This window comes from Panthera pardus, unplaced genomic scaffold (assembly GCF_024362965.1).
Source record: "Panthera pardus isolate Hobbes unplaced genomic scaffold, ASM2436296v1 HiC_scaffold_3, whole genome shotgun sequence".
Taxonomy (NCBI): domain Eukaryota; kingdom Metazoa; phylum Chordata; class Mammalia; order Carnivora; family Felidae; genus Panthera; species Panthera pardus.
In genome coordinates, this window is record NW_026526876.1 from 17,394,468 (window position 1) to 17,535,618 (window position 141,151).

At 55.1% G+C, this 141,151-nt stretch overlaps 1 protein-coding gene and 1 long non-coding RNA gene across 5 annotated transcripts; one reads left to right on the forward strand and one right to left on the reverse strand.

Annotated features, from left to right (window-relative positions):
* Positions 1-1,501: 1,501 nt before the first annotated feature.
* LOC128774250 (uncharacterized) lies at positions 1,502-2,930 on the forward strand. Its single transcript, XR_008418775.1, has 2 exons — positions 1,502-2,047; positions 2,177-2,930. It is a non-coding gene; the product is annotated as an uncharacterized LOC128774250 (long non-coding RNA).
* Positions 2,931-29,816: 26,886 nt separating this feature from the next.
* Positions 29,817-101,871, reverse strand: MGAT5B (alpha-1,6-mannosylglycoprotein 6-beta-N-acetylglucosaminyltransferase B). Of its 4 annotated transcripts, XM_053892586.1 has the most exons (18): positions 101,174-101,871; positions 98,861-99,023; positions 97,278-97,390; positions 89,307-89,454; positions 75,062-75,177; positions 74,463-74,536; positions 73,437-73,607; positions 72,548-72,712; positions 70,949-71,118; positions 54,986-55,117; positions 53,466-53,599; positions 49,209-49,332; positions 38,920-39,088; positions 37,996-38,142; positions 37,714-37,830; positions 33,071-33,145; positions 31,696-31,952; positions 29,817-31,353 (listed from the first exon to the last, which is right to left on the reverse strand). In XM_053892586.1, the coding sequence occupies exons 3-18, from the start codon at positions 97,345-97,347 to the stop codon at positions 31,155-31,157; spliced, it is 2,268 nt and encodes a 755-aa protein (XP_053748561.1). In that variant the 5' UTR covers positions 97,348-97,390; positions 98,861-99,023; positions 101,174-101,871; the 3' UTR covers positions 29,817-31,154. The 4 variants fall into 4 exon arrangements, with proteins under 4 accessions (XP_053748561.1, XP_053748560.1, XP_019321625.1 ...); XM_053892585.1 differs by lacking the exon at positions 98,861-99,023; XM_019466080.2 differs by lacking the exon at positions 98,861-99,023 and having other exon boundaries at positions 38,920-39,075; positions 49,202-49,332.
* Between the last annotated feature and the right edge of the window lie 39,280 nt (positions 101,872-141,151).

Sequence of the window (141,151 nt, forward strand, 5' to 3'; positions counted from 1 at the left end):
CCCATTAGGAGGAAGGAAGGTTTCCTCTTCCCCCAGCAACAGCCCAGCCAATTGGAGACAGTCACAGCTCAGCCAATGAGAGACAGTCACAGCTCAGCCAATGAGAGATAGTCACAGCTCAGCCAATGAGAGAGTAAGAGCCCAGCCAGTGAGAGAGAGAGAGAGAGAGAGAGAGAGTGTGTGTGTGTGTGTGTGTGCCTGTGTGTGCGCGTGAGTCACAGCCCAGCCAATGAAAAACTACCATACTCCCAGTTGACTCCAATGGACTTTCTGTTTAGAACAACCCCCTTTCCTCTATAAAAGAACTTCCGCCCCTTGTTTTGGAGACTTGCTTGTGCTTCTGCCAGTCCCTGCGTTTCTTGTAATGCAGTTCTCCACTGTTTTCCGAAGGAACCCATTTCTGCTGGGCAAATAACTGGCAGTTTTGTTTTTTTAAAGTTAAGATTTTCTGTGAATCTCAGTTATGGGCGAGCTGATTCTTCTTTTGTTACTTCTAACGTCTCTTTCTTGGTGGTGGTTTACTTCCGTGCATGTTTTGTAGTTTTTCCCCTGCAGGTTCACATGAGAGTGTTTGCCCCAGCCCCGCGGCAGTCTGGTGCGCTCTAGGTCACGAAATTGTCCCTGTAGAGCAATTTCGTATTTGCTTCTGCCAGGACTCAGGCATTTAAATGGCTCGGGAACAGTTTTTCTGTTGCTCTTGAGACTTGGGCTTTCTCCGCCTGGCAGTGTAACATCATCGCACCTTGCTCCAGTTTTGGGCGCCGGCCCAGGGTTTTGATTTCTGACGGGTGAGTTCGTTTCTATCCAAGTCCCTAAATCCCTGGCCCAGGTGGTGGAGTTCTGCTAGCTCTCTTTATACCACCTTCAGGACAGCAGTGAACCCTCTTGAAGACTCCAGGCTTTAAGCTGGGGCTCATGCCAGCTACCTCACCTTGAGTGACTCTAGATGTCACCTCGGGTCCCTGTGTTAGAACCTCAGCCCCCATCCCCAGATCCGAAGAGTGGCAGGATGTTGGCCTTCTGCTTTCCTGCTCCAGCTTTTACCCCTCGATTTCCCATCCTGAGGACTCTCCTCTCTTTCTTCTGAGTGTGGATACTCATTATGAAAACCATTTGCTGGTGGTGGTATATTTTGTTCTGCTCCTCTTTGCACTAGGAGAGGACAGAAAAGCCCCCATTCTCTCGGTCTGCCATGTGGCTGGGAAGCCCTTCTCTCCTTCCACTCACCTGTCCTCCACCTGGTTTTGATATAGACACAGGTTGCAAAAAGCCCTTAGATGGAGGAGGCCAGAGGGAGGGGCAAGGGTCGGCGAGGGAGAGGAGGGTAAGTAATGACCGAAGGACGCATGGGCTGAGTGGTCGTGGGGGCGATCTCCATAGGGGTGGATTTGGGGAGGCCCCGTTCGGGGTCTGAGAAGGGCCTACTTGCGTAGGCAACCCAGGTAGGGTGATTTGACAGACCCCTCCAAAGAGCAGACAGCCCGTGTCTGACTCAGCATGATCTCTTTTCAACTCTGGCATGACCTCATGGGAGTCAGGATGGCAGTTATTACCTTAGGTCAGCACCACGGTCTGGCCAGGTGGGCCACCTCCTTCCAGCAGAGATCCAGCCTGCAGACCATCTCAGCCCCCAGGGAGCACACAGAGACCCACGGCTTTAGAATTTGGGCCAGAAAGAGGGCGCTGGAGGGAGAGCTTCACAGACAGCCGGCAAAGCACTAGGGAGAAGGCATCAATCTCTCATAAAATGGAAGCCTGCCCGCTTCCGATCTCCAATCAAACCGAGGAGACAGAAGAGGCAGCTGTCGCCAAGCTGCCGCAGCTCCGGAATCATTGTTGAGTAATTGCCCGGTACTTCAAGTCCGGGATGGGGGCTCTTTAAGCAATATTTCATGGGAGAGATCTCGAGCCCTCATCAGGACAAGAAATATGGATGTTAAACAGGCGGCTAATGGTATACCATTCATCTGGTAGCAAATCTGTGAGCTTCATTACGCTGACCCGCCCGGCCTCAGAAGAGGGACGCAGAATTAGCCAGAAGAAAGAGGTAAGAAGCCGCTGCCGGGGAGGTGGGGTGGAAGAAGCTTGTCTTCGAGGCGGTGATTCTGGAACACGGAAGGGAAAGAATGGGAAGTTCGTTTTCTTCCCTGCTCCTTACAAGAAACGTTGCTGACAGGTTGTGGAGAGGAATCCCCAGCGAGCGCATCTGACCAGCACCCCCCAAAGATCACCAAATCCCATTGTTCAATTCCCACCCAGGGCCGCGCCACTCCCCCCACCCCCAAACCCAGAAAGCTGCTCTGCAAAAAAGCTGCACAATCAACGTGACCTCTGGGTAATCAGAAAATCAAGAACAAACTTGCCTCATCAGGAAGAAGCTGGGCACCTACCTGCCCTGGGAAATCTATATGTAAATTCAGGCAGATCTGCGGTCTTCCTGGTACATCAGGCTTGGTCTCCAGCCAGGTCCCAAGCTAAGGTAAGACAAAGCTGGCAGCAGATTGTGGTGCAGACCAGGAACTGTCAGGATGTGGGGTCTCGGTTTGGGCAGGGCAGGGGGAGGAAGGTCAAGGTTTCTTCCCAAAGCCGCGTCGAATGGTCTCTGCTTTGTCCCGGAGAGCCCCAACCTGCCGCTCACTTTTCGCTCCTTAAAACTGTAATGGACACTTGAAAAACAAGAAAAGAAAAGAACACGCATGGAAGAAAATCAGATCGGGGGCACCTGAGTGGCTCAGGCAGTCAGGCATCCGACTCTTGATTTCGGCTCAGGCCGTGATCTCACAGTTCATGGGATCGAGCCCCGCGACAGGCTCCGTGCTGACGGTGCGGAGCCTGCGTGGGATTCTCTCTCTCCCTCTCTCTCTCTGCCCCTCCTCCACTCTCTCTCTGTCTCTCACTCTCAAAAATAAACATTTAAAAGACAAGAAAAGGGCGCCTGGGTGGCGCAGTCGGTTAAGCGTCCGACTTCAGCCAGGTCACGATCTCGCGGTCCGTGAGTTCGAGCCCCGCGTCAGGCTCTGGGCTGATGGCTCGGAGCCTGGAGCCTGTTTCCGATTCTGTGTCTCCCTCTCTCTCTGACCCTCCCCCGTTCATGCTCTGTCTCTCTCTGTCCCAAAAATAAATAAAAAACGTTGAAAAAAAAAATTAAAAAAAATAAAATAAATAAAAGACAAGAAAAGAAAAATCTTTTCAGATAACGCAAAGCAACTATTTCCACAGCTGGGGCAATTCCTCTGCCGTGCATTTTGGTCGCGCGTCACTGTTTAAGTCACTGGGTCACTGGCCACTCCCAGTGCCCCTGTGCTTGGAGGTGTGCGGCCTGCCTCGTCCTTGATGTCATTTTACATTCAGCACGACTCAGCAAGGCCGTGCGACCCTCCACTCTCAGTGGCTCGCTGTGAACAAGGTTTGTTTTTAGCTTGTGCTGAAAGCCCGTCACAGATCGGCTACAGCCGGGCCCCAGGAGACGGTGGAGGCAGAGACTGGAGGCAGGGGACGCCAGGAGCTGGAAGAGGTCTTCCCTAGAGCCCTCAGAGGGGGCACAGCCTTGTGACGCCCTGATTTCTGACTTCTGGTCTCCAGAACTGTGAGAACATAAATTCTGTCGCTTTAAATTTGTGGTACTTTGTTAGGGCAACCACGGGAACCCAACACAGATTTTATCCTTGCTCTAGGACCCAAGCTGAGGGAGCAGCCTCTCCCCGGACCACTGGGGTTTTCATCAAAGGGAAAGAAAACAAGGCACCAGGTATGAGCTGGTTCTCAGAGTTGCACACAAAAGCAACCCCGTCATTCTGCTCACATTCTGCTGGCTGGAACAGGTCACCCGCATACCCGTGGTTTCAAAAAGCAGAGAAATGTAATCCCCTACCCCAGAAGTTGGCCACACGGCAAACGTTTTATGCCGTGGGCTGCATGGTCTCCGTTATAGCCACTCAGCTCTCCCACTTAATGAGAAAGCAGGCACGGACCAACGCAAATGAACACGTGTTCCAATAAAACTTTATTTATCGCACCAGGCAGGGGGCCATATTCTGCCGAAGGAAAGGGCAGTGGATACTGCTGGTCACGGGACAGCCTAGCAGACCTTTCTTTGTGTTTTTCACCTCCTCTCCGGGTACCTATCGCTGCATAACAAATCACCCCGAAACTCAGCCGCTTGGAACAACCACCATAGTTAGCATTGTCTTTCACAGTCCTGGGGGTTGACTGGGTCCATCTAGGGGGCTCTTCCTGGGATCTCTCGTATGGTTGCTGTCCGTCGGTGGCTGGAGCTGCAAACAGAAAGCTCACTCGTGACTGCATGTAGCCGGGGGCTCCCGGGCTATTTAACTTTTTTTGTGTCTCTCTACCTGGTTTCCACGACGTGGCACCCCTTACGTAGCGGTTCAGGGCTCCACAGGCCAATGGAGAGAGCGCGCGTGTGAGACAGCGCCACCTGTGGCTATTTCGATGAAATTCAGTTACAACTGAATAAAATTTGAAGTTCAGGGGCCGAGCCACGCTAGCCACATGTCCCGTTTTCAACGGCTACGCGCAGCTGGTGGCAACCACGCCGCGGGGAAGGCACGCGGCCTTTACTGGTCGAGTCTCAGGAGTCAAACAGCATCCTTTGCCACTCATTGTGCTCACAAGCCCGCCCAGGTTCGAGGGGAGGGGAAATAGATCTCGCCTCCTGATCGGGAGTGGCAGGGTTCTAGAAAGAGCACTGGGAACCCAAAATAGCGCTATGGCCACGTTTAGGAAAAAAAAAGAGGCCCAAAGGGCAGGACGTCGCAGGGGCCTAGAGATCACCCCTGGGTAGCTGAGGGCAGAGCCCAGACCCTTCGCCGGGTGAGGTTGATTCTTCTCTACACGGTACCGAATTCCTGGGTCATGAGGATTCAGTGAGCTAATCCCGTAGCGCTCACCATGGTGCCTGACACATAGTGAGCGCTCCGTAAATGTAACTACCATTATGTCCCAATTTTATATGTAGGAAGAATGCTGCATAAGTATACTATAGACTGAGTGTTTGTGTCTCTCCAAAACTCATCTGTTGAAACCCCAGTGGTGGTTGAAAGTGCGGCCTTTGGGAGCTGAGTAGGTCATGAAGGTTGAACTCCTTGTGAATGGGACTCACGCCCTTACGGAAGAGACCCCAGAAAGGTCCCTGGAACCTTCCATCGCGTGGGACACAGCCCCACCTCCTCCCCTCCCCATCACAGGCCTCTGGCCTGGAGACGTCTGAGCTGGGGGAGGGGAAAGACAACCAAGGTCAGTTGGGAGATGTGGCTGATGTCATGGGCTGAGTATCCTAAGACTGTCTCTGTGACACGAAGAGACCATGGTGCTGTCACCTAAGAGACGTTGCCCAGAAGCCATGGCATTTGCCAGCCTTTCCATCCCTGGGGGAGGGAAGGTGATTAAGGGGCTAAGGGACACAGATAAGGAAGTGCTTCGTTTGACAAGAGTCAACACGGACATTACACCTCAAAGCAGGATTGGGGATATTCACCAAAACACGAATGGTGGTTATTTGGGGGGGGGGGGTAGCCATGAGAATTGGCTATGCTTTATTCCGTGTGGTTTTCCCTATTTTGCACTTTTTCTACTGGGGATCTGAATCACTTACATAATTGGAAAAAAATACTTTTTCGTTTTTTAATTGCGTGAAAAGTATGCACGCAGGATGGGGGGGGGGTCTCTTCTCTGTGGGGGCCCAGTCCTGGAGAGTCGTAACATCCTGCCCGCTTGGAGGAGCCTCCGTGGACCCGTCAAGCAGCCTCCAGCCTGCGGCTCCTAGGTTTTCTCCTTTGGAGCTACATTTGCTCTGCACGTGGCATCCCTCCCAGGGACAGGAGCCCAGGAAGGCAATTTGAGGTGGAAATATTGTAATCAAGCCCAGGACACTGGGAGAGTAGGAGAAAAATAAAACCTCATTGTCTCGGAAATTTCTGGATGGCTCTGGGTTAATTGCGGTGCCAGGAACCCTGTGTGGGATCTACAAAGCCCACTCCTCCGCGGTGGCCGGGTCAACTTCTGGAACACTCCTTAATTAATATCTGTCCTTTTCAGCGGTGGTTTCTGGGTCCCTCATCAGCCAATCGAACGGTTCTCCTGGAAACAAAGACCCGCTTGGAGGTGCCGGGCTTCCGGTAATTTCTTTCCCAGGTCTGTTTGTCTGGAGAAGAGTTCACTGAATGGCATGTCCATAAATTCCATTCCATGATTGCAGGAGCACTGGGGGTGGGGTTGCTACAGCGACAGGGATGGGCCACACTATTAATTTGTAGGGAACAATGATGGATGTCGCTGATCCTCAGCAGGAAGACTGAGGCTCAAATGACCATTGTCTCTCCCAGTCTCCTTCCGCCATTTCCAGGTGAGGGGGACACATGGATGCCCGGCCGGCGCAGGCGCAGGATGAGAAAATCGCCCAAGACCCCTGGGGGGCCCCGGGTTGGCGCTGTACCCGGCTCCCGGTTCTTTCCAAATGTGCTTGCGTGCTGCCTCCCGTTTCCAGCTCTCCTGGGAGGCGGAGCACGTGTGGAGCTGTGCATTTAAACAAATAAACATCTACCAACTTCCCAAGAACAGACAGGGAGGAGCCAGGTCCCTGAGGCTGGGAGGAGGGTGGATGGGAGGCCTCAGAGGGATTTCCTGGCATCTGCGGCTGCCTTCACAGTTATGCAAAACCGATGGTGATTTTCCTGGTATCTGAGGAAGAGGCCAAGTGGAAAAGCAAAGCCAGGCCACAAAGGAAAGGCTGGAAGAAGCCCACCTCTGCGGATCCTGAGGCGGGGACTGTGGTCACCGATTCCAAGAACCCCTCCCCCTCCCACGTCGCGGTCTCCGGCACGCCCACCCCAGGACCTGGGACTCGAGCTTCGGTCTTCCAGCCTGTCTGGGGCGCAGGGCCCTCCATCCCCACGGCCCACAAAACTTGAACCAAACTCGGTCCTGATCCAGGAAACCCAAGAGCCAGTCGCAGGGTGTCGTCGGTAGGATAACAGCCCCCCCAAAGACGTCCTCGTTGACTTCTAACAGCTTTTCCCTTCTGCCGTCCACGAAGCCAAAGGCCCGGAGCCCCTCCCGACTGCCCACACAGGTGAAGGAGGTGACTCCTGTCCCCCGGGATCGCCGGTCCGGGATCCGGTCAGACAGAGGAGCGGTGACAGCCAGCCAGAGCCCCGTGGGGGTTGCCGGAGCCTTCCCCTGCTTCTGTGTGCGCCCAGGGGGTGGCGGGAGGGCTTCCTAGGCAGGGGACGACGGGAGCAAACTGGGAGCCTTGGCATCTTGGTACTTTGGGGGGGACTGTCAGACAACGAGGGAGGCTGGACCTCGGGCAGGAGCTGGGGGTGGCGGGGTGGCCAGAGATGAGGCAGGAAATAACAACCGGGTGCCTGGTGCCTCCCTCGGAGCTGAGACTCAATCCTGGGGCAAAGCGAACCCACCGAAGGGTTCCCCAGGCCCGGCCTGACGTTTGGACAAGAGGACAAGGGACGTGTGCACACGTCAGGTCTGAACATTTACAGACTCTAACTCGAGCTAACAAACCTTTCAATCAAATATGATCTAGTCTATTTTCCTACCTCAATGATAGGCCTTTATCACACCTCGAAGGGCAGATTCAAGTTCAGAAGTTTCAGACAGCTGTGCTGGAACGTGGTGGCACCAGGCGAGACGGCTGGGCCTTCCCCCTTTTCCTTCCCACCCCCAGCCCCACATCCCAGCTCCGTCCATGCCGCTTGTGAGACGGGCTGCATCCACCTGGGGGCCGACCACCTGTAGCACCTCGGGGTAGGCAGAGCTTCTGGAACCCCAAGCTCCAGAGCATGGTTTTAAACAGCGGGTTTGTCCTCTTGGTCCCATGCTGACAGCGTGGAGCCTACTTGGGATCCTCCCTCTCCCTGTCTCTCTCTGTCCCTCCCCTGCTTGCTCTCTCTCTCTCTCTCTCTTTCTTAAAATAAATAAACTTAAAAAAAAGTTTTAGACACTGAGGCACAAATAAGCTTCCCCGCTGCCGGTGTTCAGCATGACCTCTGTCACTTACTGATATGTCTGGAGGGTGTCCTGTTCTGGAAGGTGGCAGAAGCTTCACATTTGGGACCTCACAGACTTCGCCCTAGGTGTCTCTCCCTGTACCTGGTTCTGATTTGCGTCCTTCTGCTATAATTAAACTATAAACAGAAGTTCAGTGCTCTCCAGAGTTCTGTAAGCCATTCTAGCGACTTATTAAAAATTAGGGGGTATTGGAACCCCCAAATTTGCAGGCAGCTAATCAGAAGTGAGGGTGGCCTAGGGGCCCCCCAAACCTGCAGCTGGTGTCCGAAGCAAGGGCAGTCCTGCAGAAACCTGTGACATCTGGCACAACTCTGGGTAGACTCCCTGCCCCTGGGGAGGGTTTCCCCAGGGGAGGACGAGAGTGGGGGCCTTCTAAAGTTGGGGCCCAGGGAAGGGGTCCCTCTTGCCTGGGTCTAAGGGTTGGGTCTAAGGGTGGTCTTGAGTCGTAAGGGGTGGATAGTTGGGGTGACTCACTTTGGGACGGCACATGGATGGGACTGGAAGGGGGCAAGCTGGTCCGGGTGGCCAGAAGGGCTCTGGGCAAGGACAGGCAGGATAGACGAGAAGGATGCTAACAAAGGCAGCATCGTGGCTCTGCTAAACCATCTCTCAGGCTAACCAGGTGTCTCAGGGCAAAGGCCACGCCCTTGACCTGAGGGCTGGCTGGGGTCTCCAAGCCAGCATCATCTTCCCCCCCCCCAGAAGTGCACGCAGGGTGCTGCCTGTTGCCTGGGGGGCATTCGGCTGGATCGCGCGACCCACCTAGGTTTTCCCTCCCGACGACGATGCTGCTCCCAGCTCTGAACACAGAGAAAAGCGAAAATCAGATTCACCCCCCAAAAAGGATAGAATGGAGAGGGCTTATTTGCATTCTAATCATTTCTTTTTACCTTGCCTAAATGTTCCCTGTTAAACAGGAAGCACCCGCCCTGGGGAGGGGGCATCGGAAATAGAATGCAATTCACAAAATTGTGACTCGCTCCCAGGTTTCAGGGACCCCTTTCCCTACTGCACTGGTGGAGTCCACCTGGGCTCGAACGGATTTGGAGGGGAAAGGGGGGGGCGGAGGTGGAAGCTGTTTGCGTCTGACCCATCAGACAGCGGCCCTGAGGCAGGGTCCCCAAGATGCAGACCTCGTTCCTCCTGGGTGGTCTGCAACCCTTGCAATTTCGACTATTATATTAACGGATATATATTTTTGTAGCATTTTCTATTTCTGCTCGTGAGCTTTTATTCTTTTCAGTAAAGGAGGGTTGTCAAATGCATAACAGAATGTGACTTCACATTTATAGCTGACTTGGCGGGGCTCCAGAGACGCGCACTGTGCTTGCGTCAAGTCCCGGGGTTGGCGGGGGGGGGGGGGGGGGGGGGGGGGGGGGGGGGGGGGGCGTGGTTAGTAGCAGGCACCCTGTGCCGAGGACCCCGGCATAGCGGGCACCCCCAGGCCGGGGAGAGCTGGCAGGGGCAGACCACGTGGTGCAGGCTCTTATCACTTTTCTCATTTAAATGCATTCTCAAGTTAAAGCGGGGAATCCGGGGCCATAATTTTTGGTTCAGAAAATACAGGGATGTGGGTTTTGTTTTGTTTTGTTTTGTTTTGTTTTGTTTTTTCCTGCCTGTTCTCTGCCTTCTCCGAGATGGACTTGTCTTGACTTCTCTTTACAGCGGGGGTCAAACTGGTGCCACACATCTAGGATCCGAGCTTTGCTCTTGTCCCTGAGGGCTCTGAGTGTCCCTTAGTTACCTGGTCACTGTGGGGCCCCATGTCCCTGCACAGCAAGGTGGCCAGTGGGTCTCTTTCCCCGCTTTCTCAGGAAGGCTGTTTGCAAAAGCCTGCCTGGTGCGTCTCGCGAACAGCGGCGGGTCGAGAGAGATGCCTTTTCTGACCACTTGGTTGCGAACACACGTCAAAGCTTAGCCCGCACAAAGGGCGGTCCCTTCCTTCCCCGGCCCCACCCAGGTTGAGAACAGTCTCTGAAGGGTCTCGGGGTCTCCCAGCCAACCCTCCGTGACCGCTGAGCCTGAAGTGCTGAGGGTAGAGTAGTGGTTTTCTCTCCGAGCTTGGGCTGGGGTCTTCCGAGTGGATGTGCACCCGGCCCAGCCGGTGGGCACACGCTCTCCCTGCTCACACAGGCCCCGCTGTGAACACACACACCAGTGCGTGCGATGTGACTAGCGTTCTGGGGCCTGGGACGCTTTGGGGGAGCCCCATCTGCTGTGTGTCATCAGGCAACCCCTGGGGGTGCCATCCACTGGGATTCTTTTGCAAATGATGAAGGTCCGATCCTCCTCCCCGGAGCCTGGTTTCCTTGCACTGTCCTTCCTCCTGAGAGGCCCCCACGCTTGTTCCTCCCGGCTGACTCTGTTGGTCGGTTCCGGCTTCTACCACAAACTTCCATCGACTGGGTGGCTTATCCACAGAATTGACTCTCAAAGTTCTGGAGGCTGGAAGTTGGAGACGAGGGTACCAGCTGGGCTGGGTTCTGGTGAGGACCGAGAGCGGGGCAGGTTGCAAAAGGCCTCTTTCTTGGGCCCTCTCATGACGCAGAAAGCGAGTGAGCTCCCTGGCCTCTTCTGAGGGGCGCCAGTCCCCTGCTGGAGAGCATGACCTAATTACTTCCCGAAGGCCCCGCCTCCAAAGAACATCACATCAGAGACATCCCAAGAGCACGTCAGATTACTCTTCCGATGCTCACCTCTGACTCAGAAGTCTGCCTCCTGGAGAACCCAACCTGTGACGGTGGGTGCCAGAAGTGGTCCCCAAACACCCACGCTAGGTTGGCATTTGGGGCTGGGTCATCTATCATCCGGTTGGCACGCGGACCCCGGTCGTGGTGATGGATGGAGCCCAGATAGATCTTGGCACAGGGAAGAACATTTGTTAAGATTTTACCCGTGGTGAACTGGCGTAGCGGGGGAAGAGAGCACTCCGGCTGGTGTGATCCTCTGACAGTTGATAAACATGGAGGAGACACCAGACCGGGACAGTGGCGCTCTGGGAAAAGGTAGAGAGGCCCACGCCTTGCTGCTAAGGGCCCGCACCGCCACCCTCCAGACTTGAAGACAGTTTCCCTGGCGGAAACACACATCCCTTGCAGAAGCCGCCCCCACCGCCCCTCCTGGCCCCCGAGAAGTAGGGTCAAGCTGCAGTTCAGCTCAGCTGAGGACACAGAGGAGAAGGATCCCGCCCCAGAGGAACTGGGGAAGCCAGCCAGCCTGTCCCTGCGGGGGGCCAGAAGAGAGCACAGGGAACTCGGTGTGGAAGGTGTGTGATCGCGTAGTGCGCGGAACGCGCAGCCGGGGAGGGAGCAATCTTCCGGGACTCGGGGAATCCCCTCCCCCCCCCCCCCAGCGAGGAGCCCAGGGGATGATGCCTACACTATTGGGACCGTCCTGGAAGCACAGGAGGGCGACGCCCGTGTCACTGAGCTAGAACGGCCACAATTCCATGCGGCCCAGGGAAGGAGGCATCCAAAGGCCAGAGACACGGGCGTGTTCCAGGAGGAACACCGAGTAAGGATGGAAAACTGCCAGGCGAGCACGATCCCCAGGGGGGCCTGGAAGAGGTTTCCCAGAGCGGGAGGCGCGGGTAAGAGGCCACCGGTGTCACAAGAAGGCGCGGGTGGTGACTTCTCTGTGAGCTACAGTCAGCGGTGGAAAGCGCCACGGGCCCACTGGAGTGACCGACAGCGGTGGGGTGGGGCAGAGGGGGAGAGGACCCCCGTCCTCTGCTCCCCTCCTCCCCCCTCCCCAAAACAACAGAGGCCACTCGGCCTTACTTAACCCTCAGCATCCCGATGCGTGCAATTATCTCAGGGAGCGGAGAGATCACAGAGGAGCCTGACCGGTATGAGCTCCACGGGGGCTTCCGGGCCCTCTCTATGGAAACTACAAACTCGTGCACCCTTGGACCCAGCCAGTCGCGTGTCCCACAGCTGTCCTACGTTAAGAGACCTAATCCGAAACCGGGAAACAGGCCTTCCGTTCCTGCTGGGACTTGATGTGCCTGCCACCTGCACACGAGGGTCATCTGATTATATAGACATTTGCACCTTGCTGTGACCTACTTTTTTACCATTAATTAGGGTATTTGGCGGCTCTGAAGGGCAGATAGCAACTTGTAAAAACCTGTTAACTATGCAAACGATTCTTGTCTAATAACCATTCAAATGAATTTTGTCTGGGAGAGATGCAAATGATTTTCCCGTAGAAAAGCTAGTCCCAAAGGTTACGGTTTCATTACCCTGGAGGACATTCACCGGCTTTGAACTTAACACCCCTGTCTTGCTCCAGATTTCTCCCCGAGCCTGTATGTATCCAGGCTCTTGGATTCTCTTTGAATCAGCCTGCCGGTTCCTTCGTTAATGAGTTCAAGAAGCCTTAGATACGCAATCACTTTCTATTGGTGGAAGAACCACGCTTTTCACTTTTTGAAAGTTAAACGTTGACCTCCGGCACATGGATTCACAAAGGCATTTGTGGCGTTGTTGCTTGTAAGAGAGAAGCATCGGGAGCTAATGTAGATCGGTAAGGAAATGGTGACGTCAATTATGGTGCGTGGACACCATGGCAGGATACGCCACTCTGACGAAGGATGGAAAAACTGTGGATGTATTTACATGGGGCAATCTCTGAGATTTGACGTTAAATTAAAAAATAGCAAGGTTGCAGGACAAGGAGTATGAGACGAGCTCATCTGGGTAAAAGAAGATGATAGATGAGAGGTGCCTGGGTGGCTCAGTCGGTTAAGCATCTGACTTCGGCTCAGGTCAGGATCTCACAGTCTGTGAGTTTGAGCCCCGCATAGGGCTCTGTGCTGACAGCTCGGAGCCTGGTGCCTGCTTCGGATTCTGTGCTTGCCTCTCTCTCTGGCCCTCTCTCACTTGCTCTCTCTCTCTCTCTCTCTCAAAATAAATAAAAAATAAACTAAAAAAAATTAAAAAGAAAAAAGGATTCTCTCTCCCCCACTCGCACACACTCTCTCCCTTTCTAAAATAAAAAATAAAAAAGTAAAAGATAAAACTAAAAAATTAAGTAACCTGCTCCAATCCATGTGGCTAGAGAAAGGTGGGATCGGAATTCCAACTTTCCACTCTTTTGACTCCAAGGTCCAGATGCTAATGGGGCTGCCCCCCCCCCCCCCCCGCCCAGGGCCCTGCGGGACCCTCATCCACTGGGTGACACAGCCCAGCCTTCAGAAACCAGTCAAGTCCACGCCAGGCAGCAGGGGAGATGTTCCTGAACACCCAGGCCGTGCAGCCTCAATCCCCACCCACATTTATGTTCCAGGAAAATCGTGGAGACCGGGCTCCCTCCAGGGGTCTCGGTGCCCTTGAAAGGGGTCCCTGGGGATCCCTCTGACCAATCCCGGGACAGCTGTGGGGCTGCACCTGGCTCCTTCCTCTCTTCCAGGTTATTAATTCACCTCGATTAGAGCCTCCCTCAGGGTTGGAGGAGGAAGAAGAGCTCCCCCGCAGGGGTGGGTGCCTGGCAGGGCAGGGATCCTGAGGCTAAGGCAGAGCTGTTCCCCACCATCCCCCACCTGGTCCGGAGGAAACACCATCTGATGAGTTTCAGAGCAGTAGCTGCTGTCTATCGAAGGCCCATGGCATTCGCGCATCATCTCTACTTTTTCAATAACCGTTTCAGGTAGGGACGATCATCTCCGATCATCTGGTGAGGAAACTGAGGCTCAGAGGATAAGCCACCAGCTGGTAAGTGGCAGAGTTGGACTTTAAGCAGGGTCTGAAAGGCACACACGGCAGGGTGCCCTACACACAATGACAGGATTCCCACCCCCTGCCATTTGGCAATGGCCCTGAGGGGCAGCCAAGCCCCTGAACTCACGTGACCCTCCGCCTGGGCACTCCCAAGGCCACGGTTGTGACCCTCAGCAATTTTGGAGGGTGAATCCTGGGCGCCACCCCCCACACCCATTGCCTGGAGACACAGCCACATTCTTGTTGGTCAGGATTCTGGCTCAGTCCTGCCTCACCTGCTGGGCCCTGCGGGCCACCTAACCCTGTGTGGCTGCCCCAGCCAGGAGTGAGGCCTCCAGCCCTCGCAGCACCGAGAAGGGTTCCGTGCAGCATTTAATCACATTTGCAGGGCAGGGGGGCCAGCAAATACAGCGTTACAGAAGGTGGGCAAAACCCAAGGAGGGAGGAAAGAGTGTAATGTGAAAGGAAAGGACCAGAAAGTAATGTCCAACTTAAAAAAAAATTTTGTTTACATTTACTCATTTTTGAGAGACAGAAAGAGAGCACACACGGGGGAGGGGCAGAGAGAAGGAGACACAGAATCCGAAGCAGGCTCCAGGCTCCGAGCTGCCAGCACAGAGCCCATCGCGGGGCTCGAACTCACAGAGTGCGAGATCATGACCTGAGCCAAAGTCGAACGCTTCACAGACTGAGCCACCCAGGCGCCCCAGTAATGTCCAACTTTTAAAGGAGTGTTCCGACAATGTTGGAGAGAACACTTTTAAAAATGTTATTATTATTTTTGAAAGTCTTTAATGTTTATTTATTTTTGAGAGAGATAGAGACACAGTGCAAGCAGGGGAGGGGCGCGCACACACACACACACACACACACACACTTGGAATCGGAAGCAGGCTCCAGGCTCCAAGCTGTGAGCACAGAGCCCAATGCAGGGCTTGAACTGGGAGGTCATGACCTGAGCCACCCAGGTGCCCCTATTATTATTATTTCTTTAATGTTTATTTATTTTTGAGAGAGAGAGAGAGAGAGAGAGAGGGAGACAGAGGATCGGAAGCAGGCCAGCACAGAGCCCCGCTGGGGGCTCGAACTCATCAACCGGGAGAGATCACGACTTCAGCCAACAATCAAGAGGCAGGTACACAACCCACCGACCGAGCCACCCAGGCGCTGCAGAGAGCATTTCTGAAAAACACCTAAGCTTAGTCTCCCGCCCCCTGGCTTTCCCAGCAGACGTGTGTCCCCAGTGTCCAAAGGGGGGCGGGGGGTGGGAGGGGGGCGGTCTGGGTCAGAGGTAGCACCAGAAGGGGCTGTGGGAAGGGGAGGGGCTGGAGGGAGGAGCGGGTGGGGGGAGGGGCTTCCACAAAGTCACCGGGTGGGTGGCTGGCACCAGAGAGGAGCGCCTGCCCCCAGCCGGGCTCCTTCCCACGCGCCGAGTTCATTAAATTCCACCCCCCCCACCCAGTCCCCGCACGGAGGTCTATTTGACACTTTGCAGGCAAAGCAGGAGGAAGCCTCGCTTTGGGAACTTTCCATTCCCACCACCAAGGGGAGGCTCCTGCCCGACCTGGGAGGGAGAGGAGACAAGGGTGGGAGTAGGCCCGGGGCGGGTGCGGTCCCCTGGCGCCTCCCCTCGTCCCCCCCCCCCCTCCCCGCACACAGCCCCTCATGCATAAAACAGGAGGGACCTTTTTCCCAACAGCTAATCAAAAACTCCGGGCCCAGAGATTGCAAATGAAGGGCCCCCGTCAAGTCATTTCCCTTGCAAACGAAGCGACTGCTCCGGCGTTTCCTCGTTAATACCTCATCACGCGGCAGTCGACCCAGGAGCTCGGCTGCCCCGCTCGCCCCCGGGCCCCCCGCCCCCGCAGCTACTCGGCTCGTTTCCCTTGAGCTTGACGAGTCCCTAGGAAACAGATTGAGCTGGCGGCGCCTCCGATCCCTGACCCGCCACCTCCCCTCACTGAGGCCCCGGACACTGGGCTCCCGCCCCCACCCCGCGATAATTAGCAGATTTTCAAGGCCGGGGGGCCCCCCAAAGCCCAGCCCAGCCGGAGGGATCGGCCGTGGAGGTCAGTCTGTGTCCGGTGTCCAGCCTCTCGGAAGTCCAGGGACTGAGTCTTTGTGGTGGGGGTGGAGAGGCCCGGGCTGGGGGTTCGGGGGAGCCCGGGGGCACGCACAGCAGATCTGAAGGCAGACCCCGATGGGGGCCCTGGGGGAGGCACCGCAGCTTGCAAAGCTCAGCCCCAAATAAGTCCAGAGATGAAGAGAGAACCAATTTACTCCCAGGGTGCCTCCAAGTCTCGCTGTCTGTAAAATGGGATAATGAAATTCTCTGCCTTTGCGACTCTTGATCTGGGGGTCGTGGGTTTGAGTCCCACGTGGGGTATAAAGATTACATAAAATAAAATAAAATAAAATAAAATAAAATTTAAAAATATATTTTTAATTATCTGCCTTGTAGGGCCTTTGGGAGGGGTAAATGACTTGATCTGGGTATAGCACTTGGCTCAGGATCTGGCACTTAGAAAGTACCCCATAAACATTAGCCATGATTTGTATTAATATTTGACCGGTGCCCTCACACACCAGCACTACTGGGGACAGCTGTCCGTCCTGCTGTAGAATCATCCAGTTAGCAGCCTCGTGTGCCGGGTTAAGTTACAGAACCACTCTGTGCTTCTCATCTGTAAACACCAGGCCTATTTTGTGGGGTTAGCTAATAAGTAACAGAGCTCAAGTATTCTTAGAGGCACAATCCGGAACCAGATTCCCACGTCCAAATCCAGACACCCTGCTGTGAGTCCTTCTGCAAGCCTCTTAGCCTCTCTGTGCCTCAGTTTCTTCCCCTATAACACGACAGATGATAACAGTACCCACCTTCAAACTGTGGCTCAGTTTGGCTCAGTCGATTAAGTGTCTGACTCTTGATTTCGGCTTAGGTCGTGATCTCACGGCTTCATGGGATGGAGCCCCGCGTCAGGCTTCCGCTCTGACAGCGTGGAGCCTGCCTGGGATTCTCTCTCATCCTTTCTCTGGCCCTCCCCCACTCTCAAAATAAATAAATACACATTAAAAAAAAAAAGAAGAAGAACATCTTAAATACAGAGAACAACCTGAGGGCCGCTGGCCGGGTGTTGGGTGGGGGGATGGGCTAAATGGGGGATGGGCATTCAGGAGGGCACTTGCTGGGATGAGCTCTGGGTCTCGGATGTTAAGGGATGAATCCCTGGCTTCTACGCCTGAAACCAAGAGCACACTGTATGTTCACTAACTTGAATTTAAAAAAATAAAAAAGGAACGTAGGGTAGGCACGCAGACAGTCAGGAATACTGAAATGAATGTACAAGCTGCCCACGGGCAATAAGCCATTGCATTGTGCCGAGCAGGCAAATACTATGGATTCAGTTTGCTGCAGCCCCATCACTTTCGTTTTGGCAGAAACCCAGGCAGGAAACTTCCTGGTGAAACGGAAGGAAAAGACTCACTCGGGGGCACCCGACAGCGGCTGCCTAGCCAGGCGCAGGGGGTCCTAGGAGATGGGTTAGGGGTGCAGCCTGGGCTCTCTGTGGCTGATCTGAGGTTGCAAGAGGGCGCCAAAATTAGGGACGGCCAGCTTCCTGGGCCGGTGACTGCAGATCATGGTTGGTGTCCTGGGAGGGGAGAGGCAGGAGCTTTTGATTTGCTTTGGGTCGTATGTCCCCAAAAAGGCCCAGCAAGGGAGACAGGTGACTTCCCGAGGAAAATAGGGATGCTGTTACCATAGAAACAAGGCTAAGATACTGGGTCACCAGGAAGACACTGGTGTCCACTCAACAGCCCCAGGACACGAGTGCTGTGGAAATACCTACGTTTCCAACTGGGACACGGAGATTCACAGAAGGTAGGATTCAAGCTCAGGTCTGCCCTTGTTCAGAGCCCGGCTTCTTCCCCCCATGTCCCTTAGCCTTGGCCTGCAGGGAACCTGGTGGCCCCTAACATTCGGGCACGGCTGAAATCCCACCTGCTCTGCCCAGCACGGCCCACAGAGCTCTCTCCTCCCCCTGGGCTCGGGTTTCTCTGCTTCAGCACCCTTGACCCGTCTGCATCACTCATTGTCTTGTGCGTGGCCTCCTTCTCCAGCCAGGACAAGCTCTTGGAAGTCATCTGCCAACTGAAGGGCTGGCTTTAGACCCTCCCCTCCTACCACAAGGTGGGGCTGGAGAGGGCTCACTGGGGCTGCAGCCTGTGCTCCGTAGGTGGAATTTGATCATTTACTTCCCTGGAGGATGGAACATGATGCCGCTAGTGAAAATAACATTAACCAAGGCTTTCTAAGGACAAAGTAAAATGCTTGTGATAGGCTGTTAAGGAACGCAGGGAGGAAAAGCCTCCTAGGGTCTCCAGCTGGGGTCTATGCGATTCACAAGAGGAGAACAACCCAGAGTTGGTTAACATGCGGGAGCGCCCAGCGAGGAGTAACTCAAAGGGGTTGGAACTCTGGCTTCTACAGCATTTTAACAAAACAACAACAAAGCTGTAGAGAAGTGACAAGACCAAGGGCTTTGAGCTGCTAAGGGCAGTAAATTGTGGGGAAGCAAATATATGCGGAAGCCGATGGAAGACATAGGGGCTGCCTTCCACAGGGTTTGTTAGCCAGACTCCTCTGGTGCCTCTCTGGGCTGGGAAGGGTCCGTGTGTCTTCCTTTCTGGTAGTGGGGCGGGGGCAACACCTTTACAAATGCTTATCCTGCGTTTAGGCAAATAGGGAGAGAGCAGAGAATTTTTCTTGTGCCTGCTTCTTCTCAGTCGCCTTCAGCTCAAAATAATCCCGACGCCAAAGTGGCGTATTTTGGGGTAGCATACGGTGCTACCCTTCGGGAAAAAGGACAAGAAACAAAACCACAGAGATGGGAGGATATCGGCTGTGGAAACATATCCGTATCTGCACAGAATACGCGGGAGAAAATATGCTGAAACTAACAGTAGAGGGAACAGTAGAGTAGGTGGTTTTTTACTTGCTTGTCTGTACCGGTCTAGATTTTCCAAAGTTTCTATGTTAAGTGTTGTAGACATCTGTCATTGTGTCCCTCTGCCCAGCATCTGAGCCCTTCCTTAGTCTGGGAACATCCTAGCTTGGCAGGCATGGGCAACGCCCTGGTCGATTTCTCAGACATCCTTGTAGCTGGAACTCACGCACCTGACGCAGTTCCACCAATCAGAGAAGAGACGCCCCTTCACCTCCACCAATCAGAGAAGAGATCTCCTTCTCTGGAAGAAGCAAGACCAGTGATGGGCAGCTCTAGTGGTAATTCCAGGGCAACATCTGTTATTTGCAACCAAAACCCCTGATTAAAACAAACAAACAAACACCAAAATTTTAAAAGGAGATCTTGAAATCTAATGGCCTGTGATCAAGGAACTGCTACATATGATCACAGCAGAGAGCAAAGGACAACGAGGAAGATCTGTGGGAGCTAGTTGGTACGGTTGTTCATATTCTTGTTGTTGAGTTTTAAGGGTTCTTTGCATATTTTGGATCACAGTCTTTTTTTAAAAAACATTTTAATGGTTATTTATTTTTGAGAGAGAAAGAGACAGAGTGTGAGTGGGGGGAGGGGCAGAGAGACAGGGAGACACAGAATCCGAAGCAGGTTCCAGGCTCCGAGCTGTCAGCACGGAGCCCGGTGCGGGGCTTGAACCCATGAACCCCAAGATCATGACCTGAACCGAAGTCAGACAGACACTCAACCGACTGAGCCACTCAGGCGCCCTGTGGGTCACAGTCCTGTATCAGACGTGCCATTTGCAAATACTTTCTCCTAATCTATGACTTGTCTTCTCATTCTCTTGACAAAGATAACGTTTTGCTAAATCAAATTAAAGCTTACTCCAAACCCTGCTTCTGGGCATGGCAAGAAGTTTGGAGTTGGTCACTTTTTGTGCCCTCTGCCTTCTCAGAGGTCACACAAGAATGGCAAAGCCCCCATCTTTATCCCCACGTGGTCCCCATGGAGATGCTCATCATCCAAGATTCTCATGGCCCATTCAAAGACTGGCAGCTGTATGCTTGGAGCTAAGCTTGGGTGTGGGTACTCCTTTGCCAGGGCTCCCAAGGCCAGAGCTCTGGGGACCCATCTGCACATCCTTCCCGAGAAGCTACTCTCTGCATGCCCCCAGCCCCAGAGCTGCCCACCCCTCAATAATTCGGTCTTCTGGACTCAAAAAATACTCCCCTTGCCCTTTGGTGTGGACTCCGAGTTCGAATTCTTTTCCGGGGAAAACAGATGACACATGCTGCCTGACCTAAGAGTAGTGCCTTTGTTCAAAGGGGGTTTTTCTGAGTTCGCCCAAAAGGGAGAGATCCTGGAATTCTGCCAGGAGTCTCCCCCTGGGGGAAGACTTTCCCCACTCCCAGCACTGCCCCTGGCCAGCTGAGCCATCCTGCCCTGTGCTCCCATCACACCGGGGCTGGAGCTCTTATGGTGGGGTGGGAAAGCCACTCATCTGTCCCTGTCATGGTCTGTGAGCTCCCTGAGGGCAGGATTGGGTCCTCTTCATCTCCCCAGCATCTGGATCTGGCACAGTGATGGGCACAGGTGGAGACAGTGCATTCCCCACCCCACCCCACCCCCACCCCCAGGTGAAAGTGCAAACTCCAAGTCTTGGGTTGGTGCTGGAGGGTCATCGCCCTTGGGAAGCTCATAGCCTGGCTGGGCTGGGGATAGGTGCTGGGACCCTCGGCCTTTGAGTTGACCCCGCTTCCCCAGACTCCACTTTGGCAACTTTCCTCTGCCTATGCCCACCCCCGCTGGTTAGAGGCTCCTTTGAGGTTCCTCTCGCATTTTCATTAATTTCTATTGAATAATTAAAACCAGGAAATTAATACTTTCAGCCTAAACCTGAATTGCAGTGTGTGCTTTTCATAATTGTAATTCTGCTGGAGCATTAAACATTCAAGTAGCCTTCTTTCTCCAGAGACAGAGGGGACAAAGCTACGTCTTGAGGGCATAACTCACAGTGCTTGGCTCTGGTTGTGCACGCAGATATTGCTTTTTAATTAATGGAAGGATGGATGGAAGGACAGAAGGAAGGACGGGTGGATGGAAGGAAGGAAGGACAGAAGGAAGGACGGGTGGAAGGAAGGAAGGAAGGATGGTTGGATGGAAGGATGGATGGATGGATGGATGGCTGGTTGGATGGAAGGATGGATGGATGGATGGATGGATGGATAGATGGATGGAAGGATGAATGGCTGGCTGGCTGGTTGGATGGAAAGATGGATGGATGGATGGATGGATGGATGGATGGATGGTTGGATGGAAGAATGGATGGCTGGTTGGATGGATGGATGGATGGCTGGTTGGATGGAAGGATGGATGGATGGATGGATGGATGGATGGATGGATGGATGGATAGATGGATGGAAGGATGGATGGCTGGCTGGCTGGTTGGATGGAAAGATGGATGGATGGATGGATGGATGGATGGATGGATGGATGGAAGGATGGATGGCTGGTTGGATGGAAGGATGGATGGCTGGTTGGATGGATGGATGGATGGCTGGTTGGATGGAAGGATGGATGGATGGATGGGTGGTAGGATGAATGGAAACAAGGCCAAGCCAACTGTTTGGAAGCTTCCAAAATTAGGTATGACCCTTGCTACTTTCTGGGTCAGAGCAAACTTTGTTTCTTTTATCAAAAGGTAATTGAAATTTCAGGACACCATGAAGCTAAGAACCTGGGCAAAAAGATTTTGCTTTTCCTTTATTTCCTGTCCAGTGCCACATGACCTCCCAATGAGATGTTACCTGCCCTGCTTCCCGCCTTCTCCCGGAGGTAGGATTCTTAAAACGACAGCTTACTGATGAGGGGGAAGCAGAGAGGTGGGGCCACAGCTCTCAGCACAGCACCCTTTGGGGACAGCCAAGTGACCACTCTAACAGGCGTGGACACCCTTCTAATCCTTCTTCCTATTTCTCCCACTCCTGGCAGAAATCCGGGGTCCTCTGTCGTCCTAACACAGCTTTCATGAGCTTTATTTGGGACTCAGAGGGATAAGCGTCTCCTGACTTTAGAGAAATATAGAGAAAAAGCGAGCAGGGCAGCTGCCAACGGTCCACGTTCTCAGGCTGAACTCTGGGAGGGGCCCTGGTACCCTGATGTCTCCTGTTAATTCCATCCTTTCCCCCAAGAGAAGGGGAAGGATGAAATCATTATCGAGAGTGACTCATAGCCTCATGTGGCGGGTTTTCCCAAGGGGGTCTCAACAGGAAAAGAATAAGGCTGATGTAGCCAGGAAGCGAGCAGAGGACCGGGTTGGAGAGAGATGGAAAGCTGAGCGGGAGGTAGTCCCTGGGGGAAGCTGCCTCCCAGACCGACCTTGGGGGCCTCTTGAGAGGTTGGGGGATGTAGAGGGACGGGTTCTCCAGGCTCCACCTATCCTTGTTCAAGCCTGGGAAGCCCAGGCTCTTAGGGTGCAGTCCCCAACCTGACCGATCATCAGAAGCCCTGGCAGGTCAGGGTTCCATTAAAGCATTTCTCCCTGCCATTTAAATGCCTCTCCATTTGGGGGGGGGGGCGTCTGGGTGGCTCGGTCGGTTGAGCGTCCGACTTCGGCTCAGGTCATGATCTCACGGTCCGTGGGTTCGAGCCCCGCGTCGGGCTCTGTGCTGACAGCTCAGAGCCTGGAGCCTGTTTCAGATTCTGTGTCTCCCTCTCTCTGTGACCCTCCCCCGTTCATGCTCTGTCTCTCTCTGTCTCAAAAATAAATAAACGTTAAAAAAATTTTTTAAATGCCTCTCCATTTGGGGATCAACCACTCAAAGGTCTAGTCCAAGGCCAGCACAGGGCTGGAGTTTAGGATTCTTTGTAGAGAGAATGGACTCTGATCACTACTCTCCTTCTCCCTGGCTCTGCGGCATCCATGCAAGTCTCTTTCCTCCACCTCGCAACTGCCTCAGGGCCTTTGCATGGGCTGATCCGCCCGGAATGCTCTTCCTTTTGGCTCACTTCCTCGAGCTTCCTGCCCAAATGTCGTCTCAGTGAGAGGTCTTCTTATAAACCTCTCACCACCTTCCCATCGCCCATTCTCCCTCTCCTCCTTGCTAGAGATTTTCTCTATAGCAGGCGTTCAATATTAGTTTGTTGTCTGTGTTCTACCAGACACGATATACGTTCCATGACAGGGGGCGCCTTCGTTTGTGTAGAGCCGTATTCCCTGAACAGTGCTTGACATGTAGTAACTTCTCCATAAACACTTGCTGAATGAAGGAGTGCATCCGGACCACCACGGGCTAGGGAAGGAGCCCAGCTCACTGAGAAAAGGAAATAGGGAAACCTCCCTCTGTAATCAACTGGCACAAGGGGCCAAGTGGTTGAGCTTGGCCCCTGGGGCTTTGTCCCGCCCCTTCTGGAGGGTGGGCCCCTGTTTCTAGGGCATCTGGTTCCATCCCCACCGGTGGCCACAGGGCACCAGCCCTCCCAGAACTGAAGACCAACTCTGATCGCTGGGGCCCCACTCCCCTGGACCCTTCCCAGGCCTCCCTGCTGCACCCTTGTCCCCATGATGAGGACCCTCGCTCCCACCTTTCCAGGCCCATCCGCAAAGCCAGGATCAGCGGGAGGTGGGGGGGTACCCGCACTGGGCAATAGAGCCAACTTTGTTTGTTTGTTTGTTTCAAATCAATGTTTAAAAGACGCCACTTTTAATTATGTTTGAGTGCAATGTACCCTGAGGTTTTTTGTGGTAAACCGCTCTCCATAAACACAGTTTATTCATTGATTATTATTAGTTCTTTTCTTGAGCGTGGCTAGGGGGAAGCAGGGCCCCACTCGGCCCACAGCGTCACGTTGCCCATCGAACCCTTGGATGAGTGGGGCTCTGAGGAGTGGCCTGGGTCAGCCCTGACCAGGCTCGCCTGGGCCTGGGGTGGGAGAGAGAGCGGGCCATGCCGCCAGGACCTCCAGATCGTGGTGGGAAAGAAAGCGGAGAAGGCGTGGGGGGGAGGGCCCCTCCACCAGGGTGAGACTTCGCCTACAAAGAAGCTGCTTCATCAGGGAGGGATGGTTTGTGGCTTTGGCCGAAGGGGGAAAGGGAAGAGAATCACTACTTATGGAACAGTGGCTGGGCCACCTTGCGTGGGGGATAGACCCACTCTCTGGAAAAGAAAATGCAAATGACACATAAAAGCCCTGATTTGTAACGCGTGCCAATTTGCACAGTATAGATACTCCCACCACGGCCAGTTTCGAGATACCAACGATTTAGCAACTGGCTTGTAAAATTCCTGAAAAATTTAACAAGCACCTCTGCAGGCCAGTGGGAGCTAGCCAGCCCCAGGACCCTGGTATGTGATAGGATTCAAAACTTCCCTGCAGGAGGTATGATGGTTAATTTTATATGTCAAGTTGATGGGGCCACGGGGTGCCCAGGTTTTTGGTCAAACATTTTTCCGAGTATGCCTGCGAGGGTGTTTTTGGATGAGGTTGGCATTTGAATTGGTAAGCTGAGTAAAGCAAATGCCCCCCCTACCCTGCCCAGTGTAGGTGGGCCATGTCCAATCAGTTGAAGACCGGAAAAGAACAAAAAGGCTGACCCTATTATGAGTAAGGGGTGGGGGGGGTCTCCTCCCTCCTGACTGTCTTGAGCTGGGACATTGGTCTTTTTCCTTCTTCAGACCTGAACTGAAACATTGCCTCTTCTTGGGTCTCAAGTCTGCTGGCTTTGGGACTGAAACTTACACTCACCTGGTTCTTAGGACTTTGGACTCAGATAAACGCTTAAAACCATTGGCCCAACCTGGGAGTCTCCTTAATCACATCAACCACTTCCTAATAATAAATCATATATATATATATATATATATATATATATATATATATTCCATTTTATTGGTTCTGTTTCTTTAGAAAACCCTAACTAATACAGAGGTGGTTGTGGTCACCAGAATAATGGTTCCCCAAAGATGTCCGTGTCCCAATCCCCGGAACCTATGCATATGTTAGATTAGATTATGTGATGGTTCATTTTGTGTGTCAAGTTTGCTGGGCCACAGTGCCCAGATATGTGGTCAAACATGATTCTGGATGATTCTATGAGAGAATTAACATAGATGAGATGAGATTGGATGAGATTAACATTTAAATAGGTAGACTTTGAATAAAGCAGATTGCTCTCCAGGGTGTGGGTGGGCCTCGTCCTATCAGTTGAAGGCCTGAGTAGAACAAAAGACTGATCTCCCCTGAGACAGAGAACATTCTGCCAGAAGATGTTCTTCGGACTTGAGCTACACGGTCAGCTCTTCCCCGGGTCTCCAGCCTGATAGCCCACTCTTCAGATTTTCGTGCTAGTCGCTCTCCGTAATCACGTACGCCAGCTTCTTAAAATAAATCTCTTTCTCGGGGCGCCTGGGTGGCGCAGTCGGTTAAGCGTCCGACTTCAGCCAGGTCGCGATCTCGCGGTCCGTGAGCTCGAGCCCCGCGTCGGGCTCTGGGCTGATGGCTCGGAGCCTGGAGCCTGTTTCCGATTCTGTGTCTCCCTCTCTCTCTGACCCTCCCCCGTTCATGCTCTGTCTCTCTCTGTCCCAAAAATAATCTGTCTCTCTCTGTCCCAAAAATAAATAAAAAACATTGAAAAAAAAATTTAAAAAAAAATAAAAATAAAAAAAATAAATCTCTTTCTCTTTATACTCATGTAGATGTCTATATATGTCTACACTCCTATTTCTCTGGAGAGCCCTGACTAGCACACGTGGTAAGGAAGAATCAAGTTGCAGAATTTGAATTGTTAATCAGCTGACCTTAAAATAGGGAGATTGTGCCAGATTATCTGGGGGGTACCGTGTGATCACAGGGGTCTTATTTGCAGAAGGAGGAGACACGAGAGCTGGTGCCAGAGTGATAAGATGTGAGAAGGACTCGACCAGCCATCGCCAGCTCTGAAAATGAAGGAAGGGGCCACAAGGCAAGGGACACAGGTGGCCCCTAGCAGGTGGAAAAGGCAGGGGACACAGATTCTCCTCTAGAGTCTCCGGAAGGATGTGACCCTGCAGGCACCTCATTTTAGCCATGAGACCCATTTTGGACTTTGACTGAAAAATAATATGTAATAATAACATAATAAATTAGTGTTGTTTTATGCCACTAAGTTTGCGGCCACTCATTACGGCAGTGATGAGAATCAATACTAATACGTATTATCTGCACTTACCCAGCGGCCCCCCGGGGGGGCTCAGTCGGTTAAGCATCTGACTCTTGATTTCAGCTCAGTTTATGATCTCGCGGTTTGTGGGTTCGAGCCCCGCATCAGGCTCTGCGCTGATAGTGCGGAGCCTGCTTGGGATTCTCTCTCTCCCTCTCCCTCTGCCTCTCCCCCACTCTCTCTCTCAAAAAATAAATAAACTAAAAAAAAAAAATTTGCATCCGAACTTACCTAAATGTTGAGCTAAAGCTCAGAGAAGTTGACTGCTGAAGGTTGCAGCCAGCGACAAGTGTCAAAGACAGACTTTGAGCCCAGGGCTGGCTGATTCCAAGGCCCAAGTTAGTGTGTGTGTGTGTGTGTGTGTGTGTGCGCACGAGCACATGTTTACTCCACGAGAGAAGCCACTCTTTAAATGTAAACCCCCCTTTGGAAGGTCGCCAACTTAACCCCATATCACCCTAGATAACTGGAAAGCTTTTCTTCTTTAAAAAAAAAAAAAAAAGATTTTATTTTTAAGTAATTTCTACACCCAGTGTGGGGCTCGAACTCACAACCTTGAGATCAAGAGTCGCACGCTCTACCTACTGAGCCAGCCAGGTGCCCCATGGAGAGCTTTGCTTTATAAAACACCAGGAAGTAAAAGAGACACCACAACCCATGTGTCCAGGTGAAGGTTCTAAGGGACAAGGGGGAACTAGGGCGAGGGTACGGAGCCTCCGGGGGTGTCTAGTGTTTCCCCACAGAGCCCTCGCAGCTTTGCCCCAGCCTGAAACTCCAAAAGCCAAAGGCCCAAGCCCCCGCCAGCCCTGGGGTCCCCCCCAACAAAGAGTCCACAAGGAAAGGGTCAGGCCTGGGTGGCCAGGGCCGGCGCGGGTAGCTGGGAGTTGACCAGGAAAGCAAATGGCCTCTGTTCTGGCTTCACACCCAACATGGGAAGAATCTGCCTCGCTATCCCTCCGGCATCATGAGTCTCCAGAGCCCAATATCCAAATATGTGCAGAAGCCGGGGCTGGGCTATTTTTAGCAGAGAGTCAGAGGGAGGCCATCTAAGGCTCAATCAGCTGGAGGGTTGCGGTCCCAGACTCAAGCTGGGAAGTCGGGCTCCAGGCACGTCCCCCTCCTGCTCCAAGTACCTGGGTGCTGCCCCCAGAGGCCCCGGGCCCCCGGCTTTGGGTGTTTGTGTGTGCCTGGAGGGGACAGCGGTGTGGACCACAGTCGGCCAGCATCCCTGGGGCCAACCTTCTTTTTCCTTTGGAACTTTTACAGAGCAACCACCGTCCTGCCCTCCAGAGAAAAGACGGGCTGGGCTGTGTGCTGGGGCCAACCGTCTGGCCAGGGGCCATTTGGCTCATGACCCCGGGGACACTCAGCTCAAGCCTCTGGGCTGGTGGTGACCTCCCTCTGCTGTGATTATCCGTCCTTAAAGGCAGCAGAAATCTGACCTGTTCTGTATGAACAGGAACAGAACAGCTTCCTGTGACCGCTGTAAAAAAAAAAAAAAAAAAAAAAAGATCACAAACTGGGTGGCTTAAAACAACAGAAATTTGGGGCGCCTGGGCGGCTCAGTCTTAGGTTCGGCGTCCGACTTCGACTCAGGCCATGATCTCGCGGTTCGTGAGTTCGAGCCCCGCAGCAGGTCTGCGCTGACAGTTCGGAGCCTGCTTGAGATCCTCTCTCTCTCCCTCTCTCTCTCTCTGCCCCTCCCCTGCTTGCGCACTGTCTCTCAAACGCTCTCTCTCAAAATAAACTTGAAAAAAACTAAAAACAAAAAAAGAAAGAAAAGGAAAAGGAAGAACAAGTAAAAAAAAAAAAGAAAAAAACAGAAATTTATTCTCTCCGTTATGGAGGCCCCAGGTCTGAGGCCTGAGGTCTGAGCCCCTTGATCCCGGAGCTCCTGGAGGCAGTCCTGAGCCTCAAGCCCAGAAGCCCCCCTACTGCCCATTCCTGTTTCACCTCCCTCCTCGTACCCGGGCCCAGACCTGCCCGACCTTGTTTCCTCCTCAACCCCCCCCCCCCCCCGTGTGTCCTATTTCCCGTACTTCGTGCAGGAGGAGCCAGAAGCACAGAGTTAGGTGGGGTCCCACAGCCACAGGCTGGGGTTCTGAGGGGCCCCTGGCATCGCAAAGGGAAAGCGGTCAGCTGCGGTGCGGGGACGCAGAGAAGCTGAGCCCACCAGGTTCCGGCTGCAGGAAACCAAACTGGCAATGCCTCCCAGGCCTCTGCAGAGACCGCAGGGCACCCTGCCCCCTCCGCTGCCCTCCAGCCTCCCCAGTCCTGGGGAGGGGTGCTTGTCAACAGCCTCCCAGGGTTCTCTCCTGCCCTCGAACTTGGGACTCAAGTCCTGGAGTCAGCTGGGGCCCGTGTGCCTTCTTTGCTCTAGGCTGGCCCCAGCCTCCTCCTTCTTCCTTCCCAGGTTCATTGGCCGCACCCCCACGGGCCCTGGGCTGTGGAGACGGGAGGGAGGGGCAGGGCAAGTGAGGCCTCCCTACGAGGGTAGGTCCTCGACCCCATCACCCCATCGACCCTCTGGGAGCAGAGCCGGGAGGTGGGGCTGCGGAGAGGAGCTACCCCTTCTGGATGTCAGCCCAGGGGTTCACATCAGATACTCGGTACAAACACCCGGAAGGGAGCTTTTTCAAACTTCGGATGCCAGGCCCTGCTCAGAGACTGGGTTTCACTGGTCTGGATGCAGCCTGGATGTGGGGGTGGCGGACGCTCCCCCGGTGATTCCAAAGGCTGGGGAGGGGCGTCATCGGAGACTGGTTTCCTCACCTGTCAGCAGGAGGATGACGTCACCTTACGGGGGTGGTGGAGACGCCGGCCTGGGCCCGTTACTTCCTCCCCTGTCCAGTGGGCGCTGAGGAGGGGGGCCGGGCACCGGTCCAGGGGGGAAGGGCCGTAGAACTCACAGCCTCCCCCACCCCGGCATCTGGTCCTACATCTGGCCTGCAGGCTCTTCCCAGGGTCCCCTTCTCCCCTTCCCGCTGGCCAGCGCCCCACACCCTCTGCCCGCCCCACCCCGCCCGAGTTCAAAGCTTGAGAGCATTCAGAAGTAGGCTCCTGTACAAAGAATTCTTAACACCCAACAGTAAGAAACAAAGAACTGATTGCAAACTGGGCAGGAGAGCTGAAGAGACACCTCACAGAGAAGATCACAGATGGGGAGTAAGCATACGAAAAGATGCCCCCACATCCTGGGCCATCAAGAAACTGCAAATTAAAAATCAATTAAAAATAAGTAGGGGGGCCCCTGGGGGCTCAGTCAGTTAAACGTCCGGCTTCAGCTCAGGTCATGATCTCGCGGTTGGTAAGTTCGAGCCCCATGTCGGGCTCTGTGCTGACAGCTCGGGAGCCGGGAGCCTGCTTCTTCGGATTCTGTGTCTCCGCCTCTCTCTGCCCCTCCCCTGCTCGCACTCTGTCTCTTTCTCTCTCTCAAAAATAAACATTAAAAAAACTGAAAAAATAAATTAATTAAAATTTTTAAAAAATGACAAGTTGTGTGTCCGACCGTCAGCCCTGTGTCTGAAGTACAGTATTAGCCAGTATTTGTCATGATCTGACTCAGGCTTTTATCAAAATTTATTTGTGCTCTCTGACCTCGCGGGGGCCAGCCCGAGGTGAACAGAACCGGGTACCGCCCTGCTTGTTGAGCAGGGTCCCTGGAGTCATGGCGTGGGGCACCCGCAGGGACTTCCCTTGGGCAGCCTGACCCAGGGAGCACCGACTCTCTAGCCCCAAGCACCCTGTGTGCTCCAAGAGACATGCAGCAGGGGCCCAGGGCCCCAGGATATCCACGCCCCCCCCCCCCGCCCCCACCACGCCCTGGCAGTCCCAGGAAAAGATAAGAAACAGCACACTGCTCTCTGCACCTCACATCCCAATAAAATATTTATTATTTCAAGAAATAAATCTTTAAAAAAGAGAGAGAGAGAAAAGAGTGTCTCTATTGCTTTCCCCCGACGGGCCAGGTCCTTGGCGACCACTGAGTTTCTGCGGCTACAGGGGCCATCCAGGCCCAGAGAGGGGTCTGGCATTGGGAGGCACCCCACCTCGGCCCCACGCCGGCTCGCTCCTCCCCTCTCCCGGTTCTCGGGGCCCTGGGCTGCCTCCCTGGCAGGGTGGAGGGTCAGGCCTGGCTGGGGGGGTGGGGGGTGGGATTATAAAAGGGGCTGGGGTGGCAGTGTCTCTGGAGGCCTGACCTGTTTATTCGGGCAGGGCTCTGGGCCTGGGGAGGAGGAGGAGGGGGCGTCCTGGGGCCGGGGCAGGCATGCCACACAGAGATGATGCTTGGGTCCAGAGGCGGTTGGAGGCTAGAGGAGGCTGGAGATAGGGACACGCAGCACTGGGGGGTGGGGGTGGGGGGGCCTACCTGGGGGCTAGCGGGCCTGGGAAGCCAGGGACTAGACTGGACGTACCATGGGCTACAGCTCCGTCCCCAGCCTTTGCCTACAAGTGATGCTAAGGGGTGGGGGTCCCAGAGCCTGCTGGGCCGGGAACTGAGGCTCTGGGGACAAGTCCATGGCCTGGAGTCACAGTCATGCCAAGATGAGTTTGGGCAGAAGCCCGAAGTGGAGAGAGCTCGAGCGAGCGGGAGAGGGAGACGGTTCAACCCAGGGTCTAGGCGGCCCCCCGCACTCCCACTGTGCCCCCCAAGTATAGAATGGGGGGGGGGCGTTGCAAAGGCAGGCGGGATGGGGCTGAGAGGAGGCATGAGCAGGGTCCCCCAGCCTGGCCTTCCCCCCGTCCCTTGTCCCTCTTGACCACAAAGGGACAAGACTGACCCCTCACACATCACTCTCTGGACCCTTCAGTGGGTCATCGGGCAAGTACGGCCCCTGCTCCCTCCCCATACATCCTAAGGCCCCATCATGGGCCCGAGAAGGACCAGGGCCCTCTCTCCATCTGGTCCAACAGGGGCCCTGCACAAAGCCAGGGGCCCCGACCCCCTGCTCCTGCCAGCGGGGCCCTCTGCTTGGCCACCACGATGTCACGAGCCCCCGGATGAGGACGAGGAGCCTGCCTGGGGCGGGCACCCGGCACCTGGACAAGCTGCCCCCCACCCTCCCCGCGAACATGTCTGTCCGGGCCACTTCCGGGCCAAGGAAGGAAGCTCCAGTCTGGGGGCGTCGAGGGGCGGGCGGGTCGCTGGAGCTCGGAATCTGCTGGTGCTTTCTCCTGCGGCAGGGAGGGCCAGACGGGCGGGTGCCCTCACAGACAGTCCTGGCACAGGGCCACCTGGCCCTTGCGGAAGTCTCGGCAGGGACAGAGCCGGTGGTACTTGGTGCTGGAACCGGCACAGCTGAACAGCAGCGGCTCCTTCTGGAGGAAGCACTCGCGGCCGGGCTGGGCGAAGGCCGGGTACAGGTGGTTCATCTCCGACTCGGTGCTGTCACAGGGCACCTGCAGCCTGGACAGGCACGGCGGGCGGCGCTCACTGCCCCAGCCTCGTACCGCCCGCTCCCCTCCCCGTTTCCAGGAGGCCCGGGGACAGACGCCGGGCTGCCGCCCCCCTCTGCCCGCTATGAGAAAGGGCAGGTGGGGCTGCAGGCTGAGCCACCAGGAGGACCCCGGGGCAGCCTTCCTGGCCTGGACCTAGAAGAGGCTCAGGGAGGGGTGGAGGGCAGGGGCTGGCAGGGGGCGGGGCAGGGATCCGGCAGGGGGCGGGGCAGGGATGGCGCGAGGACCAACCGGCGTGCTGCACTGGGCCACCCACGGAAGGCAGGTGGGGCGGGGGCGGGGGCTCACTCACTTCTGGAAGGCGTCCCGGCTGTTGAGGAAGGGGAAGAAGGAGGGCTCGCAAATCAGCCCACGGTCCAGGCAGGCGTCCGTGCAGGCCCTCCCAGCGGCGGCCAGCCAGGCTCGGAGGGAGTGCGCTGGGGGCCAGGCCCCGGGCGCCGAGCTGGCGTTTTGGGCCCACTCCAGGTGGGTGGCATTGGGGGCCAGGACGAAGGGACTCTGTGGGGCTCGGGCCCCTGGCGGGACAGGGCCTGGGGCTGCACAGAAGTCCTGCAGGAGGAAAGCGGGCGTTAGAAGGGGAAATGGGACGCTGACACAACAATCGTACCACATGGGGAGCTTCCCAAATACCAGGCCAACCACCATGCGTCATGGCATTTTTTTCCCCCTCGTGACAACCCCATCAAAAGGGTACCACTATGCCTCCAGCTATTTCGGCAGTTGGGGGGCGGGGGGACGGAGGCTCAGAGAGGTCAAGGAATCTGCCCAGGGCGTCACAGCTGGATGGCAAGGTTTGATCCACCCTGTGCTACCTCATACTTTGGCTAGAGTCAGGGTTTCTACCCTGAGGCCCGTGTGCCCCACCTGCGGTGTGGACGGGGGTCGGGGGGCTGGTGCTGGCCGGAGGGGCTCTCCCAGCAGGGATCAGTTCCAGGGACCACCCATAGGGCCCAGCAAATGCTTTCCTGTGGGTTTCCTGATGACATCCCAAAGGGCGACTGGGAGCTGAGAGTCCCAGGTTCTAGCTTCTGGCCCTGACCCCACCAAGCCCTCTCTGCTGCAGGCCTCAGTGCTCCTGTGGTGAAGCAATGGTCCAGAACCACCCTCCAGCCCTCAGGGCTTGGGGGCAAGGTGCAGCCAGAGGCCACACGCTATGGGTCTGAATATCAAGTAGTTATAAAGCCATCTTCCTGTAGTTCGCTGCCCAGCTGGGCCCTAGAGCTTGGAAGGACCACCCGTGGGCCCTCGGGAGGCTCAGATCCCCTGGGTTCTCAGGGCGGAGGACCTGGTCCCCAGCCCAGTCTCATCCCTGGGGGTGGAGGGGGGGGGTCCTCCATACTCACCAGCCAATCAGTTACCAGACTTGTCCACGACTTCTTTCTCAAAGTAAAAATAAGTCTGTTTCTGTGTTGCGGTATGGGGCTGGGCTCTCGAGCTGGACGCCCAGGGCCGCCCCACCTCACCCCCAGGCCTGGCCTCCTGGCCTGAGCAGTGCAGGACCGCTCCCCTGCATCATCTCTGGGGAAAGTACCCGGACGGACAGGTGAAGAAGGGGCGGGGGGAGACAGCGTCCTCAGACAGTGGAGCGGGCTAGGCCCCCTCCTCGGGGCTGATGGGATTTGGGGAGGACCCACCCCTGGGGGTGGAGAGCGGGGGGGCCCACCTACTTGGTGCTGGATGTACGCGTGGATTCGCTCCAGCATCCCCTCGCAGCTGTACTCGTAGGGCAGGTAGGGGTCTACCTGTGGGAGAGACGGGTGGACACATGGGGGAGGAGGAGCGCCGGGCCCCTCCCCGACCCGGCTGCTGGGGGCCAGCCCTGCTCAGCACTGGGGGCAAAATCTGGTGCGCCCGGAAGCCCCTCCCCCCACACCATCTACCCGGCCCCTCTATCCGGATCAGCTGGAACACCTGCCTGTGGCCCTGGGGGCCGTCCCACCCCCTGCCTGCCCCCTTCCCGGCTGCCCTCCCTTTGTCCTAAAGCTCAGCCCCCATCCCCTCCTGGGCTGTGATGCCTGCCCTTCCCACAGCCAGCCCAGATGGGTTCACCCTCCCCTCTTAGGGGACGCCTCCTCCAGGAAGCCCTCCCTGAGCCCCAGCCCCACTCCTGTCCAGGACCACTCTCCTGGGTGGCACCCTAGAGTTCCTCCAGGGTGGAACTGGCACCTGTGTCATCATTTCCGATCTGTCCCTCGTGTCTCCCAGGTTACAGGCCCCCCTGGAGAACCGGGACCTGCCTGGCACAATGCCCAGTATACAGTAGGTGCTCAGCAAGTAGCACCTCCAGCTCTGCCCGTATATTCTGCCCAGAAGGTAGAACGTTCACGAAAAGGAACACAGGGGCATCTCCCGGTCAGGTGGAGCGAGGAGAATTTGTAAGGCTTCCTGCCCAGGCCAGGCACCTGGGAGCCTTTCCTGACCAAGCCCTCTCTGGTGACCCCGGCACACAGCCACCTTGGCTGGACGGGGCCGTGGGGATAGCCCATCCCAGACTCAGGGAGCAGCCTGTTCGGGCCTCCGACCTCGCTTCTCCCCAGTGTGTGTGCACGTGTGTGCATAAGATGCAAAGAGCATCTCATAGGTGCGTGTGTGTGTGTTGTGTGTACGTGGGGGCATGGGCGCCACACCCGGCCCAGCCCGATTCCAACTTACGCCCTTTCCCTGCCCGCAGCTCGAGGTGCTGTGATCTGACAGCTCTGCCCGAGTGGGAGCGGCCTCCCTCCCCCGTCACAGACGGGCACCCAGGTGCACCGGGGGGGGGGGTGTCCTGCTTCCCGTAGACCCCACCTCGAAGGGCTGGAGGCCCATCCTGGGCCCTCTGCCTGGGGGGCATCCCCGACACTCAGGCTGAGGGGGTCGCCCAGGGAAACAGCAGCTGCTCCCCTTGAAACGAGTGCAGGCCTCCAGAAGATTCTCGGGACGAGAGCCCACCCATCTGGTCTGGAGAACCCCCGTTCTCCCTGCAGCTGAGAGCACTATTCTTCATCCGCGGGCGGTTCCAGAACCCGAGAGAATCCAGGTCCTATACCCCAGCCACCGGCAGCCTTTGCGGCCCCAAGCGGTGCACGGCCCGGCCCCGACCTGCCCTCAGCCCCGGGGCTGATGGCCACGATGGCCCCGGCAGCCGGCTCCTGCCCAGCGGTTCCCTGGACACCTCCAGGGTACAAGACCTCAAGCCCCGGCTAGAGAGCCACTCCCCCGCCGCCCGGAGGAGAGAGTTCCCCTCCAAATGCCACTCGGCCTGCTCCACAGCAGCAGCCCCCCCTCCACCCCGAGTCACTCCCGCTGTGCTTTGAAGCCCACATCACACGTAATTCGCATCAGCCAGCCGCGTCCCGCCTGCCATGAATCTCCACCAGAGGAGCCAGCCTGCCTGGAAATTACCCCCATTAGGCCTAATTACAGGTGCTCACGGTGTAATCCGTCTCGACAGGCTGGCAGGTGCTGGTCCTGCGCTGTAGGGAGAGTGGGGGGGGGGGGTGTCTCTCTCACCTCCTCCCCGTTCCTCACCTTTCTTCCCCCCTCTCCCTGTGAAAGGCCCTGGGATTTGCCGCACAAGCTGTGTCCCCTGAGGGTGGCCCTCATTGGTCCTCTCGGCTCCTGCCAGCTGTCCCCAAATCAGTTCTCCAAAATAGGATTGGGACACATACCCAGGCTGCTTGGTGAAAAGGCAGCTGCGAGGGCCACACCCGGTCCTTTAATGTCAGATGCCAGGCCCAGGAACCTGCATTTTAAACACCTGGCCGGGCGATTCTTGGGTAAGGGGGTGTGAACCGCCCAGGGAGGCAGGCGGGGGTGGCGGGACACCCGGGGGGGCTGAAGGCAGCAGGCGGGCAGGTTCGGGAAACCACCCGTCAGTCTCCGCTTGGCAGATCGGCAAAACCTTGGTTCCTTGACCCTTTTGTTATCGTGATTTTTTTTTAATTAACTCATTCCCAGAATTAAACAGACGTTGGAGCAAAACAAAACAAAACAAAAAGATCAAAAGAAAAAACAACGAAAGGTAAGTTTTCCTCCCATCCCGGACACCCAGGCCCTTCCCCAGGGCAGCGTCTGTTACCGATTTCTTGGGTGTCCGACCGCAAAGAACCCACGAACGGAAGAGCACGTTCACTCACAGGCCCCCCCACAGCCCGGCTCTGTTCTGCGGATGGAACATATTTCCATGTGCTCGCGGAGCTTAGCGATGTCTCCTGCAGGCTGGGCCGGACCTGAGCCCTGGGGGTGGGCTTGCTGGTATGTCCTCTACCCCCTGACCTTGTCCCCTGGGTTAGAAGCCTTGGAGGACTGCTTTTCGAGGGGAGGGGAGGAGCGGGAGGAGGATGGGGGTGGGGGGCCCTTCTCATGCCGCGCCCACCTGGAACGCAGAATGGGCCGTGTGTCACCGCTGGGGGCTGGGGTCGGTCAGTTTCCGGCTTTTCTCCTGCGTTGAGGCCGCCTGGGGAGCCCCTCGCCCACTACGACTGTCTCTGGCTGGCTCCGCCCTGCGAGGGTCCCCAGGTGCAGCCCTCATCCACCCAGCGATGGAGGTCACGCTGGGATGTGACCTACCCCATAGGTCCCCACCAGCACTGAGGGCCAGGGGCCAGCTGGGGTGACCTACTCGGTTAGACGCTGTCTCATTCTGTCACTCCAGGACGCTCCTTCCTGGGATCACTTTCCAAATAACCGACTTGTGCCCCCGGGTCACCTCCTGGAGGAACCCGATCGAAGACGGTCCGTGGCCTGGAGGGACTCACAGCAGAGACTGCCTCAAGCTGACGCTGAAGAACGGAGTGGAGGGCGTCACCCCCTCACTGCTCAGGGAGGTTCCAGGGGCTCAGCCACCTGGCAGGTCGACCTGCCCGTGTCCGTGACGACTACCGACGGGCGCAGGCTGTGACACAGCTGTGTTCTTCCGGGCAGCTATGTTCTACTAGACAAACATCGCCCCCAGACAGAAGGAGGGAAGGACGAGGGTGTGGTCAGTGGAAGAACGGAGCAGGCCAGGGAGGCGGGGATTTTCTGGGGGGCCTCTGACGAGGGGGGACAGAGGCTGGGGTTTCCGCGTGGGAGTGACTGGTGGTGAAAGGAGGGCGATTAAAAACAAGCCACGGGCGCCTGGGGGGCTCAGTCGGTTGAGCGTCCGACGCTTGGTTTCTTTCTGCTCAGGTCACGATCTCACGGTTCGTGAGATCAAGCCCCGCATCGGGCTCTGCGCTGACAGCTGGAGCCTGCTTGGGATTCTCTCTCTCCCTCTCTCTCTCTCTGCCCCTCCCCTTTCCTCTCTCTCTCTCTCTCTCTCTCAAAAAAAATAAACGTAAAGAAAACGCAAGCCTGCCTCACGGTCAGAACAACCAGGCGGGGCTCTGGGTCCAAAGCTAAGCCCGTAAGTCCCCCGGGGCTGGGGTGGAGGGTCTCTCCCTGCCGGTCTCTGCCCTTGAGTCTGGCAGTGTCCCCCAGCTCCCCTGGGGCAGCAGTGTCCTCCTGGGACATGGCTGTCCTTGCAGAAGGAACCGGTGTTTCCTGTCACTCATTTGTGGTGGCCTCACCAAGGCGAAGGCTCGCCAGGTTTCCGGGTTTGCCCCAGACCCAGAAGTTCACCCTGAGCAGTGCGTCCCCTTCCCCTCCCGGGGGAGGGCACGCTCAATTAACACGGTGCTGGGCGAGGAGGGAGACAGGTCCAGAGGGATCATGGTGAGCAGAGTCGGACCCCTTTCCAAAATGAGGGAACCAGAAGAGCACAGGGGGCCGTCAACAGTCACCACTCCCACACACGTGCCCCCACACATGGCAATGCCCACACACCTGCCGAAGGAAACCCGGAAAGTTCTCCCCCTTGCTACGCGAAGGGTGGCCCTGGGCCCGGCACCACCCCAGACCTGCTGAATCCCAACCCGCATTTTAACAAGACCCCCAGATGACCTGCCGGCACGTTTATAGTTTGAGGCACGCGGACAAAAGGCCACAGAGCCACACCGACAGCAGAGTTCGAAGACCCTCCAAGCGCTACTCCTGAGAAACATTCACTCAGCGCCTGACACGTGCAGGCGGTGCTCACAGGGCTCTGTCTCCGAAGGTGCTTAATAAATGATTCCGGATCCAGGGCTGCCATGTACGGTTGTGCAGGCTGCTCACGACACAAAGGCATTTTTTTTTTTTTTCTCTCCCCCGCCAACTCGAGTTGGTAAGTGGGGACCACCCCACCCCTCATCAAATTTCCCAGCCCAAGCTTACGAGTCTGAATTCACCAAGAGGGGCACCTTTTTCTAATTACGGCTACGACCCGCAGTGGTGGCTGATGGCGGCCCTGACTGGATCTGAGCCTCACCTGGGTTCTCATGATGGCCTTGATGGCCGCTTCAAACTCCTCTGAGTTGTTGTAGTCGACGGTCCACACGTGGGGTTTGCCAATGAAGTTCTCTGCGTAGGGGTGCTGGGAGAACAGCTGGCGGGGCAGAGAGAGCAGCCATCTCCCCCCGTGCCTGCCTGGCCGGGCTGGGCTAAGGGGACGCCCCCCCCCCCCAGCTTGTCCCACGTGTCCTTTCACCCCAGGCCTGTCTCCCTCTTCCGGGTGATGCGGGGGGCCCCGCGTCAGACCCTCCCCACTCACCTCTCTGGAGGTGGGCTTGCCTCGGAAAAACTCGTGGTTGAGGGAGCTGTGGGGCGGGCTAAAGCGGGCCTGTAGGAAGACGCAGCCGTTGGCGATGGCCTCCAGCGGGGCAGGGCCCTCGTAGGGGAAGCCGAACCCTATGAAGAGCTGAGGAAGCCAGGTGGCACAATGGTCAGGGAAGCCTGGGCACCGCAGCCCAGGGCCCCAGGGAGCCAGGGCGGGGGCATCCAGAGGAGGCGGCCATGTGCCGCGGCACACACTTCCCCCTCTCTAGGCCTCAGTTTCCCCATTCGGGAAGAGGAGGTGCGATTCGGTTATATCAATGGCCCATTCCTGCCGCGGCGGGCTAGGATTCTGGAGGGGAAAAGACAAGGGTGAGGGTCTCAAGCTTAGGAGGTTTCAGACCCACACCTACAGCTGAGCTTAAAGGACCTTTACCCACACATCCTAAAAACGATTCACTCAGCACCTAACTTGCGCCAGGAGTGCTCACAGGGCTGGCCCCGCTGGAAGGCGATCAATAAATGATTCTGAACCCCGGGCTGCAGTGTAAGCTTGTTCAAGTTGCCGACTGCACAAAGCCGCTCCTCCTCGCCCAGCCCACCCACAGACACACATATCCAGGGGGCCTGCGGGAAGAGCTGTGGTTAGAGCAGGAGAGGCCTGGAGGCCCTCCAGCCTCAGCTGACCCCGATCCCTCAGGGCCCAGCACCAGAGTCAATGCCCATTGTACCTGCTGCTGCTCCAGGAATACGGTGCAGAACTTCCAGAAGCAGTCAGTCCGTGGAACTCCAGCCAGGGCATGCCCTCAGCCTGCCATGCCTTCAGCGGCTCTAACAGCAAGGCCTGGCCCAGGAGTCCACCGGGCTGCACCGGTACCGAGGGGGTGAGGACGGCGGGGGGGGGGGGGGGCGCGGGGCTCACCTTGGCCTTGCGCAGCAGCTGCTGGAACTCAGGCTGCGGCAAGAGACCGTGGTTCTTCACGAAGGCCGGGACCTCGGGGGGCCGCTGGCTCTCATAGTACACAGTGCCGTGGATCTCCATGTACTTGTTCAGGACGCCCAGAAACTTGTCCTTCCCCTGGAAGAGGAGGGTTGGACATGGGAACCTCGCCCCACATGCGGAAGGCACAGCCGTCCAAAGAGACACCCCTGGTGTGGAAGCCAGAAACTGCGGAGCCGTCAGCCAGCTGCGTGACCTCGGGCAAGGCCCCTGCCCTCTCTGGTCCTCATTTTCTTCATCTGTGAGTTGTAGAAGTTGCACTAGACGAGCGAGGCTGCAGGACTATTCTTAGCCACGGAAGTGTTTCCTTTGCAAAGAAACCGTATAGGGACTCACATTTAAATACACCCAAATGAAGCCGCTTTGCCTCCCCGGAACCCCTGATGACCTCTAAGAACATCTGAGGAGCTGTGGGGCCAAGGTCATCTCATCCCTCCTTCTCTGTCTCCCTCCGTCCTCCACCCATCGTCCATCCACCCACGGAGCACATTTTTATGGAGCACTTGCTATGTGTTGGCACTGAGCTCAGGCAGGGCCTTCGTCCTCAAGGAGGACACCTGTGAGTGAACGCCCGCAAACTAGCAAAGGCTCAGCCCCTCCAGACGCGAGTCCCAGCTCCAGGCTCTGCTTTCGATGTGGAAACAGGCCCAGCCTGGGGGGAGGGGGACAACAGGAAGCAGGGCACAGAGGAGGAGATAACAGCTCAGCCACCAGGCACCCGTCGGACCCCATGGCCGGGGCCCCGAGCCGGGAGGTATGGGCAGCGTAGGATCTCATCAGGAGTAAGACTGGGATCTGCCCCTGGGTTGTACTTCTTGGGGGCTTCTGAGACTCACCGAAGAGAGGAAAGGAGAAGCTGAGAAGAGAGAAACTTCGCGATCATAGAGAAGGCCGGGCCAGGGAGGGGTTTTGTTCAGGGAGGGCAGGTCCTCAGCAGGCCAACAGGCCAGAAAAAAAGAAGGCAGGTTCTCTCTGTCCCGCTGGCTAGCCATGAGGTCAGACAGCAAGGAGCTTCAGCCCAGGTTTTGTCTTGTAAACCGCGGCTCTTGAAGAAAGTTATCAATGGACATCAAGATAAGGAACAGTTCACGTTTTGAGACTCCAAACTGCACACGTTTTTCGTAAAGAAGCCTTCCGCTCCGGGCAATGGTGTAGTAGGTAAAGGATATCAGCCCTGCCTCTGAGAACGACCAGGAAAGATGTGGAAGTACAAAACCTTGTGCGAAGGTGGTGAAAATCTACCAAAGCGTGAAGAATTACAAGGCCAAGATCTGAGAGAAGAAGGGCAGGAGACTGTTGAGGTCGCTGCTGAGACCTCACAGGGGCACCTGCTGATTCCAGAGTCAGCAGCAAGGAGGCTTGAGCAGAGCTTCTGGTCACCTTGCAGAGCTGGGGGACAAGTCAGAGTTTGGGGTCTGCTGAGTTGGGCGGCGGGGGGTGGGGGTGCTGATGGAAACTCCACCCTTCGGGTTGGAATTCTGAGGAATTACACGCTGGTAGAAAGGGTGGGCCGGAACTAGAGCAGCCCCTACAGGGGCTGAATCTGTCTTAAGTAGTCTCGATCACTCTCACTGATCTGAGATTGCTGGGGCCCCAGCCACAAGCCAAGAATGTCTGAAAGAAGACGGCATCATCCTTGACCTCGAGTTATTTCTACAATTTTTTTATATTCATTTTCCAGAATGAAGGAGGAGGAGGAGGAGGAGGAGAAAGAAGGAGGAGGAGAAAGAAGGAGGAGGAGGGGGAAGGAGGAGGAGGAGAAGGAGGAGGAGGAGAAGGAGGAGGAGGAGAAAGAAGGGGGAGGAGGAGGAGGAGAAGGAGGAGGAGAAAGAAGGAGGAGGAGGGGGAAGGAGGAGGAGGAGAAGGAAGAGGAGGAGAAAGAAGGAGGAGGAGAAAGAAGGAGGAGGAGGGGGAAGGAGGAGGAGAAGAAGGAGGAGGAGGAGAAAGAAGGAGGAGGAGAAAGAAGGAGGAGGGGGAAGGAGGAGGAGGAGAAGGAGGAGGAGAAAGAAGGAGGAGGAGGGGGAAGGAGGAGGAGGAGAAGGAGGAGGAGGAGAAAGAAGGAGGAGGAGAAAGAAGGAGGAGGAGGGGGAAGGAGGAGGAGGAGAAGGAGGAGGAGGAGAAAGAAGGGGGAGGAGGAGGAGGAGAAGGAGGAGGAGGAGAAAGAAGGAGGAGGAGGGGGAAGGAGGAGGAGGAGAAGGAGGAGGAGGAGAAGGAGGAGGAGGAGAAAGAAGGAGGAGGAGGGGGAAGGAGGAGGAGGAGAAGGAGGAGGAGGAGAAGGAGGAGGAGGAGAAAGAAGGAGGAGGAGAAAGAAGGAGGAGGAGGGGGAAGGAGGAGGAGGAGAAGGAGGAGGAGGAGAAAGAAGGAGGAGGAGAAAGAAGGAGGAGGAGGGGGAAGGAGGAGGAGGAGAAGGAGGAGGATGAGAAAGAAGGGGGAGGAGGAGGAGGAGAAGGAGGAGGAGGAGAAGGAGGAGGAGGAGAAAGAAGGGGGAGGAGGAGAAGGACCACCACACCACTACCACCACCAATGAAATCCCAGTCAAAACCCCAGCAGGCTTAGAAGAAACAACTTGACAAGAGAAGAAAGCGGGCAGACTCACATTACCTGATTTCAAGACTTATTGTAAAAGTCCAGTACTTAAGGCCGTGTGCTGTTGGCGTCAAGACAGATCAATGGGATAGAACAGAGAGTACAGAAATAGACCCACAGGCGCATGGCCAATTGATATTTGGCAAAGGCACAAAAACATTTCAGGGGAGGAAGGATTGTGTTTTCAGCCAATAGTCACGGAACATTGCGCGTCCACGTGCGAAAGAAGAAAACGAATTAGAGGTTTAATCTGCCCTTCGCATCATACACAAAAGTTAATTCACGACGGATCATAGACTTAAATGTAAAACCTAAAACTATCAAACACAGGGGAAGACCCCTTGTGACCTTGGGTGAGGCAAAGATTTCTTAGATACGACACCAGAAGCACAAGCCATAAAACGCTGGACTTCGTTAAAATAAAGAACTTTGTGGGGCGCCTGGGTGGCTCAGTTGGTTAAGCGTCCGACTTCAGCTCAGGTCACGATCTCACGGTCCGTGAGTTCGAGCCCCACGTCGGCCTCTGTGCTGACCGCTCAGAGCCTGGAGCCTGCTTCGGATTCTGTGTCTCCCTCTCTCTCTGCCCCTCCTTCGTTCATGCTCTGTCTCTCTCTGTCTCAAAAATAAATAAACGTTAAAAAAAAAAAATAAAGAACTTTGCTCTCTGGAGAAGGAAGACAAGCCTCAGACAGAAAATATTTGCCAAGCATGTATTTGATATGGGACCTCTATTCAGAACGTGTAAAGAACTTCAACAACTCAATGATAAAACAACCCAATTCTTTAAACGGGCAGACTTTGAAAAGACCCCCAAAAAGATATAGGGAGGACAAATAGGGCCGCAAAAATATCTTCGCCATCATCAGACGTAGGGGACTACAAGCGGAAACCGTACGATATCATTGCACATCTGTGAGAATGGCTCAAATGGAAAAGACCGGCCATGGAAGTATTGACGAATTTGCAAAGGAACCGGAACTCTCACACGTTGCCGGCAGAATCGTAAAACAGTACGACCACTGCTCCCCACGGCTCCGAAAACGTTCAACGTAGTTCTACTGTTACGATTCAGCCAATTCACGCCTAGGGATCTACCCAAGGGAAATGAAAGGATATGTCCGTACAGACGTTTGTACGTGGATGTTCATAACAGCTCTGCTTGTAACGGCCAAATACTGAAAACGACCCCAACGTCCACTAACAGGTGAACACACACAAACTATGTGCTGGGTACCTCCATACAATGGATCACTATTCAGCCATAAAGAGGAATCAGCTATTGATACGTGCGATAACACGGATGAATCTTGACATAATTATACTCGGTGAGAAAACCCAGACCAAAAACTGAGCATGTATCAGAGGAGTCCATTTATATAAAATCATAGAAAGTGATATCACCACTAACCTGTGGTGACAGAAAGCAGCTCACGGGCTGTCTGGCAAGGAGGAGGGGACGGGCAGGAGGAAGGGAACCTGGGTGACAGAGGCACTATCCTGATTGTGGTGATGGTTTCACACGTATATACACGTATGTCGAGACTATCCATTTGAAACGTGTGGTGGACTGCACGTCCAGGCTCAGTAAAGCCTGTTAAAGATAGATTTAAATTTTTTTTTTACTGTTTATTTATTTTTGAGAGAGACAGAGAGACAGTGAAAACGGGGTAGGGGCAGAGAGAGGAGGGAGACACAGAATCGGAAGCAGGCTCCAGGCTCCGAGCTGTCAGCACAAAGCCCGATACAGGGCTCGAACTCATAGACTTTGAGATCATGACCTGAGCCGAAGTCAGACACTTCACCGACTGAGCCACCCAGGCATCCCAAAAATAGATTTTTAAAGAAAAAATTTAAACACCTTGATTTTTAGAAGAATCGGGTGCATGACAATATGATCAAAACCCAAGAGAAACAGACAATAAAAAGAGATCCATAGAAGTTCTAGAAGCTGGAGTTACCAGATACAGACCTCAAGATAAGTCTGCTGAATGTAGTCAAGGAAATAGAAGACGAGGTTTGAAACCAAATGGAAATATTAGAAGTGAGAAATATAGCAGCTGAAATTAGGAGCTGAATGGATGGATTTCACCGCAGGTTGGACCCAGCTGAAGAGAGAATTCGTTTAGTGAAAGAACAGAAGGAAACATCCAGAATGAACCACACCACAAGGGTGGAGATTACAGAAAGGAATGTAAGAGACAAAGAGGCTATGCTGGAGTCTAATGTATGTGGAAATAGAGACCCAGAAGCAAAGGAGAGAGAGAGAGAGAGAGAGAGAGAGAGAGGCAGAAGCAATACTTAGATAACTAACTGAAAATCTTCTAAGACGAACGACAGATCAAACCACAAATTCAAGAGCTCTATAAACACCATGTAGGATAAATCAAGAGAAAGCCACAACGAGGCACACCATAGTAAGTCTACTGGAAACCAAACACACAGAGGTCGTAAAAGTGAGCAAAGAAGGACAACAGTTTACCTTTATTCTTTTTTAATGTTTATTTATTTTTGAGAAAGAGAGAGAGAGACAGTGCGAGCAGGGGAGGGGCAGAGAGAGACGGAGACACAGAATCTGAAACAGGCTCCAGTCTCCGAGCTGTCAGCACAGAGCCCAACATGGGGCCTGAACTCAAGAGCTGTGAGATCACGACCTGAACCGAAGTTGGACGCTCAACCGACTGAGCCACCCAGGCACCCCCTTTCTTTTTTTTTTTTAATTTTTAAATAAATTATATATTTTTTAAATGTTTATTTAGTTTTGAGACTGAGACAGAGTGTGAACAGGGGAGGGGCAGAGAGAGAGGGAGACGCAGAATCCGAAGCAGGCTCCAGGCTCTGAGCTGTCAGCACAGAACCCGACGCGGGGCTCGAACCTACGAACTGTGAGATCATGACCTGAGCCAGAGTCAGATGCTTAACCGACTGAGCCACCCAGGCGCCCATGACAGATTACCATTAAAGGAATGGCAAGGCTCACAGAAAGGACGGAAGCCAGAAGACAGTATTTTCGTAATGCTGAAAGAAAATAACCACCAAGCTAGAATTCTGTACACAGCGACCATATCCTCTAGGAGTAAGGGTGAAGTAAAGGCATTTTCAGGGAATTAAAATAAGAGCACCTACGTTGGGGGGATGCAATTAAACACTTTAATGTTCTTTTATTATCTAATAAAAGGTAAAGGTACTGACTTATCTAGACTGTGATAAGTCAAGGGTGCATGTTACCATCTTTACAGCAGGCACTACAAGACTAGGAGAGAGTACGAGTCAGCTAAGAGGGCGTGAGTTTCAAAACACAGATCGGTGTAAAAGAAGACAAGAAATGAGAGGGGAAAGAACGTGGAACAGGAAAGAAAAAGAAATAGAAGCCAGCTAGTGAAATGGTAGATCCGAAGCCAAATATATCAGAAATCACACTAAATATAAAAGGACTACGTCTCGTAAAACTAAATGTGCTCACAGAAGGAGAAGCAAACCATGAATGTAAAGTGTACAGAGAATATGTCTACACCCCCACCAACTTCCTCATTCTGTCTCAGGAGGCAGCTGTTAGAACGGTTTCATGTGTACCTTTTCAGATATTTGATGCACTCAAAGCATAGTTACATTTTCCTTAAAACACATGCACAAACGGTTCACGTTATATATACTGTTCAGCAGCCTTTTTTCACCCATACACACACGTATTTATGTACATATGCACGTGTATATGCACGTATGTATCGTGAATGTGCATTATGTAGGTGTGTATAATGCGTGTGTGTGTTATGGATGTGTGTGTGCACGCATGCATGCAAACTTTATTTTTAAAATTTTTTAAATATTTATTTTTGAGAGAGAGAGAGACAGAGAGGGTGAGCAGGGGAGGGGCAGAGAGAGAGAGGGAGACACAGAATCTGAAGCAGGCTCCAGGCTCTGAGCTGTCAGCACAGAGCCCGACACAGGGCTCGAACCCACCAACGATGAGATCATGACCTGAGCTCAAGTCGGACGCTTAACTGACTGAGCCACCCAGGCGTCACATGCATATAAATTTTCAGTTTCACAAAACAAGATGTACTCTTGGGGTACCTGGCTGGCTCAGTTGATAGAGCATGTGACTTGATCTCGGGGTCATGTGTTCAAGCCCCATGTTGGGTGTGGAGATTTTTTTTTCAAATCTAGTTTCTTCCTTTTTTTTTTTTTTTTAATTTACATCCAAGTTAGTTAGCAATATAGTGCAACAATGAATTCAGGAGTAGATTCCTTAATGCCCTTTAGCCATTTAGCCCATCCCCCTGCTCCCACAACCCCTCCAGTAACCCTCTATTCTCCATATTTAAGAGTCTCTAATGTTTTGTCCCCCTCCTTGTTTTTATATTATTTTTGCTTCCCTTCCCTTGTGTTCATCTGTTCTGTGTCTTAAAGTCCTCATATGAGTGAAGTCATATGATATTTGCCTTTCTCTGACTAATTTCGCTTAACACAATACCCTCTAGTTCCATCCACGTAGTTGCAAATGGCAAGATTTCATTCTTTTTGATTGCCGAGTAATACTCCATTGTATATATATACACCACATCTTTACCCATTCATCCATCGGTGGACATTTGGGCTCTTGCCATACTTTGGCTATTGTCCATAGCACTGCTAGAAACATGGGGGTGCATGTGCCCCTTCAAAACAGCACACCTGTATCCCATGGATAAATGCCTAGTAGTGCAATTGCTGGGTCATAGGGTAGTTCAATTTTTAGTTTTTTGAGGAACCTCCATACTGTTTTCCAGAGTGGCTGCACCAGCTTGCATTCCCATCAGCAGTGCAAAAGAGATCCTCTCTCTCCGCATCCTCGCCAACATCTGTTGTTGCCTGAATTGTTAATGTTAGGCATTCTGACAGGTGTGAGGTGGTATCTCATTGTGGTTTTGATTTGTATTTCCCTGATGATGAGTGATGTTGAGCATCTTTTCATGTGTCGGTTGGCCATCTGGATGTCTTCTTTGGAGAAGTGTCTGTTCACGTCTTTTGCCCATTTCTTCACTGGATTCTTTGTGTTTTTGGTGTTGAGTTTGATAAGCTCTTTAGAGATTTTGGATACCAACCCTTTACCTGATATGTCATTTGCAATTATCTTCTCCCATTCTGTCGGTTGCCTTTTAGTTTTGCTGATGATTTCCTTCACTGTGCAGTAGCTTTTTATTTAGACGAGGTCCCAATAGTTCATTTTTGCTTCTGTTTCCCTTGCCTCTGGAGACGTGTTGAGTGAGAAGCTGCTGCAGCCGAGGTCAAAGAGGTTTTTGCCTGTTTTCTCCTCGAGGATTTTGATGGCTTCCTGTCTTACGTTAGGGCTTTCATCCATTTTGAGTTTATTTTTGTGTGTGGTGTAAGAAAGTGGCCCAGGTTCATTTTTCTGCATGTCGCTGTCCAGTTTTCCCAGCACCACTTGCTGAGGAAACTGTCTTTATTCCATTGGATTTTCTTTCCTGTTTTGTCAAAGATCAGTTGGCCACACGTTTGTGGGTCCATTTCTGGTTTCTCTATTCTGTTCCATTGATCTGAGTGTCTGTTTTTGTGCCAGGATGTGGAGATTATTTAAAAAATAAAATCTTAAGGGGCACCTGGGTGGCTCAGTCAGTTTAGCATCCGACTTAGGCTCAGGTCATGATCTCACGGTTCATGGGTTCAAGCCCTGTGTCCAGCTCTGCACTGACAGCTCAGAGCCTGAAGCCTGCTTCAAATTCTGTGTCTCCCACTCTCTCTGCCCCTCCCCCACTCACACTCTCTGTCTCTGTCTCTCTCCCTCTCAAAAAAAAAAACATAAAAAATTCTAAGCAAATAAAATAAAAAAATAAAATCTTAAAACTACATTTCCCCTTAATACATAAAGGTCCTCTGATATTCCTTTATTCTACAGTTTCTGTGATCCTATTTCATTTTAAAAGGGTATTTGAGACTCTCTAAGTTAGAAAAAGACAGATACGGCATGGTCTCCCTTATACGTGGAATCTAAAAGAGGGGAGCTCATAGAAATGGTGGCTGCTGGGGGCTGGGGGTGCAAAAGTGGGGAGAGGCTGGTCAAAGGAACAAGCTTTCAGTTGGAGGACGCGTGAGTTCGGGGACCTAATGAACAGCATGGTGACTGTGGTTAATAATACTGTAGGGTGCACTTGCCATTTGCTGAGAGAACAAATATTAAGTGCTGTTACCACACACACGCACACACACACAGATGACTATGTGGGGTGAAGGTGTGTTAATCAGCTTGATCGTGGCGTTCCTTTCGCAATACATGTGTATATCAAGCCATCGTGTTGTACATCCTAAGAACCATACAATTTTCCCTTGTCAATTATTCCTCAGGAAAGCCGAGCAGAAAAACTCCAGAGCTCTGGGCTAACTTCGCGATTTATCCATGGGTCCCAACCTGCCGTCTGAAAAGGCCCCCCAGACGGGTCTTCTGATAACTGGCCTGTTTCCTCCAGCGGCAAGGGCGGGCCTACCTTCTGCCCCTCTTCCACCCACCCCTGCCCTACTCCTGCTCCCTGGGCTACACGCTCTCACAAAATAGCACCCAGGTCTGAGCCACAAGCCCTGTTTTCTGGGCACCCAGATAAGATGGGCCTCTGGCACAAAATTCACCCAAGGCCTCGCCCTGATCCCAGCTGCTGCTCCCGTGAGGAGGTGAGGGCCTCAGTCTCCCCCGTCCCGCACTCCTGTGCCACCTGTCCTCCTGAACCCTGGGTGGCGACTGTCCCAGGATGCTCCTTTCATGCTGTTCATCAAGCCACCTCCGGCTTCCCCCAGCCACAGAGACCAGAGCAAAGATGTCTTTTTTGGGAGGCAGCTTCTTTGAGGTCCCTTGCAGAACAGCGTCGCTCCCGGCTATCACAGAGACGCCTGAGCTACAGATAAAGCCCTTCTCTTCCCAGACTTCATAACCTCTCACCTCTTGGGGCAGCTCTTTGGCAGTGTTGTTCTGGAAGAAGCAGATGCGGCTGGTGCTACCCCCGGCCCGAGTGCCCCGTGGCAGCCTGCTCATTTGGCATCACATGAGAATGACCTCCATCCCTCCCCCTACACCCTGTGGGGTCGGGGTGGGGGGGGGGGACTCCAGAGCACCTCCCCCCCGCCAGGGGATGCCCTATTGAGAACAGAGAGGAACAGGAGGAGAGACTATGGCAAGCGGTCACCGTACCTGGAGCTGCCTCGTTGCCAGGAGGGCACAGAGAAAAGAGGAGAGAGAACAGGTCAGTGAGCAGTGAGCACATGACCTCCCACACAGGTACCGCTTCCCCGGGGACCCAGCCGGAAGATGGGGCTCTAATCCTTAGCCTCTCCTGCCTTCTGCACTCCTGCCCCCCACCCCGCAGCGCCCCCAAGTCAAGCCTAAGCCCCCTTGCCGGGCTCACAGTGTTTATTGATCTGTTCTTAGGGAGGGTGGCGGGTCAAGGCACAGTCCTTGATAAAGGACATCTGAGAGCGTTGCACAGCAGGGGCCGAGGGGGGCAGGTTAGCAGCCCCCAGGCTGGGTATTTTCAGTGGGAATTAGGGACTTCTCTTTTCTGACCCATCAGTGGGGGACAGTTCTACATCCAGAGCTGGGGGGTGGGAGTTCTGGAGGGGGGGGGGGCGTTCTCACCTTCCAGATACTCGCCTCCTTGCCATACACCACAGCCATGTTGCTGGCCTTGCCGCCTCTGATGAGCTGCTTCTCCGTCTCGTTGAGCTCCTCGGACACGAAGCCCATGAAGGAGTTGTCCGGGGTGTGAGCTGCGGCCAGACCACGGGGTCAGGAAGGGGCTTGCCACACAGCCACAGACGCGCCCCGGGTCTACCTGCACTGGCCCCATCAGAGGGGGCCCCGTTAGACAGGGACGGGGACAGGGGGCTGGTGGAGGAGGGGCAGAGCACCCATCAGTGTCCTGGCCCCGGGCATCTCCCTCCCCAGAGCGGAGCCGTGAGCAGAGGGAACCCTGGGAGGTCCCCTTGCTCATTTGCAGACAGGCACAGTCAGGACCCTGTCCTGGTCAGAGTCCTCCCTCCCAGGTTCGCTCAGGAACCCAGGCTTTGGCTCCTCCCCTTTTCTCTCACTGGCGACACCCATCAGCAGAGCCGGTACCTGGTGGGATGTCCCACATGGCCTCCATCACTGCCGCCCTGGCCCGGGTACCATCCTCTGTCCTGGGCCACTGTGACGGCTGCCTACCCCCATTTCCGCCATTCTCCTGGCACTGCCTTTCAATTTTAGGTCCTGAGCAATCCTTTCAAATTTAGGTCAGACCAGGTCCGTCTGCACAAAACCCTGCGGTGGCCCCAACAGCCAAAGTCCCTACAACAGTCTCCAGGGTCTGCCCCCGTGTCCCCCTCGGCAGGATCTCTCACTACCTCCTGGGACCCCGCCCGGTGCACTCCCTCTCTCCGTGCATGCTTTGCCTACAAGACCCTGCCGAGAGGTCCCTCCTGGCCCTGGTCACTCTCTGTCCCTTACCCTGCACTTGCTGACCCAAACATGATATTATACATCAAATGGATCGTTTATCAGTGTCAGAATGTAAGCCCCGTGAGGGCAGGGGCTCTGCTCGGCTCACCTTGCTGTCCCCGGCACCTGGGAGGGGGAGCCTGGCGCGCTGGCTCATGAGTGCGTGGGCACATCCTGACTTCCCCCACCTCCAAGTTTTTTGCCCCAGCCGTTTCCTCTGCCTGGAGCGCCTTCTTCCCCTGACGTGGATGAGAAAATGCTCTCCGGCCTCAGGGCCCCACTCATATGCCACCTCCTCCTCTGGGCTCCAGTGCCCCTCTCTTTGTGGCCCCGCCCCCGTGGTTCTGCCTCTGCTACGGTACAGCCCACACTCTGACCTGCTCCCTTGTCCCCAGAACCCAGCGCACTGGGGGCAGGGAATGCACTTCAGCCTCTCTCGCTGTTCCACGGTCGTGCTACTTAGCTCTGTCCGCCTCAGCACCCGTGCCACGGATTCGCAAGGCACAGGGTCCCTCCCATCGTGTTCAGGACCTTGGACAGAACATTTGTTGAGCCCAACGACATCCACTCCGCCTTCCGGGGTGGGAGGGGCTGCGGCGAGCAGGTTGGCAGAGACCGCGCGTCCTCGATTTCCCAGAACAGCCCTGGCGCCAAAGACGCCATTTCTTCATCCCGCGAGCGTGTTTTCACATTTTAGCATTTCTGACACGGAGCTGTATACTTCGATCCAATGTGTCGATTTCACGTACTATTTCTACCCACAAACCGTCACAACCAATGCCTGGAGCATCGTAGAAGGAAAGGTTTCCTGCCTAAGTGCCCCCAGAAAGCTCGTGGATTCTTGGGTCTGAAACTCCAGCTGTAAGGAAGGGCCTTTGCTGACCCCAGGACAAAATGATCTTTCTTCTAGAGCTTCCGGAGCATAAGGAGGGGCGCCGGAGGCCTGGAGTTATTTCTGTGATGGTCAGGATGCGGGCAGCTCTCCTGTTTCAGGAGGCTCCACCCAGATTGGGAAGCGGAGGGGGGGCCCAGGAGGACAGACCAGACCCTCTCTCCCCAGTTTGCCCACCCAGCCCCATCTCCCTCCCTCTGGCCCCACCTGCTTCCCCCCACCAACACCCCAGGCCTCTCTCCTGATTGCCATTTCCTCCCTACTCACCCAGCTGAAGAATCCCTCATTCTACCAACCCTGCCCAGTTAGCAAACTAGTGGGACAGGGAAGTGTCCAATCAATTAGAGTAACAGAGACCAAGAGCCAAGAGCTCGTGGGGGCAGGGGCAAGGGTGAGCCCAGAGAGGCAGCCACCCTGGGGACACCGCCTGGCTAGATGCGGAAATGAATCTGCTCATGAATTCTGCCCTGGACCCGCAAACTCTCTCTTCCTTTTTTGTTCTGTTTCTTTAATGTATTCACTCAATTAACATTTCCCGAGGACCCTGATAGGCTCCAGGGAGATAAATCAGTCAGTGGCCCCCCTTCTGAGCGGTTCATAATCTATCAGGGAGAGATCAGCGTATGAGCAAGTAACTCTAATATACTTCAATAAACGCTTTCGTAGAAATGGTTTTAAAAGTTATAAAAACAGGGCGCCTGGGTGGCTCGGTCAGTCAGGTGTCCGACTTTGGCTCAGGTCACGACCTCACAGTTTGAGTTCGAGCCCCGCGTCGGGCTCTGTGCTGACAGCTCGGAGCCTGGAGCCTGCTTCGGATTCTGTGTCTCCCTCTCTCTCTAATCCTCCCCTGCTCGTGCTCTGTCTCTGCCTCTCGAAAATACATAATAAAACGTTACAAAAATGTTTTTAATTAATAAAATAAGTTATAAAAACAGGTGAATATATTGCACCCAGATACGATGAAAGTAATCAGTGGAAGTGATAATAAATAAAGGAGGCATTTGAGTTGGGGTTTTAGAGGATGAGTAGGAGTTCTCCAGGTTTGGAACTCCACATCCAGCGGGCCCCACCCCACATAAATCCTCCATTTTTTTCAGTGTAGATTATTGCAGAAGCCTCTTAACACATATCCTGCTTCCCCCTCTCCTCTACCACTGCCCCTTACCACTATCCCCACCTCCTTTCCCTCCAGAGTCTGGTCCCCACAGAGCCATGTGGCCTCAGACCTCCGGGCCTCAGTTTCCTCCTCTGGGCTCCAAGGAACCATCCCACCTTCCCAACCTTCTGGGATCCAATCAAGCCATCACCTATGTGCCGAGAAATTGCATCTGCCACTAATGTGTCCTAGAACCTGGAGATGAAGACACAAAAGGACCCTAAGCGCCCCAAAGAGGCGCATTAATTTGACAGACAAAATAAATGGCAGGTACTTGACTTCTACGCAAGTTCCTGGGACCCTGCTCGGAACCTAGTTTGCTCTGAATTTAGATACAGCCTAACAAAGGTGCTTATCTGGCTTTCCAACCCAGAGCCTTCAAAGAGCCACAAATTAGCTGTGCAAGACGCTGCTGGAGGCAGCCACACTGACAACAATTAAATGTGACAGCTGATAGCTGCCCAATGAGGAGAAAAAGCACCACATCAAACAGTGACAGCAGAAGGGGCCACTTAGCAAGGGGACCCAGCTCCGCACACCTCTGCCAACCCCGAAGGGCAGGCTCGTGCGCGCCAGAGCCAGAGAGAATTGACCCTCCGTTGTCAAGAAAAGATTAAATTATCTTCACCACGCTGCAGGTAAGAGGGCAGGTCAGCGTGTGTATATATTTTAGAGTCTCATTAAAAATAGCTCTAAGGCTTAGCTCTAACCGCACTCCTTGCCTGGCACCCACTGTCAGAGGGTTTCCACAGGGACCCCAGCCCCCAGGCTTACTTCCCATTATCCCCAATGCTGGAGACTACTGGAACCTTCCAGAACCTTCCAGAACCTTCCACTTCTTTCCACAGCTGCCTTCACTTCATCTGGTCCCTCCACTTGGAAGAGCCTGCCTGTCCTGCCCCTTCGCCACCCCCTAGAGCTCCCCAGTGTACTTTTGGCCTCTCTTTCTACAAGGTCACTGAATCCTCGTTGTTCTGGAACGTGTGCTCAGCATCTCTCTGAGAGCAGCCTGTGATTCTGGAGGCAAAGGCAACTTCCTCCGTGTTGGAAAGGTCACCACGTTTCTCCCAAGCCAGGCTGGAAGCCCCCCCCCCCCCCGCCCTTCCCTCCAGGCTGCTCCCTCCTCGCTGCCTGCTCCCCAGACACCACAAGACACTTCCTGTCTGGGTCACACATTTGCTGAAGGGGGAACAAGGCTTTCCTGGGGCAGGCAGGTGCCTGGGCCTGCCCTGCTCCCACACTGGCCCGGGGGAGGAAAGCCAGGGAGGAATAGGGGACCCTGCTCCTCCCATGCACCCCTGAGAGCCACGAGGAGGCCCCAACTGCCCCTGACCGCCCCCCCCACCACCACCACATCCTGTGCCCGGGACACTCACGGAACATGGTCATGAACTGCTTGGGGTTGAGGTTCCAGTAGCCCCAGTTGGTCCGGTATCCGTGCAACGTGGCGTATTCCTCATGGTTGTATGCGGGTTCTGTCCCGAAGGTGTCAATGACCCGGATTCGGCATCTGCTCCCCGCCCCGGGGGTGGGGGGGTGGGTACCAGGAACCAGGGTCAGCCACCTCCTGTGTCTCCCCGGGCTGGGTTGCCCCAGCAGGGGCACTGTAACCAGCCAGTGGCCGGGTGCTACTGCAACTGTGGTCAGAGCTTGGGCTCAAACACTACCTAGCTGTGTGACCCCAGGCAAGCGCCTTAACCTCTCTGGGTGAGCTCCACCATCGGTCAAGTGAGGGTAACAAAAGCCCACCTGTCCCAGGGTTGTGTGAACCACAGACCACTCACTCAGGAACTGTTCGTTATTTCGGCTGCCCCAAGGGAGCCTAGTGGCGGGGGTGGGGGGGGGGTGGTCACCTGTACGATTTGCACTTTCCTGAGCAGGGGGCAGCAGTCATTCGAGTACACAGCCCCCCTGCTCAGGAGCCTGACACCCCCAGGATGCGCCTGGCCTGCCTGGGCTGCGATGCAGAGGGCAGGGCCCGGGGGGACCAGCCACTACCATTATCCCCAACGTTGGAGCCTACTGGAACCTTCCAGAACCGTCCAGTTCTTTCCACATCTGGGGAAGGCAATGCCAGCTTGGCCACTTCAGGTACACCTCCCAGCCGGGCGGAGGCTCTGTCTCGGCCCCAAAACCTCCCCCTCTGTCCGTCCCACCCCTGGGCGTGGGCACCGGAAGGAAACTGCTGAGACTCAGACACCCCTCCAGGAAGCTCCGTCACCCCGCTTCCTTCCGGGTGACCCAGAATTGTCCACAAACTGCTGAGGTCGGCACTATTCCCCCAGAGGAGGGGCCGGGGGTGGGAGGCAGCGGCACCGAGCGCAAGAAGAACACGCATTAATAATAAAAGCAATAACAGTGCCTGTCACTTTTTTTTTCCCTAATAAAATCATGCGGGACAGTCAATGGGACTGGAGCAAATGTAATAAATAGCAGGGCTCTCGGTGCTAAATTAAACCCAGTATCCCGCTGGCTGCAGAGACGGGAGCCGGAGCGATGGCATTGGCCTTCGCCCAAACCCAGGGGAGTGGGGTGGAGGGAGGGCGGAGGAGGGGGTGCTGAGCCCCCACAGGCCGAGGTCGTGGCCCCCCTGGGGTGTGCCACTCCATCCACTCCTCCCCGCGATTCCCCTGCCCACCCCATCCAGGTCACCTCTGAGCCCCGCCCCCAGGCTGCCCTGCAGCAGAGGGGCAGTGAAGGGAGCCCCCCACTCCGAGTATTAATTGAGGAAGCAGGGGGGCGGGGCAGAGCTCCTCCAAGAAGGCCAGTGGTGGGGGAGGGGAGACAGAGGCAGGGCGAGGCTTCCCCCCAACGGACCGCGACCGCGTGGTCCGGGGACAAGGCAGTCCCCCCACCCTGGGGCCAGTGTCGGCTCCACCCGCCGAAGCTCTCTCACCTGTACTTCTTGAAGGATAATCCCATGTGCTGCTTCATCTGCTGCAGGCCGTGGTAGTCGGTGTAGATGAGGTCAAAAGGCAGGGGCATGGTGAGCGGGCAGTTCCCCCGGCCTGGCGGCACCCCTAAGTTACTGAGAGAAGAGCCCCTCAGAGCCTGAGCCCCAAGAGGGGCCCACAGGCAGCAGACCCCCACCTTCCCAACCAGCCTCGAGTCTGGGGCACCTGGAGCCCCCCCAGTTCTTACAGCCCAGGATAAACACGGAGTGGGGGGGGCACCGTAAAGGAAAGCGAGGCTGGCACATGAGCGCTGGCAGACTTGGAAAGGAAGTGAACAGGGTGGCCAGGTCCAGTCGTGTAAGTTTTCCACTGCACAAGAGACTTCAACGATAGGAAACAGGACTGAGATCCAGCCCGGGCTAGCTTGCCAAGCTGTGCCCCTCACCTGGGCTGCTTGCCACTCGGAAGGGGCACCTTTTGTTGATTTGCACAAATGTGCTTCCCGCAGGCCTGTGCCCGCCCAGAGGGGGCACCTTTATCTAGCGCTCACAAATCGCCATCAATGCCCACTATGGTCCTCAAGGTGTCTTCTGTGTTTGGAGCAGAAGGCCCTGCCTCAGAAGATAGAATTCAGCTCTGCTGACTGGCTCCTGGCCCACAGAGATGCCCACCCCTGCCCCCCAGGGTCACCCAGCCTGCTAGATCATTTACCCAGAAGCTTTCCTCTGGTGACCCAGTGCCAGAGCCTTTGGGTCATGTCACTGGAGCCCGGAGGACACGGCCACAGCCGCCCGTGTAAAATCTTGGCATTGGACTTCCCTGCCCACCATGCAGGAGCCCCGGCTCGGCCTGAAAACCCACCCCCCTGCAGGGGACAAGGAGGCATTTAGATCGCTCATTCAGTAAGTCTGTACTGAGCCCCTGAGCCAAGCCTGGTGTGGAAAAGCCCCCCTTCCTGTGGGGACCCCACAGCAGCCACCCACCTCCCCCGGAGTCCCACCTCCCTTGGATGCGTGGTCCAGGAGACCTCCCAGTGAGCCCCTTCAGGGATCCACATGAAGAGCAGACTCAGGCAGGGGAGGGGAGGAGCTTTGACAAGGTCACGGCTCATCGATGGCAAAAGGCCACGACTGATGAGCTCTCTGGGCACCTAGAGCCAATTCAAGCCAGGTGGAAAAGTACCAGCCTGGACGTCTTTGCGTCCTCTTTGCTCATGCTCTGCCGGCCACCATCAGAAGCTGGGGAGGGGGGCGCTGCGTACATCGTCCCCAGCGCACACTGACAGAAGCCGTGCCTTTTCAATGCCGTTTATGGTAACTGATGACAAGGCCGTGATGGAAAGGTGTCAGGGGAGGCTGTGTGTGATGGGGATTGGGGACATCAGGGGTCGGCTGTGCCTTGCAGAAAAGGGCAGGAGGAAGTGGGGGGCGGGTCTTTCCCTGTGCCTGCTCCCCACCAGCCGGTGCACCCCAGCCCCACCCAGCTTCCCCTGCGAAGCGTCGAGAGGAGAATGCAAAAATCGAACACCCAGTGTCTCATTTCTTATCTATATACGTAACAGTGGCCGAGGGTCCCCTCCCCGACTCGACCAGCTCCCGTGTGAGTCCCCTCTCCAACTGGACCACCACACGGGACTCTCAAACCCAGGACTTCTAAGGCAGGGCAGCCTTCGTCAGCTTTTGCCGTGGTTGTTGAAATAACCCAGAATGAGCACAGACCGCAGGGGTCTGAAGCCATCACAGGAAACGGCTCCCACAGCCTGGAGACTTCATGAAATATTTGGTGATATTTTTACGTGTGGAGCAGATTTTTGCCTTCTACTCCCCAGGATACCTCTGTCGTTTCCTTTCAAGCACGGGCTTTCTCTTGCCCTCTGCACCCCCCCCCCGCCCTCTCCCCCCCCCAAAAAAAAACTCCTCCAGTAAAACTGATGCCCCAGAAAGAAGCATCATTTTTGTGCCGGGTTGCAGCAGCTACCTAGAGAGAGACACCGCCTCCCTCCCCCGATTCCCTACACTCAATGGGGAGCCACGGACAGAAGGACAAAACGATGAACCCCCTATCCCTTCCTTGCAGAAACCAGGAAGGGGGTGGCTTCTCCTCCCACAGGAATCGGGTCCTGGGAAAATCAATTAACAACCCTAAAGTACAAACTGTAGGTGGGTCCGGTCGCTGCTACGGGCACCGTAAGAGGATTACTTCCCCACGTTACATTTGTGGTTGGTTTCTAGGCAACGTGTCCCTCTGTGGCCACACGTGGTGCCAACAAAGTCACGGGGGCTCCCTTTGGTTGCCCGAACCCCGACCACAGCCGTGGCCCCTGCCCCAAACACCACGGCCGCCGAGAGGCCAGCTGAGCCACACACAGCTCTCCCCTGGGAGAATGGCTCCGCGCTGACGTTCTAAGGCACGAGCCCTCATCATCTTTGTCCCTTGATGGGGCTGACATTTTGAACAAGGAACCATTCCGCACGGTCTCAGCTTATTAATTCATTTAAATCCTTTCATCTGGGCAGCTACCCTAGGAGATCAGACTCATCCTTCTCCTGCTCCCCTCTTTCCAGGCTAGGAAAACAGAGAGGTTTAGTAAGTTAGCCAGGGTTGCACAGCCAGGAGGCTGTGAAGCTGGGTTGGGACCCAGGCAGTGGGGCTCCAGAGCCCTCCCCCTCCCCACTCCCACCCGCTAAGCTCTCCTGCGTCTCCAGCACGGTGTCGGATGGTCGGATGGTCAGACCACAAAGACATCCCCGAAACCCGAGCCCCGGCTGCCAGCAGAGATTGGGCTCCAGTCCCAGTTCTGTTGCTAACCTCGGGGGAGTCATAAGCCTCCAGGAATTTCGTTTTTCTCCTCGGGAAAAGACAAAAATGCCTCCCTCCCAGGGTTCCTGGTAGGATCAACCGAGGTGCGGTGAGCGTTCTGCTACTAATCGTTTCTTCTTGTCAGCATCTGCCTTCTGCACTTGTGGGTCCGGCAACTCCTTCCTGGACCACACGCAGCCCCCTCGCTCAAGGCCCGTCATTTCTCACCTCGCATCTTGAGGTCATCTCCTCTCTGCTCAGTGTCCCTCCAGTCTTGTCTCTTTCCTAGAGAGATCTTTCCACTCTGTAAACCCGGTTCCAATCCCTCCCAGAAGACTTCTCGCTTCCCGGCCCTTGCGTCCTCCTCCTCCAGGAAGTCTTCCTTGGACGCCCCGCCCCTGTGCTCCCCCACCCCTTGCTTCAACCCCCGCCACTCTGCACTGTCCTGAGTCACCTCCTTCCAACCGGGCCCGTGAGGATAGGCCCAGGCATCTTTGAAAGCCCAGAGCTGGGACAGCATCTGGCCCGATAAGCCCCTGCTGTGTTCAGGAAGGAATAAACAAACCAATGAATCCGGTGAACCCTTAGGCTGAAAATTTGGCCAAGGAGAGTCTGTCTGGAGAGAGGCGCCGGGTGAGGGGAGCCCGAGGGTGACAGGTGTCTCAGAGGGGTAAGAAGCACGCTGCTCTTCTGAGGAGTGAGCAAGGGTCCTGGGACACCCCGGGACCCACACTAGTGGACTGCAAGTATGCAAGCCATCCCGCAGGAAGGTGAGGAAGAGAGACAAGCTGGCCCAGAGACTGCAGACCGCCTCCCAGGAGGACTTAACGCGGGGCCGCTCCGTCTCCCCGGCCCTTTCTAGAAAACAAGAGTTTTCGATTTAAAGAGACTTCACTGGAGATAAGTGTGGCTGCTCATTGCTCTGGTCACAGGGACTCAGGGCCCGCCCGGAGGACAGCGGAGAGGGTCAGCCCCGCCTGGGGGTTGGGGGAGGACTGTGGTTTCATCACTTGTCAGTTAAGTTCGCCTTTATGGGCAATTTTATGCTACGTGGTTGGTCGGAGCAAGGGTTGGTCGGTTGGGGGAGCACAGGGGCGGGGCATCCAAGGAAGACTTCCTGGAGGAGGAGGACGCAAGGGCCGGGAAGCGAGAAGTCTTCTGGGAGGGATTGGAACCGGGTTTACAGTGTAGAAAGATCTCTCTAGAATAGAGACAAGACCGGAGGGACACTGAGCGGTGAGGAATTGCAAACCGCTGCCTCCTCACGGCCTTTCAGCCAAAGGTGCCCACGGAGGCTCGGCCGGGCAACGCCACCCTCCACGCGGGCTCCTCAAAAGGCGCCTGCCCAGATGTCTCCTCGTTTCCAATGCAAGTTCCCGATTCCTCTTCGGACTCTTAGCCCGGGGCTGTGTCGGGGGTGGGGTGGGTGAGGGGAGGTCGAGGAGCCTCCCCACCCCCAGTGCACCCGTGGGGTCCCCCCCGACCCGGGTCAGTCTATTAGGGGAGGCAGCACCTGCCCACGGAGGGACATGACACCGTCCACTCAGCACCTCTGGTCCGCACACTACCGTCCACAATGCTTCGGGAGGATGGGGGAGTCTACACGGAATTGCCCAACTGGGTGCCTGGGTTATATTTCTAAATGGCCCCGGGCCACCTGAGCAGGGAGCCTGGATACCGGATGAAAGGGGCACAGGGATCTAGGGAAATGGAGCTTTTCCACGGCTCGCCTGGTGATCCTGGGGCCCCCACACCCCAAGCCGAATTAATCCACCCTGCAGGGGGGCAGGCGGTGGAGGGGTCAGGGTTTAATGGGGACAGAATTTCAGTTTGGGGAAACGAAAAAGTCCTGGAGAGGGATGGCAGTAATGGCCGTATAACCTTGTGAACGCACGTAATACTGAACCGTGTACTTCCAAATGGTTAGGAGAGCAAATTTTGTTATGTGTATTTTACTATAATTAAACCGTTCACGCTCAAGGGACCACGCGTGCCCAGCCCCACAAGGACGTGCCGGGCCCTCTGCCTCCCAGAGGTGCCCGTGTCCCCACCTTCCCCCAGCTCCCCCAGACTCCCAGCTGGCTGTAACGCAGGGGTGCAGCACATATTCGCAGGAGGGGAGACTCAGTAGGCGAAACAGAGGGGCCGGGGTGGGGGTGGGGGGGAAACAATCTATGCCCAATTGAAAAAAAAAAAAAAAAAATCCTCAGCTGGGAATCGAAACGCTGAGCTCTGGCTCCGTGGAAAGCGCTCCTGGGCGTGAGCTCCAGCGCCAACGTGCCCGGTGACCTTGCACAGACCTCAGATCATCCTGGCGTCCGCCTCCGGTCCCAGAACGTGGTGCTCGGACTGATCCCCACGATCCCTTCTGGGCTAAAAATTCTCTGGTTTTATTTCTCCCTGTGCCTTTGGTCTGTGGCTGGAAATAACCTCTCCAGGTAGTGCTTACATTCTGGAACAGACCATCCTCCCTCCCTCTCTTCTCTGTGTGGGAAGGACCTAATTAAAAAGAATTCTCACCAAGTGCTCAGAGATCTTTGGCTCCCGGTGCTAGGCGCACGCAGGTAACTTCTGCTTTTCCAGACCCCTCTCATTGCTGGGCGCACACCGGCCGGGGCCGCCCAGGACTGTTCCGCCTCCCAGGGGACCTGCGATCCCTCCTACCCCATCCAGTACCCGCCTCCTGGGCACTATGGTGTTGCCCCCCTGTCTCTCTAGGTCTAGGTCCACGGCCTGTTTCTAGGGCAGGCCCCTGCCTCTTCCCAAGAGCAAAGGAGGCAGAGAGAAAGGACCCCAGAGAGTTAACAGGACATCTAATGAACTGCTTTACAAGGGAGGTCAGGACCACCAAAGAGAAAGAATTCTATTGTTCTGCGGCGTTTTCTTCTCTGGCCCAGGACCAGCTCAAGAGCAGCCAGAACTAAAGGCAGAAAAGGAGCAAGGGCCAGAAGGTTCTAAAAGAGAAACACAGGAAGCAGCAACCCCCGCCCCGCCCCTCGCCCTGGGCATTAGGACCACGGTCCAGAGCTGATGCTTTCTTCCCCAGCACGACTTCCTATTTAAGCAAACAGCTAAGAATAGTGCCACTGCTCCCAAGAGAGCGGGATGAAACCACGGATTCCTTCCTCCAGTTCCCGGGGGGTGCTGCCGGCGTGAATGTGGTCAGAACAGGAACACATCCCTCTGGCTGTTCCCTGCCTCCTTCCTTGAAGACAGGCCCCAATTTATATAACGAATGTCTGTCTGTAAATGCACAAAGCAAGCGTCTCTCGTCCAAGCTGTGCCTTAAAGGTAGCAGGACGGTGGTTCCCAGGCCCGGCACAGGTCATAACCACTGAGATTCCCGGATGCCCAGGCCCAGAGGGGCTGCCTCATCACTCCGGGGTGGGGCCGGGCTTTGGGATGTTGGGTTCCTGGTCCCCGGGTGATTCTTGTGCGCCAGGGGCTCTCACGATCCTATCCGGTTCCACAAAGCTTTTTCGGGGGCCTTGAGGGCACAAGATGGGTAAGCCGCTGTTCTCAACACGGTTAGCACAAACCCCGTGGGAGACGTGGGTTGAAGGAGAGACGAGGTCCCGGGGCGCTGCACGTGCACGGCTAGGGGCCCTGGGTCACTGGGGAATAGCTTGGGAAAGACGAGTCCGGCTCCCAGGAAAAGGCCTCCCTTTCACCTAAGCTCCTTTAGGAGCTCAGAGAAAGCTGGAAGGACCACAGGGGGTCATTTGTACCACACTACACTTCTGCCGGCTTCTGCGGGAAAAAACGAGTCCCAGGCCGGCGGAGCCCCGGTTCTGAGGCCGGAGCGGCGGGGTTTCCTCCATTCGGCGGAGGCTTCAGCCTCCACTGCCCACCTACCCGCTCTCCAGCCGCCACATGACAAGATCTCCTCTGTCTCTGTACTTGGTATGGAGAGGACACTGGACCCCACCTCCCTTTACGAGACCCTGGGGCCCCCCAGGCGAGGCTTCCTCCCAGGAACAAATCTCGCCTTGTTCACGAGCCTCAGGAGGCAGCCTCTGCCTCATTTCTCACCTCGCTCCCCGTGGCCCTGCCCACCCCACCGGGGTTGCACGGACCTTGCCTGAGAGCCTGCAATTTCCTTTCAAGGTCTCGTCCTTTGCGGCCCTCTGGCCCAGCGGGGACCGGGCCGGAGCTGGGAAAGGTGACTCAGCCGCTGCATGCGTGCGGTCAGGTTTATCAGCCCGTGTCGAGACTTGGTCAGATTCGTAAGAAACAGACTCCCACTCCCTGCGGCTCAGGGCAGCACGGAGCAGGAGGGCGCGGGCGGCCCTTGTTAGCAACCGTCTCTCCTGGACTGAGGAAGGATGCAGGGCGGAGGCCAGCGCGGCTCAGGGCTCCGCGGCAGAGGTCCCCCACCTTGCATGGCGCTCAGCGGCACTGACCCCGTCCCACCGCACCGGAGATTAAAATGCCTCGTTGGAATCCAAGGAAAGGGAAGGAAACAGGAGAGGGGAGAGCGGATGGAGTTTCTTTAGCAGAGATTAATCGCCTGCCTCTCAAGCCTCCGCGAGGAACGGGCAGCAAAGAGAAATAGCCACTGTTTACAAGAGTCCGATAAGTGCCAAACAGATGCCAGATGGGCTCGCCCTTCCCGTTTCTAATTCACGTACTTTATACGTTATAAAATGTCTCAAGCATCTGGAAGATTCTAGAAAATAATATAACGATACGACAAATCCTTCTATTCCCATTTCCCAGCCTTGTCAAGTCGTCACATTTTGCCACCTTTGGTTCAAATCTGTCCCCACCCCCCCCCCCCAGGGGATAACACACTGCAAATCCGTGTGGAGCCCTGGGGTGTGTCTGTCTTGTCCGCTGTCCTCACATTTCCTGCCCTCCACCTCACCCCCTGCCACTTCCTGCTCTCTCCCCCTTCCTCGGGGGGCCATCCCCGGGGGCCACCAGGCACCACACTATCCCTATCCTGTGTCTTCAACTGCTCCCTTTTCGGGCTCCGTCGCACGAGCACTTAAACGTGCCTATGCTCTCCCACCTCGAGAGGTAAGCGAGCAGACCTCCCGTTACGGGGTGAATCGTGTTCCCCCAAAAGGTGTTGAAGTCCTAACCCCCCCGGTACCCAGGAATGTGACCTCATTTGCAAACAGGGTCTTTGCGGATGATCGAGTGAGGGACGTTAGGGTTGGGCCCTAATTCGACATGAGAACTTAGACACAGAGACAGACACACACAGCGGGGAAGGCGGCGTGAAGGCACAGGAGGAGATGGTCACCTGCGAACTGAGGCACATCTGAGGCCACCAGAAGGTGGCCGAGTCCCGACGCAGGTTCTCACAGCCTCGGAAGGAGCCAGCCCACTGGCCCCGGGACTTCCACAACCGGGCGCCGTGGCCTCTACCACCGTGAGACAGTAAGTCACCCAGTTTCGCAACACTTAGTTTTGGCAGCCCCCGGGGAAGCTGCGAGTCTGCTGTCGCCTGCCTCCTGGCCTCTCCTCCCCTCGCAGCGAGGCTCCTCCAAGAGGCTTCATGTCTGCTTCCTCACCAGCCCCCTCCTCCTCCAACCCCCCCACGTCTGCCGTTCATCCCCACAACTCAACCAACTGGGTCTTTGTAGGGTCAACAAGGGCATCCACGCGGCCAAATTCAGTCTCCTTCTCACTTTCGGTGAGCATCTCACATCACTGGCCACACCCTCCTTCTAGAAGCATCTTCTTTCTCTACTGGTGCCCATGGCTCCAGACCCTCCCGGCCACTCCTCAGTCTCCTCTGGGCGCACGTCTTTCTCCAAGAGGACTTTCGCTGTTACTGTTCCTTAAGGCTTTGTGCTCAGGCCTTTCCTCCCATCACTTGGCAGGGGACGGTAGAACCCTCCACCCAGTGGCTGCTTTGAGCCGGCTAGTTCGGCCTAGTTCAGGCCAGTCTGAGCCAGTCACGGCCAGTCACGCCCTGAGGCCTGCCTCACCTGGCTCCCAGAGCGTTGGGCTGCGCGAGGGGGGCCGAGATGTGGCCCCCGCCTCCCTCCTTCTCTGGGGATCCTCCCCGGTATTTCCCTGGAACAACGCTGCTCCAACAAAAAGGCCAGGAGACTGATTTCCACGGGGTCCCCGTGCTTGACGGCTGAGAGTTTTCCCTTCTTGTCCTCCTTAGTTAAACATTCTCCTCTCAAGCTTTCATCATTTGCCAGTTAAGTCAACTAATTTTCTACTAAACCCAATTTCACTCATGGATGGAGGAAGAGCTCAGCAATTTTTCCCCATGCCATGTACTATTAATGGTGCTTGAAATTATGCAAATATAATTAATGAGCACCGCCGATCCTGGGCAGGCAGGCAGGGAAAGGCTTAATTTAAAATGCCCATTGTGGGGGCGCCTGGGTGGCTCAGTCGGTTGAGCGTGGGACTCCTGATCTAGGCTCAAGTCATGATCTCACGGTTGGTGGGTTCCAGCCCCGCGTGGATCCCTGCATCGGGCTCTGTACTTTCGGTGCAGAGCCTGCTTGGGATCCTCTCTTCCCCTCTCTCTGCCCCTCCCCTGCTCCCTCGCTCTCACTCTCAGAGTAAATAAATAAACTTAAATAAGGAAATAAATAAAATATGGGGCGCCTGGGTGGCTCCGTCGGTTAAGCGGCCCACTTCGGCTCAGGTCACGAGCTCACGGTTGGTGGGTTCCAGCCCTGTGTCCGGCTCTGGCCTGGAGCCTGCTCTGGATTCTGTGTCTCCTTCTCTCTTTCTCTCTCTCGGCCCCTCCCCTGCTTGTTTGCACACACTCTCTCTCTCTCTCGAAAATAAATAAACAATAAATAAATAAATAAATAAATAAATAAATAAAATGCGCACTGTGGACCCGGGATGAGTCGGGGCGTGGCCAACTGGAGGCTCTGGGCCCGCCTCTCCTTCCCTGGTGCGCGGTGGGCGTGGCCAGGGCCGTGCAAGCGCGCGCCGCTGGGCGCACTGTTCTTGCCCCGCCACCAGCAGCAAAGCCCGATGTGGACTCTGTGCATTGCCCCCAAACATCACTCCAGTGAGCTGGTTAATTAAAACACCAAAACACGAGAAGCAGAGAAAGGCGGCTCATCCGTCCAGCCTTGCTGCTCAGGCAGTGGCCAAGACATCTGCCACGAACATCTGTGAGCGAACCACGGTAAAGGTCGAAACGGCATCTTCGTCCCACTGCCTTCCCCGCACCGGCCCTTTAGCCAGACCGGGGAGACGTTTCTGCCACAGGAGCCGAGCTGTGGCTCAGGATCCGGATTGCCTTCACATCTCATTGACCTATTTTCAAGTCAACCTGGTGCTGCCTGCAGGGGACGGCTCCCTCCCGGATGATTCTCAGGACCCACAGCAACGCCGTGAGTGCATTCAGTGGGATCTCTGCCCCCGACCCCTTGCCAGGCTCAAGTGCTCACCGTCTTGTTATGAGTTGTACCGCGTCCCCCCAGAATTCATGCTGGCCTTCTAACCCCTACTAACTCGGAATGTGCCTTTATTTGGAGACAGGGCCTTTGAAGAGGTAGTCAAGTTGAAATAAGACCATTAGGATGGGTCCTAATCCAATAGGAATGGTGTCCGTGTAAGAGGGAGAGATTTGGACACAGACATACAGAGAAAAGGCCACATGAAAATGAAAGCAGAGCTCGGGGTGACGCTTCACCAGCCAATGAGCGCCAGAGATCCCCAGCAAACCGCCAGTGGCCCCGGGAGAGGTCTGTGACAAATTCTCCCTCACAGCCTCAGAAGGAACAGCCCTGTTCACATCTTGATCTAGGACCTCTCCAGAACTGAGAAACAACCGCTTGCCGTTGTCGAAGCCACTCAGTCTGGGGGGCTTTGTCACGGCAAATACACAGCTGTGTCTACATCCCCGCCGGAAGGAAAGGCCTGCATTTAGGTAGCGTTGGGTGGTCTTGGCAGAATGAGCTTCAGGAGCTCACAGCCCTGGCCTGCATCTGTCACGGGAGAAAAGTATATCCAAGAGAGGGCATGGGGCACAGTACCTGCCAGGTCAGCAGGCTCCCACCTGGAGGCGTGACAGGCCCCACTGTCTGGGCCACTTCCAAGGGATGCCTCCTTGGCCCACCCCTGCGACCAAGCATAGCGTGGGTGCTCTGGGGAGGAATCCAGGCCCTCGGGACCTACACTGGAGACACAGAGGGCAGTTCTCGTGAACAAGTCATGAAGGCCGGCTCGCACATTCTACAAAGTCCCAATCCCACAGCAGCCCAGACTGTGGGGGTGGGGGGCTCCAGGGGAGGCTTACAAAAACCACAGCCTCAATGTTTCCACTTCTCGACCTTCACTCCTCATTAGATCATCTGGGGAGCTTGGGGAATGTAATAATGACACCCACCCCAGACCGATTAAATAGAGACACCAAGAGTGGGGCCCAAATGTTAGTATGTTTGCAGCCGGTGACAGGGCCAGGGGGGCGGGTGGAGGGTAAGAATCCCCACCTGAGATGTATTCCAACCACAGCTGATGCTGTTAATTTTGTAGACATAACTGGATTATGTCTCCTGGAGATGATAGTTTTTTTTTTTTTAATTCCTTTAGTTGTTTTGGAATTGTTTCTGATAACAGATTTAGAAAACCCCTTCATGAGACTGTTCCCTGAGGTGTCTGGGCTGTTGACACAACTCTGCCCTGAGCAAGAGCTTCTGCTCACACCCACCTCCCACGGGGGACTGAGGACAGAGCTATCTGGGCACAGCCTCGGGCCTGCCCATTTAACAAACTGCAAATCAGAAATGGAGCAACCTTTCCCTGGAGCCCCTGTTCCTGGGAATTTCAGATCCACAGGAGCCTGGCAGGAGGGGATGTGTTGGCAGGAAGATATGGAGTGCCTGTGGGGCGTGTGAGTGTGTGTGTGTGTGTGTGTGTGTGTGTGTGCTTGCACATGTGTTTGCCTGTGTGTGGGTATGTGTCGGGATAGACATGTACGTGTGCATGCATGAGGTATGCACAGGGGCCGCACACATGTGCACACACACGCACGTGGGCATTGCATATACGGTTATGCGCTGGGACACGCATGCATGGGCACACATGGGCATCATGTGGGCGCACGCATGTAGTGAAAGAGCTGGCAGTAGGAGGTATTTCAGACCTTGGTACTTTACACAAGTGCCTCCCTTTCAAGGCCTCCTGAGTGCAGTGAACCCCACCTGCACCGCGCTGGCCCTGGGATAAGCAGTGGCAATAACTACAGACTCAGTGCCAGGCCCAAGAAGTGGCCAGAGGAGGAAGTGCTCTGGGCAGGTAAGGACTCAGGGTGACGGGTGAGCGAGAAGACACCTCAGCCCAGGTTGAGAAGCAGAGTAACTGAGGTAAATTCCTATCTCTTACGCAGACTTGTCGAATACCTTCTCTCCCCTGGGGGGATGATTCGCTCAGGGTGGTTGATAGGCTGTCACAAAGGCCTGGGAGAGGCCTGCCCATTCCCTCAGGGAGCAGTAAAGGAAGGAAGTTCTCCTGTCTCTGGCCCCAGAAGATGCAGGGAGGAATCAAGCTGAACCCCATCTGATAAACGTGAATTCATCTAACCTTGAGTCAGGTCAAGGTGTCAGTAACGCTGATAGGATGTTTCACACTCACAGGGGACTTTGCGTGTGGCAGAGCCTGGGATGAGGGGTCCGGACAGCCCTCACCCCCTGGATTCTTCCCGCTGTATCTTAGGGTCTCTGATGACCGAGGGGACAAGGGCCCCTAGACCCTTGCTTGCTGCTCTGCCCAAGGCAGGTCTGGCTTGTGGCTAACCACAACCCCTGCTTGTGCCATCCACAAACTGCCCAAGACGTCTTTGACTTTGCAGACACAGGCTCCCTTTTCTCTTTTCTTCACCTCACCCCCACCCTATCTGGCTTTCCTGCAGGAAGCTTCCAGGCCAGGCAAAGATGCCTCTTTTCATCATTTGCAAAAACATTAGCAGCATTTTGCTCCACAGTGTTGATGCATCTGAGTCCTCTGTTCAGAGGGAGCTGGAGGTGAGCAGCAGTGTGTGCTGGCGGGTGGTGAGTGGGCACACTCAGCTCTGAAGAGCCCTGCACAATGTGAACAGCTTGGTCTGACAACAAAGTGCCACCAGGGTGAGAGTCAGAGTGAGGGACATGCTGGTTGCCTCTCCCAGGGCTGAGTAGCTAGTCTGCACGTTCAGCACCAGCACTCAGGGACAGCTCCCTGACCAGTTCCTTCCCACTCTGGTGACCGACCTCCTGCCAGATTTTGGCAGGGGCTGGGGGTAGGGGGGTTGAGGGGTAGGGGATGTGCTACTCCCAGGTGACAACTCCTCCCCCAGAACCTGCTGCCCCCAACCTGTGATTGTGTTTCCCAGTGCTGCCACACCATACAGCTCCCTCATTAGTCCCTGTCATCTTCTTTCTCCCCCTTCAAAGTGAACCCTATAGGTACTGTTCCTCTCTGAAGACACTTCACCTTCCCTAGGCCTACTGCAGACAAGTGCATCGGTCTAAAACATTGACTCCAGCAGTGAATCACAAGCCACAGGAATAAAAACCTTCAAGCCACTAGGTCATTTAGTGGCCTCCCAGCACAACCTGGTGTCAGCCTCCTTCTCCCCGTAATCCTCCATCCATAGAGCTGGTCCTAGTACCACCCTCCGATCAAGGTCACACGGAGCCCTACTCGAGTTACTGGCAGACTCCAAGTTCAGGGGAAAACTGAGAGGATGAGTAGCTGCCCAAACCACGTTGACCTAAGATTGTCTATGGCTTTGTCCCTGCCAGTATCCTCCGCTCTCCAATGCTCCTGTGCTATAGAGCATCAGCATTTGTGGCCAGGACAAAGTGCTGATCAGAGACATCCAGAACCAATAGACCATCAAGATGGCGGGCAAGTTCTGGACAGGAATCCACGTTAGCTTGAAAACCACCTCAGAGTAAGTTAATGGGCTGATGAAGGAAAGCGGACGCGTAGCAACAACTCTGAGGCCTTCCTTAGTCATGCCCTGGGGCCAAGTTAGAACAGTCTCATCCAAATACCAATGAGAAAGAGGAAGAAAAAATCCAACCATAAATCCCTAACCATAAAGAGAAAAAGATCGATGCTTTTGATTACATTAAATTAAGGCTTTCTGTTCCTTGGGGGGAAAAAAAGAAAAAATGACAGAGACAAGCCACAAATTTGGAGAAGATTTTTAAACAGATATAACTCACACAGGATTTATACCCACAATATACAAAGAACTCCGACAACTCAATAAGGAAAAGATAAACAACCCAGCAGAAAGGTGAGCAAATAACGTGTGTGGGCATTTCATCAAGGGGAAAGAAGGACCAACTTATAACAGAATGCTCAGCCTCGTTAGTTGTCACGGAAATGCAAGTTAAGAACATAACAAAATATCATGATACCACTCGACACCACCCTCAGTTAGGAAGTCTGATTACACTAGGTGTGGGTGAGAACACAGCCACTGAGAACCTCCAGTTGGTGGGGTGAGATCGGTGCCATCACTTTGGAAAACAGCTGGCATTATTTCACACCATTAGTCCCAATGATTGTGCACTTTAGTCCATCCCAAAGAGAAACTCAGCCTATACCATGACACAGGTTCCCCAGGTGACATGTATAAGAGTGTCTACCATAGCATCACTCAAGATAAGTTACAAAAGCAGGAAAAAGATGTCCACAGTCAGCAAAAACTGATAAATAATTAAGGACCATCCACATAATGAAATATAGCAGTCAGGGAGGGAGGGCAGGGTGGGTGATGGGTATTGAGGAGGGCACCTTTTGGGATGAGCACTGGGTGTTGTATGGAAACCAATTTGACAGTAAATTTCATATATTAAAAAAAAAAAGAAATATAGCAGTGAAAATTAAAAAAAAATAGAGCTACTTCATACAACATGGGTGAATCATCGAAACATAATAATGGGTGAAGAAAGCAAGTCTCAAACGTTACATACAGTAGATGCCATTTGCACAGAGCTCAAAGCAAAAGAAAAGGAAACCGTATGCTGTTTATGGATACATGAGCATGTAAAAAATTAATTTGTTTTTTAAAAGCAAAGAAATGATAAACACAGAGTCCAAGTTGCAAGTTTCCTCTGGGGGGGAGGCAGAGGGATCAGGGAGAGAAGGGGCACCAGGTGGATACAGGAGTCCTGAGAATATTCCTTCCTTCCTTCCTTCCTTCCTTCCTTCCTTCCTTCCTTCCTTCCTTCATCTCTCTCTCTCTCTTTTTCTTTTTCTTTCTTTCTTTCTTTTAAATTAATACTTAAATTTTTTTAAATATTTTATTTTATTATATTTTGAGAGAGAGAAAACATGAGTGGGGGAGGGGCAGAAAGAGAGAGGGAGACCCAGAATCCGAAGCAGGCTCCAGGCTCCAAGCCGTCAGCACAGACCACAATGCAGGGCTCAAACCCATGAACCGTGAGATCATGACCTGAGCCAAAGTCAGTTCCTTAACCGACTGAGTCACCCAGGTGCCCCGGGAATATTGGGGGAATTCTGGCAGAATCATGGGAGAACACCCTATATTTGCACTTCCTAACATCTGTTACATACATTTTTGTATGTGTCAAATATTATATGATAAACATTAATAAATAAATGAAGAGAAACTGTATTTCTATATCTCACAGATGCAGTTGTTAAGCTTAATCACACTTGCACACAGGCATTGCACACACACATACACACAATCCTTCCCCCTCTCGTCACCATCTCCCACCTCTAAGAGCATCAGGGGGACCCTGGAAAGGCAAGCGCTGGGGAAGGAGAGGCATCAGCAGCCCACCTTACCACCCCCCAGGTCTTACCAGCCCCCCAACCCCAGAATAGGCCCAGGAAGGAGCCCAATTCCAGAAGAAAAATCCCAAGACTCCATCAAGCCCACCAAGATGGCAGGCAAAGAGGACCCCAGCTACATGACATGGCTCGATTCCACAAACTGGTATTTGTCAGCCCCTGAGTACAAACGCCAGGGCACCTGTTGGCCCAAGATGGAGAAGAGGATCCTTTGAACAGCACTATGCAAATATACTTCCTTGGTGCATCCCAAACATGACCAGGAACCAACGTGGAGAGGAGCAGGAAATTAGTACTGTCACTATCCACAGTATACCAAGAACCTCCCAGGGAACTGCAGGCAGAGCAGTGGCCCCCGGGGGACAGGTTCCCCTTCCTCCCCTCCCCTCCCCTCCCCTCCCCTCCCCAGCACTCACCTCTGCAGCTCCTTCAGGGACACTGTGATCCGCAGGCCATGGCCCAGGACATAGAGAGTGGCCAAGATGTCTGCCCACTGCACCATCTCCCCCAGAGGCCCGCCCTTCAGCACCCTTGGGCTGAACACGTCACCAGACTCCTCCGTCAGGAAGCCAATGTGAACGAGGATCTAGGGAGGACACAGGGTCAGCACGGAGGAGCAGCAGCTCTTGACCTGCCACCCCCAGGGAGACCTGGCCAGCAGCAGATGCTGTCTCCAGGCTGTGCCTGGGCAGGTGTTTTCTGGCACCAGAAGGGGGACCAAGAGGCAGAGTGACTGCACTGGGCACTGGGGATAAAAGTGAACAAGATGTTCACATCCGGCTCTCAAGGCGCTTACGTTCCAGATGGAAGAAGTAGACAACAGTAAACACAGACAAGAGATAATTTCATGAAATGATAGGGACTCTGAAAGAAATAAACAGGGTGATGTGAGAGTCAGGTAAATATTTATTGATGGATGGATAGATAGATGGGTGGATGGGACAGTGGGTGGGTGCACAGATGAATAGATGATGGATAGGTGGTTGGATGGATGGATGGATGGATGCATAGATAGATGATGGATGGATGGACAGATGGGTGGCTGGATGGATGGATGGATGGTTGGATGGATATGTGGGTGGATGGATGGATGGATGGACAGACAGGTGAACAAATGGATGAATGGATGGATATATGATGGATGGGTGGTTGGACAGACAGATGGACGAATGGATGGATGGATGGTTGGATAGATGGAAGGATGGACGGACAGATGGATGGTTGGATGGGTAAATGAGTAGACAGATGGACGGATGGATGGACAGATGGACAGATGGATGGATAGAATGGTGGATGGATGGATGGATGGATGGATGGATGGATGGATGGACAGACAGGTGAACAAATGGATGAATGGATGGATATATGATAGATGGGTGGTTGGATGGATGGAAGGATGGATGGACAGATGGACGGTTGGATGGATGGATGAGTAGACAGATGGACAGATGGATTGACAGATGGATGGTTGGATGGATAGATGGATGGATGGATGGATGGACAGAGGGATGGTTGGATGGACAGATGGAATGGTGGATGGATGGATGGATGGACGGACAGGTGAACAAATGAATGAATGGATGAATATATTATGGATGGGTGTCTGGACGGATGGATGGATGGTTGGATAGATGGATGGATGGATGGATGGATGGATGGATGGATGGATGGATGGACGGACGAACCTACAAATCTCCCCAAAACAGGCTATGTTATTCTCAATATTCTAGGCAAATGCCATGACTTTTCTGCCTGAAAAGCACAAGATGTCTACAGAAGGCAGAACCCCTAAGCAGTGTGGGGGAAGGCTTGTCATTCTACCCCAAACGTGAAAAGAGCCAGGGCCACCATATGCATCTATCCTGACTCTGCCTCCCCTGTCTCAGCTAAAATTTAAATAAATTCAATAAAACCTTTTCAAGGACAGACTCAGTGCCTACTTGTAAACCTGGGGCCCTAAGCTCATTTCCTAAGCTCTGTGAGCTCAGCTCCCTGAATGCACAGGGAAGCAGTACCTGCTTCTGGTCCCTCCAGACGCTTCCCAGCTTCTGTGCCAGCCGCTGGGCGGCCAGTGCCCACTGGGCCGTGAGCCGCTTGGTCCGTTTCTTCATGAAGATTAGAGACTCCTTCCCACTGCCCATCAGCTCCAGGAGGTGGGACAGGTTGCTCCGGAAAACTGCCTGGAGGGGGGGCCCACACCTGGGTCCTCCAGCCCTCAGCCCCCAGCTGCACCCACCACCACTGTCACCTGCTGCCCCTGGGGACAGGGGCCCGCACCCTCCCTGGGGGGCTGGGGCCTGCTCTAGCTTCTCCTGCCTTTTGTAGAGGCCAAGGAGCCCCCACAGTCGGGGAGCCCTGGTCTCACCCACCAACACTAACCCCCCAGCCCAGACTTCTGTCTCAGCCCAGCCTTCCGTCACAAGCCCTTTGGGGGTGGGCAGCTGTGACAGTTCCCAGGGGTCTCAGCTGCGACACAGAGGCAGCGAGGGTAGTGGTCAGAGCTGGTACTCGGATGGCAGGAAGTCCGGGCCACCTTTCAGTGGAGCTGGAGTAACGAGGTGCCTTGAACAAGTTACCGCCACTCCCTAAACTCAGAATCTCCATCTGTTCAATGCGGTCGCATAAAGGCTGCTGGGAGGTTTAAGTACATATAAAGCATCTGGAAGCCTTCCAGAAGCGACAGCTATTGTTACTATTATTCTTTTCCATCTAGGGGGTGCCTCCAGGGCCCCAGCTTGCCCCTCAAGTAGGCCACGCTTTGCAGCATCCCCAGAAGGTAGGACAGGCACGGCTGGCTGGCCTCACTCAGGGTTCCTCCCGCTGACCCTTAAGGACGCCCCATCTGAGGAGACCAGCTGGCCTGTCTACCAGCCCCTCACGGGCCTACCCACTTCCCACGCCTACCTGGACTTTGGGGAGGGGCTTGGGGGCCATCTGGGTGGCTGTCTGATTCCTCCAAGGCAGCGGGGGGCAGAACCACTCGACCTCACTTAGGTAGATGAGGAAGGAACACTCGGTGCCGTCCACCCCGAAGAAGGCGTAGCAAGGGTCAGAGGTCCAGCGGGCGCGCATCCACTGTGGAGAGGGCCAGCCCAGGCCAGGGTGCTGGCACCAGCCCCACCCACACCCTTGGCAGGCTCTCGGCATGCAAGTCCTCGGGGACCCTCAGGGCGGGACCTCTGTCACACTTAAAGAAGCAGCAAGGGCCAGAAGCAGAGAAGACAACTAGACCAGGGCCCCATGACCCAGCCCTGTGTCCTGGCTGCTGAGAACCTCAGGGAAGGCCGAGCAGGACCACCGTCCCCCAGGCCCGGAAAGAAAAGGACCCTGGGAGAACAAGGCCAGGTCACGACACATTCAGGGACAGCTCCAGGCCAAACAGTGGGAGACACAGCAGCTCAGGGCTTGGCTGGTCATGGGGAGCAGGATTCAGCTGAAGCCAAGGTCAGGAGCAGACTCCAAGGGCACAGGGACAGGAGTCAGAGCAGGCCCCACCCACAGTGATCCCCACATGTCACCGAGGAGGGGGTCTGCAGTGCCTCTGCTCTACCCTCTCAGGGAGTTCAGAACCAGTGACGAGCTGGCTTTTATGCCAGGGACTGCACCCCCAGATGGACAGACTTCATGCAGCCATGGGCCCCTGGGGGTGAGCCCCCAGAGGTGGGGCTGGTGGGGTAGGGGGCTTTCTCGGCCCAGCTGGTTGCCAGGATGGGGAGCAACCTGGGTTGGTGGGCCAGGCAGGCGGCCCAAGAGGAGAGGCCATCCCCCTGAGGCTGGCCTCTGCCAGCCGGTGCCAGCGTCAGGGGGCTGGGCAGAGAAGCCTCCACTAGCAGAACGTCAGGGCTAGTCTGGGGCAGAGCCCCTGAGGAGGAGCCTGCCCCGCCCGCCACCCTGGCCACCTCTACCCCTGCCCTCAGCCCCAGGCCTTACCTCCACCTTCCCTGAGCAGTCGGGGAACTTGGGGTCACTGGGTGCCTCACACTGGTCCCGCCGGCCTTCGGACACTGCAGGGAGGGAAGGTCAGCTTGCTGAGGCCCCGGGTGTACGGAGGGGCCCCGTGAAGTGTTGGAGAGGCCTGGTCTGCGGTGGGAAGGGGTCACTGAGGAGCCCACACCGCCCTCCCTCCGCTGAGTTTTCTCACCTGCAAGGCCACCTGCCAGAGGGCCCCCGAGCCCGGGTTCCCCCCTCTGCCGCTAGCCCTCCCCCTCCAAAGCGGCTTCAGAACCAGTAAGGAGCTGGCTTGAATGGCTATGGACCCGTGTCTGGATAGGCAGACCTCACGTACCCACCCGAATGTACTCATAACTCTTTGAGGGGGACCCCCAGCCTGCTGCTCTCCACATCAGGAGAAATGCAGGGGCCACAGAGGGCCTCCAAGACCTCTGTCTTCACGCCAGGTCACAGCAGGGTGAACCCCAAATCACCCCACTTAGAGCCTGAGGCAGGAGCCAGGACAGATGCCGCGGGGAGCGGTCAGGGCCGCGCGGTACCCCGGCCCCCTGGAGGCAGAGGGGTGCCCTGGCCCCCACCCTTGCTGTGGAGAATCAGGCTGTGACGCAGGATCTGGTCCACCTTCACGGCGATGTCCGAGACGTTCTGGGCGATGGCCTGGATCCGCTCCATGAGGCCGGCCCCCGGGGGAAACCTAGGTGGGAAAAGCCAGGGGTGAGCGGGCACAGGTCGCCACGGTGGCCCTCCCGGGAGGGACTCAGCACGTGAGCAGGGGCAGCGGGCCTGCCGTGCTCCTGGGGACCCAGACGCTGCCCTGCAAGGAACCGAAACAGGGAGACGGACGACGCTGGGCCAGCAGACGGAGGCGTGTGCCCTCCCCCGCCCCCGGGGCTCTCTAACCACCCACCGCACACGTCACACGGGAAAGCCCCCACTTGGTGTGTCAGGCCCGCCGGCCGGTCATCCCCACATGCGTGTGCCCTGCGTGTTGGAGGGCAGTGCCTGAGGCCGAAGCAGACAGAGGAATTCTAGTCCAGAGCCTGGACAGGATCTGGCCCGGGACCCCCAGGCGACGGAAGCCCTTTCCCGGGCATGGCCGGCTGCCCCGAGTCTGCTTCTCCATTTCCTCCCAGAGGGGCTACATCGTGCCAAAATAAATTCCACCCAAAGACGCCTGGGGACTTGCCGACTATTAAGCCTCTAGTAAATTATCGCTGGGCTCCTGGGCATGAATTGTTCCCAGGATCTCAAACACATTGCCTGCCACAAACATCACGGCCCTCCACCCCCCACCCATACTCGCGTCGCCTTTATTTTTGGAGAATTTATTTCCTGGTGTTGATTACTGCTCGGCTCTCGGAGCAGTTTATGAGGCATCACCTGCAGGATGCGTCTCCTTGCAAAGACCCTTGCCGAGGTGGCCCCGCTCTGCCGGCCGGCACGTGGGCCTTCCCCAGAAGTCGCCTGCCCTTCGCGAACACGTTAATTCCGATCTCTGATTCGCACCTCGTCCTCTGGCTCTGAGGGCCCCGCTCGAGCTCCATTTATCCCTTCACAAGGACGGGGAGCTTGAGTGCCACACAAAATGGGAATTATAGGAAGGAGGACTTTTCCAACCTGGGCTCCTCTCGGGGGATCTGTCCGCCCGGGGAGGCACAGCGGTGACAGCTGCCCGCCCCCTGGGGCCGCCTTCCTAGAGGAGAGGACAGCAGTGGCCCCATCCACGGAGGGCGTGGGAGGCCGGTGGGGGCCAGGCGGACACGGAGGTAGGGTGGCAACAAAAGGAAGAAGGTGGCAGGAAGGGGCAGACGAGCCCTCACCACACACACACACGTGCACATGCACACGTGTGTGTGCATACACATACATACACAATCCCGTCAACTCCCTCAAAAACAAACTAAAACGCTAATGGAATTTGTACCGGATTCCTGCGGCCATTTAAACAAATGACCACAAATGTATTCTTGCAGCTCTGGAGGCCAGAAGTCCGGAATCAAGGTGTTCGAGCCCCGCGTCGAGCTCTGTGCTGACGGCTCGGAGCCTGGAGCCTGCCTCGGATTCTGTGTCTCCCTCTCTCTCTGCCCCTCCCCCGCTTGAGCTCTGTCTCTCTCTCTCTCTCTCTCTCTCTCAAAAATAAATATACATTAAAAATTTTTTTTTCTTTTTTTAATGGAGAAGACAAAGGCACTCCCTGGTGGAGTCTCGTGAGGCCGGAATGAGGATACGGAGCAGTAAGGACGTCTGCGTCTGCCGGAGATCAGCCCTGCACGTGTACCCGTTCCTGCCCAGGCCGCGGTGTGGCCGAAGCTGCAGCCAAAGGGGTTTGGGCCAGACCAGCGCTTGTCTGTCTTGTCTCATCATCACTCCCGAGGGAGCCCTGGGAGACATTTTCCCCTACTCGCCCTCCTCCGTTGAAAGTGAAAACCACAGACATGCTGCCGCTCCGTTTACACACGGTGGCCTGGGGAGGGCCACAGGCCATTGGGACGTCTAAGGTAATTTCCCCCTCAAGAAGCAGGCTTCACCCTTGGGGGTGATACGCACCCACGGAGGATGCCTGCTTTAAGCCAGAGGAAGAACTCCATGACCCTGACGTCCGTTGGGCTCTGCATCAGCTCTGAGTGAGCACGCTGGGACTGCTTTCCTCGCTGACATGTGGGGACAGCACGGACATTCCTCCGCCCGGAAGGAACACTCAGCCGACAGCAGGAGGCAGCCACCGGGAGGAGGGCCCGGAGCTCGCAGCTGCTGGGCCAGGGTCGGTGCCCAGCGTGGGGCGGCCAAGCACAAGGGGGGTTGCTCCCGGGCACCCCTCCCAACTTCTAACCGAGACCCCAGAGCGCAAACAACCCCTGTCAGGGGACCGGCGGGGGTCCTGCTAGGTCCCCAGAGACTTTGGAAGGGACCTCACCCCACTTCAAGCCTTCCTGAAGGATCCTCTCCTTCAAGGCTCTGCTCTATCCATCCAGAGATCTGGTTTTGGGAGCCAGATCTCTCCTCTGAGCCCCTCACATGCTGGGGTGTGGTTGTTACCAGCTGGACCCCCGGCGGAGTCCTGGGGCACCTGGCTGTGTCAGTCGGTAGCGCGTCTGACCCTTGACTTGGCGGTTGTAGGTTTGAGCCCCACAGTGGATGCAGAGATTACTTCCAAAAGTTGTTTTTAATTAAAAAAAAAGGAGAGGGAACACCTGGGTGGCTCAGTCGGTTGAACATCCGACTTTGGCTCAGGTCATGATCTCACGGTTTGTGAGTTCGAGCCCCATATCAGACTCTGCACTGAGGGTGTGGAGCCTGCTTGGGATTCTCTCTCTCTCTCTCTCTCTGCTCCTCCTTCATTTACTCTTTCTCTCTCAAAATAAATAAACTTTAAAAAATGTTAAAAAAAAAAAAAAAGGAGGAGAAGGAGATAGAGGAAGAAGAAGAAATCTCCAGTGGAGTCCCAAGTTCTCAAGGACAGGAACGTGCTTCCGGATGGAGCGTGGGCACTGTCCAGCATGGGTCATGTGCCCAGGACTCCAGCACTGTGCTGGGCTGAGTAGTGTCTCCCCCCCCGCCCCCCACCAAGTTCACATCCACCCAGAACCACAGAACATGACCTTATTTGGAAATAGGGTCTTTGCAGACGTCATTCGTTACGACAAGGTCATGCGGAATCAGGTTGGCCCTCAGTTCCGCTCCTGGTGTCCTTATAAGAGAGCCATGTGGAGACACTCAGGGGAAGGCCACCACGGGACAGCGGAGGCAGAGACCGGAGGGACGCGGCCACAAGCCAGGGACTGCCGGGAGCCACCAGGCACTAGAAAAGGCGGGGAAAGATCCTCCCCTGGAGGCTTAGGAAGGAACGGGGCCCCGCTGATACGTAGATTTCAGACTTCAGCCCCCAGAATCAAGACAGAAAATTTTTGTCGTGTTAAGCCATCCGGCTCGTGGTCATTTTTTTGGTGGCAGCCCGAGGACACTAATACAGAGCTGAGGGCAAATGGTTTTTAGTCCATCGCAAAAGGAGACTCCAGGCTCTCCTGGGCCCCTGCCGTCAGACTTTCTCTCCACTAACCTCTCTGAGCTCAGGGGCCAGCTCCTACCACAGCTGGAGAATCTCGACTACCTCACAGGGTGATGCCCAGGATATCAGGTGCTCAGCGACGCTCGAACACAATAAATGCCTGATGGCCGCAGCCATCGCCCTGAGACGCCTTTATTCCCTGTCCGCAGCCATCGCCCCGGCCCCAAAAGGAAGCGTCGCAAGTCTGCCCGCAGAACAAAGCACTTCGCTTTTTGGAGGGTTTTCGCACGGGAAGCGTTTCTCAGGCAGCATCACTGGCAGGGGCTCTAACCTGCGCAGGTGACATCCGTCCGGCTTAACAATTCAGACGTGACGCCACCGCCATTATCCTGGACTTCGCACGTGGGCAGCACTTTCATTTTCTGTGTTTGATTTTATTTAAGGGAGAAGAGAGAGACTGAGCGGGGGAGAGGGGCAGAGGGAGAGAGAAGCTCAAGCAGACCCCACCCTCAGCGCGGAGCCCCAACGCGGGGCTCGATCCCGTGACCCTGGAATCATGACCTGAGATGCAATCGAGAGTCGGACGTTCGACCGACGGAGCCACCCAGGCTTTTTTATTTTCAAATAATATGTGATTCGTCTTGGGGCGCCTGGGTGGCTCTGTTGGTTGAGCGTCCGACTTCGGCTCAGGTCATGATCTCGCAGTGAGTTCGAGCCCCGCGTCGGGCTCTGTGCCGACAGCCTGGAGCCTGCCTCGGATTCTGTGTTTCTGTCTCTCTCTGCCCCTCCCCTGCTCACGCTCTGTCTCTCTCTCTCTCAAAAACAAATTTAAAAAACATTAGAATATATATATATGATTAGTCTTCTCTCCCTGGGATGCTCTCTTAAAGAACGACAGGGAAAGTAGGTGCCACGAGACCGCAGACCACAGCCACGGCCTCAGAAGCTCCCAAGTGCCAAAGAAAAAGGGGGGGATGGACCAGGACGTCTGTGCAGGGGCTTCCTGCTGAGGGGGCCCCAGGCAATTCTCTCCACAGCATCAGGATCCCTTCTAATGGTCCCATCGTACAGAGGAGGAAACCAAGGCACAGGAAGGCTGAGTTACTTGCCCAGGGCCACGGAGCTATTAAGTGGAAAAATCAGGTACCAGTTCACGGGCAAGGGGTCTGTGCTCAAGGGTGGGCACAGGGGGTGGGGGTGGGGCAGGCTGTCAGGACCAAGGCCGTGATCTAGGGAGTGACATCCCTGGGGTGGAACCCTCAGGACGATTTCCGCCCAATGCCCCTGCCCCCCCCCCCCCTCCCCGGGCAGGTGGTGAAGGCTGTAAGAGCTGTAGCAGAAAGCATTTCCCCGTCAGCATCAATCCTAACTCTGAGGGCCCGTCACCAGGGTACAAACCTGGAAATGTGTGTGCCCGACAGGGGGCCCACGCCCACGGCCCCTCCCACCCCGGGGGCCCAGTCTTCCTCCCAATGATAGGAGTGACTGCAGGCTTTTTAGTCCCTCCTCCTTGTTGCATATTTTTATTCCTCTCCTTTTTTAATCTTCTGTGTGTGCATCTGGTGGTCGAGCCAGATGAGCCTGAACAGGTGGGCTTGTGAGGGGGCAGCCTGAATGGGAGGAGCGGAGACCCAGGGTCACGTCGGGGAGAGGCGGGAGGAGGGCGGGCTGGAGACTTCAGAGAGGCCCCGGGAGAAAGCACCTTTGCACTTAACCCCGTAGCCGCGCGTTATTCCCGAGCCCGACCCCGCGGCTCCCCACGACGAGTGAGGTTCTCCGGCCCCAACCTGTAAGCTGTGGGTGCCGGGCAGGGGCAGAAAAGAGGAAAGCTCTTAGGGCCAGCAGGCCCTCAGGTCAGCTGGGTCCTACCGTCCCTCCCAGCTGGGCAGACGCTCCACGAAGAACCACAGGACCTTTTCACGTCCCGCCCCCTGTCTCCAAATGTGGCAGGCACGTGGTAGTCTCAGGACCACAGGGCTGGGCAGACAACGCAGGCCGGGCACCGCCCCCTCCCGGTCTACGATCTGGGCCAGGCCCTTCCTTGCCCGAGCCCGGGGCCCTCATCTGCGAATCACAGACCTGGATAGAACCTTCCTCACTGGGCCACTGGTCAAGTCAAAGTACATAATAAGTACCCAACAGAGAGAGGCTGCTATTATTATTTATTATCTTCATTAACTATTATTACTGTTGCTTCAGCCAGCTCTCCATCAAAGTCCACTGGACAGCAGGACTCAGCCCTCAGGGCGGAGGGCCACCCCAGGCTGGTGTTGGCTAGAAGAGGCCCCCGACCTCCCTCTCCCAGCAAAGGGGCCCAAGGGGGCCTGAGCCAGCCTGAGACACAAAGTCTGTAGACAGCAGGCAGGGCAGAGGTGGGAAGGGGAAAGCACGTCCCAGGATCCGCGGGCAAGCTTCTGAGGAGGCCACCGCTGCCCCTACCCCACGGAAAAGGGCTAAGAGATGCCCCCCCCCCCCCCGCCCACTCTAGGAGCTCTTACCTGCCCTGCCTGGTGGAGCTGCCCCCTCGGGGTGCCCAAACCCATCACACTGCCTTCGTTGGCACACGAGGGCCCTGAGGGCCTGCCTGGGTCTGGGAATCGGCATTCCCAAATTAGCCGGAGAGGACCCCAGAGCCCTGCCGGCCTCGCCCCTTACTTTATGGAAGGGAAACTGACCGGGAAAAGACAAAACCACAACGACGACGTCCTTGAGGTGGCATGCAGGCTGGGGACAGGGCAGGGACTCAGGCCGTGGCCCTCTCTGCCGGCCCTTGCTCCTTCCCACTGCGTCTGCAAAACACGAAAGCACGCCCGGAGCTCAGGACACGGGCCTGTGTGATTTCTGCACAACCAGGAAGCGACAGGCATGCGGCCCACGGTTTCTTACCTGAAAAGGGAAAGAAGGCCAAGCCGGGCCCCTGGTCACCCTGCTCCCCAGCCCCGGGGAGCCACTGGGACAATACTCCAGTATCCACGGTATTCTGGCTCTCCTGCCTGAGCACCCCTCACCTCGCACCCACAGGCGGACCGCCAACCCCTCCACCAGAGCACAGGTGGCCTCCTGGACAGGCCAGCCCCCGGCCACTGCTCCAGCACCCCCCCCGGCCCCCCCAGAGAGGCAGCGAACACCACAGCCAGTCATCACAGGGCCAGGACACAGATGCCACTTATCTGTCCCTTTGGCCGGCCAGGCTGGCTGGGCTCCAGTCATCTGCTGGCTTCAGGCCACATCCCCCCGAGAGGCCCCCTTGAGGCCCCAGCCCCTCCTCTCGGCCCCTGAGCCACCCTCATTCCCTGGCCCCTTGAACAAGCTCTCCTGGACGCCTAGGGAAGGAGGTTGAATTTCATGTTCCTCCCATGATTTATGAGGGTTGCCTTCAATTAACAGGGTATCGATTCCCGCACAGCTGGCCAGCGTGCTTGCTGGGAGTTGTTATTTTATTACGAAACCGGTCGCTTTCCTTTTAAAACACCGAGACTCAGCCCACAGGTGCCCACAGACACGCCGGCCGAGAGAGACAGACACGTTCGGCCAGAAACACGAGCGTCGTGGACGGGGAGACGCGTTCTCTCTGCGGCTGGCTCCCTCCCTGTCTGTCCCCCTCTCACACATACCACACGGGACGGAAAGTGTCCAGCCTTCCCTACAACTTTACCGCTCTCCTCCTCCACGTCTTTGGCCCCCTTCACCCCCGTCCAGAGCCCCTGATGCTGTGGGGAGGGCTCTGAACTTGACCCAGGATCTTCTAGCCCCGTCCTAAGCAAGAGCAGAGAGCATTCTCTCTTGCACCAAGAAATACACAGACACATCCATCCACATAGATTTATATTAGAGCAATAGACAGACAGACAGACGGATGACCTCCCCACTACTGACGGGAACAGAGCCGGAGTCGGGCATCGTGCGGTTTTAGCACGTGGGGAAGGGGTCAGTGCCCCATGAGCGGGGCAAAGCAGGGTGGCAAAGCTGGCCTCGGGGACACAGGAGCCAGACTCCAGCTCCCACCCCCACACCCCAGGCCTGGCTTTCCCCCGGGGATTTTTTTTTTTTTTTTTATATCTCACGTGTATATTTTGTTGAAGACACATGGAGACCCTACTGTACAGGTGTATCTCGCCTGTCTTACAAACAGCATACAGTTGGATGTTGAGAATCTCTTTGTTAGGATGATTGACCTATTCACACTTATCCTCGTATTTGCTAGGTTTCCGCCCTGGAAGCCTGACTGCCCTTGTCACCCAGCTGCCGGTCCCTCCCCACCAGCCGGGCCTCTCTCCAGCCCTGGGGTCAGACAAGCGCCCCCACCCCCACCCCGATCTCCACAGGGAGGCTGTCCTGTTAGGGAGGGGCCCCGCACAGGGTGGGACATGATTGAGGCATGCCTTTAAAAGCAGCCCCCCACCAAAAAAAAATAAAAAAATAAAAAATAAATAAAAGCAGCCCCCAAAGTGGTCTTCCCAGGTTACGTGCCCCCTGCCCCGCTCCCCACCCTCCCACGTAGGCCTCTTGGCTCAGGCCACAGGCTTTGCTGGCACGCAGGTGGCCAACAGCATCTAGGAGCATTTTCGAGTTTCTCTTTTTTTTTTTTAATGTTTATTTATTTTTGAGACAGAGAGACAGAGCCTGAACGGGGGAGGGGCAGAGAGAGAGGGAGACACAGAATCCGAAGCAGGCTCCAGGCTCTGAGCCATCAGCACAGAGCCCGATGCAGGGCTCGAACCCACGAACTGTGAGATCATGACCTGAGCCGAAGTCGGACTGAGTCCCCCAGGCGCCCCTCTCTTTTTTTTTTTAAATGGAAAAACCCTCCTCTCCTTACCCAGACAAGAATCTCGACACACCTCCTTTCGGTCATCCCTGCCGCACTGTTTAACTTCTAATCCAACTCTGTTTATAATTACAGAACCTGCTCTTTTCACAGTGTCCCTTGTCACTGAAATCCCCGCAGGTCCCCGTCCACGTCCTATTTGAGGACGGCATGAGCCCCACCGAGTCACCATAGTCTGGGCGCCGTTTCCTTGCTGGTGGACATTTCAAGCGTTGCTCAAACATCTTTTTTTTTTTTTTTTTTAGACTTTATTTTATTTTAAGTAATCTCTCCACACCCAACACGGGGCTCGAACGCACGACCCCGAGATCAAGCGTCGGATACCCCACTGCCCGGGCCAGCCAGGTGCCCCGTTGCTCACACTTTTTGACGCTATAACAAAGGCGTCCGCGACCAACGTGTTCACAAACGCGTTTCTAAGTTAAGATGCTTCTCCTAAGACGGATTCCCAGCACGAAACCACCAGGTCCAGGGCCGTGACCACGTTTAGGGTTCTACACTCACACGGTGGCCGGCGGCCCCCGGGGTTCAAGCGGCTCCTGCTCCCAGACGCCACAGGACAGCAACTAGGCACCCCCACGTGGGCCAGCCTCCTCCGTGTACAGAACGGGAAGTCGTCTGGGACGGGGATGGCCGCAGCGCACGTGGCTTCTGTCTCCCTGTGATGCCACACGTGCCAGGTTCACATTTAACAGAGCTCCCAAGGGCACCCAAACTACCTGTCTTCCCTTCCTCCTTCCTCCCTTCCTTGTTTCCTTTCTTTTTTTTTTTTAATGTTTATTTATTTTTGAGAGAGACAGAGACAGAGCTTGAGCGGGGGAGGGGCAGAGAGAGAGGGAGACACAGAATCGGAAACAGGCTCCAGGCCCCGAGCTGTCAGCACGGAGCCCGACGTGGGGCTCGAACCCGCGACCCGTGAGATCATGACCCGAGCTGAATCGGACGCCCAACCGACCGAGCCACCCAGGCACCCCATCCTTCCTTTCTTCAGCAGGCACTTACTGAACTCTTGGATCCAGAAGTCAAACAGGCAAAACCCCTGCCCTCACAGAGCATACATTCCAGCTCGGGAGACGGACATACACAAACAAATCATGGAAATACACAGGGCGAGGGGGTGATAAGTGAAGAGGGGTGGGGAGTCCAGGAGAGTGGGTGCAGCTTGACATAGGTCCTCGGGGAAAGACTCACTGGTGACATTTAAGCAAAAACCAGAGGAAACCGTGAGAGTAAGAAAACTGACTCACTTGGCTGGATCTGAGGAAAGAGCATCATTCCAGGCAGAGGGAACGGCCTGTGCAAAGGCCCTGTGGCCAGAGGGCGACCACTGTGCTACAGGAACAGCGGAGAGGTTGGTGGGCTAAAGCCCAGAGAGTGAAACGGAAGATAGCAGGAGAAGTGAGCCAGACACACAACAGGGCTGGGTACACGGGGGTCACAGGCCACTGGGTATGATAGGGAGCCATGCAGGAGGAGGCACCTGACCAAATTGGTATTTAAAAAAAATTTTTTTTGAATGTTTATTTATTTTTGAGAGAGAGAGAGAGAGACAGAGCATGAGCAGGGGAGGGGCAGAGAGAGAGGGAGACACAGAATCCGAAACAGGCTCCAGGCTCCGAGCTGTCAGCACAGAGCCCGACGCAGGGCTCGAACTCGCGGACCGTGAGATCGTGACCTGGCTGAAGTCGGACGCTCAGCCGACTGCGCCACCCAGGCGCCCCGGTATTTTTTTTTTTTTAGGTTAGCTCCATGCCCAATACGGAGCTTGAATTCAAGACCTTGAGATCAAGAGTCGCATGCTTTACCGAATGACCCAGCCAGGCACCCCTGAATTGGTATTTTAAAATAATCTCTCTGGTTGCTGAGCTGGGAATCAGTGGGGGGACGGGGACACGGGTGGCGGCCGTGGGGAGAGGTGGGATTCTGGGCACATTCTGAAGGTGGAGACAATTTGCTCACGGACTGGATACAAGTGAGAGGGAGAAGGGTCAAGGCCGACTCCAAGGTTGGGGGTCCGGGCAATGGAAACAGTGGGGCTGGCATGGCCTGGGGTCGGGAGGGCTGGGGAGATGGGGGGCTCGGGTGTACCCAGGAGACACCGCATTTGAGTCATTCCTGGGACCCCCAGGTAGGTGGGCAGGTGGGTATTTGAGACTGAAGACATAAACTGGGGCGTCTAGAGTCTGCAGACCGTTTCCACAGCCATCAAGTTTGGGGTTTGCTCCCCTCACTCACCAGGTCCTCTAGATGTTAACCCTCTGCTGTTATCTCTCCCCACCAGATGAGGACAGCGGGGCTCGGAGAAGTCACACGACAGTCGGCAGCCAGGATTCAGACCCTCCCTGCGGGGCGTGAGCTACTGTAACTTCCAACAGAGACCTGCTGTCGTGACTCTCCAGCTGTGCCCCGGGCCAGGTGCGGGATCCCCCTCCCCAGCAGGGTCCACGTGCTGCTCTTGGAGAACAGGGCTCCACCCCGGGTCCCCCCGTGTCCTCTCCACCCATTCCGGAAACCCCGGCCGAGACTCCACACACAGTAAGCGCCCGGCAGCTACGGACTCATGCTTGACTCGAACGAAGAAGACAGCCTGAAACGTTGGCCGTCTTTGCTGCTGTAGAGAAGCCTTATGGGAAATTCAGAGATCATTACTGTTTGGCTTTAGGGTACATAATATGATGCCATTTGCAGCAAAGCTGCAAATAACCCCTAATTAGGTTTTCCTAGGCTAAAAAAGCAAATTTGCTTTCCCAGAGGACATGCCAACCACGGGGCGGGGGGGGAGGCAACAGTCCAGAAGCTTCCGGCAGGGCAGGGCAGGAGGAGGACAGAGGAGGTAGTGAAGGCCACAGATCATTTTGAGGCAAATTTGAGCATTTTGAGGGGGAATCCAAGCACAGGGGAACAGAGTCTGCTGGAAGCACAGCAGCAGCCAGGTCAGCCCCGGGGGGGTCAAGGTGGGCGGGGGGCTGGAGTGTCTGTGCACGCGGGAGGTGTGAGCCAGCAACCCCCCCCCCCCCCCCACACAGACACACTGCGTGCCCTGGACACGCCCATTTCTCTCCCTGAAACAAGAAACAACAATGTCCCTGAAATTTACGGCTCTGCCTATGGGGTTTGATGGGCTCTGCTGGTCTTGATGGATTGTTGCTACTTCCCCGGGATGGGAGGGAGCTAGGAGGTGGCGCGGACTCCCCCTCCTCCCTGAGGCAGGGCAGGGGAGGGAGGGAGGGAGAGGCCAGGACAGGAAGAAACCAGAGAGGCATGGAGCCGCTGACGATAGCTCTCCCCACCCCCACCGCCCCCCCAGCGTCCAAAAAGGCAGGCCAGCTGCCCCTCTGCTCTGTCGCCCACAGCTGGGTGCTCAGTGGAGAGGCGACAGCGTCCTCTGCCCTCGCCCTGGTGACCTGTGGACAGCCCGACAGACAGCCCGGAGGGGCGGCCGCAGAGCTGGGGGCAGGCAGGAGAGGAGCAAGGAGGAGACAGCGGGGGGTGAGGGGTTGGATTAGAGGGACGATGGACGGACGATGGACGCCATGTACATGCAGAAGAAAATGATCTCATGCCCCAGAGGGAAGGAACGCCATGGGAGCCCAACACCTTTGCCTCCCTCCCCCCATTTCTGCCACCAGCTCCCCTGCTTCCCTTTTCCACACAGCAGTTAGAGCTATCCTTAAAAAAAAACCAACAAAGCCAGCTCCTATCACCCCCTCTGTGTGAGCCCTCTAGCAAACTCCCACGCCTCTTAGAATCGTGTCCTCAATACTCACCACGGCTGACAAAGCCCTGCGCCACCTGCCCTGTCAGCCTGTCCTATCCCTCACCACCCTCCGCCATGTTGCCTTTCCCATTGGTTCTTTTCCTCCAACACACTAAAGCTTATCCTACCCCAGGGCCTTTGCACTTGTTCCTCTCGCTTCTTCAAATCCTCTACTCCCCGCTCCTCGCGCGGCTGGCTCCTTCCTGTTGTTCAGAATCAAGCTGAAATATCACCAACTCAGAAAGGCCCTCCCAGACTGCCCTGTGTGAACAGTAGCTTCCTGGACACCCACCCCAAACCCTTCAGAGCACGTATCGACATCTGACATTATCTCATTTACCTCTTTTTCTCAGTTACTGCCTGTCTCCTCCACAGGAGTGAGGACAAGCTCATCACCGCGTCGCCAGCACCAGTAGCCTGGTGCTTAGTGGGTCCAAAATATATTTCCTGAGAGGATCTGTCTAGTTTGTTCTGTCAGGCGCTCATCCCGGGATGGTGAGAGAGCGTCTAACCAGGCACCCCGCACCCAGCCAGGCAGCCGACTCAGGAGCCAGGCACTGTGGCCGGTTCCTCACACAACCAGGTTCCAGGACTGCCCATGTCCCAACCCCCCCCCCCAAAAAAAATCAAGGCAAAGATCTAGTGAAGGATATTCTCCCCCTGAGCTGTAAATTAATTGATGCGAAGTCTTGCAAAGGAATAAAAACTAACCCCCACGCAGCCACACGTTCAGTAAGCGGCCACCAAGGGCACAGGGGTTAGAAACGTGAGCTCCGGAGTTAGCTGGCCTCGGTCCAGAGCCGGGCCCGGCCCCTCAGCTGCTGGGCAACTTCGGGTGAGTTCTGGAACTTCTCTGCACCTCAGTTCCCTCCTCGACGCGGCAGAGATTAAAGCACCCACGAAGCGGGGGTAGAACTGATGACCGTTGGGGTTGGACCCGACCGGCTGTCAGGACGCTCAGTCAGCGGGGCCCGTGTGAGGTGTGTCCCGTGACCGGCAGCCCGGCCCGCACAGGCTATGTCAGCGGACCCCACGCGGCTCCAGAGGAGGGGTCCGTGCCACACGCCCCCTCCCCCGGCCGGCCGGGGCCCCACAATGACCAGGACCGGCCGCCGACACTTGAACTTTGACTCTGCGAAACTCCAAACAGCAGGTGCCCGGAGCCTCGGCCTTTACCTCCCACGTGCTGGCTGAGGTACGTCTTTCCTACACGTTGTCTAGAAGCGTGGATTTCCGCTGGGTTTTTCAGCCGTAGAACATTCTTAGCAAATCACACGGGCCAAGGCATAGCTTTTCCTAAATCGTGTTGAGTGCCGGGTTCAAACTTACTTTTTAGCAGTTAGAACACATTGCACAAATCCACGTCACAAGGGACCCCAGTGTTGGAAAGAGATCAGGCGGAGCCCGTCTCCCTGGGATGGGGGGTGGGGGGGGGGCTGCAAGCCCCTCCCTCCACAGCCCAGTCCGAGGGCCCTGACTCCGCGCTTCCTCATTCTCTGGGATTCCGGTCGCTTAAACACCCAAGACACCATTTGGTGTGGGGGGCCCGCTGCTGAGGCCCATGGGACTGTGGCCCAGACTCTTGGAGATGTTTGGATATTCTGGACTCGGGAGGGAAACATTTAGAACGAATAAACCAAGAAATCCTTTTTGGCAAAAAATGACCCGGGCCCATCGGTGGAGGACGGGTAACCACCGGGGCCATCCCACCCCCGCACGACCGTCAGCGGGGACAGAGCTCAAAAGTGCCGTGTCGAGTGAAAAAAGCAGGTGCAGGAAATGCACCTGTGGGATGCCCGTGAACCCCACACACCGCGCGTTCCCAGCGTGTGCTTATACAACACGCATGCGCCGGGAGCCACTGATGCCTAACTCGGGAAGGCACCTGTCTCCACCGGGAAGGAGGTAAAGCGCCCCCCGGCCTTCATCTCTGGTCCTTATTAAGAAGGGACAAGAGGGAGTCAGGCCACCAACATGGCAAGACGTTAACAGCCGCTGAATCTGGTGGTGGAAACGCGCTCTGGGGTGTTATTCTTGTGCGGCTTCCGTATTTCTTTTCTCCATTAGCAGAAAGGGGGCTGACCGATAGCGCCCCCCCACCCCCAGCTCTGGGAGAGCATTTGGAGGCTGCATGGCAGTCGTCCCCTGCTGTCCCTCCCCTCCCCCCCACCCCCACCCCCGCCCTGCCCCTCCCCCACTCCAAGTGCCACTCTCCCTGCGGGGACCCCTTACCTGTCCGCAGCAAAGTGCCCGTCGCCAGAAGCCCGGTGCAGCTCACTGCCGTTCTCCAGTCTGGCCAGCGCGTCCATTCGCTTCGCCATCAGCTCCAACAAATCGCTCATCTTGCGCAGGACGCCGCGGGACTCCGGCCCGCCCAACACTACAGACAGCCCACGGGCACAGTCAGGCTCAGCCGCAGCCCGGGGGCCCCCCGAACCTGGCTGCTCAGACTCCAGTCCCGCTCCCACTCTCCCAGACCAAGGAGGGGTCAGGAGAGTGAGCCCACCCCACCCCTCACCCCTGCAGGACAGGAGATCCCCCCCCAGCTTTGTTGTGTTGGGGTACAGAGCCTGGGGCCAACCTGCTCTCTACCAATTGGGTGACACTGAGATCATCTTAACCTCTCTGGACCTCCGTTTTGTCGCCTGCAAAATGGAGCTTTAGACATAATCTCAGGTCTGTGCGGAGACGGGAAAGGGCCGGTTGGGGGAGCAGGAACCCCAGGGTCCCCCAGCACTAAGGTCCAGACAGGATTTCTGGATCAGGGCTTCCAAAAATGTGGTCAATCACCCACTCCGCACCTGACTCTCCTGGCCAGGTTGTTAAAATCCGGATTCTCAGGCCCTAGTCACCGTCTGCCGATTCACATCTGTAGGGTGTGGGGCCCAGGGGTCTGCAGGCTGCTGGCCACCCACGTGGTGTGCATACACAGGAGAGGTTGTGAACCACGTTCAAGGAGCTCGGGGCGCTGTTGCTCTCCTGCCAGCCTCTGGGCCCGGCCAGACCCCTTCCCCACCCCACTCCCCCGGACCCCAGCATAGAAAACCATCGTGAACTCGTCCTGACTCTCAGTTGGCCGTTGGATTCCCAAAGATCAACTCCTGGACTGAGGGGCAAGAGAGACCTCGTGAAGAGTAAAATTAGCTAGAAGCAAGGGGCTTCAACCGAGATGCCATTCACTAACCAGCCCAGATTCTCCACGATTTCCTAATTATTCCCGATCATCGTGTCACACATGCCAGGGTGGGAGAGAGGTCCCTGCCTCCCTTTTCAACCAAATCACATGGAGGTGTTAACAGCCCCTCCAAACGGTCCACAGGTACTTGGTTCCAGGCGCCACAATCCCCAGCTTGGCTCCGTGAGATTCCCCGGGGCCAGGCTCTGAACCTCTCACAGCAAATGAGCCCTGTTATGGAGACCTGAATGCTTCCCGGGGTTTCCAGGGGTGGGGATAGGAGGGTCTTAGGTCGGGTTCTCCGGAAGCAAAGCCCAAGACCAGAGTTTAAGGGCGAGGCTTTTATTTGAGAGGTGAAGGAAACCCCGGTCAGGGAGCGAGGAGATGACACAGGGAAGGGGAGGCAGCCCAGAGAGGGCGAGACACCAAACTGGGGAAACCAGCAGGTGCAAAGCCTGCCCCCAGAGTTGTCCTCTGGGGGTAGGGGGGCCGTGAGGGAGCCAGGGTATGCGCTCAACATCTCCTGCAGTCACTCTTGAGGGCTGCTCCCAGGGACAGCCCGGCTCTGCTACTCTCCACCTGTCGTGGGTGGCACAGCCAGCTCCAGCGACGGTAGGAAGCCCCCGGCAAAGAACCACAGTCACCGGACGCTGCCAGTCTGCCCGTGTGCATGGGCATTGTGAGGGCCGGGGGGCGGGGGACCAGCGGCACTGGGGCTCAGTGAGCTCAGAGGGGCTCTCGCCCGCCCCTGCCACCAATCCCCGATGTGGCCGTGTGGCCAAGGGTGAGTCATGGCAACACTATTGGCCTCTGTGTCCCCGACCCAAGGAACAATAATCCGATGTCACAGTGCCAAGAGGGGGCAGCAGAGAGCATGGCAGGCCTCTAGGAAGTGGGGGGCAGAGGTGGGGAGAAGAGGGGAGACAGGAGGGGGCTGTTCTCTGTTCCAGGCATAGGACTGAGCTGGGGGGGGGGGGGTGCGGCAAGGAAGGCTTCGTGTCACCAAGGCTGCTTGTGACGTTTCTGCTTGGATTGTCCCCCGTGTCCCCTGGCTCTGGGGCCTGGCCTGGCCCAGTGGCTGCTACCACTTTCTCTCACTAAGTCACCTCCTGGCTGGGGTCCCCTGGAAGCTGAGCCCACCTGAGGTCAGAAGGGAGGCCACCAGGAGCCGGGGAGGGCTCATTCACGTGTTATGGAAGGAAGTGCCAGCTGGCCACCAAGTCCCCAGCAAGGCAGAGCGGCAGTTTCCTTAAAGAAGCCAGGGTCCCGGGCTCCAAAGCACGCGCACGCACACACACACACACACACACACACACACACACACAGTTACCCAAGAGCAACAGCGGCGGGACGGTGTTGGAGAAAATGCACATCTAGAGGAAGGAAGTAAAGACGCACTGTCTCCACCCCGTCTCCATTCCCGCACCAGCAGCTGAAATAGCTAGAAGTCTTCCCACATTCCCCCCCTTGGAAAGACTGGGTAGATTTTTAACAAACCAGTTGGGATTAGGAGATTTCACCATCGCGTGAGGTGAAGCCAGTTTCTCCCACCGCTCCGCCCCGCCCCACTCACTCAGTACTCAACCAGTCAATCAATCCAAGAAGATATAAATAGCTTCCTCTCTCTTTCAACTCCGCAGAATCGGGGCCAACGGTTAGTCTTTCAAATCGCTCTCATCCCTGAGACCCCCCACCCAAGTCCATCATCTAAATGTAACACCTGGCTTTCACGTGATGCCCGGAGCACAGAGTAAAACAAGGGGGGGGGGGGGGGGTTCCCATCATCTCAGCTAGAAAAATAGGGGAACAGCAGATGATCTGATCTGGCCACTGCTTAGTACCACTCTTGGAGTTGTGCAGTGCGCCACCTGCACGGCCTCCCGGGGCAGCCCTGATGAGCCGATGCTCACAGCTCAGGCTCAGGTGGCCTCTTCCCCAAAGGTGTGGGATGAAAAAAGGAGAATGAGACCACGGCTGGGGACACCCTCAGTCAGAGCTCGTTAACCAAGCCCCTCTCCCCCAGCCATGACCTGGCCAGAGCACTCAGGCCCAACTGGACCGACCACAGAGTCTGGGCAACAGCTCATCTCCTGCAGACGCGGCACCCCGGCGATGCTGAGCCCATATCACTGCTTCTGGAGCAGTGCTGTGCTCCCTGGAAGGCCTCGGGCCTGGCACCCGGGCCCTGTCACACTGCCGCCCCTCTCTCTGAGCCCATCCCAGGCTTCCTCCACTCCTCCTCACTGCCTGAGCCCCTCCCTGGAACCGCAGGGACACAGCCTCCCCACAGACACACCCTTAGCCCCACTGGGCAGGCTGCAAAACAGCTGCTGGGGCCAATAACTGAGAGATGCGGTGACCCCAAAAGCCAAGCAGAGTCCGAGCAGGACAGCGGCCTCGGGCAAGCCGGAGTGGGAGTCGCGAAGCCTGGACTCCACCCGCTCGGCCGCCAGCCGCAGGGGTGCGGGACCGACAGGTGCACCACTTTCCCTCTCTGGGCCTCAGTTTCTCCTCCTATAAAATGAGGGCGTTGGACTTACCGGACCCTGAGGTTCTATGGGCTGGGACTGCCGTTGTGGCTCATCCCCTAATTGCGTCTGGAGATGAGGGTGATAGGAGAAGAAAGAACCGTTCCTCTCAAAGTTGGCCGAATCCCCTTAGGGCGAGAGCTCGGGGCCAGAGCAGAGGCTAGATGCCCAGGGCAGAGGGACAAAGAGCTAAATGACCCTGCATATTCAAGTAGGGAGACTGGAGATTCCTGGCTCAGCCTGGGAGAGGAGGAGGGAGAACGAGGCAGGGGGCAGGGGGCGCAGGGCAGCGCCCGTGCAGGGGTGGGGGAAGCACCAGCTGCAGGGATGCAGGAGGAAACTGCCATCTGCTTGCTCTGCTGAGCAGTGGTCACAGCCCCCATGCCGTTACCCCCACCTCTGTGCAGGGGCTTCCGGGAAAGCATGCCCTTCCCTCTAGGTCAATGCCGGGGACACCGAGGACGTAGGAGGGGAGAAGCAGGAGATCAGAGCAAGCGGTGGCCAGGGAAACGTAAGCCCCCCAGAGAGTCCTCAGAGATATGTGGGGTTCGGGATGGCCCTTCATAGGAAGGATTAAGCCAATTCTTAAAAAATGTCAACAGATGGGGCGCCTGGGTGGCTCAGTCGGTTGAGCGTCCGGCTTCGGCTCAGGTCATGATCTCGCAGTCTGTGAGTTCGAGCCTCGCGTCGGGCTCTGTGCTGGCAGCTCGGAGCCTGGAGCCTGCTTCAGATTCTGTGTCCCCCTCTCTCTCTACCCCTCCCCCACTCATGCTCTGTCTCTCTGTCTCAGAAATAAACATTAAAAAAATTTTTTTTTAAATGTCAACAGAAAGGGTAACCCCAGAAGACCCAAGGGCTGAGGGACGTGGCTAAGGACACAGACGGCCCCTTTCCGATGGGTCTGTAAGGCTACCTCCATCGGACCAGAGCAAGACTGCAAGACCGTCCCCAGCCCCTGGGGGACTCAGGGTGGCCCCTCTTGTCTCCAAATGGCACAGACTAGAAGCTCCAGAGACCTGGGCAGCCAGCTCCCCACCACTTGCGGAGGAGCTCCGGGGCACGGAGCTAGTCCCCTGACTGCCACCACCCACCCAGGGACTGTCAGCAGAGCAGCCCCTGCCACGGCTTGCCCTGAGTCACCTCACCGCTCTTGGTGTCGGCTAAATTGAAATGTATTTAATGTGAGGCCCCAGCGTTGTCTCCATATTTCCATATAAATAAGGAAAGCTGGGAAGCCAGGAGATACAGACAGAGGTGCTCGATTTCCCACCAGGCCCCCTCCGCTCCCTCCTCCACACTCTCTGTGTCTGTCTCCCATCCTCCCTTGTCCCCACCCCCCAGCCTTGTCCTTTCTTGTCCCCACCCCTACGCTTTCTAGCTGGTTCCTGGAAATGGGAGGAACCCCCCCCCCCCCGTCGTGTCAGGTAGAAGAGACCTCCCTGGCCCCCCATCTATTACCAGCCTCTGAGAGAAACAGCCCCCTAGCACCGTGGTCGGAGGCCAGAGACAGCCACAGAACAAGGAAATATTTCTCTGATGTTCCCCAGGTTCAAACCCAGGCTGGGGGTGCGGGGAGCAGGAAGGGAATCTGCAGCAACAGTGGGAGGGAGGCCTCGGACACAACTTCCTATCGGGGCCCCTTGAGCAAGTTCCTCCCGAGGACAAGACAGGGGAGGTGGAGCCAGGAGGCAGGGAAGAGGGACTGGGGTTTGGTGAGGCGCATGCCCAAAAGCCTCCCCCCCCAAGGCCCAAGCCCCTTGCAGCAAGAGGGAATTAGGTTACACTTCTCCCAGTCATGCTCCCCGCCAGCTTCCTTCCCCCAGGATCTTAAGACGAGTGCGTAGCATATAGAAGGAGATTTTTATCCCCCAAATAGCAAACTTTATCACAAAATATAAACTGGCCCAGGGGGGTATCTGGAGCCTCCCCAGGGAGACCACCGTCGACCGAGGCTACCGTCAGCCCCCCCACCTTGTGGAGAACACCCTTCTTCCATCCACCTCTCCCCAGCCTCGTCCTGGGGTGACCCGCTGCCCTCACAGGCTTGACAAGCCGGGAGAGGACAGACTGTTTCCCCAGTTGGGCTCAGATGGTTCTGTTGACCGATGCAAGGATTTTTTTTTTTTTTTTGGATAAGCATAATATGATGCATCCACACAATGGAATTTGCACGACAGCCGTGAAGACAAATGCCGACAGCCACACACCAGGAGACGGGCGACTCTCACAAACAGAGTCTTGAGAGGAAGAGGCACACACAGAATCCGCCCCCCACCCCCACCCCCACGCAATTCCACCCTCCGACAGTCCGAAGAAGAGGAACAACTCGTCTGCGCTAGGAGAAGTCAGGGTCCTGACACCCCTGGGGCAGTCATCCGCGGGAGGGGGCAGGAGGGCACTTCCGGGGGCTGATCACGTTCTGTTCCTTGATCTAGGCTGCTGGGTGCATGGATGCATTCGGTCTGGGGGCACTACAGTCCAGTAGAAAGTTGAATGCGCACACACACAACACATGCAGACACACACATGCCTCTAACCTAACTGCGTGACCTTGGGCGAGTCCTCTCCCCTCTAGGGCTCCACCCACCCCCAAGACACAGATCTGGCTGGCCCTGGACTCCCAGCATCTCTGCAGGCAAAACTGCAGAATGCAGGCACAGCACCGCAGGGCTCCCGCAAGCCCCTTGTGCTCTGGGCCACTGGACCCATGCCTTGCCAGGGAGACGAGCAGGGGGACCAGAGCCCAGGCATACGCCCCTCCTCCCTCCCCCCCCCCCCCCGGCCCCCAACTGCCACCTTCTTGGATCCCTGACCTTTCTGGAGACCCAACTTCCTCAAGCCCCTTATCGCAGCCACCCAGACGGACACGCCCCCTCTCCAGGAGTGGCAACCAGGGAGCTTGACCAGCCATCTGTGCAACCTACCTCTTCACACTCATCCGCCCCCCTCCCCACCAGTGACCTCATAGCCCCCCCCCCCAGCTTCCCCCCAAGTGCGCCTTCACAACCGCCCCGCCTTCCGTCTTCCAGCCCTTATTCACACGTATATCTCCTGTGTAGAAATCCCAGCATCTCCTCGGCCCTCTTCCCTAGACAACCTGTTCTGCACTGTCTCAGACTGAGCACGTCCAGTCAACACGGATGCGAGCATGCGCCTTGTGCCAGACGCTGCGAGAGCCCCTTCATACGTGTTATCTTAATGCTCCCGGTGGCCATCCTGGGGGGCGCAGGCATGATCCCCGTTTATCAGAGGAGACAACAGGAGCTCGGGGAGACCGAAGCAAGTCTCTGCAAGCCAGAGCTGGGACACGTTAATGTACATCCAGGTTTGAGTGACTAATAAATGTGAAATTCCTGCCAGGGGTTTTTGCAAATATAAAGACGTACATGTGAAACCAAAGGAAGAAATCTAATGATGAGACACCAGATGGCCTAACCAGGGCCCCTGAGAGCATCCACCCTGGACGACAGCCCATTCTACTTAGGGTATATTTGCCAGTGGGAACAGGGGAGCCACATCGCTGAGCCCCGGGGCGGGGAGGGGGGAGGCGGGGCGAGAAAGTGGACTTCAAACAGACATCTCTGCAGAGTCGCCTACCCAGCCAGCCCGATGAATAGTTCCAGAAGCCTCATGTGTCTCAGCTGCCCCACTAACCCGCGTGTCTCCTGCCCACTGTCACCAAAAGAGCCTCTAAAAAACACTGAGCAAGACTCTGCACTGTTCACCGCTCTTCCTGGAGTAGGAAGAGAGGGGAGGAGGGCCATCCTTGGGGGTTCTTCCTGGTCATGACCCCGTCATGCCCCCAACGCTGTGAGCTCATTCAGTCCAGCCCCCGAAGACGGTCATGACTTCCCTTCTCTGTAGGTGTGCTAAGTGCCATGGCCAATCGTATGCAGCTGGGGGATAACGAGCCAGGGTACAAACCAGGTCCATCTGGTCCCCAAAGCCCATGCTCTGAACCTCTGTTCCACTCCCTCACATGTATTACGTGGGCAAGGAGCCACGAAGGTCTGGACTGTGTCCCAAGGGTTCAGAGATAAGACACATGAGCCATGACTGGGTCTTCCCTCTGACTCCGGCCCCCACCTCCCACCCCCTCAGCCGTGGCCACAGCCTGGGTCAAAAGCACAGAGTATGTGTGTCTCAAAGGGACAAGCGTCATATTCGGAAACACTCTCCCCCAACACACACACTGAGGAAACAACTCAAGCAGCCCCTTCGGATGCCTGGGAGACCCCGACTCAAAGGCCCTTCCCTGGCCCGAGAGTCTGCACCAGAAGAAGCCTGATGATCACAGCTCTGGGGCACCAGAGCAGCGTGCAAGGTCACGCGGCCCAAGCCACGGTCCCTTTCCAAGCACACATCCATAGTCGAGGTGGCCAGGATCCCTGGGACGGAGACCCAGAAAGTCCCTTGAGTTCGCTAGGTTCAAAGGCCTCCTTCTCCCAAACCCACAAACATCTGCACCCATTTCCAAGTCACCTTTCCCCACCGAGATACCTTCTGTGCGGATGGTGAAGGGGGAGTCCCCCGGGCGCCGGGCAGAGAGCTGGCCTCCCAAAGACGTCATCAGGAAGCACAGTGAGAAGAAGCCGATACCCAGGACAAAGAGCCTGCAGGGAGCGACAGGGCGGGTCAGAGACAGGTCGGCGGAGTGCACCCCTACCCAGCAAGGGCTCTGTACAAATGAATGGGTGAGGGTGTGAGGATGAAACGGGGCTGAGCTCCTGGCCAGGTCTCTTGTCACAGCAGAATAAAGAGAAGCGGACTACAAGGGGCTGGCCACGAGCCTCACGCAAAACCCCGGGGGACAGTGATACAGGCATAGATCCGGCAAGTTCTAGACTCCAGACAGAGCCTGGCTCACTAAGCAGGCTCAATGTGTGATCCCCAGGCCAGCAACAGCATCACCTTGGAATTGGTAGAAATGCAAAGTCTTGGGCTCCAATCCTAGGCTTACTGAATCACTCTGGGGGTGGTGCAAGCAACACGTTTTAACAAGCTCTCCAGGCAATCCTGCTACGCGCTGAAGTCTGAGAAGCACGGGCATAGATGGAAACAGCAGGACCCGATGCCAGCCAGAGGGCAAGTAATTGGTCCAGACAAAACCCACCTGGATCCCATCAATCACCTGGGCTCAGCTCAGCACTGTGCACACAGGTCTTGCCAAGGCAATCAGTCATGAGCTGGCTTGAACACCTCCTTATCATGTTCGAGGCGGGTGGCGTGTGCCTCCATTCTTACCAGAGGGTACGATCTACAAGGCCAGGGCCATGTGGCCACCTTCCAGGCCCAGATTACTCCCAACCCACATCTTCACCGGGCAGGCGCATAGCAGTCGTCAGCTTCCGGACTGACCGATCAGGGAGGCGGATGCCTGAGCACGGGGTGTCATCTGGGAAGCGCGTTATTGCACGGATCAGGAGAGCTGGTCAAAACAGGACCCTTGTTCGTCCCTTCAACACATAGTTGATTAGTTCCCAGGTGCCAGGCACTGGGGTAGCCCCAGGGGGACAGCAGGGAGCCCCACGTTCCTGCCGTTTCCGTACTAGGTGCTGGGCCTCAAACAGGAGAACTGAGCTAACCAGCACAGTCCCAGGGAGGCCAGAGGTAGCAGCTTCTCGGGGACCTCGAATGTATCAGAGGACTTGCAGAACTGGCAGAGCTAAAAACGGAGACCCCCGCCGCTCTGGTCAGGGCGAGGAACCCCATCCTATATGGGGCCAGGCTCACCACAGGGAGCCCCACAAGTCGTGCTAGAGACCTCCAGCCCTCTCACCTCCACCCGCCACCCTCAACTCCACATTTGTGTGCGTCCCCATGCAAGACTTGCTTTATGCATTTTAATCTTCATTATTTGAAGCTGGCAGAGCAGTATTTAATTAAAACTTGGCCCATTAAAGAAAACACACAATTGCAGAAGAAAATAAAAGCACAACAAAATTCCCACCCCATATTTAAATGAAGCTGTTAGAGATTAAATTGGAGAGGGGGCACAACCCCAAAGCAGAGAAAGCCCTGGGGGCTTCCCCCAGGAGGTGACAGGAGGACAGGCGACCCAGCACGAGACACTGCTCCCTCACCTCTGAGGGACCCTCACTGCATTCCACCAAGCTTGAGGATGGGTCCCTGGGATCCCAAGATGAAGCCAGGCTGGTCTCAGGACAGCAGCCAGAGAAACAGTGTAGGAGGCGGGTGGTTGTACACCCAGGAAGATTCTGAAAGAATCAGCTATCGTCTCCCGGCCTGAGGCCAAGGACGGATTCCTCAAGTCTATTGTCTCCCGCTCCCTCAACCCCCCTCCCCAGCTACAGGGTTGTATTTAGAGCCAGGGCCCAAACAAACCTGCTATGAGAAAGGGATCTAAACTTTTAGCCTAGAATCTGACGCCCCAAACACACCTCATCTGAATCTCTCTCTGCCAGACCCCAATCCTAGGGCCATTGATGGTGGATTCAAGTAAAAATGGTTTCGTCCGTCTGTGTATCCATTCAAACGATATTCCAGGAGCAACTACAGAATGGGGCTCTGGGGAAACTAAAGGGAGCAGGGCTCCCAGCCTGGCCTTAAAAATTAACGGGTAAAAAAAAAAAAAAAAAAAAAAAATTAACAGGTAGAGGTGATGTGGTTAGAGGCCAGCCCCCCTCCATCTGAAGGGGACACGAAGATTCCACTGCTGGTTGTGACTCTCTGGGTAGCCTAGGAAGACCCTAGGTGAATAAACAGAACTTGAAGGGAGGGGAGTCTATGCAGTACCACCTCTGAATCCTGGCTTCAGATAAAAGCCTGAAAGAGCCAGGACCCCACAGGGAAGGAGCTCTGGGGAGTGGGCGCTGTCCATGGTGCTGGCTCCAGCAGCCGCCTCCAATTGCACCAGAAAACGTCCAGCCAAAGCTCGGGTCGGTTGGCGGGCCTTCCCATGACCTGGAGGGCGGGACGACCTGGAGGGGGTGGCAGAGACCGGGAGAGGACCCTCTCAACGGCCAGTGTCAGCCAGGCCTTCGAGGATTTCGCTGGAGGAGTAAGGTCCTTTCCAGGGACGCCCACTTCCCGCCCTGCTTCCCACGCGAACCTTGCGTCAAGCCATCCCCCTGCCTCCTGCCCAAGGCCCTACACTTGGGACCAACTCTACGATCCTCCCTTCCCGCATCCTCCAGACATCGGCGGTCCATCATGAGCCGTGCTGTCGGGAAGGCAGGCTGCCTAGCTCCACACTACAGGCCCAGCCCGTCCAGAGGCCGGAGGTGCTGGGGAGGCCGGAGACACCTGAGCCAAGGTCTCCCCGTCTGGGGGCTGGAGGGAGACCAGCTGGAAGGGGCGGGGACTCCGGCCAAAGGCCCGGAGGGGAGGGGCTCAAAACCCGACCCTCCCACAGCCCTCCTGCGCCTCTTCCTGCCCAGCTCCTGCCCCAGCGGAAAGGAGCCGCGTCCACACCGAACCTGTGGCCGCATCCGGAGTGCGACCACCGCCCCGCCCTCGCCGCTCCCTCGGCGCCCTCTGCCACCCAGCCCCCCTGGGCAAGGTGGCTCTCCGACCCCGCTGGGCGCCCATCGCTTAGCGTCTCCTCCCCACCCCCAGCAGCAGGCGGGCTCCGCGGGCTCTAGGGAGAGGAGCCCGGGGTCTGGGAGGGGGGAGGGGCCTGGAGGGGTTCGACAGAGCCCAGCCAGCCCCGCGTGGCCCCAGCTAGACTTGGCCCCCCGAGGTTGGGGTGAAAGGATCCGTCTTCGCCTCTATCCTGCCTCCACGTTCCCAGAGGTCCCGGCTCCCGCTGCCCCGGCGCTCCACAGCGCCGCCCCTGCCACCCACTCTCCACGGACGCTAAGGAGGGTCGAATTCCCAGCAGAAAGGGGGGTGGGAGGGTGTCCTTGCTCCATCTCGGGGAAGCTCCCGTTAGAGACAGGCCCGCACGCCGCCGCGAGAACGGGAGCGCGAGCAGAAGACGAGGGCAAAGCGGTGGGACAGGTGGACGACTCGACCCAGGGCTCGACTCGCACGCGGGGCGGGGAAGCCTCCCTCCCAGCACCGCGCAAGAACTTCGCCGCCGGGGTGGGGCCGTCTGAGAAGTGGGAAGGAACCTGAGGGGCGGGGAAGGGGCACCCCGGCAGAGGCGACTTCCCGGGCCCAGGGCCACAACCCGGGTGCGCTCTGCCCCCGTTCCCACCCTCGCACCCCGAGTCCTCGCCACCTCGGGACACGACTCAGAATTACACGCCCCTCCCCACCCGAACCCGAACCTCGGCCCCATCCCTTCTACAGCCCCGCCGGCCATCACAAACACGAACCGCCGCCCTCTGCCACTGGGACGGGCACCCTCGCGGGGAACGACCTCGCCCACCCCTACCCCGCGCCCCCTCGGACAAAAAGACCTCCCCGCGCCAGCCGGGAGAGAACTTTACCGAAAGGGTCTCAGGGTGACCAGGCATCTTCTGACCATTATCTTCCCATCCGGGTTGACTGTGATCATTGTTCAAACTTGTCTGGGCGAGGAGCCGCGGGCAAGGCCGGACGCACCGTCCCGGGCCCTGCTCCCGCCGCGTCCGGGCCGCGAACCCGCGGCGGGCCGAAGCCGGGTCTGAGCGAGGCCGGGAGGGAGGGGGAGGAGCGGGGGCTCGGCGGCTTCGCTGCTCGGGGTCCGCGGCCTGGGCGGGCGGGGAAGGGGAGCGGCGCGGCTGCCGGAGGGCGGCGAGGGCGCCCAGCCGGGCCGTCTCTGCGTCTCCGCCCTCCCCGCTTCACATTTTTAGGGCCGGGAGGCGGCGCGCTCCCCGACCGCCGGCCGCGCGTCTGCCTGCTGGGGCTCGCTCGCTGGGCGGGACGGCGCCGCGGCGCGCAGACGGGCTCCCCGCCGCGGGCGCCCTCATCCCCGGACCCGCGCCCTCGGTGCCGGCTAGAGGCGGCCCCGGGCCCGCGTCCCGGCCCCCCGCGCCTCCGGGCCGCGCCGCTCCCCGGCCCCGCGCCGCGCCGCGCCCATGGCTCTCGGCGAGGGCGCCCCGCGCCCGCCCTGCCGCCCGCTCGCTCGGCTGCCCGCGCCCGGGTGTCCGGCGTCCGGCCCCGCGCCGCGCTACGCGGGGAGGCGCCGCATTGTTTCCTCGGAGGAGGCGGAGGAGCCGCTGCTGGGGCGGCCCTGGAGCGGCCGCCGCGCTTCCTCGGCGCGCCGGCGCCACCTCGTGGCTGCGGCCCGGAAGCGCGCCCTCCGGGCCGGGTGTGGGAGGGGAGGCGGGGGTCCCTGCGCCTCCCCTCACCAGCTGTGCCACCTCCCCGGCCAGGCCTTCGGGAGCATCCCGCGAGCCACCAGCCCCGCTTGGGCTCCTGCGGAGCACAGAAAAGGTCGGCGCTGGGAGAAGACCCCCTCCCCCTTCCCCTCCCCACTTCCTCCGGCGCCTGGGCCCTTCCTCGAGTCGCCGCCCCTGCCCCTATCTCCCCCGGTGGCCTGCTGTCCTGGCCCCTTCACACCACCTCTGATGTCGCTTTGCAGCCCTCACCCATCCTCTGGCCCTCTCTGGTCAGAAACTGCAGCGGCTCCCCTTTGCTTACTGAGCTAAGTTCAAACTCCGCCTCTCGCGCTTAGGCCCATCCACTGAGCCCAGAAGCCAGGCTGCGCGGTGTTGACCCGGGCTCTTGTCTCACACGCTCCGTTAACAAGTGGCCGACGCCGGCAGATCAGGGACACTTCAGAGCCTCGGCTTCTCCACTATGAAATGAGAGTGACCTGAGATTGGCCAAGGTGCTTTCCAACTCGATAAAGCATTTACGTGCCCTCGACCCCGTCCCCCTCCACTTCTCGACTTTGGAGATGTGTTTGCCACTACAGGCGTGGGTCAGCGGCTTCTACCGGCCCAGGAGGCCAGTGCAGCGACGCGAGAGCCAGGCCCGCAACGGACAAAGCACTCAGGCAGAAACAGCACTTGCCAGACCAGACTTTGACCCAGCACAGACAAGGAAGCACCTGCCAGGAGGAGCCCAAGGCCTCGGGCCACGTTAGAAGGATCTGGATGACCCTGAATCTTTCCATCCCTGGCAGTGATTCTGCAGCCTGGTTTAGAAGAGGAGAAAAACCTTTATTCTCACGCACCCGGCCTCGGTCCCCTCCAACTGGGGCCCCATCCCCTTTGCCAGCGCACCTCCCGGCCGGCCGCGCTTCTGAGCCATTTCTCACCAGCAGTGACTCATGCTCCTGCTTTTCCTGCTCCTTCTTCATCAAAATTCACCTGCCCCGGGGCGCCTGGGTGGCGCAGTCGGTTAAGCGTCCGACTTCAGACTTCAGCTCAGGTCACGATCTCGCGGTCCGTGAGTTCGAGCCCCGCGTCAGGCTCTGGGCTGATGGCTCGGAGCCTGGAGCCTGCTTCCGATTCTGTGTCTCCCTCTCTCTCTGCCCCTCCCCCGTTCATGCTCTGTCTCTCTCTGTCCCAAAAATAAATAAAAAACGTTGAAAAAAAAAAAAAAAAAAAAAAAAAAAAAAAAAAAAATTCACCTGCCCCGTGTTCCATTATCTCATCGCCTTGCTCTCTGCTAATGTGAAAGCCAATGATGAATTGGTGTTGGCGGATTAATGTGTGACTTCAGCTAGGTAACAAATTTGCATTGAACAAGGACATGCTGACCGTGCCTCCCTGCAGGGGAGTGGCGGAGGGGAAACTTGGGCATCCTGGCAGGCTGGCCCAAGAGCGATCTGAAGGCACGGGTCGCTGCCAGGCCCACACCTGCCACACACCCAGGCACGAATTTAACCCCTGGATGGCAAGGTAAAAGCCATATCCACGTTCAGTAATGAAAGGGCCCTTCCAACTGTGCGCCTCTCATGTAAGTTTGGGGGTCGGGCTTTTGGCACTTCAGGCCGAAGGGGAGGAGGGGCACAGCCATGTCTGGTTTGGCTCACAAGGTGGGAGAGGGTCTTCCCCACCGGCTCCGGGCCTTGCCCTCGCGCATGTGGCCTTTGAGACGGGCAGGGGAGAGTGCTTGCTGCCATCTGACAGCGTGCTGTGGCCAGGCAGGGAGGCGGGGGGCAGCCAAAGACACTCTCTGAGCCCCACCACCCGGCCGCCTCCTTTCAGACTGTCCCCCTCTGCCAGCCTCTTGCCTACAGCACAGACCCGTGTGAAAGGTCCTGCTTGCTGCCTGTTGTAGACTTTAGGAGGAAGTTTGCGAGTTCCTGGTCATGCAACCTCAGATATACCCTCTTCATGCCTCAGTTTCCTCGGCTGTCAATCAGGCTCTTTTTTTTTTTGAGAGAGAGAGAGAGAGCACAAGTGGGGAAAGGGCAGAGAGAGGGCAGGACAGAGGCTCTGAAGTGGGCTCTGCACGGATAGCAGAAAGCCCGACGTGGGGCTCAAACCCAAATGTGAGATCATGACCTGAGCCGAAAGCAGGCGCTTAACCGACTGAGCCACCCAGGCGTCCCTCAGTCGGGCTCTTTAGGGGCACCTGAGAAGTCACCCCTGGATGCCTGTAAACGGCCCACTGCCTGGCGCCCATGAGCCCTCACAGCCTAGCGGTTGTGATTTTTCTTGTTACTGCCTACCTGGGGTGGGTGCCGTCGGGGCCCCCACCCTATTCCCCTGGCATCCCCCTCTAGAGGCCGAAAGGCAGGTTCCTGACAATACATGCGGCTTTATTTCTGCTCGAACCTACAAGACCAACACAGAAACACCAGCGAATCGATGCCCCGAAGCAGCCCTCGAGCAATGGACCGATACCCGTTTCCCTCTCCCTCGGGCGGGAATGCTCCCAGAGCTCCCCAGGGAAACTGAGCCCCCCGCTGCCCACAGCCATGGCCGGCTCTGTAGCACAACCCATACCGGCCTCCTTCCCTTCCTGGCCTCGCCCCCTACTCTTCCGTCCATGTTCCTGGGGTCACCTCCGAAATACACTCCTGGCACCTGCGTCCTTGTCCGAGGATTTACTTCCAGGGAACCCGAGCCAAGATCCTGCCCTACGGGCCAGTGGTTCTCAGCCCTGACTCAGCAGAATCACCTGCAGAACGTAAAAAAAACAGAAACTCCCTGCCTCGGTTCGGTACCGCAGATGGGGGCCTGGGCACCTTCCGTTTTTTTTTTTTTTTTTTTTTTTTTAATACTTTAGGTTATGTTAACGTAACTGGCCAGGGGGGGAGAACCATGGCCTTCGGAGACGGAAGCAGAGTCGCCCCGAGCAAGCTGGAAGAGATTAGGGGAGCGGGAATTGGGGCACATTTGCTGGCGGGGGGCGGGGGTGGCACATCCAAGGACTGACACAGCAGGTCATACCAGATTCTAAAAGCATCCCCCTTTCCGCTCTTTTTCTCTCCCGAGGCCACAAACAGAACCACGAGCTGGCCCGACACGGGTGTCAGGGTGCAGGCTCTGAACATGGCACTTCCTGGCTCTACCCTCCGCTGCCCTCCACGCGGGCCTGCGGCCTGGCCGGAGGGTCAGAAGCCCAGGGCATCAGGAGGCCCTGGCCAGGCTGGAGGGCCTCTGTCTGGAAAAGGGGGGAGGCAGCAGTGCAGGGCAGAACTCTGGGGAAGGGATCTGGGGGAAGCCGGTGATGCACCTGCACGCAGGGGTGCGTGCTCAAAGTACCGAGGGGGTGGGCCAGGCGAAGAAGGGAAGGGGCTCTAGTAGTCTCCAGGGTTCCTATGACAAACTACCCCAGATGAGGGGCTTAACACAAAAGCAAGTGATTCTCTCACAGTTCTGGAGGCCAGAAGTTCTAAATCAAGGTCTGGCAGAGTCGGTTCCTCCCAGAGGCCCTGAGGGGGGACCCGGCCCATGGCGTCCGGTGGGGGCCAGCGACCCTTGGCTGGCAGCTGCGTTACCCAATCTCTCCCCCATCGTCACATGGCCTTCCCCGTGTGTGTCCCTCTGTGTCCTCTCCTCTTCTTATAAGGACACTAGTCGTTGGATTAGGGCCCCCCCCCCACCACAGTATGAGCTCATCCTAACGAATCCCATCTGCACAGATCCTATTTCCAAACAAGATTGTGTTCTGAGGTTCCAGGCAGACATGAATGGGGTGGGGGGGCGCACATCTGTTCAACCTACTACGGGGACCTAGTGGGAAGGGGCCGGAGGGGTCCTTGCCAAGGAGGTCTCCCCGGGGGACAGGCACCGTTGCCTCGTGTGAATAGGGACCCGGTTATTTCAAGAGTCAGAAATCCGGACTTCCCACGAGCAGTCGCATAATTGTAAAACGTGAACTCAGTATTTTTAGAACATTAGGCGAGACCAATAAAATCCACCGGAGGCCTGCCATCCGGGTCCCCTGGGGTGTCACCAGAGGGCAAAGCCCACCAGCCCTGCCCGCCTGGCGAGCCCCACTTCTCTGGGGCCTACCCCCACTGCAAACACCCCTGGAGGAAGGTCAGCGCTCCTACGTGCACTCAGGGGTTCCCCGAAGTTCCCCTGCCCCCTCGCTGCTCCCCCCCGTCCCCCCGAAGCCTCCTGGGCATATTGGAGCCTTGACTGCCGGCCCCACCTGTTCAAGGCTTCAAGGTTGCTTCTGGAGCTCACAGACAGGCCCGGGTGGAAAGAGGAAGAAAAGAAACAAACAGTTCACGGGGTTTGAAATCCTCATTTAATGTGCTCCGTCTACAGCAGCAGACGGCACATTAAGAGGCAATAGGCCATTGTCCTTTGCCGGAGTGCAGAGCATTAATAATGTCATAACAGCATTTACTGACACTGTGCACAAATCATCAGCGGCCTCCCCGGGCGGGAACAAGCCGCCCCACGCGGACGCCAGCCGCCCTGAGCCATGCAAGGAGGCCGAGGAGCCGGCAGAGCTGTTTCTGCGATGCATATTTCATGCTTTCTGTTTCACAACATTTAGGCTAATCCTCTGATTGAAAAGCAGCGTCTGGGGTTTATTTTTATTTATGCCAGAAGGCCATTCTGCCACACAGCTTGTGGGAGCTGAAAGAACACAGCTATAGTACTGTGCCTGCTCTGCAAGGAAGTGAGCTGCCTTGTCTGTGCCCACGTCTGTGTCTGCATGCGTGTGCATACGTGTGCACGCGTGCGTGTGCATCGGGGTTGGGCGGCAGGGGAGCCGGGGGGGAGACGAGACAGGGGACCCTCCCAAGTGGGCCCCCTCCCGGCAACCGGAGACACGGGTGAGCTCTTCATTCAACATCGTCATGAGATCCTGTTTATTGAACACCTACTATGTGCCAGGAAATGACTCGGGGATTTTAAATACGTTACCACGTTGACACCGCTATTTTACTTAAATTTGCTCAACCTGGGCAACTTAAAAAAAAAAAAGACCCCCCCCCTTTCTTTCTGGACAGTTTCCCCTGCACCACTGTCCCACAGGTCAGTGCAGGCACGTGGGGTTAGCAGAATCGTGGTCTCCCAAAGACGGTCACGTCCTGATCCCTGAAATCTGTGATGATGTCACATAACACAGCCAAAGGGGATTAAGGTTCCAGATGGAATTAAGGTTAATCCACTGAGCATAAAATAGGGAGATCGTCCTGGATTGTCTGGCTGGACCTAATGTAATCGAAAGAGTCCTGAAATATAGAAGAGGGAGGCAGCGGGACTCAGTGTCAGAGTGATGAGACGTGAGGGAGACCGGACTGTCCCTTGCTGCTTTTGAAGATGGAGGGAGAGACCACGAGGCAAGGAAAGCAGGTGGCTTCTAGAAGCTGAACAAAGCAAGGCAATGGATTCTCCCAGAGCCTGCCCATCAAATGCAGCCCTGTCCCAGGGTGTCCTGAGTGTAACTCTGTCCTCGGCCAGGGGAGGAGTCAATACGATAGGACCCCAGGGCTCTAGTGTCGTCCGTCTGTCTTCCTAAACAGCTTGAACCTTAACCTTGATGGCAGGAAAGCTTCCTGCAGCTTGTAGGGTCTGTCCGCTGGGTGTTGATGCCCCCGTTCTCCTAATATGATCGGTTTATCAACCAGGTCCAGTGAAGTCCAAAAGCCTAACCCATGAAGATGAATACGTTCTTTCTTCCGGTCTCTCGGAGAAAGCAGGCACGAGCAGAGGAACCTGAGGGAGTATCAGACTTGCCGTGGGCCCCTTGAGCAATGCTGGCACCCCGCCCCCCTCAGCACAACCCAGCTGCAAGCCACCGAGCCTGAAGTGCCCGCGAGCCTGAGGTTGACGGCAGAGCTGGCCATATCCTGACGCATTTTGAAAATAGTTGTTTGTGGGGCATTGTTGGGAGTCGGCCCCTGAGTGCTATTTTGGCCACTGTGGTGTAACCGCTACATGACAAAAGAAATTTTTTTTTACATTTATTTCTTTTTGAGAGACAGAGTGAGACAAAGTGAGAGTGGGGGAGGGGCAGAGAGAGAGGGAGACACAGAATCCGAAGCGGGCTCCAGGCTCGGAGCCGTCAGCACAGAGCCCGACGCGGGGCTCGAACTCACGGACCGTGAGATCGTGACCTGAGCCGAAGTCGGCCGCTCAACCGACGGAGCCACCCAGGCGCCCCTGTACCGCTCCATTTAACTTGCACTGTAGAAGTGTGCCCTTGACATACCCCCGCTTTGCTTCTGGAACCCAGGAAAGCCAGACGCGGAACGGGCAATGAGCGGAGACACGGGACAGCAGGGTGCGCGTGGCCAGGACGCCCAGGACTCCTGTCCCTCTAGAATCCACGGTATGTGGACAGAGAGCCCTTCCTGCTGAGCTGCCTCTTTCTGGCTTATGGGTTTTTTTGTTTTTTTTTTTTTCTTTTTGAAATCAGAGTGAAATTCACATCATATAAAGTTAGCCTTTTATACTTGCATGAAACATACAGTCCGGGGGCATTTAGGACATTCACCTGGTTACGCAACCCCCATCTCCCTCTGGTCCCCAAAACACTTCATCACCCCGAAAGGAGAGCTCGCACCCACTAAGCAGTCACTTTCCGTTCTCTCCTCACCCCCCCAGCCTTTGGGAGCTCCTAATTTGCTTTCTGTCTCCGCGGATTTGCCTGATGTGGACATTTTATACAGGTAGGATCATCACACCATATGTGGTCTTTTGTGACTGGTTTCCTTCCGCTTAGCAGTATGTTTTCAAGGTTCAATCCATATCGCAGCGTGTATCGAATTCTGTTCTCTTTCATGGCCAGATAATGTTGCACGGTGGGGACAGACGACATTTCGCTTATCCACCCATTCGCCCGTGGACACATGGGCTGCTCCCACCTTTCAGCTGCTGTGGGTTCCTCTTCCCCGTCCCCTTCTCCTCCTCCTCCGCGTGCCCTCCTCGTCTTCCTCTCCTTTGTGGCAGTTAAAATGTTGTTTGAAAAGGTGATGTGTGCATACAGTACAACACTTAAGAGGCTCTCAAAGGGTGTTCAGCGCCTTGTGTCCCTTCCACCCCTGCTCCCCGCCCCCACGGCGGGGGAGCATCCAGTACCTTCCATGGAGACAACTTACGTTACCAGTTTCTTGTCTCTCCTTCCCTTCTGCACACCGTTTGCAACACAGCAATAGATGACGACCACAGGAGCCCACGGCTCTGTCAGCTGAAGTTCGTGGAAGGCACTGGAAGAGGTCTGCAGCCAGAAAGGGGTCCTTCTCTCACAAGCTAGAACCTCCCTCAAGAAAGACTCCAAGCCTCTCAAGCCAAGAGCCTGTGGAGGGGTATTAGTCGGGAAAATGTGTCCAGTGTGCTAGGTATGCTATGAATACAGCTACAGGTTAACGGCAGGAAGGAAGAGAAGAGTGGCTGATAGACGGGGAGCTTTTCGAGGCAGATTCTGCAGTCCGCATGCAATAGCGGTGTCTGAGGTACAATAGAAGTTTCCATGGCAAAGAGCAGGGAAGCCAGGGTCACAGCTGGTGGAAGAAGAGAGGGAGCTGAGGTTCGGCCAGTTGTTAGGGAAAGAAGACGAGGGCAGGGGAGATTAGCCATCGGAGAGGCCTGACTCGGTCCCGGCTGCTCTCTTTAGAAGGTCCTGCCGGCAGGGCGCCTGGGTGGCTCCATCGGCGAAGCGTCCGACTTCGGCTCAGGTCACGACCTCAGGGTCTGTGGGTTCGAGCCCCGTGACGGGCTCTGCGCTGACAGCTCGGAGCCTGGAGCCTGCCGTGGATTGCGTCTCCCTCTCTCTCTGCCCCTCCCCTGCTCCCACTTTGTCTCTCTCCTGCTCTCAAAAATAAATAGATATTAAAAAGATTAAAAAAAAGAAGAAGAAGAAGAAGAAGAAGGTCCTGCTGGCGAATTGGTTCGGAGCTGGCATCTGGGCACTTGGCACTTGAACGATCCCTCCCTTCCCTAACCGATAAGGAAGGTTCACTGCGCCTACACTGTTTGTCCAAACAGTGTGGTCTGTGATGAACACTGGCTTTGCTTGGGGGAGTCCGGAATTTGGTAGGTGCTCAGCATAGATGCCTACGTGACCAGCCCCCAGCAGAAACCTTGGGAGCTGAGTCTCTGATGGGTATCCCTGGACGGGCACAGCACATCTATTACTGTGTCTTTGTTTGCTCTGGGTGCCCCCTCACGGGAGCAAAGAGCATCAGACGTCTGCACGCACACGTCTTCGGACTCTGCCTACACCTTTCTCCTCGCCAATACTGTTGTGCGTCCTTTTGCTGTAATAAACCTTAGCCGTGGGCACAACTACCTGCGAGAGCTTCCAGCAAATCGCCAGACCTGGGGGCGGTCTCAGGGACCCCAAAACCCAGGGGAACCAAGGAGAAAGAATGAGACTAAATGGGAAGCCAGTAAAAACGGTCTGGGGAGGGCCCTGGGGGGCTCAGTCGGTTAAGCATCCCACTTCAGCTCAGGTCATGGTCTCACGGGTATGTGGGTTCGAGCCCCAAGTCGGGCTCTGTGCTGAGAGCCAGGAGCCTGCTTCGGATTCTCTCTTTCTCTCCCTCTCTCTGCCCCTCCCCCACTTGCGCCCTCCCTCGCGCGCGCTCTCTCTTTCTCAAAATAAACTTAAATAGATATATATGTGGGATGCCTGGATGGCTCAGTCGGTTAAGCGCCCGACCTCAGCTCAGGCATGATCTCATAGTTCATGAGTTCAAGCCCTGCATTTGCCTCTGGGCTAACAGCTCAGAGCCTGGAGCCTGCTTCGGATTCTGTGTCTCCCTCTCTCTCTGCCCCTCCCCTGCTCACGCTCTGTCTCTCTCTGTCTCTCAAAAATAAAAAAACATTAAAAAATTTGTTTAATAAAAATAAAAAATAAACATTTATATATTTATATTTGTATTTATGTTTTTATATTTATATAAACTGTTTGGATCCAAAACAGGAATCCGTTTGTGCCGTATTTATGGGTTGCCTTGGCTATACATGGTCTGAAAACTTAGAACCCCTTCTGCACAACAGTCATGGAAGACGGGGAGGGGCTGCCCCGGTGGGAGGCACAGCGGCTGAACCTGAACGTAGAATAGAATCTCAGAGGGACGCTGCGGGGAATCCAGGCCTCACAGAACTGCTCAGCGTCCCGGTGAGGAGTCAGGCATGGGGTGGACAGTCTATTCTTTGTGGGCCACCCAGCCATTCTCCCCTGTTAGGATAGGAGCGCCCCAGGGCAGAAATCCTGCTCCCCACTCGGGGTAACTGTGGGCAGCTCCAGGCCTTGGGACCTGACCACGCCCATCCTCTTTAGGCCTTCCCGGCTCCTGTCCCCACCCTCTCCACGGGACCCCCCTTCCCTCCTCTCTGTAATACCTTTCATCGCCTGTGACTTCTCTTGAGGGTCACTGTCAAGGGCGAGACTCACCTCCTCTCCTTTTGACCCCCAGTGCATGTCAGGCATGCATCACAACTGGGCCCATCACAACTGGGCAGTGACCTTCAGAAGATCTCCAACAACGAGAGTCCCGGGCAGGCACGGCTGTGACCGTGGGGAATGACAGCAACAGAATGACTCAGAGTCCCAGAAAGCACCTGGCCTGCCGGGAGCTGGAGCTCAGCCATCAGCTCCATACGATCTCTGTCCCCCATTGTCTCATCACAGAACAGATCGTCTGGGACAGTCACATTCAAGGGGACGCAAGCCCAGCTCGGCCGCTCCTGCCCTGACCAGACACCGATTGATTTTCTGACATCCTCATAGAATGGCACGCTGTGAAAGGAAAGGCAGCAAAAGCAAAAACAAGCAAGGGTGACCACGGCAATTTAAACAGCTTCTGCACAGGGGCGCCTGGGTGGCTCAGTCGGTTGAGCGTCCGACCTCAACTCGGGCCATGATCTCGCAGACTGTGGGTTCAAGCCCCGCGTCGGGCTCTGTGTTGACAGCTCCTTTGGGTTCTGTGTCTCCCTCTCTCTCTCTGCCCCTCCCCCGCTCATGCTCTGTCTCTTTCTGTCAAAAATAAATAAACATTAAAAAAAAAAAATTAAACAGGGGCACCTGGGTGGCGCAGTCGGTTAAGCGTCCGACTTCAGCCAGGTCACGATCTCACGGTCCATGAGTTCGAGCCCCGCGTCGGGCTCTGGGCTGACGGCTCAGAGCCTGGAGCCTGTTTCCGATTCTGTGTCTCCCTCTCTCTCTGTCCCTCCCCCGTTCATGCTCTGTCTCTCTCTGTCCCAAAAATAAATAAACGTTGAAAAAAAAAAAAATTAAGAAAAAAAAAAATTAAACAGCTTCCGCACAGCGAAGGAAACTGTCAACAAGGGGGGAAAGACAGCCTATGGAATCGGAGGAAATATTTGCAAGCCACCTATCCAGTAAGGGGTTAATATCCAAAATATACCAGGAGTTCATACAACTCAGTAGCAAGGAAGAGACTTTTTTTTTTTTTTTAACATTTATTTATTTTTGAGACAGAGAGAGAGACAGAGCATGAACGGGGAGGGGCAGAGAGAGAGGGAGACACAGAACCGGAAGCAGGCTCCAGGATCTGAGCCATCAGCCCAGAGCCCGACGCGGGGCTCGAACTCACAGACCGCAAGATCGTGACCCGAGCTGAAGTCGGCACTCAACCGACTGAGCCACCCAGGCGCCCCAAGGAAGAGATTTTTTAAATGTAATTTTAAAAGAGACAATTTGGGGCGCCTGGGTGGCTCAGTCAGTTAAGCATCCGACTTCAGCTCGGGTCACGATCTCGCAGTTCGTGAGTTCGAGCCCCGCGTCGGGCTCTGTGCTGACGGCTCGGAGCCTGGAGCCTGCTTCGGATTCTGTGTCTCCCTCTCTCTCTGTTCCTCCCCCCCCGCCCCCCCCGCTTATTTTTTCCTTCTCTCTCAAAAGTAAATATGGGAAGGAAGGAAGGAAGGAAGGAAGGAAGAAACATACAAACTTCCAGTTATAAGACGAGTAAGTTGTGAAGTCTGCATAGCTAATGCATCCAATGGTGAGTACAGTTGATAATACTGTATTGTAGGGTTGAGATTTGCTAAGAGAGAAGCCCTTAAGTCTTCTGACATAAAAAGGGTGATGGATTTGTTAATTAACTCGATGGTGGGAAGTCTTTCGCGGTGTATACACTGTATCAAATCACTACTCTATACGCTCTAAAAAATATTACAATTTTATTTGTCAATTCTACCTCAATAAGGCTGGAAAAAATACTGTATATCTTGATTATGGTGCTGGTGACGAGGTGAGTACGATGTTGACACACTTATGTGTCACTTTGAAAGCTATACTTCAGTAAAGCTTATTTATTTTTTAACTTTTTTTTAATGTTTATTTTTGACAGAGAGAGACAGAGCGTGAGCAGGGGAGGGGCAGAGAGAGAGGGAGACGCAGAATCCGAAGCAGGCTCCAGGCTCTGAGCTGTCAGCACCGAGCCCGACGCGGGGCTCGAACTCACGGACCGAGAGATCATGACCTGGGCCGAAGTCGGACGCTTCACCGACCGAGCCACCCAGGCGCCCCTGATTCTTTTTTTTTTTAAATAAAACAAGCAAGGGCACACTGAGTCTTCCATAGGGTGGAAGGCGGAATCAGGAAGCCTGATGGGTCTTTCCTGTTCGTATACGTGCCAACGTGAGACATGTAAAGGAACAGACATGCTGTGCAAGCACTCTCTCGGGGAACACCTCACGCCTGCGTGCATGGACCAGCGGGGAGGCATCACCGGCCCTCTCTTCCAGATGGTCCCAGATGTTCCGACACTTTGAGACCAGGCCAGAGGAGAAAAGGCAGCTCCAACTGGACCACTGGCCACAGGTGGGTCCTGAAGCCTGACCCCTCCTGGGTCACCTGCCTCATAGGGAAGCTTCTCAGGCAGTGGCCTCTGGGGCTGGACCCGTCTCCTAGGGCTGTCATAACAAAGTGTTGCAGATGAGGCGGCTTAAATGACGGAAATCTAGTTTCACTCCGTTCCGGAGGCCGGAAGTCTGAGGTCAAGGTGTGGGCAGGGTTGGATTTCTTCAGAGGCCTCTCTCCTTGGTTCCTAGGACCTTTGCAGTCTTCCCTCTGTGTCTGTCTTTGTCCCAACTTCTCTTCGTATAAGGATACCCGTCATACTGGATTAGCCCCACCGACCTCATTTTCACTCAGTCACCTCTTCAACGACCCATCTCCAAATACAGTCACATCCCGAGGTGCCGGGGGGAGGGGGGTCAAGGCTTCAACATGTGAATCCAGGGAGGGGGGCACAATTCAGCCCATGACAGGTGCCCACTCAGAAAACTGCCCCCCAGCAGCAAAGGGGTTAAAGTTAGAAGCCAAGGAAGGGGGGATTGGGAGGAGGGGGAGTGTGTGTCTGCATTAAGCAGATTAAGGGGGGAAATACTGCTCGGAAGCTCAGCTGTAATTCGAGAAATTAATGTCAGGGCTGACGAGAGCAGGCGCTCTCCTGCCTTATAATTAGGGTGGGACTGTGCTCACAGAGAAGTTTGGGTTTGCCGCTATGGGGCTCTGTCATAAGGGGAGGGAGGGGACGGCGGAAGTAGGCAGACTCCAGCCCAGTCCTCACTTTTGGCTCCGGACAGACCTGGATCAAGGTGACCCTGTCCTGAAGCCTCTGGATGGCCCCCGTCAAAGCACACCCCCTCCTCCCTCCAAGAGAGGACAGCTGGCCACCTGCTCCAACCCGGTAAGGGCAGATCAGCCACGTTCCCCGAGAACAGCTGGATTTGCTCCCTGAGCTATGGGAGGGGGTGTCCAAAACCTACAGATACCAGAGAACGAATCTAAGCCCCTGGCCCCACTGGGTCTAACAGGAAATATTCCCAAGAACGCTTCCGGTAGGGGTGGGGCCAGGCCAAGTGATGGAGCAGAGAGGGACCCCCTTGCAGGACACGGCACGAGCAGCAAGTCCCAACGTCAGCTTGGGACACGGATGATGTGATGTCCACCTCTCTCACTCAGGAGCTCCCCCCTCCTTCCTTCTACCCTCTGCCCAAAAGAGGAGAACAGGCGAGAGAAGGGGGAGAGTGTCCTGAGGCAGTGAGAGCAGAGCCAAGCCAGCAGGGGTGCAGAGAGGGAGAGAGAGTATGAACTTGACCCAGCCCAGAGCCAGTCAAGTATATTGACTGGGAGCCCAAAGTTGAGCCGGACAGAGGTCAGGTTCAGGTGAGCCTGGGGGTTGAGCCGGGTGGTGCGTGGGGTGCCGTAGCTGAGAAGGGGCAGCGAGAGCCAGAGTTTGGGCCTGGTAAAGCCCATCCACCTGCCAGGGACCCTGCTGGGCTGTCTGGAAGGCAGCCTGAGGTGGTTCTGGAGGCCGGGGCAGGTGTCAGAGCAGGGAGTGGAGATCTGGAAGGCGGCAGCAGATGTCTGAAGACCCCTTGGGCAGCGCTGTCCATAACCGGGGTGGCCAACAGCCGCTGTGGCTATTTACATTTAAATTAATTAAAATGAAAGAGAAAGGAAACCCCAGTAAGTGGGTGCGGGCTCCGGGCTCCCTCCCTGCCCTGCGCACGGGGGGCAACCCGCCCCCCATCGCAGAAAGTCCTACAGAGCAGGGCTGGGGGGCGGGAGGGAGGAGGGCATGGCCAGTAGGGAAACCCAGGAAACTTGGGGGCTTTAAGAAGCAAGAGCCCACGTGTGTGAGACGGCACTGACAGGGCCAGCCACCCAAGGTCAAAGCCAATGGGAGTGGGTTGTCAGGAGCACGGGGGCGCGGAAGTGTAGACATAAGAGGGAAGCAGTGAACGTTAGCTCAACGCGATAACCAGCGGGCGGGAAGGACGCTCAGGTCAATGAGGCCATTAAGGAGGCAGGACCGGGAGCCAGGGATGATGCCCGACCGCGCCTGTCCTTGAGAGGCTGGGAGTCAGCAAGGGAGGGGGCTGGCCTGGACTGGCGCTCTGCTTTCCGCTCATTCCAGACCCAGGTGTTAGTGTCACAGGCCCACCTGCAAAGCCGGGCTGAGCTCTTCGGTGGTAACTGGGTAACAGGGGTCTAGACCAGAAGAAGAGCCATTTCCACCGGGTCAGAACTTTCTCACGGGGGCGGACCCGCTCCCAGGCCCCCTGGAAGGCTCTGAGCTGCTTCCTGGCACCTTGAGCCCAGGGCAAAGGGGGTGACCCCGGCCCCAAGCAAGCGGAACCCACTGGGCAGGGGTTCTAAGATCGGGCCCCTGCGGCTTCTGGTGACATCGTGGCCATCACCCCACAGATCCCCCACAGGGAAAGAGCCCCGCTCGTCCGAAGGCCCCACCCATGGAGGGGATCAGACTCAGTGTGTTTGCTGGGGCGGCCACACAAAGCAGGACAGACCGGGCAGGGGCAGGGGGTCGATAGCCAAACAGTTACACTCTCACATCCTGGCTGCATGTCTGAGATCCAGGCGCGGGCAGGGTGGGTCTCTCCCGAGGCCTCTCTCCCCGGTTTGCAGGGGCCACCTTCTCACCACGTCCTCACGGGGCCTCTCCTGGGACCACACGCACCCCTAGTGTTTCCCAGACTCGCCTCCTTTAAGGACACCAGACAGAGAGCAGGAGGCCCCCCATCCAACCTCGTCTCAGCTCATTGACCTCCTCCAGGCCCTGTCTCCAGACGCACAGTCCGAGGCACTGGGGCTCAGGGCTCCCACACACCAGCTTTGGAGGGACACAGCTCAACCTGAACACACAATCTACGGGTCCTGCTCCCGGACGCTCTCGAGACAGGAGGGCGCACGGGCAGGACCCCCTGCCTCACAGGGAGCTGCCCTCCGCCTCGGCCAGGAGACACAATCTCAGCCTGTCGCCCTGACCCAGCTCTGGGTTCAAATCCTCTGCCGACCGTGATGATCCAAACTACATAAATTAAGTTTGGAGACGAAGGGAATGTTCCAAAATATTGCATGGCTGACTTATAAGTGGGTTACACTTTTTTCATTTTCCAATTTTGTTTCACAGTGAGTATATATGAACAGTTGTTTTTAAGTCCGAATTTTTTTCAAAATCCCGATTCAACCACTTACTGTGAAACCATGAGCCGGTCATTTGCCAGGGGCTTCACTTTTCCATCTGTGAAATGGGGGTAATACTGCTTCCCAGATAAGTGGCTGGATAATTATATGATATTAATTATGTCCGCGGTTCTCAAACGTTTTGCCCCAGAATCCCTTTACCTTCTTAAAAATTACTGAAGATCCCAAAGAACTGTGTTTCCATGCATGATATTGATCAATAGTTACTGTGTGAGAAACTAGCTGAGAAATGTGAATTTTTGTTTAACTCTTTAAAAATAGTCAATGCAATAAACTATTGCACATTACCGTTAAGTAACATTTTGTAGTGAAAAAAATTCTAGTTTCCAAAACAACGCAATTTTAGTGAAAATAAAGGTATTGTTTTAAATTTGTTTTAATGTTTATTTTTGAGAGAGAAAGAGAGAGAGACCGTGTGAGCAGGAGACAGGCAGAGAGAGAGGGAGACACGGAGTCTGAAGCAGGCTCCAGGCTCTGAGCTGTCAACACAGAGCCCAACACGGGGCTTGAACCCGTGAACCGCGAGATCGTGACCTGAAGTTGAAGGCTTAACCCACCGAGCCACCCAGGCGCCCCAGAAAGGTATCGTTTTACATTAGCACAAATCTTTTTAGTGTCTGGCTTAATCGAAGCCAGCTGGATTCTGGTGTCTGTTTCTGCGTTTGGCCAATTTCGACTGAAGCGTGTAAAGAAAAACTTTTGGAGCGTCATGGGGACCCCGGGTTGGGAACTGTTGATACGTGGCACCCAATGTCCAGCACAGACAGGAGCTGTGAAGAGGGCTGGGCAGGTGTTCCTGGTTTGGGTCCCCGGGGAACCCTGTCAGGACTGTGCTGGCCCTGTCGATAATTCAGCAGCACAGCGGTGGCCTTATGCTAGGTCCTAGAGACCAAGGAAAGTGACAAGATCAGAGACAACAGGTCAGGAAGTCGATGAGGGAGAACAGAATCGCCCCAGAAAAACAGACTTTGATTTGCTGAAAATATCCACCAGTTAGGCAGCCCACAGTGTCCCCACCCCCCAATTGCCCCTCCCAAGTCAAATCCACAAAAAGCCAAATTCGAGGCACCACGCCAGGATTGAGATCGCGCAATTAGACCATTTAAGACAAGCTTTCAAAGCTCAGACTCCCAGACATTTCAAACACACAAAGAAGATGGGCACTGTGTGGACACAATGGGAGCAAATCCTTTCCCCTTGTTTTGTTCCCCTTCCCTGTCCCTGCTCAGAGGCCAGCCAAAGAAGAAAATAAGCATAAATCAGCTCAGACAAGACAAAAGTAAGTTTAACAACAAAGAGAGCATCTTTTCGGGGAGGGACAGAGCTGATTCGGCCACGTCCGGGTGGGGAACAACTTCCCCCAGGACACAGTGTGCCGGGGTACAGCCTGCCCACACCCCCAGCCCCCACCCCCGAGTCCACAGAGGCCAGGGGATGACAGGGCCTGGGGGAGGGGGAGGGGGGGAGCTGAAGGCAACCAACTGGAATCCAACCACTCTCTGGGGGTCCTTGTGAAAGCTGCAGGGATCAGTGAAGCCCCCCAGGCTGGAGAAGACCGCTGTTGGGTCAGGGTAGGTGGCTGTCCTCCCTAAGCCTCTGAGAGGCCCTCAGGGTCTCAGCAGGAACAGAATTTGCAACTGGCTCTTGGAAGAAAAAAACCCAATCCCTGCCCAAAGACACTTAGACTTGCCCTGGCTCAGAAGGGACTTAGGGCCTTGCTCTCAATCCTAAGAGGCCACCACCTGTCAAGGGCTGTGACCCAGTCAGTTCCTGTCCCTCCACCATCCCCAACGTCTGCCGAATGACAAGCAACTTCTTCCTAAGAAGGGTGCTTCTCCTCCATCCAAGGGTTCTGGGCCCCAGCCTCCAGCAGGAAGGGAAGTCCTATAGCTACACTGGAGGGTAGCTCCCGCTGTGCAAGGCAGAAGCTTCCAGAGGAACAGTTTGGAAGGCTGTCTGCTCCACTGCCGTAACAAAATACCATAGACTGAGTGGCTTAAACAACAGAAGTTTATTTTCTCACAGTCATGGAGGCTGGAAGTCTGAGATCAGGGTACCAGGGTGGTCGGGTTCTGATGGGAGTCGTCTCCCTGGCCTGTGGATGTCTTCTCACGGAGAGAAAACAAGCTCTCTGGTGTGTCTTTCACAAGGACATTAATCCCATCATGGGGGTTCCATCATCGTGACCTCATCTAACCTAATTACCTCCCAAAGCCCCATCTCTAAATACCATAAGGCTCCTTCTCCACTATCCCCCCACAAGGGACCAGGGAGGCTGCTTGGCTGTAAAACTCGCTGCAGAGGAATGGACTGGGGCTGTCGCTGGGGAGGGGGTTCCATCAAGGTAGCAGGCCCCCTGCACAGGAGCATCACCCCTCGTAGAGAGACGCTCCTGGAATAAATTGCTAAGGAGAGGGACTGGGGGACAGAGAAAAGAGAGGAGGGAACTGATATTTCACGTGACCATGGTATGTCTGCAATTCCTCTCTCTGCATAAATCACTTAATCATGACACAACCTCACTAGGAAGTGGTATTATTCCCATTTTACCGACGGGAAAACTGAGATCTCGCGCCTTGGAAGCCATGAAGCCGGGATCCTGAAGGGTCTGTCCTATCCCGAAGCCAGGTACGATCTACCACATCACACTCCCAGAAGAACCAGAGACTTCCTCTGGTTGAGTGGGGCTCCCCCAAGGAGCAATAGATTATCCCAGAAGTAGAGTCTGGCCAATGGTCCTGACCAGAAGTGGTCGTTGTTGGGGGTCCCCTTTAGTTGAATTGAATTCAGCATGCCCTGTGCATTCCCTGGATTCCAAGTTGCTTTAAAACATGTACTTGTTCAGGAAACGGAAGAGAGTGGCCCGATTCCTGCTCACTCTCCCTCAGTACTCTGCCCAGTGGCCTAAGGAACCGGCGTGGCCCGTTCAGTGAGCATGTCCCCCTCAGCCGGAGCCGAGGCCACGTCATTGTCACCCACAGCGGAAGTGGACAGCACGCTATGTCTGAGGACCTTGATTCCGCGGGGGTTAAGCGTGTTCGTGAGGATGCATTGAGGCAGGGCTGGCCCCTGCCCTGGAGGCTAGTCTCACTCAGCTTACCTCCCAGGCAGAACCCCCATCTGCAAACCACAGCCACCGGCAAGGCATCTTTCCGTGCCGATATTGTGTAGCTGGCATTTTCATATATCTGCCGCTACCTGCTGTTATGTATAGCTGTCATTTATGGATTTAAGCTGGATGCTCTATCAGAGGCAGAGGCAAGTTGTTTGCAAAGTGTAAAATTTGATAAAGTCAGATAAATTAATGAACGGCAGAGGCCTATCCCTGCCAGATAGCCAGAAAGAGAATTTCCTGATCTGTAAATGTGTGCGTGTTAATAGCTCCTGCAAAACCAAGATCACACTCCCCCCCCCCCCAACGCATGTTACACTCCCATGGACGCTGAAGACTGGTAGGAAGGTTCCAGGATGCCCCCCCACGACCCTCACATGTGGACCCCTGTGGAATCTCCTTTGCTTCAGCGTAGGCTGCCCCGGGTGATCCCTTTCTCGCCAACGGAATAGACAAAAGTGGTAGGACGTCCCTTCCAAGATCAGGCTGCAAAAAAATCTGCGGCTTCTGTCTTGACTGATCCTTTCTTGCTCTCTGAGGGAAGCCCGCTGCCAGGCGGTGAGCTGCTCTATGAAAAGGCCCATGGGTCAGAAAACGGAGGGCAGCTTCTGACGGGTTCCGGGGAGGAGCTGAATCTTACAGACAACCTGGTGACTGACCTTGAAAGTGGATCCTCCCCCAGTCCTACCGTCTGACGAGAATCCAGCCCCGGCCAACACCCTTGACCGCGGGCTTCACGAGAAGCGTTGAGACAGAGGCACGCAGCTACGCTGTGCCCGGCCTCCCGGCCCAAAGAAGCTGCGAGATGGCGTTCGTTGTTTTACACCTCCACGTTTTGGAATAAGCTGTTATACAGCAACAGCGAACTAATACACAGACATACGCACGTGATATACGGACAAGTACCAAGTTGCAAACAACACATACACCTCCCCCCCCCCCCCCAAAAAAACACCCCCACACATGAGTACAGATGTCTACATCAAATCTTCAGGGTTAATGGTTGTATTGTTGTGGTCGCAACGTTAAAACTTTCCAGGGGCACCTGGGTGGCTCAGGCGGTTAAGCGTGCGACTCTTGCCTTCAGCTCAGGTCCTGAGCTCGCCGTTCGTGGGTTCGAGCCCCGTGTCGGGCTCTGTGCTGACAGCTCGGAGCCTGGAGCCGGCTTCGGGTTCTGGGTCTCCCGCTCTCTCTGCCCCTCCCCCGCTCACGCTCTGTCTCTGTCTCTGTCTGTCTCTCTCAAAATAAATGAACATTAAAAAAAAAAAAAGAAAAGAATCCGTTTCGGGACTGAAGGGCCAACCTAAAGATTCAGAGCAGCGTCCTTGGCCCTTCTCAGCGCCGAGGGTGACTGAAGATAGATGGCATCGCCGGCAAGGGGCTCGTGTGGCCTGGTACCACTGTTCCCACATCCACAGCACAGAAGCGCTCTGCAAACATGCACAGAGATGACAGTCAGGAACCTCGCGCTGATCCTCCATAGCCAGACAGCTGAGAAGCACACCGCACCCGCCAGAGCACCCAGCACTCGCTGCCCAGAAGCCCCTGGGGACCCACACTTGCACCCAGACCTGTGCTGGGCACGGGTGAGTCGCTTCCGTCCCGGGGCAGGGCTGGGGTGACAGCTGACCCTCCCTGGAAAAGGTGGGCCCTCTCAGGGGCGGTGCTGGAGGGCGGGGGGAGGAGAGAAAGGGAGACGAGGCTCTGTGGGAGGGACTTTCTACAGAGTTCCCCTGCCACCCGCCTCATGGGGGGCATCTCCCTTCTAGCTTTAAGGATTAAGCACCGCTCTGATGCTACAAACGACTATCCTGAGGCCTCCTGAGACGAAGCCGTTCAAAGCCGCGGAAGAGACCAGCTCCTCCCCCCTCCCTCCACTGCCCGACCCCAAACCCCAGGCTTGGAGCAGCACCCCCAAAAGAGAGGTTCCAGCACGTCAATAATAAGATGCCGCAATGAAGGTTTGCTCCCCTGGAAGCGGGTAAATAATTCAGGAGGAACGCTTTCTCCCATTTTAATTAATCCACACAGAATTTCATCAGCAGACATGCACATTCTCCCCGGCCAGGAAACAGCAGGTGCCGCGGCTCATTACCCAGCGCTCCATGCCGGGGTTGCAAATAGAGACTTCACAGGAAGAAACCCTCAGCCACACCGAACGGACGAGGCCGCCCTGAGCTGCGGATCCGGGGGCTTCGGGAACCCTGGGCCTCATCCCTCGCCACCGCCTCCCACCCCCGCCCGTCTGTGATCATGCGGCAGCTAAACCTGCAAAGCCCAGAGATGTCTCGCTCAGTGTCGTTAGGCAGCCAGTGAGGGGTAACAGCCGAGACCCCTGGGCAAACACCCAGGTCTGTTTGCCACTGCAGATGCGAGAGAGGATGCCAGGCCACCTTTTAGGGAGCCCCGGGAAGGAGCCGGGGAAGGTCATCAAAGAAATGTGACTGCCGATTAACCCTTGAGCTGAACCCAGGCACTCAGAGGCTCCTCACCCCGACTCCCGTCCTCAGAATGCGGGTTCCGCTCGCCTTGGCGGCTCCCGGGGGCCACTCCAAGGACGGTCTTGACATCGTGATGTGGAGTGGGGAACGCCAGCAGACCACCTATGACCGAACCCAGTTAAGGCCTCCTTATAAACTTTTTTGGGGGGTAAATTTTGTTAACGTTGATTCTTGTGAGAGAGAGAGAGAGAGAGAGAGAGAGCAGAGGAGGGGCAGAGAGAGGGAGACAGAGGATCTGGAGCAGGCCCTGCGCCGACAGCACGGAACCAGATGCAGGGCTCGAACTCATGAACCGTGACATCATGACCTGAGCCAAAGTCAGACGCTCAACCGACTGAGCCACCGGGGCGTCCCGTCTTTATAAACTTTTAACATGTGGCAGGTGGGTACAGGGACCCATTCATCTTGCCGCCCAAGACAACCTCTTACAAAGTTCCCTTTGCTTATTAACACTGCCACCTGCCAACCTGGAGTGGCCCGCCTCCTTCCTTGGCCTCTTGCTGCCCTCCGCATCCAGCCGGCTGCAAATGACACCCAGAAAGCTCTGTGACAGGGTTTCAGATCAACAGAGGGAAGGACAGCTCAGAAACGGCAGAGGCTGTTCGCCAGTGCACGCTCACTCTCCCAAACGTGTCCACCCCCCGCAACCTGTGCGTGTGTCCTTATTTGGCTAAAGATTCTTCGCAGATATCATTAAGCAAGGGTCTAGAGATAATCCTAAACTGTCCAGTTGGGCTTGCATCCAAAACGCGTCCTTGTGAGAGAAAGGCAGAGGGAGATTTGGGAAGGAGGAGAGGCCCCGTGAAGATGGAAACAGCCTGGAGGGGCTCGGCGGGAAGCCAAGGACCGCCTAGAGCCCCCAGAGGCTGGAAGAGACAGGAAAGATCTTCCCCCGGAGTCTTGGGGTGGAGGGTCTGGCATGCTTATTTTGATGTCTGCCTTCCAGAACTGTGAGAGAATAAACTCCCGTTGCTTTAGGCCACGCAGTTTGGGGTACTTTGTTAATGTAGTCCCAGGACACGAATGCGAGCCCTCCCAGGCTCAGCCGCGTGAGAGGCCGGGAACGGATGGACGGACGGCCATCCCAAGGCCTGGACAAGGGCCCCGCCTCGGCTGGCCAGCACGGAGGGAAAGGAGCCCACGAAGGGAAGGCAGGCTGGCGCTGAGCTCGGGAACCAAGAGGAGAGGGGGACCCCCTTGGAGGGGATGCCAGGAGGTTGGAGACAATGCTGCGGGGTACCGACGGGAACCCAGCTGGAGACACGGCAGCGGAAGGCCGGAGAGGCTGCGTACGATTCAGATGGGGCGTGTGCCAAACAGCTCTACTGCGGGACGAGCTGTAGCCACGCTCGACCATCCAGGGGCCATAGCGAGGGACCTGCGGAAACTGGCAGGGGTACGCGTGCGTGCGTGCGTGTATCCGCATCCACGCGCTAGTGTGTACCCCGTGCGTGTGCGCGTGCGTGCGTTCCCGTGCATGCGTTCCCGTGCGTACGTTCGCGCACGTGCCCTCGTCCATGCGTCTTCGCGTGTGTCCGCGCGCGTGTCATGGGCGCACACGCAGGGAGGGCAGGCCACAGAACATCAAGGATGTTCGGGGGAAGTCACCAAAAGAATGATTTGACTTTTTTCTGGCACTTTGCCCCATGTGCTTTATTTTTCTCATGTGTGTTTGCTGCGCAATTTCGGGGTCTATGGTGAACGTTAGGACAGTTCACCCCTAACTATGTCAGCACAACTCTTCAAAACATAAGGACAATCTCATATACAGTATACTCATTTCATGTATATAATCAATTATAAGGAATTTTGTATACAATCCAGAAATCATAATCATACATTAGAAAGCTAACAGTAATTTCATAACGTCATCTAACGATCTACCTACTCAGCTAATACCTAGTCCGTAGCTGCATGTTCAAAATTTCCCAAGAACGTCTGTTATAACTACTTAGTTTCAAACCGGTGTCTATTGTAGGCTTATGAGTTTCACTGGATTACTCGTTAATCTTCTTTAGTCGATAATAACATCCCCGCCTGTTTAAAAAAAAAAAAAAATGTTTTCGTTGAGATGAAGTTCACACAGCATTAACAGTTTAAAGTGTTCCATCCAGAGACATTTAGTACGCTCTCAATGTTGTTGTGCAATAATTTGACTTTTTAAATAAAAATTTTTTAATCGACGGGGTTTTTTTTTTTTTTATCCTAAAAGTACCAATGCTCAAATAAAGATACAATATACTCAAACAGTATCAAGGGCAGAGTATCTGCCCTGAAATTGACTCAGACCAGCAGCCCCTTCAGGAGGGCTTCCCTTCCCCCCAGAGAAGCCCAGCCCCAGAGTGTAGACAGCATTGTACTCTAGATCCTTCCAACTTCCTCTCCAGAAAACTCCCCAACCTGTCCCTTTCTCTGAATGCTACTGGGTGAAAATATGGTGGAAGAATTCATCAAACAACTCACTTAAAATATACACGTTCCCGGGGGTGCCTGCGTGGCTCAGTCAGCTGAGCATCTGACTTCAGCTCAGGTCATGATCTTGCAGTTTGTGGGTTCCAGCCCCGCATCACGCTCTGTGCTGACAGCTCAGAGCCCGGAGCCTGTTTCAGATTCTGTGTCTCCCTCTCTCTCTCTGTCCCCTCCCACACTCGTGCTCTGTCTCTCTCTCAAAAATAAATAAACATTAAAACAATGTTTTTAATAAATAAAGAAAAGACAAGAAATATATAAATGTCCGAGGGCACCTGAGTGGCTCAGTCTGTTAAGCGTCTGACCCTTGGTTTCAGCTCAGGTCATCATCTTGCAGGTTCATGGGTTTGAGCCCCAGGTTCATGGCTGTCGGGCTCTGTGCTGATAGCTCATGAGGGCCACAGGGTTTGAATATCCCTCTAAAGGATGCTGGGTGAGAGGTCAGCTGTCCCCAGCATCAGAAAATGAGGCAGAATAGGGACAGAAACCCCGTCTTCATCTGCTGGATCCAGAGCTTGGGGGCCACGGCCAAGGTGACCCCACCACCTTTCCCATCCTGACCCATCTCGGGATCCAGTGGCAAAACCCACCGTCAGGAAAGATCAGCCGCATTTCAACCTCGCTGTGCATTTGTCAACGTGCTCCCTCACCTGGGAGAGCAAGGTGAACGTGACATTTCGCGCAAGGTGGCCTCACGCCTCATTTCAGCCTCACCGAGTAAGGGGGCACAATGCCATTGTGGAGGGACCATTCTCCAGTGTTGCAGATAAAACTGAGGCCCCAAGACGTTAACCCGCTTGCCCAGGATGACATCTAGCAAGTGGCAGAGTATGATTTTGTTGAGGTCTTTGGGGGGGGTGGGGGGGGGGGCCGGAGCTGAAGGCCAAGAAAGAATTCTTGAGATATCTTTGGTGCAAAAAAAAAAAAGGTGATTTTATTAAAGCACGGAGACAGCCACCCGGGGGCAGGGAGAGCTGCACGGGCCTTGGGCAGAGTGACTGCTTATAGATTGCGGAGTTGGGGGAGGTACAGTCAAGAGGAAGTTTCTTAAAGGGATTTCCATATGCTAAAGAAGGTTCACAGATTACCAGAGGCCCAACTAAGGTCAAGTTTTTCCCTCTGGCAAAGCATTGTCATTAAAACCACAGGGAGTTCCTGGAGATTAGGCTATTGATACGATTATCTTTTTTCTTGTAATTTACTAGGAATTTATTTGTAAACTGACAGAGACTCCTGCCCCCGCAGGACTGTGACCTCTACCATTTACCCACTGGTCATCTTTCCCTTTCCTTTGTGCTTGGGCACCAGGAGTGCCTGAGGACTGTCACACACAGGCCACCTCAGGGGAGGGGGTAGTTTGTGGGGTGTCAGCCTGCCTTATGCTCCCTTAAGAGTTTGAAGCCAGGTTTGCCTGTCCGAGTCCCCTCAACTGCGTGGTGGTGAACGGGGGCTTCAAACCCTCCGTTCTGACCTCAGTCTGTACTCTCTCATTAAATCCTCCTTTCTGGGGCGCCTGGGTGGCTCAGTCGGTTAAGCGTCCGACTTCAGCTCAGGTCACGATCTCACAGTCCATGAGTTCGAGCCCCGCGTCGGGCTCTGGGCCGATGGCTCAGAGCCTGGAGCCTGCTTCCGATTCTGTGTCTCCCTCTCTCTCTGCCCCTCCCCCATTCATGCTCTGTCTCTCTCTGTCTCAAAAATAAATAAACGTTAAAAAAAAAAAAAAAAAATTTTAAATCCTCCTTTCTAGCTCAGGCAAAATTTCTTACTCAGGCAAAAGACCCTGCCGGCAAAGCGTCCCATGTGGGAACAGAAACTACCCACCCCAAGGGGCGCCTGGGTGGCTCCGTCGGTTAGGACTCTGGGTTTCAGCTCAGGTCATGATCTCACGGTTCGGGAGTTCGAGCCTCTACATCGGGCTGATGGCACAGAGCCTGCTTGGGATTCTCTCTCTCCCGCTCTCAAAATAAATAAACTTAAAAAAAAAAACCCAAAAACAACTACCCACCCCAAGCATAAGGACTAGCCTGAGCCAGCAAGACCCTCCCCACGACTGACTCCCAGACAGTGATCGATTTGACCTTCCTTCCTTCCGGATGCCCCACCGCGGCCTGCAGGTCCCCAACCTACCCTCCCCCTTAATAAAACCAATCCCAGTCCTACAAAGCGAGAAGTTAGAGACAGACCATATCCACAGGGAGGGTGAATCTTAGAATCTTGGGTAACAAAGGTCAGTGCCAGGTCAGGGCCCCTTATGCCCCTCCCCCACAAGCACCGACACTCGATTGTGTTCAGGGAGTGACGGGGAAGAAAGATACTTCCAGACGCCTTCACCCTTCCCACGGGGAGCTCCCCGGGGAAACTTGCGAGACCAGGGGGAGGGTGGTAAGCCTCCCAAGACCCGCACCTGGGCCTTTTCAATCCCCTCCATGCAGGCCTGTCATTTTCCACCCGGAGGAGGCATCTCAGAGAAGAAGGGATTCCGGTTGGCTCAGAGATCAGCCCCAGGTCAGAGCAGAAGAGGCAGGGAAGTGTCTCCTCCCGAGAGGGGCTCACCCTCTGGGGTGCTGCCAGAGGACCCCGGGCAGCACCCTCTTGCGATGAAACTGCACTGGCCATCTTCTCCCACGGGGGGAATTAGGAGCTCCCAGCCTCTCTCCCGAACAGTCCGGGACCAAGCAATTAGCGAAAGCTGAGAAGTTATCAAAAGAAAAAGTCAATTCTCCCGGCGCCTGGGCGGCTCAGTGGGTTAAGCGTCCTGACTCTTGGTTTCGGCTCAGGGCATGATCTCCTGGTTTGTGAGTTTGAGCCCCACATCCGGCTGACAGCACAGAGCCTGCTTGGGATTCTTTCTCTCTCCCCTCTCTCTCTACCCCTCCCCCTCTTGCTTGCTCTCTCTCACTCTCTCTCTCTCTCTCCAAATAAATAAACAAATCTCAGAGAACCGAGGACCAGGTAGGAGGAAACAACATGGACCCACCCCAGTGAAGGGGAGAAAGGCACCCCCCGGGCCCCGGAGCAGACACCGGAGCAAAGCCTGTGGGCAGGCCCCACTGTAAGGGTTTGGGGTTGGGGGGGGAGGTGTAATAATCTCGCCGTTTACGTTACGTTTATGGTAACAAAATGCCTTATACCAGGGGGCTTAAAACAGAAATGTGTTCTCACACGGTTCTGGAGGCCAGAAGTCTGAGATCGAAGTGTCACCAGGCCCGGTTTCTCTGGAAGCTCCGAGGGAGAACCTGTTCCAGGCCTCTGCTGGATCCTGGTGAATGTGGGCCATCCTTGGCGTCCGGTGGCTTGTAGATACATCGCTCCTGGTCCTGCCTCTGTCTTCACATGCCTTCCCCTCTGGGTCTCTGGGTCTCAGGCTCCCCTTCCTTTCTCTTACAAGGAACCAGCCATTGGATTTGGGGCTCTAAATCCAAGGGGACTTCATCCCGAGATCCGCAGTTCCGTCTACCAGGACAGTCCATGCAAGGTCACATCCACAGCTATCAGGGGCCAAGACACAGAATATCTTGGGTGGGGGACACTATTCAACCCACTACAGAAGGGTAACTGGCTCGGGGCGCCCGGCGGCTCAGTCGGTTGGGCGTCCGACTTCGGCTCAGGTCACGATCTCACGGTCCGTGGGGTCGACCCCCGCGTGGGACTTTGTGCTGACAGCTAGGAACCTGGAGCCTGCTTCGGATTCTGGGTCTCCCTCTCTCTCTCTGCCCCTCTCCCACTCAGTCTCTGCGTCTCTCAAAAACAAATAAACATTAAAAAAAAAAACGGGGGGCACCTGGGTGGCTCAGTCAGTTAAGCATCCGACTTCGGCTCAGGGCATGATCTCGTGGTCCGTGAGTTCGAGCCCCACGTTGGGCTCTGTGCTGCCAGCTCAGAGACTGGAGCCTGCCTCGGATTCTGTGTCTCCTTCTCTCTCTGCCCCTCCCCCACCCACGCTCTGTCTCTGAAAAATGAATAAACCTCAAACAAAAAAAATGTTTTAGTTAAAACAAAAAAGGATTACTGGCTCATCCTGAAAAAAAAGGCTCGGGAAAGTCACCTAATTCCCAGTAAGGGCAGCTCAAGGTGAATGGCAGCCGAGTCTTTCTTCTGGCAAGTGTTGAGGGTTGATGTCACCGCGATGTCAATGTCCGGGAGGGACAAACGACCCCTGGGGCCAGCCTAAGGGCTCCCCATGCTGTGTTCACATAAGAAAGCTCAGAGCACCTCAGAGAGCACAGGGGGCTAGGAAAAGACACTGGATTTCTCCTTGGGTGTGAGTGCTCTGCCATAAAGAAGGTGACAGTGGATTAGGGCCTCTCCTTGAGCCCACATTTAGCGCTCTAGCCCCCACCGTGGCGATGAGAAGCAATGTTAAACATTCCGAAGCAAAATATACACATTCTCGTTCTGTACTTTCTAGGATCTCTAGAGCTGGGCGACAAAAACAGGCCCTTGGTTTAAAACGAGTTTATATATTGGCTTCAAACGTTACTGTCCAGCTTTTCTGTTCGGGTTTTCTTCTTAGGCCAAGGGCAACAAGAGTGAAATGAGTCACCCTGCCCGGCCGCTGGCGCATTAACTATGTTCTCAGGCAAGACCGCTTTCGAAAGAGTGATACCTGTTAAGGTTTTCACTTTCCCCCAAATTGAGTTATCGGTGCCTTTCGAGGAGGGGATGAAAGCTGGGCACAATCTGGGAACTCGGGGATTTAAACAGGAAGGTCAGAAAGCGGCCACGAGCCACAGGCTAACGACGGATGCCCCGGCACCGACCCGGGGGAGACGGTGCAGAGGGAGACAGAGCCACACAGCGGAGGCTTTGCGGAGGGGAGGGCCTAGTGGAAGTTGCCAGTGCATGGGCACCTCCTGTGTCTGGTCCCCTCCCCTTCCACCCTGGCCCCCAGCGTTAGCCACACGGAAGGAGGCACCGACCTCCGGGCACGCAGAAGGCCACGCCAAGAGCGAGATGTCCGGCCCAGGGCATCAAAGGGCAGGCGCCCCATGTCTGCACCCGCAGATTTCTTTCCTGCAAGACTGCAAACCAGCACAGTCATCCCTACGGACCCCCTGGCTGGAAAGAGAGCAGGGCCAACCACACTTGTTCGTTTTGGACGTGGTGCGGGATTTGAGGGCAGGGGGCCTTGGCTGAAACTTTGCCCCAACCTTGGGAATTAATCTGAAGCTACCTCCTAAGGGCCGGTGGTATTAGGTAACCAGGGACATGGAAACAGAGGCGGACCTGGGCCAGAGGGGCCTCCACTGGCGTCCAATCAGAGTCCGTCCTGGCTCACAGAAGCCTTCCACGCCTTGCCTTCGCGTTCACATCACGTTTTCAGATGAGGCAGTTTGGTCTCAGAGAGCCCCGTGACCTGCTTCCAGGTCCCCGGGCCGGACCAGAGCCCAGGTTTCTCATGGGCCCATAAGACTAAGCAACGATCCCAGGAGGAAAGAAGGGACATGGGGAGGGAGCACCTGGCCCACGCTCCGGCATCTGGAGCTTTGCCTGGCCTTGTGCTAGGTAGGACCTGCACCCCACCTCTATCCTCTCCTAAGCCCTGGCGGGCTATGCAGGCACATGCCGCCTTACTCCAGCTGAGCAGACCTCATTTGTGTCTGACATTCGCCAAGCTCCCTAAAGCTCTGGGACGGCAGAGCTCTGCGACCTTTCCTCCCTAACGTATGGCAGCTGCGGGGCACTTGGGTGGCTCAGTTGGTTGAGTGGCCGACTGACTCTTGCTTTTGGCTCAGGTCATGATGTCACGGTTCATGAGATCAAGCCCCTCGTTGGGCTCTGCGCTGATAATGTGGAGCCCGCTTGGGATTCTCTCTCTCCCTCTCTCTCTGCACCACCACCCCCCCCAAAAATAAATAAAAGAAAGAAAGAAAGAAAGAAAGAGAAAGAAAGAAAGAAAGAAAGAAGAAAGAGAAAGAAAGAAAGAAAGAAAGAAAGAAAGAAAGAAAGAAAAAGAAAAAAGGAGGGAAGGAAGGAAGGAAGGAAGGAAGGAAGGAAGGAAGGAAGGGGAAGAAAGGGAGGAAGGAAGGAAGGAAGGAAAGAAGGATGGAAGGGGGAGAGAGGAAGGAAGGAAGGAAGGAAGGAAGGAAGGAAGGAAGGAAGGAAGAAAAATGTATGGCAGCTGCTTCGTATTTGCTGAATTCATCCCAATAAGTGAACATGCCTTAAACATATTTTCGTAAAGTTGGATTTTCCACTGACCTGGTTGCACTCTCTCTCCTGTTCCTCCTTATAACAAAAAGTATACATTTAATAGCTAACGCCCCCAAGTTGCAGGTGCCAGGGAGGCTCCATGACACCAAATATCTACTGAGCAAACCGATCCTGACGTGTAACAGGTCAGGTCTACGGTCTGCCCCAAGAAGGAACTGGGTGATACCCCGGTGATGGATACGCGCCGTTGGGCGTTTGTCCGGACCCACGGATTCTGCAGCGCCGAGAAAGCCCAAATGTCAACTGTGGGCTTCGGGCAGTGATGATGTGTCAGTGCAGGCTCATCGACTGTAACAAATGCACCCTCTGGTGGGGATGTCGATAGTGAGGAAGGTGGGGGAGGGGGGCAAGGGATATAAAAGAACTCTCTAGTACTTTCCACTCTAGTTTGCTGTCAACCTAAAATTGCTCTAAAAGTTTAAGTCTATCAAACTATGTTTTTTTTAATTTCAAAGTAAAACTTAATGAATTTATGACATCGGCAAGTCTTCGCACAGTCTGACCCCCACGCTAGAGAGGGGAAGGACCCCACAATTACAGCACCCAGCCTGCATTTGAGATCCCGGAGTGCTGATTCTCCGGAAGCAAAGTCCAAGGGGCTCCAGGAGAGATTCTGGCCGCTGGATACTTGTGGCCAAGGCACCGGGGAGGGGACGAGGGCACAGGGCGGAGTCGTAGGACCCAGGCGAGCCTTGCAGAATTCGGCAGCCTGACTTCCACACCGCAATCGTGCCAGCCAAGGGGGTAGCATTTACGTCAAAATCCAGGCCACAGCTTTAGGCGGGCCCCGCCGGGAAAGAGTTTCTGGAAAGCTGCTGCTGTCAGGATGGAAGTAAGCCCACCAGCAAACAAACACCGGTGCAGAAAGCCGGGGTGTGCTCCCGCCCTCAGAAGCTATGGCCCAGCAGGACCACAAGGGAGGGACACCCACTGCTTTCATTTCTAGGGCAGCTGTATCAAATCGCCACGAACACAGTGGCTTCAAAGGACACGAATCTATCCTCTTAGAGCTCTGGTGGTCAGAGGTCCGAAATGGGTCTCACTGGGCTAACATCAAGGTGTGCGCCGGGCTGTGGTTCCTTCCAGAGGCTCTGCAGAGAGGGTCTGTTTCCTTGCCTTTTCCAGCTTCTAGAGCTGTTTCTGTTTCGTGGCTCACGGCCCCCTTCTTGAATGTTTAGGATGAGCAGTGCAGAATCTTACCCCTCTCCCCTTCTCCCCCCCTTCTCTCCCCCTCCCTCACCTCTGTTTCTGACACCCTTCTCCTTTCCTGTCTCTGAGCCTCCTGCCTCCCTCTTACAAGGACCCTGGGATTACACGGGGCCCATCCGCATCCCCCAGGACAATCTTCCGATCTCAAGATCCTTAACTTCATCCCAGCTGCGGGATCTCTTTTGCAGCGTGGACTGACGTCTTCACGGATTCTGGGGCTTCAGCCCATGGACGTCTTTGGATGGCCGTTATTCTGTGTGCCACAGCCACCAAACCCTTAAGTGACAGATCATATGGAGAGGATTTTACTCAACGAGATTAACTTGGCCCCTTCTCAGCAAGGCAGCCCCTTTCAACACCAAAATGCATTCAGCCTCGGCTAATTTTTGCCACCTCGTAGAGCAGAGGTGTTAGTGCAAAGGGGAAGGGACCACTTTGCCACGCAGGGGACATTTGGCAATGTCTGGACGTATTTTGGGATGTCACACTTTGGGGGAGGGGGTGGCGGTGCTGCTGGCACCCAGTGGGTGGAGGCCAGGGATGTCCCACGTCCTGTACTGAATGACCCCAGAACACAGAACGATCCAGCCCAGATGTCAAAGGGGCCAGGGCTGAGAAACCGTGTTCTAGAAGTCCAGAAAAGGACACGTCCAAGAGCAGGTCTCTGGGCCACAAGAGGGAAAAGGTGCTTCACACTGCTCTGGGTGAGTGGGATGGGAGACATGTGAACTGAGATCCGCCAGTAGGCTGAAGACACGGGGACAAGGACAGCCCAGGCCGGCTCCCAGCACTCCCTGACCCGTAAGGCACACTGCCATTTCTGTGACTGGCACCTCACAAGCGCCCCGGGGCCCTGAGGCCCCCCCCCCAGGCTGCAAAGACCCTGCTGCGCCCTCTCATTTTCCTCCCGACACCTGTCACTGCTGCTTTACATGCCCGGGGCAGACACGGGAAGGTACTTTGTTACCTTGAAATCTTTTTAATCTCGGGTTTTTGGTTTTTTTTTTCTTTGCCGGAAATGAAATCTCCTCTGCAGCACCCCCCCCCCCCACCACACACACACCTACCCCCCGCCACCCCCCGAGGTCATTTGTCATCCTTCGCCCACCCCCCCCACCCCCCACCGGCGACACTGGCAAAGAGCGCAATGAGAGTTTTCTTCAGCAGCCTTTGCCATTTTTCCTATTTTCAAGACCGAGTGTTAATACTTGCAGGCTTGACTGGGTTTAAATTGGCTTTACTGTGGATAGCTTGCAGTTTCCAATAACACAGAGAGACAAGTGGTAAAAAAAAAAAAAAAAAGGAATCTGCACAGAAGCACATAATTTGGGAGACGAAGCGAAGACTGAGTCAGCAAACGGCGAGCCCGCAGAACCCCTGCACCTGCTCAGCGCCTCAGCCCCAAGCTTCATTTCAGAGGCACCTGGGAAGGTGACCCAATTGACTCCTTCCTAAATTGCTTCGGAAGCCTTCCCGACCCACTCTCCTCGCGTGGTGATTAGTATCAATCCCCAGCTCTACCGGACCTTCCATAAAACCAGGCCCAGACTCCCCACATCCTGGTAAGGCAATGTTTCCACAAGCTTCTCTGAGGGGCTAAGTAACTAAATTCCCTTGGACTGGATCAAAGAAGAGAAATGTCATATGCTCCGGACTCAACGTCTAGTAGTCCAACAGCTGAGTGGACACCCAGGCAAAGGTTGCGTCTAGAAGCAACCGGTCGGGCCTAGCGGAGACAAGCCTGTGCTGAGCTAGGGGTACACCCAACCTCCTGCCCTCCTAGGCAAACCCCCTCGGCGCTCAGTTCCGAGCCATAAGATGGGAATGCCGATCCCTCTCTCCGAACTTCTGTGCCGGGTTCTGGGGAGGCTCACGTGGGAATGGACCCGAAAGGGCTCTGCAGAGTCAGGTGTAGATGTGACGTCTCGTTCCACAGAGAAGGCACCGGAGGGGGCCTCGGGGCCTGCACCCCACCCCCCCGAATGCTAAGGAGAAAATGCAGTCCAAACCTGAACGTAACAAGTCCTAGCTGCAATTCTGTGACTTGCTCTTGCCTCGGTATACAATTCCATCCGGCCGTTTTGCATCTTTGGGGATAAAAGGAGTTAAGATTTGCTCCTTGGAAGGCACGTGGGTTTTAGCCAGGATAAAGCACGATGCTGACGTAAGCAGGAATGTCCCTCACAGCCGAGTCAGAACCAAAGTCCTGCTACCCTACCCTGCGGGTGTAGGCCTTCATGATGGCCTCTGGTAGATCGTTCTACACAAATACTCATCTGTCTTTTTTGTTAGCTATAAAGGTGCCCACGCTATAAAGGGAGCGATGCCTCACTGTCCCTTCATCACCAATATCTGCACGAGGCAGAGCCGATGTCCGAATTTTCCCCAGGCTACTTTTGGTTTGGGTCAGGAATCAATGCATGTGGACAGGTCTGGGTTTAGACGGGCCAAAGGAAAGAAAACGGGGGTGCCTGAGGGGCTCAGTCAGTTAAGCGTCTGACTCTTGATTTCGGCTCAGGTCACGATCTCACGGTTCACGGGATCCAGCCCCAACCTGGGCTCCGCACTGAGCATGTAGCCTGCTTGGGATTCTGTCTCTCCCTCTCTCTCTGCCCCTGCACCCCCCGAAAAAATATCTATAAACATTTACAAAGAAAAGAAAACTAACCCGAAGATATGAACAAAGGCTGGAGAGGCCCAATATCTTGAAATCAAGTCACCTGTGTGTTCATAGATAAATACTTAATGGCCCAGCACGAATTCCATCAATAAATGCGGTGTTCATCCACCCCTCACTGTGCTCTAGGGAATAGATCTTTCCTTGGTGTCCTGAATTCCATTTTCCATAAATATGCTAACAAAAAAGACAGATGAGTATTTGTGTAGAACGATCTACCAGAGGCCATGATGAAAGTATCTCAAATATCTAAGTTCATCTCTTTTTTTTTTTTTTTTTTCATTTTTTATTTTTGAGAGAGAGAGAAAGCACAAACAGGGGAGAGGAGGCAGAAGGAGAGAGAGACAGTCTTGAGCAGGGTCCATGCGCAGCACGGAGCCCAACCAGGGCTCAATCCCATGACTCTGGGATCAGGACCTGAGCTGAAATCAAGTGTCAGACCCTCAACCGAGTGAGCCACGCAGGTGCCCCCTAAGTTCATCTCTTTTGCACGCGGCTATCCAACCGTCCCATCACCGCTTGTGCGAAAGGCTATCTTTTCCCACTTGAATTGTCTTGGTACCTTTGTCAATTGCCCGTAAACGTAAGGATTTCTGGACTCGCGATTATCTCCCATTGATCTATCCTTAATCCAGCACTGTATTGTCTAGATGATAGTTTCTTCACAGTAAGTCTGAAATAAAAAAGCAAGAGCACTTTCAAATTTGTTCTTTTTTAAAATCGTTTTGCCAATGGCTCTTTGTATTCCCCCACAAATCTTAAAGTCAACTTGATTTCCTCAAAAAAAAAAAAAAAAAAATACCCAGCTGAAATTTTAAGAGTGATTGCATTGAATTTGCAGATCGATGTGGCAACAACTGCCTTCTTGACAATACTGTTTTCCAACCCATGAATATGGAAATTTGCTCCGTTTATTTATATATATCTATATTTTTAATTTTTTTTTAACGTTTATTTATTTTGGAGACAGGGAGAGACAGAGCATGAACAGGGGAGGGTCAGAGAGAGGGAGACACAGAATCTGAAACAGGCTCCAGGCTCTGAACTGTCAGCACAGAGCCTGACGCGGGGCTCGAACTCACAGACCGCGAGATCATGACCTGAGCCGAAGTCGGACACTTAACCGACTGAGCCACCCAGGGGCCCCTATATTTTTAATTTCTCTCAACAATGCTTTGTAGTTTTCAGCAAATAAGAATTCTACTTTTTGTCACATTCATTACTAAGAATTTTATTCCTTCCGATGCTGTGGTGAATGAAATTGTATTAGCTTCACTTGTAGATTGCCCAGTAGTACCATACAGAAGTACAATTGGTTTCTGTATAGTGATCTTGTATCCTGACCTTGCTAAATTCATTAGTTCTAGTAGCTAGTAGGTTTATGCGTGTCTGCGTGTGTTCTTGGGATTATTTACATATAAGATTATGTTACCTGGGGCGCCTGGGTGGCTCAGTCGGTAAAGCGTCCGACTTCGGCTCAGGTCACGATCTCACGGCTCGTGAGTTCCAGCCCCACGTCGGGCTCTGTGCTGACCGCTCAGAGCCTGGAGCCTGCTTCGGATTGTGTCCCTCTCTCGCTCTGCCCCTCCCCCACTCGTGCTCTAAGAATAAATGAAACATTAAAAAAAAAATTTAAGATTATGTTACCTGTGATTGACAGTTTTCTCTGATAATCTGGATGTCTTTTTTTTTGGCCTTATTGCACAAATGGCAAAAATGTACATTTTACCCTGATCCTGATCTTAGAAAAAGAATGTTAAGCATGATGTTAGCTGTGGGTTTTTGCATAGATGCCTCTATTAGGCTGAAGAAACTCTCTTTTCCTACTTTAATGAAAGCTGCTTAGTTTTTCTTTGTTTTTGATCATGGCGTTGGAATTTCTCAAGTGCTTTTTCTGCAATGTGAATGATCATGCGGTTTCTGTCCTTTATTTATATGGTGTATTACTGTGGTGGAATAAAAAATATATACTTGGGGGAGGTGCCTCGCTGGCTCAATGAAGCTTATGACTCTTGATCCTGGAGTTGTGAGTTCGAGCCCCACATTGGGTGTAGAGGTTACTTTAAAAACGAAGTATTTAATATATACGTTAATATATGTTAATAGAAATATATTAACATATATTAATATAAATATCTATCAATATATATTTATGCAAATATATTTATATTCATATGTATACAAATACATATTTATATTTAATATGCATATTTATACAAATATACCTATATTTGGTCTTTGTCCCTCATTCCTGACACAGAGCTCCTAAAACCCTTGGGATTTCCCGAGTGCTAGGAATGTCTTTCGTTATCTTACTGGGCCTCTTGGGATCAAGCCTGAGTTTATGCTAATGAGGTGACTCGGGGTGGGCCCTCCTAGCCTCAGGACAGGGGGCTCCTTGCCAGAAGAACCAACTACACGATTAGACGATTGGAACTTCAGTTCTGCCTCCTCCACCTACAAGGTGGGGGGAGAGGAGCCGGAGGCCGCATTAATCCCGAACGCCAGGGACTTAACCAGTCGTGCCTACCTAATAACATCTTGCCAAAAACTCTTGAACAAAGTTCAGGGAGCTTCCAGATCGGCGAACACGTGAAGCCCCATGCCTCCCACCCCACCTCACCCTTGTTCATTTCTTCCATTTGGTGCCGAGTTGCAGCCTATAAAATAAAACTGTGATATCAAGTATATGCTTCCCTGATTTTGTGAATTCTCAGCTCTGAGGGAAGGGTCGTAGGAATCCCTGAATTTGTGCCCAGCCAGGCAGAAGGGTGGGAGCCTTGGGGACAGCCAAGACTGGCGGCTGGGATCTGAAGTGGGGGCTGCTTGGGGCTGAGCCATCAAGTTATGGGGTCTCTACTCCCTCTGAATAGTTCGTGTCAGAACTGAAATGACTTGTCTGCGACATCCAGCTGATGTTGGAAAATTATCGGTGCTGGAAAATGACACCATTATTTTGATTTTTGGACGTTAAACTAATCTTGGCATTCCTGGGATAAATCCCAGCGGGGTTTATCTTTCTTATAGATTTGTTTTATCTGGATTCAGTTTGTTAATATTTTGGCCTCTATGTTCATGAGGAATATTTGATGGTAGCTTTTCTTGTGATGTCTTTGGCTTTGGTGTCAGGGACATACTGGCCTCATGGAACCAGTAGGATTCCGCTCCCCCTCTATTTTCTGAAATAATCAGTGAAGGATAGGCATTATTTATTCTTTAAATATCTGATAAAATTCACAAATGAGGCCATCTGGGCCTGGAGATTTCTTTGTGGGAAGATTTTTAATTATTAATTAAGTTTCTTTATTTGTTATAGGTCTTTTCAGATTTCCTAATTCTTCTTCAGTCAGTTACGGTGTCTTTCTAGGAGTCTGTCCATTTCACCCAAGGGTTCAAATTCTCCTTCTCCTTCTAAGGTTAACTTTCATTAATATACAATGTATTTCATGTTGGAAGTTGCCATATTTACTCATTTACTCTTGCTTACTACTAAATGTAAACCCACAATTATCACTGCAGAACCTGACCATGCCCATGTTGGGGAGGAAGAAATTTGTCTGCCCTTCAAGGTCCTTCTGGCTAGACTGAAAATCAAATTGACACAGGACAGATTAACAGGAGAAAATCAAATCTAGTTTGGTACACGTGGGGAATCCACACAGACAGGAGATTCCAAAGGCAGTCAGGCAACATGAGGCTTCTACGAGCTAAGGAGTGGGATAAGGCCTGGGGATGCAAAAGGGAGTTATACTATAGAGATATTTGGAAAACAAAGATTGCCCTGTTATACAGATAAATTTCTTAGGTAAAGAGGAATCTCTATTAATAGCTCTCTTTCTGATACAGCCTCTCCTTCCCAATGTGAATTTAGGCAGCTGAGGGGGAGGTAGAGAGCTTTTCCTGAATCTGCTGGGTTTTGATTGCTTTTAACTCAAAACAATCATGCCAAAGTGCCCATCTTGGGGAGTCTTGCCCTTGGCCACTCCATCCATCACCCTATCATACAGCTGGGAGGGGTATGGTATCTACAAAGGTACAAATACAGAAAATTCCAAGCATGCACACCTGCTCCACTGGAACATAGAACATATTTCAGGTTACTTCACTGCAGCTGATCAGCTCTGTGGCAACAAGAAAACTTTGTAGACGGCTATACGCTGCACTCGTTCTGCAGCCAGGAAACAAATAATGATGTACAACTAAGGGGCTTTTTCAAACAGGTTACTATGTGTGTAATTTTCTTTCTTAAAAAAAAAAAAAAAAAAAAAAAGATTGGGTGCCTGATGGCTCCGTCAGTAAAGCATGCCACTCTTGCTCTTGGGGTTGTGAGTTCAAGCCCCACATTGGATATAGAGCTTACACACACACACACACACACACATTAATAGTGTGAAAATTTATAAAGGAAAACCTCACTAAAACAGAGTTGGGTTGTCCATGGCAGACGAAGGGGAAAAGATGGACAGCGCAAGTCTGCACTCATGTTAGCTACTACTTGGAAGGAAGGTTTCCTCTCGTCCCAGCAACAACCCAGCCAATGAGAGATAGACACAGTCCAGCCAATGAGAAGCCACCATACTTCCAACTCCCAGTTTACTCCAATGGACTTTCTGTTTACAACAGCCCTCCCAGCATCCCCCTTTCCTCTATAGAAGAGTCTCCCCTGCTTTGTTCTGTGCACTTGCCTGTGGTTCTGCCATAGCTTGGGTGTCCTGGAGGGCAGTTCTTTGCTCTTCCCAAATAAATCCCTCTTTTGCTGGTAAAATGACCGATTTTATTTATTTTCAAGGCTAACGATAGCAGCAACAATCCTTTGTGAGCCGGCCACTACCCGCAGATGAATGAATGGCCCAGCCACCCAGAGACCACAATATGGAGGAGGAGGCCATTTAGAGAGGATTTCATAGGTGACCATTATCAAGGTAATTAATTCTTCCTTCTCTATTGCAGGATTAGCAGTTTCTCCTTGGACACCTAAGCAAGCTTTTGGACTTTTTACCTTCTTTAACGACCCGGCTTCAGTCCTTTAACTCCAAGAAAATCCTTTTAGCCAGAAACTTGGCAAAAAAGAGAGAACAATAAAACTTAAGGCTGAGGAGTGGCCGGAACAGGAAGGCAGGCAAGAGAAATCACGGGCCAGGCAATGTGAAAGGATGCATCTGATCAGAACAAGAAAATGGACTGGGGTCCTGCGCCCCAACAGATTTAGGTGACTTTTAAGCTATGGGCAGGGTTGTGATGGGGATCAGTTTGCACCAAGATTTAGGACACAGAGGTGTGGTTCTGTGCTATCACTGGGAATTATGAAGACTTTCCCATAACCGTGTCCTAAGTTTTAAATGTTCTCTGAGGTTCCTTCCATGTCTGCACCTTATGATTCCAGGGCTGCCCCCTGAATGTATTACATTTCCGGATTTTCAAAATCATGCTAGAGAAATAGCTATTCAATTGCTAATTACTTACCAAGAGTCACCTTATAGCTCAGATCTATACTAGTTGCAATATAATAAGAAATATATTTGGCCTTTGTCCCCGGTTGTGGCACAGAGCTCCTAAAAACCATCCTGGGATTTCCTGAGTGGTAGGAGTGTCTTTTGTTATTCATAGGAGCCCCTGTGAGCACCCCTGAGTTTATGGTAATGAGGATCAGTGAGATGGGACCCCTAGATAGCCTCAGGATGGGGCCAAGTTCTGTGCCCGGTATTGTTAAGGGCTCAGTATATAATAGTGAAGTCTGTAAACAAAATTAGGCTTGGGAAATCCAGCCTTGGAGGGCATGATGGCACTGTGTGCATATCAGGATTTGACATGAATAGACACAAATAATCATGCCCTGCATTGGCCTATTTACCTGTCACTATTTACACTTTCACTTTTAATGATTACGCTGATCCAGAAAGACATTAAATGACAAGGCTGAGCTCTCTGGAAAGGAAACAGACTGCATACCAAA

What these genes read in the sequence shown, in the direction of transcription:
- MGAT5B (XM_053892585.1), bottom strand. Translation starts at nt 101,241, where the DNA reads ATGATCACAGTCAACCCGGATGGGAAGATAATGGTCAGAAGATGCCTG. An exon ending in CCTGATTCTCCACAGCAAGG is followed by an intron (nt 74,537 to 75,061) that starts GTGGGGGCCAGG and finishes CCCTCCCTGCAG; the next exon opens with TGTCCGAAGGCCGGCGGGAC. An exon ending in AGGCCATCATGAGAACCCAG is followed by an intron (nt 33,146 to 37,713) that starts GTGAGGCTCAGA and finishes TCTCTCCCACAG; the next exon opens with GTAGACCCCTACCTGCCCTA.